Consider the following 144179-nt stretch of genomic DNA (forward strand, 5'->3'; position numbering starts at 1 on the left):
TCTTTGACCCCCAGGTCTTTGCAGGGCAGTATGCACCAAGGCCCTGTGCCTGGTGGTTTCTGTTGCTGACTGGAGGATGTGTCCCGAGCAGGGAGTAGGGCCGTCTGTGGCATAAAGGACTCTGGATTTGTGTGGCCAGGCATTGTGTCGTGGGTCATGATGGACTACAAGTAGAAGCAATGCCTGATTCTCCTGGGATCTGAGCGAGCCCAGCCTATGTATTGAGAATTGGTGTGACCTCCTAATAAACAGGATCCCAGAGGAAAGGGTGAGTCCAGAGCCAGTGGAACCTCAGTGTCTTTAAGAGCGCTTTTGGGGTGGGAGGCCCGGAAACATTGATGTGATGACTCTGATGCAAAGTCACAAGCTTCGAATCCAGGGAGACGTGCTCAGGAGCAGCCTGGGATGGCTCATGGATTCCCCACCTTCACACACCTGGGATATCCCAGGGCTCTGAACAGCACAGCTGAGGCCACATGCAACACTGAGGGCATCCACTGTCCCTTTTCATAGAGTACATTAGTCCCTTAGCAATTCCACCTAAAGCCAGCTCTGAACCCAGAATCCCAGGCACTTATTTGAGGCTCAGTCATTGTCCACTCATCTCTACCTGGCAGAGACCTCCTGTCCCCTTGTAACTCATTATGCTGAAGATGAAAACTTGGAGAGTAGGACTTTCAGTCATCCAGATTTCCCAGCCACATTCCCCATTGTCATTTATTCCTGGCACACAGATGGTTGAGGTGGGCCACAAGCACCCTGGCATCCATGTGTGGGAACCATAGCAGTACAATCAAGAAACAGGAAGGAGAGGGGTAGGACTGATCAGGTCAGATGACAGGGCATAGTACAGAGTGGAATGGAGAGTTCTCACCCGGGGTGATCGTTGTGATGTGCAGAAATGCTCTGCTGGTGCTGGGTGCCCCCATGGTTCCCGGGGTCTTGAAAGGCTGCAATGCCCCCAGAATGTTCTCAGATACACATAATGGGAGGCCCGTTGCCCACTTCCAACATTCTGTGGAAGTAGGAGACCCCCTTAGTGTAGAGGTGCCATCTGAGAGAAAGACTCACTTCTTTGAAAAAAAAAATTGATGGGAAAAAAAGGGTAAGGACCTGTGCCCAAAGGGCCACGTATGCTCCTGGAAGTTGGTGGTGGCCATAGTTCTCCATCCATTAATCACTCCCTCCCCCGCTAAAAAAAATGTCCTTGTGTCCTTGAGAAATGCTCTCCCTTTCCTGGTTTTCCTGAATAGAAATCCTCTTGCATCTTCATGAATAGGGTTATGGGTTGTGCAGAGGGTGTTGGTCCACTGAACACCTTAGAGACTGTCCTTTATGGAGCCTAATGATCCTCATTGAGGTTGAGGCCAGGGTCCTAACTGTGGTTAGTGTGAGGACACCCTGGGTTCAGCAGAGGGAAAGAAGGACAAGGGAAACTCAGATGTCCCTTCATTGTCCCTGGACTTGAGAGGACTTACACCTTTGCAGCTGGGATCAGGAGACCTCATTTCCTCAAGGACACCCACACTCAGGGGTAGGTCTTGAGTTTGGGGTCCTTACTGGGGTCCAGGGTTGTTGTGAGCCACCAGGAATGACAGTGCTCTCCATGCTCAGTGGAGCCAGTGTTTCCAGGGAAGAGAGCCCATGGTCATGCCTTAGCATCCCATACCAGGGGCTCCCATCCCTAGCACTCCTGTCCTAAAGGAAGCCCATGAGAGGCAAGGTGTGTCCAACCACGTCTCATGTGTTCACTCATCACCGTGTTCTAGCAGTCACCCCAGTTAACAGTCCTGACAGGCTTGAACATGGCTCAGAATGGAACCTCATGAGCTCCACCCTGCTGTAGCTGCAGATCTGTGGCTGTAGAGACACAAAATCTCAAAACACATGCACTTGAAAGAAAAGAGCAAGAGCCAGCGCCCAAACAGGCCAGGTGTGGCAAGGACAGCCTGAGTGCATAGGTTGGGACTCAGAATTATGTCAGTGGGGTGGCATTGTGCTGGTACCAGCATGATAACAGAGAGCCAACCCTGCTCAATTTTGGGACCAGTGTGTTGGGGAAGACAGCAGAAATTGAGAGGCAGGATTGAGTTTGGCCCTAGAAGGAGGCTGGATAAAAGGCCAGTGTGGGTTGGAGGGCCTGGGCAGATAGAGAGAGGCCAGGGCACACCTTAAAGCCTAGAGACTGCACTTGATGTCCAGGGTTGTGAAACGCCACCTCCCCTCTTATTCACAACTGAGAGCAAGAGGCATTGATGAGTTCAGTTTGTGTGCAGCTCATCCAAGATGGCTCGGGTAGGCACCTCTATTTCCTTGTCTCAGAAGACTGGGAGTCCAGGCTCTACCAAGGCTCGACTGAGAGGATCAGAGTCTGAGTTCATGCCTGTGTTCCTGGTGGGATCCATGTTGGCTAGCCTCAGGGCTTTTGTGATGAGAGGAAAGGTGATTGTCATGTCTTTATCCCAGGACACACTTGCTAAATGGATTTGTTCTGTTCCCATGAATCCAGAGATAGAGTCTGAGCCCCCTTGAGGTGAGGGGTGAACTGGTTCTGGGCAGCAGGATGCTGTGGTACCTCGGAGTCTCTGTGAGACCCCAACAGTAGACACACTTGGCCCTTTTGAAATCTTAGGAGAAGCCTTGGGAAGTTGTATGGCAGAGGGGAGCAGCCTCTGCATCTCAGTCACCTCCAACTTGCCATGGTGTAGAGTGGGAACTGCAGCCACGATGGGACGGACATTGGCCACGTGCCTGTGTGGGACACAGGCCTGATTGAGTTAGGGTGCATTCTCTGTCTCTCCCCTTCTTGTGATTGTCCCATCTCTACATTTGTGCTTTAGCCACCTATGAGTCCCATCTCTGGTCTCCAAGAGAACACAGGGTTTTATGGGCCAATAGACACAATAATCCCTAGAAATTAGATGCTACCCTACTTTCCAGAAAAGACTGGGCACTCCATGAGTGGCACAATGATGGGATCAGAGTCCCAAAGCTGGTGAGAGGGATGGACTTGTTGTGAATGCATTTGTGAAGGCTCCAAGCTGGAATTCTATTGAAACCAAGCTGGGCAGGCACTGGTGGGGGTATTTGGGTATTTGTTGGCAAACTCATGTGCAGTTGATGTTTGTAGGCACGGGGGAGAAATCAGCAGCCCATAGAGCTTTTGAAAGTGGTCTTATGTGAAAAGAGTCTCAGGTATGGGGAGCACAGGAAATGACATCATTGCCTTGACAATGGATCAAACAGAACATGGAACCCTGGTATCCAGGCACCCACTTCACTGACCAAGCCATCCGAGCTCATTTGGTTGGAGTCACTGGAGTGAGAAGGATGTTCTCCTGTGGTTGCAAACAATGCCGAGCCTCAGGCCCCCAGGAATCTCAGGGGGGCCAAGTAGCCCTTTTGGGGAAACATTGGAGGCTTCATCTTAGATGCCAGAGCCTCTGGCGAATGTCGCAGAGGAGCTCAAGAGTAACCCTGTGTAGCACAGGGCAGGTGAGCCCAGCAGGCCTTCTAGTCTGATCCCTGATGAATGGCCCAGGACTCCTATTCTGACAGCGTGTGTGTGTGTGTGTGTGTGTGTGTGTGTGTGTGTGTCTGTGTGTTTGTACTGATGGAAACTGTCCCGTTGTGCTTTGACTCAAGTCATTTTTCTGTTTGTCACCTTTTCCATTTTGAACCCACCATTCTTGGTCCCAACCCAGGGTGAAAATGATCAGAACACGGATGAGCCCTGCAGGGTACAGAGCCTTGTACCTTACAGGCAGGACCAGCTTAGGAATTGGCTCCTGCCTGTCATTTGTGGGAGGAACCTAGATTTCAGCAGCAACATGGGGATCATCTACTGGGATCTCATCCCCACCCAGCAGGTGCTGGACCTGCTGTTCCCAAGGTAAGCACCAGACCACCAAGCCCAAGTGTGTAGCCCCCTCATGCCTGGGTCTTGGGGCTGCCATGTACCTCTCAGGGACCCAAAGTTTTGTGATACCTAGTGAGATAGAGGACCACGCTCATAGTGGAATGTCAGCCCCGAATGGGATGAATCCTGGAGGTGCCTGCCACAGCCTTGCAAGGGGAATGAACTCCCCCTCTCAGGCAGAGAAACCATCCTGACTCCAGGTGGTCCACAGAGGTCTGTGGAGCAGCCCCCACACACTGGGCACCACAGCTCAATGGTGTTCGCTGAGCTCATTCCCAGGTGGACTCAGTGAGGCTAGGTGGCCTTTCTGGTGTGATGTTGGCTTCGTGAAGAAATAGTTCTGTGCCAGAGGCGTCTCATAACTCAGGCCTTGGGCAAAGCACTTTTGGGTTCATAAAAGACATGTTAGTTTACATAGTGGGACACAGCTTCCTAGCTGGGATATAGCTGGACAGGGGCTTTGGAGATGGCAGCTCCCACACCCAGAGAGATGTGTGGGAATCAGCAGTTTGGGCTCATTCACTGATGAACATGGAGAAAGCACCCACTGTGTGAAGACACGTTTCCAGTCACGTTTCATAATTCAGTGAAAAATGGGGTACAAATGACTGCCACTGTGTCCCTTGTCATGGGGGTCAGCCCGAAACCGCAGGTGCCATGAGTACATATCCTACATGTGACAGCATCCCTGACTCCATGGGGCATAACTGCACGTTGTCCTCTTCAGTGAACATGGTAGACCCCTGGACCAACTTCAACATGGAATGGGCTTGGGGTCAAGAGGGTGGGCTCCTGTTTCCAGAATAGGGACCTGCAAGGTGATTTGACTTGGGAAGGCTGAGGAAGGACTGCTCTCCCGATTCTGTTTTCTGCCTGCAGTGTAAGGTGTGGGGCTTCAACAGTAGGAGGGGTAAGGCAGGGAGTTGTAGGTGGAGTCATGGTCCTCTGGGGAAGCCCCTGGGACAATGGATCCCCCACACACTACACCTCCCTGTCCTCCCCCAGGGCCGCAGAGATGTGGCCTGCACTCATGGGAAAAGAGAGGTCCACTGCTACTCAGGGGGACTCAGTGAGAGCTCACAGAGAATGAGGTAGCATTGCAGCCCACGCCAGGGGAGGAGGTGTCTCTTGAGCCCTGAGAAGAGTGGGCAGGAGGACAGACACTCCTGGAAGGTGCATTCCAGGTTGGAGAGCAAGTAGCCAAGAGGAAGAAGAGTGTCAGGCCTGCCCAGAGGAGGGGAGAGCTGATCATACCATGGATCTAACGCTCCTTCGTTGAAGGTTCTTTGCCTTGCGACCTGTCCTGTCCCTGCCTGTACAGCCACTGTGTCTTGTCTGGGGTGGACTGGTGTGTGCAGAGCCAGGGAAGGTTCAGGAGTATAGGGTCCGAGTTTTGCTCTGGAGGCCGTGGCGAAGGCGAGGCCAGGATTTGGCTGACTCCATACCTGCCTCCCCACAGTGCCTCACCTTCCTTCCCGGGGACCTGGGTGAACTTCTATACTGAGGCTTCCCATCAGCCTCCAGGCTCTCTGAGTCTGCAGCTGCTGGTGCGATCCATGTGGCTCCTGCTGGGTGGCTTGAACCTGGAGCACCAGGCACACCACCTCCTGGCCGCAATTGAAGATGGCAAATCAAGCCAGGCAGAGCCTGAGAGCCAGGCGGACTGGGGTGAGTACCTAAGGGTACATGAGGAAAGGTCCGAGTGTTGTCCCACTGCGGGATGTCTGTATGTCCGGTGTTGGGCTGGAAATTAGGATAAGCCTCTGTCCACTCAGGAAGTGACCCCAGTGTGCAAAGAGGTCCTGTGTGGGCTAAGGGCCTGAGGTCTTCTTGGCAGCAGGGGCATTGTCTGTCTGTGCCAAGGTCAGGGCAAGGCAGTCATGTTGGCATCTTTTCTCCTCTAGCTACCAGCTCAGTTCCTGTCACGGCTCCTAAGCCAACCCCAGAGCCAGAGCCTTCTCCCTGGGAAGGGGCAGAGCCGGAGTCCAGGACATCAGGGGTCTCCACTAGGAACTCTTCACGGCCCCAATTCAACAAGCGGGTGGGAGGCAGATGCCTCATTCACGTGTACATGGAAAATGAAAGGACAAAGTATAAGAGCATCCTGGTGAGTCTTCGAGTGGGGGAGTCTCCTGGGAGCCCACACTGGGGAAGACCGAGTCCACAGCAAACACCTTGGACTAGGCCTGTCTTCTTGAATTGGAGCTTCTGGAAGGTCAGGAAGGAGAGCAGAAAATGAGGAAGAGAGAGTTTGGTGTTAAGAGCTTGACCTGAGAGGCGGGGAGCAGCAGCATGCCAGGTCTGGGTGGGAGTGGGCCTGTGTGTTTTGGGGTGTGCAGGTCAGAAGTGCAGGAGTGAGGGCTGGGTTCAGAGGAGGTCAGAGAAATATCGAGGATACAGGCCATCCTCTACTGATCTTGGTATTGAGGAGGAGCATATTGAACCATGGAGGTTGAAGCAGAGGAGTTGGCAGTCATTTTCTTATGTGTGGGAGGGGACATGTTGCTGGTTGAAGGGAAGGGAGCCATTGTGGGATGATTAGGGTGGGTAGGTGTGGGTCACAGACAACTGGGGGCCTTGGAGGAGCCCATTAGTGTCCTAGTTTGCATGTATGTGAATAGAGAGCGGCTCTCTCTGCAGAATTTTCCTGGGTGTGGAGTATCCATCATGAGACTCTGGTGTCCAGCTGCAGGGGAGCCATGTTGAACCACCACACCTGCTGGGTCTGTACCTCCTGACACCCCAGCAAGCACTGACACTCTCGAGCCCAGCAGCTTCCATGCCTATCATTAAAGAGTCCTAAGTGTGTGTTGTGCCCTGGCTGTCAGGACCAAAGCACCTAGGGTTTGTGCCTGGTCCACACAAAAATGCAGCTGCATCCCAGACCAGAGCAGGGATATGGAAGTCCACTGGACCATACCACCCATCTTGATGGGACTAGAGTGTGTCTGTGCAAAGCCTTTTGGTCCTTATTCCCTTCTCCCTGCAGAGCATAGCAGGTTGAAGCAAACTCTTGTACCAAGATTGGGATTGGGCTAGAAGCACATAGGAAGACCCCACATAATCACATGAAGGCCTCAGGTAGCATGGTAACAAGATGGTGCCCTTGTGTTGAGAGCTCAGTTGTCTCTGATTGTCCTTGAGCACTGTCCACTGGGTAGCTATTCCCAAATTCCCTCTCTGATGAGCTTTCTCCAACCCTGCTCAGGTGACCTGCCAGGACAGGGCTCCAGTCATCATCCGCAGGGCCTTAGATGCACACTTGCTCCAGCAGGAGGATCCAGAAAACTTTGAGCTTCTGCAAATTGTCTCGAACCATCAGAGTAAGTGGAACCATCAGAGGGTAGGGAGCAGTGAGTCAAGTGGGCTCAAGTAAACTGGGAGCCAAAACACAGTGTGCGTCCACCAAATGCCCAGGAAGAGTATGGTGGGACTTGTGCACAAGACAAAGTGTAATGATGGGGCATAAATCTGTAGGTTCTTCATATTCCCCAGGGACTCTGGACCTGCCTACCATGTATTCTTTCCTTGGCCTGAGGAGGCATTGCAAAGCTATTATCCATGAGGGACCAAGAAGAGAGGCTTCTTTGTCTTGTGTCAAAGAAGACAGACAACCACAGGGTGCCTACTTTGGCAGCCTTTCCTGACTGAGACAAGTACATGAGAAAAGCAGTTCAATGGAGAATCATTTCTGGCTTCCAATCTTTCTATTCATTGCAAACTGAGTCCACTTAGGACCAGAGGCCATTTCTAGAGAGAAGTGTGTGATAGAATAGAACCCTTCACAGCTTGTAAACTCTTGTTGGAGCAAGAGAGAGAGAGAGAAAGAGAGAGAGAGAGGAGAAAGAAGGAGGAGGAGGAGGAGGAGGAGAAAAATGAAAATGAGTTGAAGGAGAGGATAATGAATTAGAAGGTCAAGATGACTATAAGAAGAAGCATGAGGAGAAGATAAAGAAGGACAAGAACAAGAAGGAGAAACACAAGCAGAACAAGAAGTATAACAATAAATTGATTAAAAATGTGAATGAGAATTATACTCATGAGGAGGAAATGCAGAAGTGGGGAACTCAAGAGAAATATATTGCTCTGAATGGCACAGCCCTGCTGTGGACATCCTCCACCCACGCTCAACATACCTCCAAACCATACCCCTCAAATTAGCGTAGCCCCGTCTGAGTGGATGAATGCACTGGCAAGGTGGAAGCACCCACCATCAAGTGTTTTTCCCCAAACCCACCTGTGATCATTGCTGCAGTGGGGAGAAAACCTTCAATACATGAGTCTTTGGGGGCCAATCCAGATGCAAAGTCTAGCTGTTTCTCTTTGGCGGGTTCAACATGAATTGAGAGGTTCTGGGGTGCAAGGGCCTATTTCCTTGAAAGGTGATCCTGTAGTGGTCCTCCTGTGCATAGAGGGTCCTCAGGGAGGAATCAGTGGGTAGTCTTTGGTGGAACAGTAGGTGGATTTGCGGGCTCTCAGGTCTGTGTGTGAGACCTGCGCTGGCAGAGGCTGTCAGTTGTGGGGGATGTTGGGTAGTGTATTCCTTGAGTGTCACCTACCACGCCTCTGCCCCTTCCTCTCCAGAGCTGAGGATCCCTGCTGATGGGAACGTATATTACGCCCTGGATGGCAGAGTGGATTATAACTTCCTACTTCGGGAAACAGCTGCCAGAAAGTGGTTCAAGGTCAAGCCAAAGGAGGTAATCAGCCACCTTCTTCAGTCTTTACTCCTGGGGCCACTCCACATCCTCCAAGGGGACAAGAACCTCAGGTTCTGAATGGATGTTGTAGAATGCCCACGGAGCCAACTGCCAGGCTGGGTGGGGTGCAGGTGCTGGGCTTTGCTGATGTTGTCATCCCCCACAGTTCTCGGAGCCTTCTGTGGCAGTGGCATCCAGGATCCCAGCAGCTGGGAGCAGCAGCTCTGCAGTGGCTGCAGGACCATTGCCCCAGGCCACCCAAAGCAATAAAGGGTGCAAGAGAAAAGTCACCAGTAGCAGCTCCTCACTGCTTCACTCCAGCGAGCAGGTGGAAGACAGCCGCTTTGTTCACGTCCTCCTAGAGGGACAGAGCCGGAGGGAGACAAAGCGCATCCTGGTAAGCCTGACAGCAGGGCTGCCTTCTGGGTGTCCACACAGTGGAAGGCAGGAGACACAGCCAACCCCAGGGCTGTGGTGGGAAATAAAGAAGAGAGAGGTCCATCTTAAGGGCTTGACCTGAGGAGGGAGAGCCTCAGCATGCCCAGCTCCAGTGGTGAGTGGGCCTGTGTATTGTGGGTTTTGCAGGCCAGAAGTGCAGACGGAAGTGCTGTGGGCAGATGAGGTCAGAAAAATGTCCAGGGTGCAGGCTGCAGTGCCTAGAACTTGCTATTCTCAATGAGTGAGGTTGGAGCAGAGGAGGTGGCAGTGACTTGTCACATGGGTAGGAGGGGATGTGTTGCTGGTGGCAGGGAAGGGAACCTCCTTAGCATGACTAGGTGTGGGAATTTGGGGTCGGGATCACCTGGGGGGTCATGCCAAACCTTCGGAATGTCAGCCTTTGCATGTATGTGAATAGGGAGCTAAAGGGGTTCTTGGCAGAATTTCTATGGATGTGCAGTAGACACACTAATGCTGCAGGTGTCCAGCTGCAGAGGAGACATGTCCAGTGCCTGCCAGTGCTGAGTCAAGTACCTCATTACAACCAGACCCGCACCGAGCTTCCAGAGGCCAGGGCCTCTCGAGGCTATCATGAAGCACTCAAGTGCACACTCTTGTATCTGAGTCTGTTTTGTGTAGTGGCAGTCAGGACCAAAATTTTTAGTGTATCTGCCTCTTCCACCCACAAAGGCAGCCTGCATCCCAGAGCACACTTGGCACGCAGGTCCCTGGTCCATTGCTCTCATCTCAGTGAGTTGAGAGTGTGTCTGTGCATAGGCAGTTTGGTCCTTTGACCTGAGTGGAATGTGGCTCCCCAGGGGGAGGGGGGATGGCAGGTACAGGCAGATATTTGTATCAGGATTGTTCTAGTAGCACATTGCAAGAACCCAGGGGGAAATGGAGGCCACACTCAGGTACCAGGATAACAAGATTGTGCCCTTGTCTATGTAGTTGACATTTCTCCTGAATGTTTGACCACAGTCTTCGGGGTAGCTCCTCTAAAAGCCATTCTCTGATGACATTTGTCCCACCCTGATCCAGGTGACCTGCCAGGAGAGGGTGACGAGCCTCATCCGCAGGGCCTTGGACCAAAATAGGTTGCAGCATGAGGATGTGGACAACTATGAGCTGCTGAGAATGATGTCTGAGAATGAGAGTAAGTAGGACAATCAGACAGTGGGGAGAAATGATCCACAGTGGGCTCAGAATAACTCACAAGAGAAAGTGGGCCTTGGCTCTAAAAAAACCAGAGTGTGGTGGGCCTGGTGCAGGAAACCAACTGCAGTGATGGGTGTGTCCAATGTGGAGGTACTCAATGAGGCCCCAGGGGGGCTGCTGGACCTCCCTAAATGTGTTCTCCCCTGGCCCTGGTCAGGCAATGCAAAGCTAATATCGATGAGGGGCAAGGAAGAGAGAGGCTTAATCAATCGGCAGTTTGGTTTATGGCTCACTGATAAGGATGCCTTCAAATGAAGAGGAGGAGAACAGGGGTTCTGATTGGATCAGCATTGCTATGGAGGGAAGCAGCACAGGTCCCAATCCATGGCCAGGATATGAGAAGTCCTGCCTACTCACAAGAATGTCAGGATGGCAGCAGCTGGGAACAGGACCTAGTGAAGAGGAAGTCAAGGCCAGGGGACAGCCTGTTTGGGTTCTTTTTGGAATAATTCCAAGTCCTCTGTGCCTGGCTGGGTACCCATCTCCTGAAGATCCCAGAATGGCCAGGTTATGATTCCTTCCAGCAATAAAGAAGGGCATCTGAAGAACATAGGCCACAATGCTGAGCTGTCCACAATGAAAGTGCTCTTTCCTTTCTTGTGAGCCAGACACTCCTAGCCTCCACCATCCCAGCCTGTCCACAATAGAACCCACCATCTGTCGGGCATGTAGGTGAGTTTTCCCATTTTCACACACCACCTCATTTGGGTTGGCTCTGTCTTCCACATGAGGAAGACTGAGGTGCAAGGAGCTGGGCAAGGGGGCAGTGTCTGTGAATCTCAGGGACTTGGGAGGCTGTGCAGGAGGACCAGAAGTTCCCAACAGCCTCAGAAACTTAGGGAGACCCTGTACCCAAGTCGAAAGGCCTGGGAATGGTCTCAGTGCTTAAGTGCCTCTGGTTTTATCCCTGGTACAAAAATAAGCCAGTCAATAAGGAATTACCAAACTGAGAATCTACGAAGGTGATTTCAGAAACACACTTTCAACCCAAGCATCAGTTGAGAGCAGGCTCCAGACCAGGGGAAGTTTGTGTGTAACAAACATCAAAAGGGAGGACTAGCAGGGGGCCTGGAACCCACTAGGTGTGATGGCATCTATGCCTTATGGCAGGAGGGTGGCAGTGATGCTGGCCCTTTCCTAGATTTTGAAAATCTTGTTTTCATTGGGGAAGCTTTTTGGAGGTGGAATCTAGTTTAGCAATCCTGGTCCAGATGAGGTGCTGACTACCACAGGTAGAAGCCTATCCAGAATGCGGTGTCTGTTATTCAATCTTTCCTGACTATGAGTATGACAAAGAAAGGAAGTCACTTGTCTTTGGTCTTGGTTTCACTCCCGGCCATTGATTGAGAACTGATTTCATCTTGGGGTTCTGAAGAGAGGCTGCATCTGGGCAGAAGAGTGTGATAGATTTGAACTCCTCAGGATGCCCAGCCATTGCCAGAGAAAGAAGAAGAAGGAGGAGGAGGAGAAAGAGGACACTCCTGAGTGGGGAGAGGATCACACGATGAAGAGCAGGAGGAGAAGAAGGAAAAAAGGAGGTGAAACGGAAGGAAGTGTGGAGGGAGATACACAAGAAGAACAAGGAGGAATCATGTAAGAACAAGAAAAAGACCCAGAAAGAACTACAAGAAGATGCAGGACAGAAAGAAGAGCCACAAGTAGAACAAGAACCAGAATACAAGCACCAAGCAGACAGTCATGATGAGAAACAAGGGGAAGGAGAGCGAACCTAGAAAACAATAGAGTTCTCCAGGGCACCACCCTGCTGAAGTCCTCCCATGTCCATGCCCAACACACCTCTGATGGATACCACCTCCCCTCCGCGTATTCATCCATGAGTGAATTCATCCAGGCAAGAGGATGAATTGACCCACCATCCAACGCTTCCCTGAATGCCCATGTGTAAGCATGCAGGAGCCTTTGGGGTGCCAATCCTGATGCAAATTCTAGCAGTGTCTCTTTGGCAGGTGCAACCTGCACTGAGAAGTTCTGGGGCCCAAGGTGTTGATAGCAGGAAACAGTTTAATTTGGCTGCAGCCAGGTTCAGAGGGTACAGCTTTTGCTGTAATCAATCAATCCCCTGAACCCCGAGTTCAGGGAGTTTCAGGGTTTTATACCCAGCATGTAAGGGGAGGGGCTCAGAAGTTCACAGTCTGCAGAAGTTCACATAAAAGCAGCTTTTCTTTCACTTTTGTGGGCAAGTTAACTCTTCAAGGACAACACCTGAGAAGGGGAGAGCTTCTTCTCCCCTTTCTTTCCTCCCCCTGCCAGCTGTTACCATGGAGCCCATTTGTAACTTATCTTAAAAAAAAAATGTAGACATCTCTGTGCTGCTCAGCTCAAAGCCAGAGGCCTTGTTTGCACATTTCTTCAAAGTACTATACTGGATACGTTTGTGAAAAACTAGTAAGAAGGTGTCCAACACCTGGAGTGTTGGTATCTTCTTAGCCAGTGGCCAAGTAAACAGGGTGACATGAAAATAGGAAGTTTATCTACGATGGACTCTCTTGCTGACAGTCTTCAAATCAGCCATGTTTGTAGAAGGCTTTTCTGTGGAGAAAGGGGGTGCCACTTCAAAGGTGCTGTTTCCATTGTCAGGTGCTCTTTTGGTTAAAATCCTGTGCATCATCTTCTCCAGGGAAGAATCATTGAGGGAGTCTTTGGTGGCACTGTAGCTGGATTGGAGGACTCTCAAGTCTGGTGCTGGCCTGCCCTGGCGGAGACTCTCAGGGGTTGGGGGTGTTTTGTGGTATAATCCTTGAGTGCCCCCTAACAATTCTCTCCACTTCTCTCTGCAGAAATCAAGGTCCCTGACCACTCACTCATGTATCTGTCCATGAATCCGCGAATAAAATACCATTTCATCGTGAGGAAACGCCCCCAGGTCAAGGGAAAGGAGGTAAACACCTACCTTATTCAAGCTGTACTTGTGCTGCCATTCCACTTCTTGTAACAAGAGGCCTCATCACCTGGACATATGTGCTAGAAGCCCATAGAGCTAACTGACAGGCTGGGGTGGCTTTCTGTTTCTTGGTTTGCTGATGTTCCATCCCCCACAGTTCTCAGAATCATCCTGCAAGTCCTCCAGGCCACTTTCCCACAAGCAGGTGGGAGACACCTGCTTAATTCGTGTCCACCTAGAAACACAAAGTCCAAAGCTGGCCAAGACTGTCCTGGTAAGCCTGGGAGCAGGGGTGTCCCCTGGTGCTTACACCTGGGTGGGGAGCAGACACTGGTCCAATACCATGGACTACTCATGCCCTCTTGCATTGGAGTTTCTGGATGATCAGGAGGATAGATGGGAATCAAGAAGGGAGAGGTCAGTGTGAAGGGCTGGAGCTGAGATGAGGGAGAGCAGCAGCTGTCCACTGCCACGTCTGAGGGAGTCTGTGTGTCAGGTGGCAGCATGCAGTCCAGAAGGGCAGAGACAGGTATGGGTGACAGATGAGAATAGGACGGGACCTAGGTGGCAGGTTCCCCTGTATGGGATGCTGTCATCCATGGAGGAGGACAGCAGTGTGAGGTTCTGCATGTTCCTTGAACAAGGAGCTGAGAGGGTCCCTCTGCAGAGTCGATATGGATGTGTAGAGCAAGCACACTAAATGTCCAGGTAATCTGCAGGAGAGGAGCCCTTTCCAATGACCACCCTTGTCGGATGAGGTGCCCTCCCACACCCCAGCCAGCACTGAGCCTCTGGAGGCCAGGAGCTCTCGTGGCTGTCTTTCAGCACTCCTGTGTGGTCATGTTCCTGGGTCTGTTTTGGGCCCTGGCAATCCAGACCAAAGCCCTCTAGGTTTTGTGTCTGGGCCACCCCAAATGCCGCCTGCATCCTCAGGCAGACCTGGGATCTTGGAGGCCACTGTCCCATTCCTCCCAACTTGTGAGATGAGATTGCATCTTTATACAGGGAGTGGGGTCCTTTCACCTTGAGTGGAGTGGGGCTCCACAAAGAGCAATGGCAGGTCCAGAAAGTCCTATGTACAAGGATTGGGCCAGTAGCCTATGGGAAGAGCCCACATGATGAGCAGGAAGCCAGCCTCAGGTAGTAAGGTCATGGATGTTGCCCTTGTATTTAGAGTGGAGGTGCCTCCAAAATGCCCCTGCCCACTGTCCTTGAGTAGTCACTTCAAGGCCCATTTCCTGAAGGCCTGTCTCCCATGCTGCTCCAGGTGACCTGCCACGATAGGGCTCCTGTCGTCATCCGCAGGGCCCTCGAGCTACACTTACTTGATCAGGAGAAGCCGGAGGAATATGAGCTAGGCCAAATCATCTCTCACCGTCAGAGTAAGTGGGACAATCAGGTGGCAGGGAGCAAGGGTCAGGATGTGGACTCAGGTCAACTCTTAGCACCAAAGAGTAGTCTCTGACCCCCAAGAACACTCCAGCAGGGTGTGTTGGGGCTCGTGCACAAAGACAACTGCACTTCTGCTGGTGTAATTCTCGAGATTCCATGGTATACCCCAGTGGCTATTGCGGCTCCCCACGAGGTGCCCTCCCCTGGACATGAACAGGCATCTAAAGCTGACATCAGTGAGGAGTGAGGAGGAAAGCCTGCTTACAGGCTGTGGTCTGGGATAGGAGTGGTTTCAGAGGAACATGGGAATGCATGGGCTAAAGATGGAACTGGCACTTTTGTGGACTGAATCATCAATATTGAAAGCTTCTGTGTGACCAGAAAACCACTGCCTGGGCAGAGCATGGCCAGGATTGTAGCAAGCAGTAACAGGATGAAATTGGGAAGAATACACAGCCTGGGAGACAGCCTGAATCATCTGTGTTTGGATAAAGTCCATGGTCTTCCGCACCTGAGTCCACTTGACAAGGAGTGATCACAATAGCCAGGTTATGACCCCTAACTGAAGTCACATGAGGGCTTCCTGAGCACATCGGCCACAAAGCTCATCTGTTAATAATGCCAGCGCTTTTTGGTGGGTTGGTTTGTTTTTGTGAGCCCAACACCCACAGCAGCCATGATCCCAGCCTATGTATGCTGAAGACCACCACCCCTATGAGTTCTAGGATCAGTTTTCTCCTATCTTAACATACTGTTAGGTTAGTAGAATCTATGGAAGAGGAAGTCTGTCTGGGGCCTCGGTAGCCTAAGAAATTCATAGCAGAGATCCACACATTCACCCAGGAAGGGATAGAGAACAGGTTCTAGGTTAGAAGAGGCTGAAAGGAAACAGGTGTGCAGAGGAAGGAGAAGCGGGCTGTTGTATTCCCCCACTCGGGGTCATGGCACCACTGGACCATACACCATGTTGGAGGGAAGCATTCCCTTTAATGGTGTTTGGAACCATTGTTCTCAGTAGGGCAGCATTTGGAGTGTGGCCTCCATTCTCGGAAGCCTGGTCCACATGGAGGCGGGCACAACAATGGCAGAAGCATGGCTCTAATGTTTTATCTGTTCTGGTCAGCCTGTCCTCACTGTGGCCATACTTGAGGAAAATAACTCAGAAGAGGAATCCTAGGCCTTTTCTCCGGGTTTCACAGCTTTCTCTTTGGTTGTGCACTGAGGCTGTCCATAAAGCTCTAGTGTGTGGCAGTGGAGAGCTCCTCAGCCCTTGCCAAACAGGCATAGACTGGGAGAGAGAGAATGAGGCTGGCAGACAGGGAGAGAGAGAAAGACAGAGAGGAGAGGAGGACCTCTACTTGGAGGATGAGGATTCAGTGGAGCCAACAGGGCCAAGATACTATTGTCCAGGGCGCACCCCTGTTTAGGTCTTCCTCCAACCATACCCACCCTTTCTTCCAGTCCCTCCCACCTCCCAGTAATATGTTCATCTTGAATGAGAATTTCATGATGACATCAGAGCACTCACCATCCAATGCTTCCCTCCAAAGCCACCTATGAAGACGGCCCATGTGGGGTCTGAATCTTCGGCACAGGAGCCTTGTGTGGGAGATTTCAGATGCAAACCCTAGTGGTGTGCTTTGGCAGATGCAAGAGGACCTGGGATGTTCTGGAGTCCAAAGCCTTTGGAAGGAACAGACATTAGGTCTGTTGAAGTGCTCTGCCTAGTTTTTGCTCAGGGAGGACTGTGGAGGCTGTCTTTGTGGGTATTGGTGCTGAGTTGGAGAGCTCTCAGGTGTGTGGCTCAGGTCCTTTCTGGCACGCACAGGCTGTCAGATGTTGGGGTGTCCTAGGGAGCACCTCCTGAGTGCCACCTTCTTTTTGTACTTGCCTCTCTCCCCAGAGCTGAGGATTCCAGCGCAGGCCAACGTATTTTATGCAAAGAACCCTCACACAAAATCCAACTTCGTGCTGAGGAAAAGGAGCCTCTCCCAAAAGAATGATGAGTGGATCCAGCCTCAACCTCCCTCTCGTCCTGCAAAGAAGACTCCAGCCCTCCTGAAGATGCTTGCAAAACCATTCTGCTGCTGTGTGCCTGGGCGGGGCTGAGGCAGCCCAGGAATATTTACATTGATTACTATTTGCTTGGAAAGTTTGAACCTATAGTTTGCCATTGTCCTTGACCTTGTTTAGTAACACAGTTGTTACTCTATCCTGTATTTGTTGTTTCCATTAATATATTATTATTTTAAAATGTATATGTTTTTGTTACCTGATCTACTGTGATGATTTGAGTGTACTAAATGTAGCAGTGATTCCTAAAGGACACATCCAAACCAACAGGAAGGAATGTTTCATTCTATCAGCAAGAACTTTGGTTTTTAGGAGTTTTGCAGATGGCATTATCTGAGTCAGTTTTCCAATGGGGGCAATGAAGTATCGACTAGTCATCATGGTACAAACACACACTAGAGCACACACACACACACACACACACACACGAGCACACACACTCACTGAGAGATAGATAGATGGCTTGGTCTGTGCTGAAATACTTTGGAGACATGGTTCTGATTTCTCTCATTTTGGAGTATCTTCAATTGCATAAGGTGTCCTGCAAATGAATCCCATGTCTGAAGAAGACATGAATGTGTGCTTCACATGCCACTTTCCACATAACCCCAAGGTCATGTCATGTAATATTTTTCATGCAGCTGTATTTTGACTGTGAATCATCCCATGAGGTCAGCTGTGGAATTTTCCACTGGTAGCATCACAATAGGGATCCTCTCTTTGGATCCAAATATATATATGGTTTTTGATCAAAATTCTGCCTTTGATGATAATGAATGCCATGCATCTAGGAATCTGTAGACTGTAGGCAATGAATAGATGCCTACTGTTGCCTGGACTGGTCTGCAAAGTCCTGTAGCATCTGAGCATGTGTGAGGGCTGTACAGGTCTTGCAAAAAGTCCTGGTCAGATGATCCTGCACAAAGCTGAGCTCCTAGTGGTCTCTACAACAGCGTAATGGCCAAGGAGAAACACACTTCCACACAGAAGTTGGGAAGCTACCTTATGAAGGTGATCATAGGTACAGGATCCTCTTGCTGGAACCCTTTTTCTATTGGACCAGAACTGTGCTCTGAATGTGCTTGCTGAGAAGAGCTTGGAATTTTCTAATTGAAGCAGTTCGTGCAAGCTGCTTCCACTTGCAGGAACAAAGTGTGTTCTCGTTGAGCACTTTGGGCTGTCCCTGGTTGAACTAGAGTGTGTCAGAAGCACTTGTAATGATTGGCATTCACGGTTTCACATTGAAGCCTTTGTGCCATCTGTCAACCACTGATGGCTGCAAGTGGGGAATGGAAGCCATTTGCTGCAAGCAGTTTCAACTTGCAGGACTAACTTTGTTGTAAGTGGGCACATGGTGTTTTTTTTTTTTTTTTTTTCTGGGTGAGCTAGAAGAAAGCAAAACTGCTTCTTACAGGTGACAGGCATGCTTTCACATTGAAGACTCTGTGCCATTGATCCAAAACAGTTCACTCATGTGGGCACCTGCACTTCAAGTGTATGTTGTAAACAAGTGTGACATATGGATGTCAATGACACTTTGGAGAACTGATCTTCTCAGCTGGTCCTCTTTCCTCCTGCAAGTGGGTGATGCTAGATTCAAGAGATGTCTTTCTGGCACCCTTTGTGTTTCATGCCTGAACTGTGCTCTGAATGTGCTTGAGGAGAACAGCTTAGAAGTGCAGAAGTGAAGCTGTTTGTGGAAGCAGCTTCAAGTAGCAGAAGCTAACTTGTTCTCGGTGAGCACATGGGAATTTTTCCCTGGTTGAAGCAGTGTGAATGAGAACGGCTTCTCAGAGCTGGTAGGAATGTTTGCATTTGGCAAATGTTGCCATATGTCACCCAGAGTTCCTTGCATGCAGAAACCTGCATTTCAAGTGTTCTCAGAAAGGTCTGATGAGTGGGTTTCCATGGAATTTTGTGGAATTGATCTTTTCAGCAGTCTCTATTGCCTTCTCAAAATTGGTGATGCTGGGTGCAAGGACTCTCTTGTCAGCCAACATTGTATTTGAGCTCTGAATGTGCTTGCTGAGAGGAGTTTGGGAGTGCAAACACAAAACAGTCTCTCAGCAGCTTCAACATTCAGGAGCTCATTTTTTTCTCAGTGAGCACATTGGGGTTTGTCACTACTTAAACTAGCATGAAGAACCGCTGCTTCTCATAGGTAGCAGTTTCCCTTTGAAGCATTGGTACAATTGGTCAGTGCGAGTTCAATGGAGGCAGGCACTTGCATTTCAAGTGAATTCTGTGACAAACAATTGAGCAATGGATTTCAATCAACCTTGGGGAATTGCTCTTCCCAGTGGGCCAACAGTTCTCCAAGTTGCTGAACCTAGGTCCTAGGGCTCTCTTGCTAGCACTCTTTGCATATGGGCTGAAACTGTGCTCTGAGTGTGCTTCCTGAAAATAGTTTGGAAGTGCAGCACAGAAGAATTTTGGCAAGCAGCTTCCATATTAGGAAATGACTTTTTTTTCTCATCGTGACCATTGAGCTTTTGTACCAGGCTGAAGTAGTCTTAAATCCAACTGCTTCTGAGAGCTAGCAGGCACAGTTTCCATTGGAAACAACGGAGCTCTTGGTCAATGGCAAGTTGGTTGCTGTCACGCCCCTGCAGTGTCAATGAGTTTTTAGAAGAGGGAGACCAAGGGAATACAATGAAACCTTGTGCAATTCATTTCCTAATCAATGTTTGTGATGCTACACCAGAGTGGACTTTTCAATGATACTTTGTCATGTTTTTGTAGCAAATGTGTTTTGAATGTGCATCCTGAGATCCATTTGTAGGGGGCAAACAGAAAAGGTTTGTGCACAAAGTAGCTTTGTTCTCAGTGAACACCTGGCGGTTTTTCCCTGGTTGAACTTTCAGGAAGCAGAACCTCTTGTCAGAGCTGATGGCCTAGTTTCACTTGGAACCATCTACGCACTCAGTAAAGCACAGGTCACTGCAGATGGGCTCATGCAATTTCAAGATAGTTTTCAGAATCTGTTTGAGGAATGGATTCCAAAGAATCTTTTGAGGAATTGACCCACCCATCAATTGCGTCCTACCTGAGCAAGTGCTCCCAGTTACAAGGGCTCTCCCGCTAGCCTACTTTGCATATTGTGCCTGAACTATTCTCTGAATGTGCTCAATGAGAAGAGTGTGAAGTGCAGAAGAGAAGCAGGGTGTGCAAACAGCTTCAATCGTAGAATGTAAAAGTGTTCCTAGAGAGCACATTGGGATTTGGGCCTGGTTGAACTAGTAGGAATTGGGACCCCTTCTCAGAGCCAGCAGTCACTGGCTTTACTTTGAAATTTCTGTGCTTGTATAAAGTAGAGTTTGTTGCTCATGGGCACCTTCATTTTTAGTGAGTTTTCAGAAAAATTTGAGAGAGAGATTTCAATGAAACTCTGGGCCATTGATCTTGTCAACTGCCCAACTTTCCATGTGAATATTGGTGATGTTAGGTCCAAGGGCTCTCGGTAGCACAATTTGCACTTTGGATGTAACGTGTTGTCTGAAAGTGCTGGCTGAGAAAAGGTTGAAAGTGCAGAATGGAAGCATTTTGTGCAGGCAGCTTCCAGTTGAAGGAACGGTCTTGTTCTCTGTAAGCACATTGGGTTTTGTGTCTGGTTGAAGCTGCATGAAGCAGAACTGCTTCTCAGAGCTGGCACTCTCAGTTTCTCTCTGAAGCATCTGTTCTATTGGAAATGCAGGTTCCCTGCATGAAGGCTCCTGCAATTCCAGTTTGTTTTCTGAGTGAGTGGGAACCGTTGACTTCAATGAAACATTGGCAAATGTATTTTCTTCAAAGGGCAGCTTTCCTCTTTAAAGTTGGTGATTGGAGCTACAAGGGCTCTCTTACAGGTACACTTTTCCTATTGGTCAAGAAGGGGGGTCTGAATGTGCTTGCTCAGGAGAGTTCTGAAGGTCAGAAGTGAAGCCCTTCATCCAAGCAGCTTTCACTTCCGGGAACAAAGTGGATTCCCAGTGAGCAATTTGTGGCTGTCCCTGTTTGAACTAGAGTGCCGCAGAATGACATATAATAACTGGCAGACACCTTTTCACTTTGAAGCCTTTGTGCCATCAGGAAACTTGTTTGTTGCATGCAGATCCCTGAATGTCATTTACCACTAAACTCATCCAAGTCCAGCATGGTAGTGGTTCTCATAAAAAAAAAAAAAAAAAAAATCTGAAATGTCTATTGCACACGAAGCTCACACGTTGGCAAGGAAGGCTATGCTTGAAAACTCCTCAGGCCCGCTCGGGTGTCTTCAGCTGTGAGTCTGTAGAATTTCCTCCTGGGGCCTCTTTTCCAGTGCTGTGCTGCCCTGCCCTCGCCAGCTTCCCTCCCTTTCCCATCTTTCCTCTCTCTGGTCCACTCCTCAGATCCCATTCTCCCTTCAATAGGGCCTCATCCAGGAAGCCTGCCCATGTGCCTCCCACTTGATTCAAACTTCTCCAGTGCACTTGTTGTCAAAGCAGGGACTCCCAGGAGAGAGGGGCTCTCCATTCTCCACATTGATGTCTCTCAGCAGGGAGGACTCCTCCATGCTTGGATGGCAGGGCTATGATCACCTGGGAAGGTGGGAATAGGAGGCTTCCAGGGGACTGTGGTGTTCCTAGCCAGGGTCTGGTCACTGCAGTGCATTTAATCTATGGACCTGAAGGAGCCTTATGCTGCAGATTTGTGTACTTCTGTATCTGTATGCACCTAGTTCTTCATGTGGGGGAAAAAAGTAATGTTCTCAAAGTTTGCTTTATATTATACTCAACTGGTAATTTACAAACCCCAGTGTCCCATCTTAGCCCAGAGCCATTCCATCAGCCCAGGGCCAGTGGGTGGTCCAGCTGTCAGTACTATGCACAGCTCTCAGGTGGCTCCAGTGTGCAGCTGAATTTGAGAGCCAGTGTTCCGTAGGATTGCCCTTGAGGTTAGAACTCACTGACTTCCTCTTATGTCATTTCACTGGTTCAGGATATTCCTTGTCTCATTAACTATTCTGTGAAATCTTCAAGTTAGCCATCTCTGGTCATTTCTACCCTCTGATGGCACCTGGTTCAACAGCTTGTTGTTGGGTGGGGTCGGTCATGGCCAGTCCTGGGTCACAGAGAGGGACAGGAAGACCATAATGTGGAATAGTGGTGTAGAGAGTAAGGGGTGGGGCCAGAGCCCACACTGTGGTTAGGGTAGGGAAGGGATCTGAAGAGACTACCTTGAAAGCGAGATCTGGCTGCGGTTAACCAGGAACAGGGCCTGGAAATGGAAGCCATGACAGAGCTTCTGACTAGAAAGGACACATCCTTCTGGGCTGAGTTGGAGGTCCATCCAGGCAGAGGAACACAGAGAGGATGCAGGAGAGGGGGATGGTCTAGATCATAGAGCTGCTCCGTCATCTTATCTTAGAGAGTGAATTTTTTTCTTCCAGCTGTTGGTAAATGCTAATTCATTCACGTGTTACATTCACATCCACCTCGTCCATTGGAAAGGCCGCTCAACCACCACAGGCAGTGATATCTTGGTGGATGTGTGCATTCTAAAAGGAGGTGAGATTGGCACCAATAGGGTGTGTGGGCACTCAGGCATTGGCAAGCTTGCTTTGGAGAGTGAATCCTCTAAATATTATTGGGCTGCTTTTGAAAGCTCGTGTGGTTTGGCTAGACGTAGAATTCTTCCACACACTTAAGCATAATGTACATTTTAGAGAGCATTTTCGCTGAGGGGAAGGTTGGGGATGTGGAGCCGTGAGTATTAACATCTATCATGTTTCTCACCTGGAGTTGGCTACCTACAACTGGCGACAGTGTTTTGCTACTACTGAGCAATACTGAACAAGTCTCTGGGCCAGTAATCCATTGCTGAACTACATCACCAACAAAAAGACATTGAGTGAGGGTGAGGACCAAAAGAGCCCGGGAACCACCTGACAGCTGCCTTGAAGTCCTGAGCTCTGGCACATCATATGCCAACTCAACTGTGTATTAACCTTGTCTTCCTGGCCTCATTAGAACTGTGTACCAACAGATGTCCTCAAATTTCAGAAGCAAATGCAGAATGATAGAATCTGCTCTGAGGACACTTTCCTGAGTCTTATTTGCAGCATGTCTTTACTGGAATGAGTAGGCATCTGGCATTCTGTTGTACTTAAAATTTCATGAGATTCTACACCTACTTGGTAGGTTGTGTGAAAGAGACTTGGCCTGAATGCATTTTCCATGCCAAAATATGACTTGTCTTTTCTCCTAAACCTATCAGGGCAGTCAGAGCAGCCAAGAGAACTAAAAACAGGCGTAAAATGGCCAGATAGACTGGGATCACTGCACACCTTTCTAGAACCTTCTGTCATGCTCTGGCTTTCCTGAGGTTAAAGTGTGTGGACCCTGCAATCCAGATTTGTTAGCAAGTAGTTTTCTTGGGAGGTGATGCTAGAAAACTCCAGGTGGGAACAGGAAGTGATTAGGAACTGGAAGACAGGGTGTACCAGCCAGTTGTTGCCACTGAGTGACTAAGCACTGTCCTGCTAAGGAGTGCTGGGGTTCCATGTAGATCATGCTACTAATAGAAGACTTCCTAGAGGGTGAAAGAGCTGGGGGGTTCTCCACCCACTCCTTCCAGCCATGGCAGGAAGCTGCTGCTGGCCTTCACTGTAGGCAAATGGGCCATGGTGCTGGGGGCTGGAGGTCAGCTGGGGTGTGAAGAAATGACATAGTGCTGGACAATGTCATCCAGCTTTGAATCCCCAGACTGGGATCTTTAGCAGGGCAAGGTCAGAGACTGTGCCCAATGCAGCTTCTACTTCTCAGCATAGTGCCAGGCACACAGCAGACCTTCATCAATCCCCGTGGAATGCGCTGACTCGCCCCAGCCCTGCTCCAGGTCTCTCAGCTGCGCTCTCTCTGCTGGTCCTGTCTGTTCTAGTGTATTCAGCTCTTGCTTCTATGTCTTTAGCTTTCCTGAGTTTTTTTTCCTGTCTCTCCAACTCCTGTGGTCACTCTGCCTTATTCCCAGGTGGCTGTCTGGCAGGGCTGTGGCAGAGAGATCTCATTACTACCAGAGATGGAGTTTTTAAACCAAATAAGACACGTGCTCTGCTGCTTAGAATTGTCTTCAGCATAATGTGAGGTAGAAGTTTGAAATTAGGATTGTCCTCCCAATCTTAAGGCATGTAATTCCTGTGTGCAGACCAGGAAGTGCCCTGGGAAGAAAGGCAGGTGTGGGTTTGGAATCAGAGACCAGCATGAGAAGAACACTTTCACTGCTTACTAGACAATGACCTTGGGCATGTTCTGTAACCTCTTGGGGCCTCAGTGTTTGCATAACTGAAATGGGGATAGTTGTATGACTGACTTCAGGAGGTGGGTAGAGAGAATCCTAGAAGTAGAGGAAGAAAACACCTGGCATCTGTGAAGCACCCCACACCCATCATTAGCCTTTCCATGATTTTCTAAGCATGTGTTGATGGACTGTTGGTTACAGCATGCCTGTAGATCTACCTGAGGTCCCGTCTAATCCACACGGATGGAGAAGCTCACTTTTGCCCAGTTGCCATAATTGCAAGGACACCTTCTAATAGAATCAGATCTAGGATTCTGGGGTCCCTTTGCAGAACATACAGGATCCACAGCAAAGTTCAAGCCCCTGAGACAGAGGGCTTCTGCTGGTGTCCTCATGTCCTCGTGGGCACTGCAATGCCTTTCTCCACCGATGTTCATTGAGAGCCTGGTCCAGGCCAGGCAGGGCTCCCTGCTGAGGATGTGGCAGAGAATGAAGCACCTGCCTGGCTGGCTTGTAGGGAACTCAACAATCGGGGGCAAGACAGGCCAGTGATGGCGAAGACAAGACCAGTTAGTTGACTTGTCTGAAGGTCTTGGAGCCAAGCACTCTTCTAAGCACCTTATCATAAAAGCTTCCTCATCCCTCAATAGTTGCAGGAGGAACAGTGCTTTGGTCGTCCCCATTTTCCATAGGTGACAACTGAGGCACTGAAAGATCAGGTCACTTGGCCAAGGTCATGGAGATAGCACAGGGGGAAGTGTTGGCTGCAAACCCTCCCAGGTGGATACAGCTTTGGGCTCTTTATCACCCACGGCCTGCAACCTCTTGGTCATGCTGTGGCCCCTGTGACTTGTCTGTCACCAAATAGTGATTCACCGCAGGGCCTTTCCCGAGTCCTCTTCCACCTCAGAGTGCCTGTGTCTGGCAGAGAGTTTAATCAGATTCCTGGTCCCCACTGGAGCTCCTGGTTTTGCCAATCTGGGGCGGGGTCTGAAAATGTGTGTTTGTAACAAGGTCCCATGTGACCTTGAAGGTGATGGGTCTCAACACAGGTGACTTTCCCCCTCCCCTAGGGTCATTAACAATGCCTGGAGTCCTTTTGAATTATCACAAGTCAGAGGTGCTGGTGCAAAACTCAGGGAGAGGCCATGGGTGCTGCTGAATGTCTACACTGCACGGGAAGACCTCTGCAGACTAAGAAGCAGTCTGATGGGCCAAGGGCGCCAAGGTGAGGAACCCAGTGTGGAGTACAAGCACATGAACTTGGATGTGTGCAGGTATGGCCTCGGGGCTTGTTTCAAACATGGCTTCTGTCAGTGCAAAACTCCAGCACCTCTGAGTGGCAGCGTTTCTAACAAGCTCTGAGCAGGGATGCTGGTGCTGCTGACCAAGCAACCACACTTTGAGTAGCCAAAGTGAAGTGGAGTTCTTAGGACACCATGAACTTCTCAGAAACACAAAGTGGACATCTCCTGCATTGGTTCAAAAGGAAAGAAACCCTGAGTTGGAATAATCCTCTTTGGACTCACCTAGTTGCAATTTTGCCCTTAAAGCAGCGCTGAGACAGCGGGGCCAGGTGGGGGAAAAAGCTCCACTCCTCTCCTAGCTACAGGCAGAGGCCTGCTGAAAATGAGGAGGGCGCAGAGGTGGGTGAGAACTACCTTGCTTCAGTCCCCAAGCATCCAGTCAAGTCTATTGTCACCTGGAATGGTGGCTTCTTTTCCAGGGCCCACGCTAGCCTTGGGGTTTGCATCTGCCTGCCTTTCAGTTCTGCGAATGGAAGGTGGGAACTGGCTGCTTGAGACATGGTTGCTCTCTTGGGAGAGGGTATGGGAGAAATGACATGACGCCCAGCCCTCCAGAGCCCGCACCCCTGCCCCTGTGATAAATGGCAGCATTAACAAGGTTTGGTGGAGAGGGTCCCCACAGATTTGTGACTTCACATGTCCGCCAGCAGATGTCACTATGGCTGGCAGAACAGAAGGCCTTTCAAGAGTGAGCTGGGGGGAGCAGAGAGAGGGAAATGGCATCAAACAGAAGGCAGAAGCCAAAACTACCCCTGGCCTAGCGGGCTATGGTTCACACTATCATTTTAGGAATGGGGGACATTCTCCAATAAACTCAATATCAGATCGTGTCATTGAGGTCTTGCTTCTGAGATTTAGGCAAAAATTCTCCAATGAAACACAAAGTTCCTGGCTTCTCTCAACTGAGAAAGTCTCCAGGTTTTGGCTCCTGGCCTATATGTATCATGAAACATTTTCTTGAAGGAAACGTTGCACTGAATAAACATATATTTGTTGTAGCTTACCACGAGACATCATATTGACGGGTTTTAAAAATTGATTCATTTTACAAATTCAGCAGCTTAATCTAAAATTCCATTGCCCTCAAAATCCCTTATGATTGGCACATTAGCCAACAAGCAGTCAGAATTCTCTGAAGCCCCAGCAAGAAAAAAAAAAATAAAGTCAAATTCCTATTTGTTGACATTTGAGGAAAACAAGGGAGAAGCAAGGGGCCCCACTCATTGGTGACAAAGTCTTGTTGACCATCTTTTTTTCTAATGCTTACCAAGAACAGTAGCAGAAACAGCACCGGTCCCTCAAACAGGGCTAGAGAGAGGTTGACACAGATGAAGAAGTACATGGCCATCCACATGGCCCAGTGGTTATAAAAATAGTAAAGTCTGGAGAGGAAAAAACAGTAAAGATGGTTATAACCACTGAGCAGGACTTATATAACACTCAAATTTCTGTGCAAAGATGAACAGGGGCCGGGGGTGGGACAGCAGCTCAGTGGTAGAGCAGTACCCAGCACGCACCAGGTCCTGGGTTCCATCCCCAGCACTGCCAAATAAACAGGTAGATAAACAAATAAGACTCGTGATGGGTCACATGCCCTTTAGGTTCTCAGGAGCAGGGGTGATATTACTTGAGCTCAAACTATAAAACACCAACAGAAAACATCAAGACGATGATCATATCTCAAAGCACACTTGGTGGACAGTCTCGAGCCAGCTTTAGCACCTTCTTCATGGGGTTGTTGTGACAGTAATAAGAGAATACTCTGAACCAGAGACTGACAAAGTGAAACCTCAGTTAAAGTGACCTAATGCCATGTGGGCGTAGCTGAGTCCAATGTGAAAATGTGCACAGCCCATCTCAACGCGGTATACTCAGGACAGATGTGGCTGCCACGGGCCAGATCCCCGCAGGGTGGGACAGTCCCCCACTCCTGCTGGGCAGCCTGGGCACATGAGGTGTTTGTTGCTTTTGGAGACACTGACACCGAGCGCTGCTGTAAGAGAGGGATTTTCCTTACTCTAGCCGAGGGCTTGGTCTTAGTTCAAGCTTTGGGGGGAGATAGAAAAGGCTGGATTCCCAGGAAAGGAGTGAATGTGTGGATAGCATGAGAAGATGGCAGAGGGAAAAGAGAAGCCCTCCTTTGCACTCCAGGTGACGCTGGCTAGGAAGAAAGATGGCCATGTGCGTCCAGCTTGGGCACTCCATCTCCTGGCCCTGGTGGTGTCCATTACGCCCTGGTCTGCTCTTAACTGACGGGATGTTCCTTGCACATGGGACACTGTGCTCTTAGAACTTAACCCAAACCACCAGGCCCGGGGGCTGGGCTGCAGCTCCGTGGTGAAGTGCTTGCTTAGCACAGGCCCATCTCTGGGTCGGCTCCCAGCACCACAGAACAAAACGCTCTTGGGTTTTACCCAAATGTATGTGCTGTACCTAGACCCCTCTGAAAAGTTTCTGTGGAAAGAATGCCTCCCTTTGACACTCACAAGCTTGAGGTAGGCCATCCACACGCCCTCCAGAGGGAGGATGGGAAAACCACTCCCACCAACCCTGGGAGCCAGGCCAGGGGGTTATCTCCATGAGACATCACCCAGACCATAGACCTGAATGAGACCAGCACAGGTTTCCCTCCAGTGCCCCTGGCCATCCGGACACCCCTGGTTGTCAAGATCTGCTCAGGCTCTGTAACACCAAGCCTGCTCCAGGAACAGCCCACGGAAGTGCTCTCGAGGCTTTCCGTTCCTTAACAGGAGGCACATTTCTGACATCTGTCTCCACTTGCAATCTCATCTGCTCTGCCTTCTGGGCCTACTTCCCTCCTTCCCGTTACTGTGCAACTTCTTTCTCCTGCCCATTTCACTTGGGAAATGTTGTTCTCAGCAGATGAACTGTAATAAGCACGCTTACTTGTACTAAAGCCATTTGTGTCTTCCCAGAAAACAAATTCTTTTCACCCAACCCAAGAATGTGACCTATCTTGGACACCCCATTCTGACACTTTATACTTTTCAAGTTTATATGGTATGTTAGTTGGCTTTCTGCCACTGTAAGACCTGAGGTCGCTCATCTTATAAAGAGAAAAAGGTTTATTTGGCTCACAGTTTCCGAGGATCCAGTTCACATCTGATTGACCCTGTTGCTTTAGACCTGTAGTGAGGCAGCACAATATGGCAGGCAGTGCATGGTAGAGCTACCCACTCACCTCACGGCAGCTGGGAAGCAGAAAGAGAAAGCCAGGAAGGGACCAGGGTCCCAACATGCCCTTCAAAGGCACACCCTTAATGACCTAAGGTCCCCCACTGGACCCCACCTCTTAAACGTTCCACCACCTCCCAAGAGAGTCACAGGCTGAGGATGGAGCCTTTAATACATGGGACTTTGGGGAACATTCTAGATCCAAATGATAGCCCATGGGAACCACTGTCCGTATCTACCATGAAAATGGCAACCGCCAAATACAGATGCTCCCCTGGAGGCACCTCATACATGCTGCACCAGCCCACAGAGGGCCCTGGTGGACACAGGGGTTCTCAGTCCCCACGGCAGGGGTCAACTCCCTGGGGAGCTTTCAAAGACCCTGGTGCCAAGAACACCCCACACCAGCTGCGTCAGAACCTCCAGGAGGCAGGACCTGGGATCCGCTTTTTAAAGTTTAAAAGTGACATGACGGTCCAGTGAGAGTGGGAAGCAGGGTCTACACTGGCCTTTCCCTGCGGCTTCCCTCCTGCGGTCGGTTCTCACTGCACCGTGAGTGATGCACCTCCCCGACTCCCTTGTCTCCTCTTCTCATAGCTGTGAGGTTTCCTCTTCTCCTCGAGTTTGAAAACTGGATTTTAAACAGTTGTGTTTCCTCCCTCCCCTCCTGACCCAACCTTGTAAGCCTTAGAAGGGAGGGGAGAGCACAGAAAGGAGGCACAGATGATTCCAGAGGTTCTCAGGGGAGAGCAAGGACGTTCCTTCTGAACGCCCAGCAGACACCCTCTTCAGTCTCCCCTGCCATAGGAGTGACCACCACGAGCCCCAGATACCATCAGGCAGGCAGGCGACAGGAGCCGGGAATCTGAAGCTGCTGATGGAAGTGCTTTGAAACACAGCTAACATGTCTTGTTCATATAGATAAGAAAATCAGCATAACTAGCCATATCTCAAGGTCAAGAGAAGTCCCCACACCTCTTAAATTCTTCTCCACTCGGGTTTTTCCTCCCAGTGCCAACGCTCCGTCTGTCACTACAAACAGTCTTGGCCCCGTCGTGCCTACCTCTGCTCCTGCCATAAACTCATCCTGCACGTGAATAAACAGAGCAGGCCCCTGTTTCCCAGGGTGCCCTGTGCCAAAGCTGCCAGTGACTTCTCTTCCCTTAGAGCTACTCTCCTTTGCCCAGATAACCAAGTGGGAAATCCTTGGCTTGGTTTTTAGGGGCCCCACAATCCCCTCTCTCCAACTTTCTCTCCCTGGCTTTCCCTCCAGGAACAACGTTCTCTGGAAAAAACAGATGGGATTCCTTGTCCACTGCCCACCAAGGGCCCCACCTCCACACCTGATCTCATGCTTAGGCACTGCCCTCCCACTGTCCTTCCTTGGACTCCATCTCACACTGCACTCTCTCCAGGAGGACGAGCAATCCCACATTTCCACATGGAAAGAACACCCAGAGAAACTGGGGCAGTGCCCATACAGTGCGCATCCCATACAGACAGCAGCCAAGGGTGGAGGGCACCGGCTACTCTGGCAAGAAGGGTGGGTGAATGAGTGACCGCAAAGAGGCATTAGGACAAATACATCGTGTCCCTCAGCATAGCCACTTGCAAACCAACAACCCACAGGCCAAGTGCAGTCTAAAGGTATGTTTTGTTTGGCCTGTAGAATGTGTTTAGGATGTTGGCTACTAATTCAAATTTTTTCAAAACTGGAGCTTACACAAAAATTTGAACTTACGTTTCCTATTTAAAAGATGGTTAACATCTGGCAAGGTGGGGCTGTGTTATGGTTAGTTATTGCTGCTCGTCCTGATACTTCATCACCTGAACAAACAATATTTTCCAGTGTTCTAAGGGTCAGCTGGGCAGTCCTTTTTAGAGCCAACTTAGCTGATCCTGAAGGTCATGAATACTGGGTGTTCTAGGAGGGTCTTGCTCACATCTCTTGGCCATGTGTGTCCAGAGCATCGAGAGAGCAAGCACCAACACTCATGGGCTTCGCACACCTCTACTTGTGGACATCTGTTAATGTCCCATTGGCCAAAGCAAGTTCCATATCCAACTGCAGGTTCAAGGGCTGGAGAAATGGACCCTAACTGTATGGAAAGGAATTGCAAAGTCACTTTGCAAAGGGGGCCTGCATTCAGGGATTGGAGACTTGGTGGCCATCTTGGCAATCTATGATCCACCCCATGACACAGCTGGAGGTGGGTGACTGTGCTTTTCTTAGGGCAAGGGACATGCCCTCCAGGTCATCACAAGCCCTGTCCCCTCTGTCACTGAATCATTCCCACCTAGCTGGCTGATTTTATGTTGCTCTTGAGGGCACTGCAGATTAAACCAACACTGTTCTCTGGTGCTCCCAGGGAGCCCTGGCCAGCACACTGCAGGCTTCTGGTAACTGCCATCTTCCCCTGACAAGAACTTCTCTGCAAATGGCTATAAGGTAATCCCAGGGACCCAAGAGCTTGAAGACAAGAGTAATCACAGACCTGCATGAAAAAGTTGAAGAGTGTGAACATTCAAACAGAAGCACACAAAATATCAAGAGGTGACCACAGAGGACAGTTGACAAGAAACAGCATGGGGCACAGGTTCTCAGCCCTGGATGTACCTCTGAATCCCCCAGTAGCCTTGAAGTTACTGGTGGCATGAGCCACATCCTCACCAGTAAAATCAGAATCTCAGGGGCAAAGCTGAACAAAGTACCTTCCTAAAAACTTCCCAATGAGTCTGACCAACAGTGAGGTTGGAAATCGCTAGCATTGGGATATTTCTATTTCAACTCTGAAAGTGAGGGTAAATTTCCCCCAAAAGTAGCCTGTCATCTTACAGCTGCCAAAGGAAACTCCCTGCAGGATAAGTTCTAAAAATCTCTTTGATAGGAGAGGATGCTGATGCATTTTTCAGTGACTATGCAGTTTCCTGTTCTGTGACCCAAAGCTAACTTACAAAAGATTAACCCAGTCAACTGCCCACCCACTTCCCCAGATCTAGATGTTCTGCTGCCTCAGAAAACATGGGGTTCTGCTGAGGACTGTCTGTTGGTACCAGGTGCATTATCCTTAGTGCCTGCTCCCTGGAGGAGTTCTCTGAAAGACCTGGAGTCACAAAATCTCTGGCTCCTATAGACATGCATTAAACAAAACGGCTCACACTGGAGTCAGCCAGGACTCTGACTTATTTTCTGTCCTTCTTCTATTTGCTAAGTTGCTTAGGGCCTCACTAAGTTGCTGAGGCTGGATTTGAACTTGAGATCCTCCTGCCTCAGCCTCCCCAGCCACTGTGATTACAGGCCAGTGCCACCAGGCCCAGCTGTATTTCTTGATCTCTCAAATTATTAGTCATTTGCATGCATCTCTTATTTAGACAAAGAAATATGAAACCCACAGAGGAAGGGCATCAAGCATCTCTGGCTAAAATGATTTTCTCTCCACTGAAGGCTCTCATGATCACAACAAAACCTGTCATTTTGTAGTTTCTGGGACCAAGGGCAAGACTGTGAACCAAGAAACCATCTCTTCCTCCTGTCCTTTGCCTGCTCACTCACTCATTCACCCACTCACTCACAGAGAGGACTTAGTAGAACCCACCTGATGGAAGTGGCCTGAGTTCTGTGGGAGAACAGCAGGCCAGATGGGAAGCCCAATGTTCCACCCCACCCATAAGGGCCCTGTGGACTCTCTCTAGTAGGCTAGGTAGCCCACTGGGAAGCAAAGGAGCAGGGGATACCATTCAGCCCAGAGCTGAATGACAGGGCCAGCCCAGCAAAGATGGGAAGCAGGACTAAGACACTCTGACCTCATACACACTTGCATGGCCTGAAGGAAATGCCCAGCGTCACTGTGTGCCAGGCACTGGGCTGAACCTAATCTGCGTGATCATCCCACAAGGTGACTGCGATTTACAAATCCCACCTTACAGAGGCTCAAGGAAGAGACCAGCCCGTGATCTGGAAACTGCTCCATCAGAACAGGGGTTCTTGCCTCTCTCTCCACCTTCTGTTTCTTATCCTGCCAAAGGGCGCAGCCCAGGAGCAGCTGCTTGGAAGCTCCAAGTCATCCAGAGGAGCCTGTCTGTCACAACACAGAGCCCACTATGGAGCTGGGTCCCGCAGGCCCAGGAAGAGGCTGCAATCCCCATCCTAAGCTGGGACCCTCCGTTGTTTTCCTGCCGGTACAGAGCGCAGTGCGCGGCTCCAGAGCCAAACCAGCAAGACCTGGAATCAGGTCTCCACGCAGTCCGGCTCAGTCCCCGCAGACCGGAGGCCTCTCCCGCGGCACAGGATTGACAGCTCCCAAGTGACCCCCAACGCGCAGGGCTGCCCTCCAGCCGACTGTGTGCTTCCAGGCTGCGCAGCTCTCCAGAGCATCTGGGGCTCTCTGGGCGCAGAGGACAGAGAAAGCGCCCTGAGCAGAGGGGCTCCCCGCCCCACGTCCCCACAGGGGCCCTCGTTCGCAGCAGCCGGTGCTGGCTTTTAGCCGGTTCGTTTTCTCCCCGGGGGCTTTTCTCTGGGGAGGCATCTGGCGCGGGAAGGGCGACCGGACTCGCTGTGATCCGGGCGCCCTGGGGCATGGCGGGCGGCTTCCCTTACCTCTTGGGCGAGAGGCTCATCGCGGAGCTCCAGGCGCAAGCGACACACCCCCGTGGCTGGGCTGGTCCCGGGCATCTCGGCTGCGGCGCACCAGAAAGGGATGCTCCAGCGTCGTGGCCGCGCCGGCGGACTCTGCCCCCAGCAGGCCCGCGGGAGGCCCTGGTTGCGCTGGACCCTCAATGTGACCCAACGGGTCGGCCCAGGGACGGTAGACCTGCCCCGGCCAGCGGCGAGAGCTCTGGAGGCCCCTTCCAGGCCGCGCTGGCCAGGGCGGGGCGGACAGCGTGCGGGGGCCGCGGGGACAGCGCGGGTGGCCTGGTCAGCAGCCTCTGGCCCAGCGTGCAGACTGTGCGCCCCAGCTCGGCACTGTGTGTGCCCTGCTTTCCCATGAGCGGTATAGGAAGGGAACCTTCCTCCAGAGCTTCTTTGGAGAATTAAATGAGCTGATATATGCGCAGGGGCTGCTGCTGCTGGGCGCTGGTAAATATTGGTTCCGTCCTGCCCTGGTGGAGTCCCTGAGAGATGGGGTACAGAATTTAACGAGGCCTCCTGTGGCGGATACCCCCAGGGAAAGAGATGTGGGTCCTCCTTTCTTCTCCTGGTGCTTCCCAGTACCAGCCTGACCTGGAACTCAGGGTTGCCAGAAATGCTAAATTTTCGAGAGAAAATGGAAATCTGAATTTATTTATTTATTTTTGGGGGTACTAGGGATTGAACTCAGGGGCACTCAGCCACTGAGCCACATCCCGGCCCTGTTTTGTATTTTATTTAGAGACAGAATCTCACTGAGTTGCTTAGAGCTTGCGATTCTCCTGCCTCAACCTCCAGAGCTGCTGGGATTATAGGCATGTGCCACCAAGACCAGCGGAAATCTGAATTTTCATGATCCTGTTCCTGAGGTTTTTTTCTTTTAATGTTGGCTATGAATTTAAAATAATGATAAATCCTTCCATGCCACCAAGGGCCAGCAAGGGCAAGTGTTGCTGGGCACCCATACCAACCAAATCCCTGGTCACCTCCAATAGAAGGGCGAGGCCTGGAGAGGCTGTGACTGGCTCTGTCACCTGTAGGCACATACTGTCCTTCTGGATGGTTCAGCAGGAATCTGCTAGGTCCTGATGGCTGGCAAGGTCAAGGTCACAGAGAGAAAGATGGGCAGAATTACAGCCCCCAAAATTCTATCCCTTATCCCTGGAAGGGCATAATCTATTTCTTTTCAGACAAATGAGAAGTCTACAGATGTAATTCAGGTTCCTAATCAAGTGACTTTAAAAACAGGGAGGTCATCCTAGATGACCTGGGTTGGCCCCATGGAATCACAAGGGCTCTTAACGTCAGCAGAGGACAGAAGGGGAGGTGACCATTCCAAGCCCACCAAGGACCCTGGGCAGGTTGGAAAGCTGTTACCTCCACCTGCAGGAGCAGCCCCCGAGCCTCCAGGAAGGAGCAAGGCTCAGCCCGTGCATTTATGGGCGCCTGTGAGGCCCCACTCAGAGGATGCGGCCTCGCCTCAGGGACCTCTGGCAATACAGGCTGTGTGAGAACGTATTTCAGTCTCCTCAGTGTGTTAAGGTGGAACCCTAACAGAACGCGGGCCTGCACCTCAGCGCTCACATCATGCTCCAGTCACAAGGCTGGCCCGCAGTGCCAACTGTGTGGCCTCAGCTCCTCAGGGAAAGCCAAACCCCACATCTGCAGCCCCACCTTTGATTGTTCCCACCCAGGCCCCACCTCACATCCCCTCTGAGCCCTTCCTCAGCTTCTCAAGGCCAGTGGGTCACTTTCTCTCTGGTCCTGACTCTTCATGAAGACAGCCACCTGGCACTTTGCCGATGTAGTCCCCCCCCACCTCTCAGGCCACAGCATCTGTCAGAGGAAGAAGACAGGAAGGCTCTATCTTTGAATTCCCAGCACCTGACCTAGAATGGTAAAGAAAATTCACACTGGCTGCTGGCCACGGAGCTGTCTACAGGATGTATCAAAGACTCACCTTCGCAACTATTGATTGAATGGATTATATAAAACTGCCTGCCTGCTCTTGAGAAAGGCCAAATATTCCATTTGTATCTTAAGTGACAACTTATAGAATGGTTGTTTTATGGTAGTGTCTTTTAAAATGGCTTTTTTTTTTTTTTTTTTTTGTAAATGTGTTCAGTGTGAAGAGTTAAAACAACTAATCAAAGATCGCGGCCACTGTGAGAACATTTTGATGGACAGCCTTCCCTACAGCTCCTTATCTGCATGTACACAAGCAGGCACACATGCTTCTGTAAAACAAATATCCTGCCCTGCACCCACTGTGGATGGCCTTCCACCCTGCATCCCAGGCTCAGGTCAGACTTTCACCCCTCTGTCCACAGGAGGTCCCTCCTTGATCTTGGTTAGTCTTCACAGGGAACTTTCTATAAGGCAAGTACATGACTGAAGTTAGCTCAAACTGACTAAAAAGAAGCAGCGGGTTTAAGGGGAGAGGTGTCCTTCTCTCTTCCTCTCTTGCGCCTATGAAAGTATACTTTAAAAGCGTGTGTTCCTGGCTGGGTGCAGTGGTGCACGCCTGTAATCCCAGTGGCTCGGGAGCCTGAGGCAGGAGGATCATGGGTCAAGGCCAGCCTCAGAAGCTTAGCAAAGTCCTAAGCAACTCAGTAAGACGCTGCGTCAAGGAAGTTTACCCAAGGCTTCAGTGCCCAGAGGTTTTCTTGGAACTTGGTCACAGCCTGCGTGGCTAACCGTAGACTGCTGCCTATCTCTGGGCTGATACCTTTGGTTTGGTTCCTCTAGAGTTTGGAACTAATACTCCATAGCCCAGAGCCCCCAGGCAAACTCAATGTTTCTGCCCAGCAGGATGTTCCCAGTCCAGAGGATCTCCCGGTGACCGAGGGCAGAGGCTAGATCTCTCTTTGGCCAGGGTTAGTTCTTCACTACATATTTGTACTTATATTTGTTTTCTTTTTGCAAATTCTCTTCTTTTACTATTTATACACAAAAGGATAAAACAATCTAAATATTCACTAAGAAGGGACTAGTAGAATAAGCCAACTAGAAAAAAAATGGGGGATATACCTATAGACCATGAGGCGATGGCCAGTGTATTACTCAGCTGTCCATTGCTATAACAAAATACATGAGATAATTAACGTATAAAGAGAAAAGGGTTATTTGGGGCTCACAGTTTTCGAAGATCTAGTTCATGTTTGGGAAGACCCAGTATATTTAGGCTTCTTAGTGGGATTGCTGGGTGGCAATGATGGGGAGCACGTAGCCGAGCAAAGCTGCTCACCTCGTGTCCAAGAAGCAAAAGAGAAGATGAGGGGGCACGGTTCCCAAATCCCCTCCAAGTGTGTGCCCCCAGAGATCCAAAGACCTCATTTAATTCTCGCTCTGAAATCCTCTACCACATCCCAATAGTGCTACCCTGAGGACCAAACCTTGAATACACAGGTTGCTGGGACACTTAACCAAACTGCTGAAAGGAACTATTTAGTGAAAAAGAAAGTTGGAAAAGACCTGTACATGTCATATTTCCGTTTACCTGGAGGGGCTTGAATATGTAAACAGTCACTCATAATAAAGACACGAAGGAAGGTTATACTAGAAACCTTTTTAAAAGTCATCTCGAGGAAAAAAAATAAGGTCATCTTGGGGAATAAGAGAATGAGGCATCTCCCATGTGCAGATGCAGTTTTTAAATAGTCCGTATTACTAAAAGGAGAAATGGCTTATTCCAGAGAAGGAAATACTCTGTTTCTTGACTTGCAATGGGGTCACAGCCTAATAAATCCATCATAAGTGGAAAATGTTGGGGCTGGGGTATGACTCAGTGATACAGCACTTACCCCGCATACATGAGGCCCTGGGTTTGTTCCACAGCATGCGCGTGCGCGCACGCGCGCGCACACACACACACACACACACACTCACATTTTTAAGCCAAAAGTGCATTTAATAACCTCACCTATGGAATATCATAGCCTAGCCTTGCCTACCTTAAGCATGTTCAGAGGACTTACATTAGTCTACAGCTGGGCAAAGTAATCTAATGTGAAGTCTGTTTTATAATGAAGTGTCAGGTATGTCACATAATTTATTGAATACTATCCAGAAAATGAAAAGCAGAGTGGCTATATGGGTACACACTCACACCATCCCACAGTCAAAAGATTGTTAGCCTGGAGTGGTGACACGCCTGTAATCCCAGCAGCTACGGAGGCTGAGGCAGGAGGATTGCAAAGTCAAGGCCAGCCAGACTCAGCAACTTAATGAGGCCCTAAGCAACTTAATGAGACCCTGTCTCAAAATTAAACATTTTTTTAAAAAAAGGGCTAGGTGTATTGCTCAGTGGTTAAGCTGAGAAAAAAAAAATTGTTAATTCACACCATCATTAAGTCAGGGACCCACTGTACACAAATGAGCCTGGGACATCTTGTCATGCCAGAGAGCAAGGGGGCAGACTGAGAGGACTGGTCATATATGGAAGGACTCGGGGACCAGCTTCACTGGCCAGAGATGACATCGTTGGAGCACCAACAAGGGTAATCATAGCAACAGGCTGAAACATTAAGTAAGCTGAACTCTGTGAGTTCCTAATGACAAAAAGAGTTCAGTCAGAGGAGGCCTGGAAACCAATTCATTATTTGGAGAACTGGTGAATGAGGAGAAGACCCAACATATACCCCAACTTTAATTTCATTTAATCAAACTATATTCAGGATACCACTGGGTGGATGGCAGGAAGTTTCTCCTTACTGCCGTATTCCAGGTGAGAAGGAAGAAGAAACGTAGCATTAGAGCATGACCACGTGCAGTTCCTGCTGAGCTCACGGGTGAGGGCCAGGGCCACCGCGGCTCCCGACATCATTGGGAAGAAAAAATCAGGTGTCTCTGCCTCCCCGCAGCACCTATGATGTACCCAGGCTGAAACTGAACTTGACAAAAGTCTCTACACCTAACAATCACTGTGAAGAAGAGAGAAAGAAAAAAAGAAAGTGAGGGAGGGAGGGAAGGAGATGGAGTGAGAGAAGGAAGGAAAAGTGGGAAGGAGGGAAACAGAAGGAAAAGAAGAGGGAAGCCAGGTGCAGTGGCACAGACCTGTAACCCCAGCAGCTTGGGAGGCAGGAGGATCGCGAGTTCAAAGCCAGCCTCAGCTACAGTAAGGTGCTAAGCAACTCCGTGAGAACCTGTCTCTAAATAAAATACAAAATAGGGCTGGGGATGTGGCTCAGGGGTCGAGTGCCCCTGAGGTCAATCCCCAGTAATAATAAAAAAAAAAAAAAAGGCGTGAAAAAGTCCTCTAGGCATGGATTTTACATGCAAGTGGGTGGAGTGGTGATCATACACACACCACTTACAACGTGATTGGCATCGCCCTCCCCTTAAACATTCACCATTTCTTAGTGTCAGGAAGCTCTAATCTCCTCTCTTTTCTAGTTCCTTATAAATTTGTGATATGCTGTTGTAAACCACGATCGCCCCACTGTGATCTAACTGCACTTGAAACCATTATTCTCCCCAGAATGTAGATTTTTAAGAAGAGTTTTGATTCTCAAAAAGTCGGAGCACTGTTGATGCTTGGTATTCTTGTCCTAAAGTCCCTGACCACTGAATTAGCCATGTTGACTGCTGCCCCTCGGGGTAGGTTCCTGTGGGCTATGGTCACATTTTCATCCACTGGTCAGGCTGCAGCCCTGTTCAATGTGCACTTCTGTTTCCCTCATTTAACTCACAGCTGACAGCACTGTATCTCATGCTCCAGTGAAGCTTATCTAGCATATTTTCCCCACAGGTAAGTCCCAGATCTTGCTCTTAGGAACACTACACAGCACTTCAGTGCTTGCTTGAAAAAATGCAAATATGCAAAAAAAATAAATCGTGGACTCAATAGAATAGGACACTTGTTTGTAGCAAGTGAGAACTGAAGCAAAAGAGTACAACTTTGAATGACCTCAGCTGGGGGTGTGCATGTGAAAGGACCCAAGTCTTGACAGTTCTGCAGATGTCTGCAAATTCCTGCAAAAGCACTATGAGAATTGAGTACTGCAGGTATTGGTTTTGGAGTTGCACATACGTTTTAGCAGGTTGTCAAATTCACAGAATCTGGAGGAATGAGGAGTAATTGTATTTCACAGATCCAGGATTGTAGCTAGGTGAACAGACTTGCTCCAGGTAGGCCATTTTTGAAAGAGCCATGGTGGTTTTCAAGTGATAAAGACCTTTGATGCAGCCATAAGAAGTTTGTGCAAGCTTCTCTGCCCACCTGAGAATCTTCCTCCACAGTGTGGAACAACCCCTGCCCAGTGCTGTCTCTGGACAGCGGATGGTCCTGTAGCCATAGGGTTAGTGTTGCCCACCTGGTCCACGGGTCCCACACAGTACCCAGATCCATCCACACCTGGTGCCTTACTCTTTCCCAGCCACTTATTTGTCTGTCAGTCTCCTGGATGTGTCTTGGGTGCTCAGAAAAGGTGTGTCAACTGACAGACACCAGGCTCTAAGCTGGACCGCTGAACTCGAAGTGAAATACAGGAGAAAGACCAGGTGTTTGGGGATGGAGGTGGAAGGATGTGTCACTCTGGGCCGGTAGGGGAAAAGTGAACAATTAAACTAGGAGGATCTGAGGCGGGTTTAGTTAAAGGATTACTTATAAAAGGATAGGGGCTCTAGAATAATCTTTAGGGCTAGCCAGGCTGAGCTGGCACCATCCTCAGCCCCCTCCCCAGGCCAAAGGGAGAGGGAGACGCAGCTGCTTCCGCGAGGAGGAGCAGGGAGGATGGAGACATGTCCTCCTTCAGAGGGGCCAGAGCAGAGTAAGAAGGCAAAGCCCTCTGTCCAAAAGGCACAGTCACCTGAGAGGTATTAAAGTGTCTTCAGGGGGTCCTCCTCCTTCCCCTCTTCCTCTCTCGTGTTTTCCGTTCTCTCTCTCTCTGTCATGTTGCTTTTCAATGACTATTTAGTGTCACACTCCCTCCAAAGAGGGAACAGACCCTCGCAGGCATCTGCTCTGGATCTTAGGAGACCCTTCCTCCCCACTGCAGGGTTCTGCTGACTCCAGTCACAGGACTGGGTGGATGTGTCACACCCCAGCAGGAGGAGAGCAAGCGGAGCCAGGCATCCTCCATTCCCAAGAGCTGCCACCCTAGCCAACATGGCAAGAAAAGCAACCCCCCAGGAATTAGAACCTTCACCCCAGGATGCACCAGGCACCCGCATGAGCTGGGGAAAAGGCTCAACCCTTCAAGAGGTGCCTGTGGAAATAGCCAGGGTGCTGCCGACTTGTGGGATGGTGGAGGACGGCCACAGCCACGCCCCAAGTGTGGGCACCCTACCCTAACCCCCCATGCACCCACACCTTACCTGGGGGGTAGCATGGCAGCAGTTGCTGCACCAGGGGAGAAGGGAAGGCTGTGTGAGGCCAGGGCACTCAGTGGGAAAGCAGGTGGCTGAGAGCCCACCTTGGGAGATGGGCCTCTCCTAAGGCAAGGCTCCAGGTCCTGGCACATGCTCTACTGTCCCGATTGAACTTCCCCTTTTGAAACTCAGATTCAAAGCAAATTATGAAGAATTTCAGGATGGCCACTGCAGAGCCAGGGCCATTCTGAATGTGGAATCCTGTGAGCTGTGCCAGTCCTACCCCTGTGAAGCCATCCCTGAGAGGAGAGGGACAAGATCAACTGGAGATGACACCATAGAGAGGCAGTCAGGGAATAAGACCCCAACCTCACTTTCCTCCCCATTTCTGGGTGGGTCTCTTCAATGGGAGAACCCAAATGCCAGCCAGAAGGCAAGATTGCCAGTGGAACAGAATCCACAGAGGTCAGCCTCCTGGGGCAGATGGAAGGACGGAAAGATCTGGAGAGTCTAATCCCACCCAGTCTGCACCCTCGTCCCTCAGGATTCACTCTTTAATGTGGGTGGGAAAGAGCTACCATATCACTGGAAGCTAATGTCAGCTTGGTCATTGGTATGGTCTGAATGCTTGTGTCCCCCAGATTCATGTGTGGATCCCTAACCCCCCCATATGGTGGTCTTAAGAGGTGAAGCCTCAGCGACATGAGGGTGGGCCTTTCAGGAATGCAATTGGTGTCCTTATAAAGAGGCCCCAGAGAATTTCTCTCAACCTTTCCACCATGTGAGGATAGAGCTCCATACCTGCCATGCTGCCATCTTGGATTTCCCAGCCTCTAGAACTGTAAGAAATAAATTTCCATTGTTTATAAGCTACCCTACCCTACCTGTAGTTTGTTACAGTCACACTCCCACCTGAAACAGAAAGGGAGCCACCAGCGACATCCTCCATAGAAAGTAGTGGGACAGCAGGCAACAATGAAGTAACATCAGCCTGACTGCAGAAACCCTGCTTCTGTAGCTGGTCCCAGAACCTACGGGGTAGTGACATCCCTCCACCTGCTCCATGATCCCCTCAGCCTTTGCTAAACAGGGGTCTTTAGCTGGCAGAGTGATCCCATCTTCCTCTCCTACGGGAACTCCACTGGCAGTCCCGTCTTACTTGGGTTGCTATAGTTTTTTCCATAAACTTGTACAGTGGGACGTGGAAATATAATAAGAGATGTCCAATGCACCTCCAAGACTCCAGACCTGGCTCTCCCTGCCCCACTGTAGAGCAGATCTTCCCTTGGCCACTGGGACTATTAGCATAGGCAACATAAAACCCCTCCCTGTGCATGTTGTTTGGCAGCACGAGGAGCCCAGAATAGGCAGGGATATTCCACTTGCAGGGCTTTGGTACCTGGTAGAGAGAGTCTCCCTTCAGTACCAACACTGCTTTGGTTTGGAAGAGTGTATCCCACAGGTCCATGAGTTGGAAGCTGGGTCTGCAGGGTGATGCTATGGGAAAGTCCTATGGGCCTTTAGGAAGAAGGGCCTAGGTCACTGAGGGAGCACCCCAAGGGACATTCTGGGACCTCATGCCCATCCTCTCTTTTTCTTTGCTTCCTAGCTCATGATGTCAGCAGTTTGTTCCATTGTGTACTCCTGACATGTTATGCTGCCTTTGCCAAAGCCCCTAAGTAGTGGGGGAGTCACAAGGTCTAGGGATGGATCCCCCAGAACCATGAGCCCAAATAAACCTTTTCTCTTTACAAGTTAATTGCATTGAGTATTTCGTTATAGTAAAATGAAGTTGAATAATGCAGACATCTCCAAACCTTGTAGAGGCAGAAAGCAAAACTTATTTGAGTGAGTTGTTGGGTAGAATAGTAATAGGGGCCACTTTTCCCACCACCCAAGACCTAAAAAACATCCATAAATGGGGGAGTTGGCATCACATATGGAGTGTTTGCTGGCTCAAGGTGTCCCATCTGCTGCAGGGCATGACCACCCTCCCAGCGAGCGCAGCACCTCAGCTTTCACTAGGACAGCCATTGTTCTCAAGCCACCCACTTCTCCGATAAAAACTGGAGGATTCCATGAGTTTCAATCCTCACTGCCAAACACCTGTGGCTAAACTGGGTGTCACCTCCATATTGTGCATCCCTGGAGAAGGCACAGTGTCAGGATGTGAATGGTGGTGCCCGCACCTGTTCTGTGGCAGGAGAGTTAAATCCATGCCTGGTGAGGACAAGGCATTGACCCCTTAGAGACAGGAATCACACAGTGTCATCACCCTGCCACTCCTCCTCTATAAACTAGCCACTCCTCCTCTATAAACGGGATGGTGGCAATCCCAGGGCTCAGTGGCTTTCAGCAGTGGTGGGGACTGAACAAGCCTGGTGAAGGGAGACCATGTTACCTTCTATCCCCAGCTAAACTACCACCTTGCACATGAACCTATTTTGAGCAAGTGCCAGGGAGGCGGGGAATGGACGTCTGGCACCCACAGGAAGGGTCATCTTGCTACCTGGCTTGTTGAGCACCTTCTCTGTGTCAGGTGTCCCCTGGTGGTCATCCAAAGCAGGTCCACTCATGAACCAGGAATGGGATGTTTCCAGAAAATTCTCCCGGTCCTCCTGAGCATGCAAGTGCAGGTTGAGAGAGAGGCAGGGAGCTGGAGGAGAGGCTGAGGGAAGTTTGAGCAGGGAGCTCACACAGTCTCCCTGGGCCCTTGAACAGGCCCAGGCCCAGTCTCCCACTTATTATTCTCTCTTAAAAATGGGGCACTGCTGTATATATCCAGTTATCAGCCATCAGGTAATATTCCTTTCACAACAGTCCACTCAGGCTCCAGAGTCCTTGAGATCCCACAGGCAGGAGTGCAGCTTCTACCTGGGTTGACGAGCAACACAGGAAGTGCTGAACTAAGAGCATTTGCCACAGAGGAAGATGGGAGGTCTCCCTTGCAGTGCTCTACGGGGGGCTCAGCAGAAGCTCCACACCTCATCCTCGTAGCTGCCACAGGTACTCCCAGTGCCAGAGTTGGCTCCATGATAACAACAGCTCGCCAGTCAGTCTCACGAGCTGCCTGGCTGGAGCAGCACTCCAACCCCCAGACCCAAAGAGCCACTAGATGTATTGCCAAGCGCAGCTACTTCCCTATTCACTTTAGAAGGGATATCCTGACCTGCCCAGACCACTGGACACCTGGACACTCACCATGCAGCTTGACCCTGAACTTAGCTGTCTCTATGACCTTCCGGCTTGTACCTGTCCTACAAAGACACCCACAGTTCCTAGTATTTCCTGTTACCAGCCCATTGCCATGAACGGACCAGCATGCTATTTTGCAGGATTTCAAGATTGTCAAGGTTCCTCTGAACAAATGGACAGAACCCTGAAGCAAGACAGTGAAAATATAAGGCTGTCCCTGCAATAGAAATGCAAATTGCTTTTGACTTCTCCTCTGACGGGATTGGGAAAGAGAGCCTTTACCAGGTCAATCAAACACTATGGTGAATGCCAAAAATCCGCGTGCAGAGCTGCAAACTTCAGACTTCAAACTACAGTCTGACCACTCCAACATTACTGTAGCAGGGGTCTAACTTGAAGACACATATATTTTACTATATAAGTATATTTTGCCATTTGTCTATGCTTAGTAATAAATTCGAATTTTTTTTATTTGATATAACAAAGGCTTTGATGTAATTTCTCTTAGATTTTGCATTTTTTCGTTATTATTATGCTTAACCTCAAACATTATTGATTCTTATATCATTGTATTAGTATTATGAATAATCACATGAAATGTTGTGAATATAATTATAGGGCGTTTTTTTTCATTTAGTAGGAACCTTTCCATCAGTGTGGAAAACTAAGAAAATTTCTTCCCGCTGTATAATCTGGCGTTTGTAGCTTAAAGTATATTTTTCTGTGAATAAAATGTACTAAACAAATGCTTATATAATTATATCAAAATGGATTCTGCTGTCATATATGACTAAAAAGAACCAATAAATTAAAAATATATCCAAAAATGCAAATAAAAAGATGAAAAAAACTATGGTGTTTAGAAATGAAATATTTGGGAGGTGATTAGGATTAAATAAATTCACCTCAGTGAAGTCCCCGTGATTGGATACAGGTGACTTTATAAAGGGAGGGGGAGGGGAGATCTCGGAGGACACCCATCCTTACAAGTGTGGTTCCCACCCCGTGATTCTCTGCCCTGGCTCGGGACTCTGCTGGCCATCCTCAGCTGCTGCCCTTGCCCCTGACGTGGACCTGGGAAACAAACCTCTCCTCTTTACACTCCTCCACTCTGGTACTGTGTCATTAGCGACAGTGACTGGATTAATAGAAGGCGAATGCTCTGTTTTAATCAGATCACAGATTCATCTTTTATGGGCACATTCAAGTATAAAGTGACCACTTTATTGCTTAGGGCCTGGGAGTTGCAGAGGAATGTAACGTCATTTATATATTTTAAATGAATTTACATAAGCAGCAAAGGTTCAGTATGGTACATGCTTGGTAAGTGCTTGGAACAGCAAACTCAACAGCAGCAATTAATGTATCCTTCAAAAGACACTCTGTAATCAATGAACTCATGACATTTGACTATTTAACCTATTATTTTTTTAAAAAAGAGAGAGGGAGAGAGAGAGAGAGAGAGAGAGAGAATTTTTTTTAATATTTATTTTTTAGTTTTCGGCAGACACAACATCTTTGTTTGTATGTGGTGCTGAGGATTGAACCCGGGCCGCACGCATGCCAGGCGAGCGCACTACCGCTTGAGCCACATCCCCAGCCCCATATTTAGCCTATTATTAATCCATATTTAATATTCACCTCAAAACTAGTTTACCATTATCAAATCCACTAAAATGTCCTACTGAAACAATTTTCCAAGGTGAAAAAAAATATAAAGACTCAAGCTGGGGACATGTTGGCTTCTTAAGAGGGATTTTAAGAGTGTAGATCTTTGTCTCTTCCCAGCAGCTCTCTGAATATGACCCCAGTTTCCTCATGTTAAAATAAGGGCATTGCACAGTCTGGCTGGCTCCACTGGACTAAGGTTCCCATGTCCAGGATCTGCCTATTTTTAGCCCAAGGCATCTTAGGGATGAGGCCAGAATTCCAAATGAGGTCCAAATTTGCAACAACACTAGTGGCCCAGGTACACAGTCTCAGAAAAAGACTCCAAAATGACTTAAAATTAACACATCATACCAAACTTTTTGTTTTATAAGTGAGAAAACTTAATTAAGGAGAAATTTCATGTTTTCTCCTGATTAACCTACTTATCTTTCAAAATTCAGTTCTGAGATGGAGGTACATAGCTCAGTGGCAGAATGCGTGCCTAGAAAGTGGGAGGTCCTGGGTTCCATGCCCAGCATTGCAGAGAAGAAGAAGAGGAAGAGGAAGAGGGAAGGAAGAAGAGGACAGGGGGGAAGAGAGAGAGGACCTGAGAGGAGAGACTGATTTAATTTAGCCATTCACCCAGAAGATACAGCTGACCACTCCCTACTGTCATCAACATCAAATATTCACTGTTGTCAGTTATCTGCCAGTCCCTGTTCTAAGCACTTAGGATTCATGGTGCACAATGGAGACGAAAATCCTTGCTCTCAAGTGGCTTATATTCTAGGTGGGTGGGGGGAGGGCGGGAGGCACTGCACTGTAAATGTAATAAGTAAATCATGCTGTATGTGGAAGGGAACCAGTACTAGAGGGAGACAGAACAGGATCATGGGGATCAGGAGCATCAAGAGTGGGGATGGCTGAGTTTGTGATTGACTTATTTAGTTAGTTAGTTAGTTAGTTAGTTAGTTTTGAGTTTGAGATTTTTACATAGTCTGATAGCCTCATAAAGAGGTGAAAGTTGATTTAAAAAAAAAAACCTTATAGGAGATGGGGAAACGAGCCAGGGAGTATCTGGAAGAGGAAGAACAGCAGTTCAGGTCACAATGAGCAGGCTCTTGAGAGATAAGGCTAGGGAAGCTGGTCACACAGAGCCCTCGGGGCCACCACAGATGCTTTTACACTCCAGGGTTTGAGTAGAGCAGTGATATGATCCAACTTCTTTCCTGCAGGCCCACCTGCTCTGGTTGCTATGTGGGGAATAGAACATGGTGGATAGGAAGAGAAGCTCCGAAAGATGGTGGGGGCTGTTGCAGCCCCTCAGGTAAGAGGACACGACTGCTTGGACCCAGGGCGGTAGCAGAGGTCGGCTCTGTCCTGAAAACACTACAGGGTGAGCTAAGAGATGAGATGACGCTAATGGGTAAACATGAGTAAAGTGTTTCCTTGAGTTTTGTAACCAAACAAATCAAGCCAAGGACAGGGTTGTGGGAGCTCCTGATTTATACCTGTCGGATGTATAAGCGACAAACTACCACTTGAAACTGGCAATTTGAAGGGGGCGGGGTGTGGTCAGAGTCTTGTGATTCTGAGCTCTCAACTTGTGGTATCTGACACTATTTCCAGATAGAATTGGAGGACATTCAACTGCTGGTGTTCACTGCAGAACTGGTTGGTGTGTGGGGCTTCTCCCACATCTGATGTCTGAAGTGTAGAGCGTCTGAATAAGAGGTAGTCGGTACTGAAAACCAGAGTGGGAAAGTGTTTTTCCCACACTGTGTAACACATTGCTGCAAACTTAGCAACTTAAAACAATACACCCTTATTCTCTCACACTTTCAATGGGCCAGGAGTCTTTAGCTAGGTCCTCTGTTAAAAGTTTCACAAGGCTGCAACTAAGGTGCCAGGCTGTGTTCTCATCTGGAGGCCCCAGTGAGGAAAATCTGCTTCCAAGCTCATTCAGGTTGCAGACAGTTGGTTTATTTGTGGTTGTAGGATAAGGGATCTAGCTGTTAGCTTGGAGCACCCCGCCATTCCCAGGGGTCACTCACAGTTCTTTGATGTCAACTCCTTCAACACTTCCACCCTCTTCATCAAGCTGTAAGGAAAGTCTTCAATGTAACATAAAGCAATCACAGGCTGACACCGTATCACCTTTGCTTTATTCTATTAGTTAGAAGCAAATCTCTGGACCTGCACACTCAAGTGCCTGAACACCAGGAAGTGGGACACACTCGGGATCACAGTGACCTGTATCATTAGAAGTGTGTGTGCCCCCCATCTCAACAATTCTGTCTCCTGTTAGCTCTGGCATCGCATGGCTAGTGTGACAAAAGAACTTCATTTTCTTTTTAATTTTTTTTTTTTTTTAGTTGTTGACAGACCTTTATTTTATTTATTTTTTATGCGGTGCTTAGAATCAAACCCAGTGCCTCACACATGCTGGGCAAGAGGGCTTCCACTGGGCCCCAGCCCCAGCCCTAAGAATTTCATTTTCAATTTAAAGAAATCTAATGATCAATTTAATTTAAAAACCCATAGTAAACTCAGTTTCAGGAAAAAAAAATTGTGTAAGTAAATGAGACTTCTTTTTCAACTGTAAATTTTATAAAACTAGACACAGATCAAATGTCTCCACTGAAAACTCAGTGTTTAAACAGTATGATTGATGTTAATTGTAAAGATATACACCAAGTTTCAAAGACAATACAAAAACCAGAAATCTCTTAAATAATTTCCAAACTGATGTTGAAATGATAAGATATATTATTAAAAACAATTTTATCTGCTTGTACTTATTTTTGAAAGAAACGAGTTACCAGAGGATTTTAAGTTACACACGTGGTTCAAATTCTATTGCTGAGCAAAAATAAAGAGGTGCTGAGCTTACACTTGGCAAGACACCAATGTCAGCTAATAGTGCAAGGAAACATCTGATTAATGATAGATAGGACACTGTGGAGGGCGCAGAGGGGTGCAGACGGGCTCTCCAAGCGCTGGGAAGGTCTCAGGAGAAGGCCGACCTGTTGCTGACACACCCAGCAGGACGCCCCGCGCCAGCAGCTGCTCCGCCGGCTCTTCGCCCCGTGCCCACTGTGAACGCGCGGCGCTGCTTGACCCTCGCGCAGCGCCGTAGGCCGCGCTGCACGCCGGGCGGCCGCGATGGCGGACGTGTCGGAGAGGACGCTGCAGGTGTCGGTGCTGGTGGCTTTCGCCTCCGGAGTGCTCGTCGGCTGTTAGGCGAACCTGCTACGGAGGCGCTACCTGGACTGGAGGAAGCGGAGGCTGCAGGACAAGCTGGCGACGACGCAGAAGAAGCTGGACCTGGCCTGAGTGGACGCCTCGCGATGCGCGCGCGCGCCCCCGGCTCCCTCGCCCTCCCGCCCGCGGGGCCGGCCCTTCCCCAGCGTCGGTGAGCAGACGGATCGTGGGGCCTGGGTCCGCGGTAGGGTGGGGCCGCCGGGAGGGAGTTGCTTCCCTCCCCAGAGACCAGAAGGAGGAACTTTGCTGAGTACTAGCGCTTGGGTGTAATAGTTGAGCTTCCTGCGGGGGTTTGGTGGCACTGACTTGCCACGTGCAGTGTCGCCGCACCCTGACATCGTTAAAAGTGAAAAATCCTGGAAAGAACGACAGGGAAAAAAGGAAAGGCCATGGGAACCACGAAGATACCTCTTGCACCTCCTCCCCCTCCGTCCATCCCCGTGGCTCCGGGGGACCTCTTTGCATTAACGTTTTGTAAACTCCAGGCAGAAAACTTATGTTGTGGGAAGTTGGTGAAGAGGAAAAAGCAGTGGTCTGGAAGTCAGAATCCTTGCATTTAGTCCAGACTTTCTCATCAGAGCTGTTTGTCATAGATTTTCAGGACCTCCGTTTCTTGTAACAGCAGATCTTAATAATTCCGGGTTTAAAGCTACAGCATAATTATTTGAAGTTAAAGAGTGTGTTACCAACCTTTTCTTTTTTTCTGTTTCCAACAGCTTGCTGAAGAAGGATGTAGAGTACCGGAAAGAAATAAGTTCTTCTTGCACTTTATGAATCTATTTTTAAAATAAAAAAACTTTAAAACATCTTTGAACCTTTTTTTCCTTTAAGGGACAGGGATCTTTTGCCTGCTGTTAAGTTTGCTGTGTGAAGAGATTCTGGATTCTTAAGCTTATGCATTAGCAGTTTTCAACAAGTAACTTCTTTCCTTATGGAATCTATGCCGGGTCGTTGGTACAGCCACAAGGCAGAGTTCACCAGGGAACCATTGTGGGTCCTTTTGTTGGACCAGGAAAGCAAGGGTCTGTGTACACATAACTGAGGTGAGGATGATGTATGTAAGACCTTTGCACTTCAGAGAGTGACAGTGTACCAAGTTCAGAGTAGACATTTCTATTGGCAGAAGTCTCCTGTATGTCTCATTACGGAATATACATGTGAACAAGAAATGTTATCGAAAAGAGCTTGGTGATAAATTCTGTAAATCAAGAGTGAGTGACTAGGTCCACGGTTACTTTTTATTTGCAAGTGATGCTTTCTAGCACACCACCCTTGCTCATTCTTATAAAGATGACTTTTGTGTCTCAGCTCCATAGCAACATAAGGAAATTTAGAAAAGGTGTTCCTACAGAAAGTCTATTAAAGTCACACTACTTCCAACTTAGTTCTTTTTCATTCTGTGAATGCAGTACATAAGGACCCAAAGGATGGTTCTTAGAGCTTCATCCTGTTGGCTCCAGTTAGCTGAAGCTTTCTAGTTACCATCTTTCATTGAGGCTCAGAGTTAAAGGCTCAGAGTTACAGGTCTTCGAGACACAGTAGGTTTCTTGAGGTACATGTTGCCCTTCAACTATTGGGATGTTCCTTGTTAAGTATCTGAGTTCTGACAAGTTCTGCTTCTGGACCTGTTCCTGTACCCTGTTCCTGGTGGACCTGGTCTTTCCAGGTTCTTTCCTCTTTGCTTGCATGCAGCGCCCTGGTGTACTCAGTCCCCATCTCCTGTCCCATATCTGGGCATCCCTGCCTATGGGCTTGTGCTGCTCATTCCCAAGTCGCTTTGTTTCCCATGGGTCTTCACCCATTCTGTGCCACTCCTAATCTCATTTTCTGTGCCTATTATCTCTTTATGCTCTATGCACATGTGTCCCCATCTCTATAGTGGGGAATCCCCCTTGATATTCTGTCACCTTTTTCTTACCTTTACTCAAATTAGTTTTTCTCCCCTGAAATGCTTTCTCACATACAGGCAGCACCCTTTGCTATGTTAACCAAAACTGGAAACAGGAGGTTGGGAGCCAGGAGTCACAACAGTAGATATCCTGGATATGACATACTGCTGACTTGAAATAAATACCCCACCCCCACTTGCCATGCCATTTAATCACAACATCTACTTGTCTTGGTTGTCTCACTCTTCTATCTTGTCTTCTTTCTGCCCCATATGGGCTTCTCAGACCACCTACTGCATTCCACATTGCTTTAGCTAAATCCTGGATCTTCTTTTCAACAGACTTGGACCTCATCTCATACTTGGCTTCTTTGATCTCAGCAGGTGAAACCCTCCTTGTTTAGGACAGCTGACATCAGTAAAAGTGCCAACTCAAGACCACTGATTATACTACCCTCCAGTTCACCTTGTCAGTTATCCTGGGCTTCCTGATCACATTAGACTCCATCCCCACTTACACATTTACCCCTCAACACTGTTGTTGCCACCAAACTTAGCAGAGGAAGATAACTTCACCTTTCTCATGTGGCCTACCATAAGTGGGTTCTAATGTGTCGCAGTAATGTTTCTTCCCAGTGTATATCTCATTCCTAGGAGATTGCTCTCCATCATATGAGAAGATAAAGGCCGTGAGGTGGGAATTCCCTTAGCTCTCAATGATCTGACTAGAGCAGTGGTTTTCAACAGGGCCGACCATTACGATCATCTAAAGAACCTTCACAATAGGAATCCCTGAAATTTTGCTGCATGTAGTTGGTTTGGGCGTTAGGATTTTAAAGCTCCCCAGGTAACTCTAATGCTCAGTAGAGGCTGAGACCCAGTGGTTCAGGCTCTGTTGCATGACCTTTCCTTTATTGTTGGGGACTGCAAATCAAGTCAAGATGGCGCCTGGCAGTTTGCCAGGAGGAGTGATTTGTGAGGCAACGCCACGGAGCCATTAAGATGATGGGAATTCCTTATTGGCTGATTGCTGTATCTGGATGATGCTAATTGAGTCAAGCTGTGTATAATCAGTTAGGTATATATACCACTGTTGTCCCGCAATAAAGCAGTTCCAGCTTCAACCTTCAAGTTGCTTGTCACCTCCCGGTTATTTTGCCCAGGCGGACTGCAGCACTTTACTTGGAAAGCAGATGTAGGGGCCCCTTCATAGGCTATCTCCTCTCTGGTCTCAGTTGTATCTGTATCTACCCTGGACCTTCAATCTTTCCCAGCTTTCCCTTAATCACAAGAACAGATCTTGACTTAAAATTCCTTTTAGTTGACCCACTTGAGAATGAACATACTACAACTAAGTACAGCATCTTACAAACACAAGGTTGACACAAGAATTCTGTACACAGCATAATTCCATTATATTGTCCAAAAGGAAGCAAAACAAGTTTGTAGTGTTTACTTTGGGTGGGGGGGGGATAAGGGTGAGTAAGAACTAGGAGAGGAAGAACTGTTAGGGTGCATGTAATGTTTCTTAATCTGGGTGCCATTACATGGGGCATACAGTGAAGATTCAGGAAGCTGCATGCTTTCATTCTGCACTTTTTTTTTTCCTGGGTACTGGGGATTGAACTCGGGTGCTTTACCACCAAGTATGTCTCCAGTTCTTTTAAATTTTTTATTTGAGATAGGGTCTTGCTAAGTTGCTGAAGCTGGCATCTAACCTGTGATCCTCCCAGTTCTGCCTCCCAAGTTGCAAGCAATACAGGCAGTACTTGGCTTTATGGACTTTTCTATCATTTTTGAAGAAAGAAGTATATAATAAAAATGTGACAGTTTGGCTTGACCTGTGGAATCAACTTATGTATAGTTCTGAAGAACACACACTTATATTAATGTGGTCCATCATTTGGGAGGTTAGCTGGGTCTATCATGCTTGCTCAAGTAAAATGTTGCCACAGTGGAATTTGGGGATTGAATTTACAGAATTCAGCCCCGCTTGGGGAATAATTATTACCAGCTTCCTAAGAGTGCATGTAAACTGGGGATCAAGGTGAAGATGCATTATTTGCTCGCAGACTTGCTTGGAACAGAATCACCATCCTCCCAGAATTCAGATGGACGACGTGCAAAATCAGAATGGAGAGAAACTACAGTTATATCCCAGAAGACAAAGACTTTGAAAGCAACAGTATGCGCCAAAATCATGCACCCCGTGAAGGCTACACTGGACAGTTCTTGTAGTTATGAAAGTGTTAAAACGCTCAAATCGCATCTTAAGATTTGCTCAGTGAGACTGGCATGAGTCAACAGCATAAAACAGCACCCCAACCCGAGGTAATAACGATACGCTGTGGCACGTGTAGTTTCGCACACCCGGGGCTTCGCGAGTAGGCCACCGCCACGGGCGTGCTACCGCCCTCACTTTCTTCCCGCCTGTCAGCGGGTGGGCGGGGCTAGAGGACGGGCGCGGCGTGGCGTCATCTTCCGGCGCCGCCTTAGTCTCCCTGGCAACCGGCGCGCGCCGGGCGCCGCGGCCTAGGAGATGCTGCCACGCCGGCCGCGGGATCCGCTGCAGGCGGTGCGGCGCCGCAGTCAGGAGCTGAAGCAGCAGGTACGGTGGGGCCGGGCGCACCCCGGGGTGGGCGGGGGGGCGCGGGGCGCCGCGGCGCTGCGGCGCTTTCCTCCCGGCGACCCCACGCCCTGGGAGCCGGCGTCTGAACCAAACGCTCCGCACCCGCGACCTCCCCGCGCCAAACCCCGCTCCAGCCCGCGCTGCGCCCGGCCCGGCCACCCACGGAACCTCCCGACAGTCCACGACAGACCGCGTTCCCCGCCCTGACGACCCCCAGCCGCCGGGTCTGCAGCCCAGGGCTGCGCAGGAGCTGCCCTACCCGCGCCCGCCCCGGGCTCTCTGGGTCCCTGTCCCTGGAACCACCGCTCCTGGGGCCCAAGCCCCAGGAAGAATCCTACTGTGTCAGGACTGCAGGACCTGGAGGGCGAGCAGGGACATTAACTAGAGGACACACAAGTGATGTCTGCATGAAAGTTAACTTCAAAGATAAACCAGTGGCAAAGGAGATGAACTCTCCCAAAGACTGTGAAAGTGGCCACACTCAGTCTTGGAGAAGGCGTGGCCGGCCTGGCACCTAGACTCTCTGCTCCAGGGTGTCAGGTTCGGCTTTCTGGAAAGCACTGTGACGAGGTGTAGCCGATGTGCATGCGCCCAGGCTGGGTAGTGGAGTTCCAGAAACCTGCCCTATGTAATAATGAAACGTTGGGACAGAGATTGATAGTAAAAGTACTGGTCTCATTGTTGCTTAATAGAAAAAATGATACACTTTAATGAGAAGTAATAGGGGAATGAATAACTTTCGATGGGATATAATAATACTATGACTAAACTTTTGTTAAATCTTAATGTGTTAGGGAAAATATTTGTGATCAAATGGCAAGTTAACAAAAACAAAACGGAATAAAAGGTATCTTAATGACGTTTTTCTATATATAGTACATGAAAAAGATATAAAAGAAAACATGCTGAAATGGTATCTCTGTGGTGGAATGCTGGGAGTAGTGTTTTTTCTCATTTTTAAGTACACCGAATGCCTATGCCTTTTTTTTTTTTTTTTTCCAGTACTGAGATTGAACCCAGGTGTGCCCTATCACTGAGCCACATCCCAGCTCTTTTATTATTTATTTGTTTTTGTGGTACTCGGGATAAGTCTGGGGCCTTGTGCATGCTAGACATGTAAGTGCTCCACCGCTGAGCCACATCCCTAGCCCTTTTTATTTTTTATTGTGACACAGAGTCTGGCTAAATTGCTGAGGCTGGCCTTGAACTTGTGATTCTCCTGCTTTAGCCTCCATAGTAGCTGGGATTATAGGAGTGTGCCATTTCATCCCAGGTCTATTACCTTGCAAGAAAAAAAAAAAGGTAAATAGCAATTAATAGGTTTATTTTTTTAGATTCTTTATCAGTTTGCTAAGTTTATTTTGTAAAAAGGGATCTATTGCCAAGATTTTTACTCTAAATAAAATTATTTTATAATATATCAGTTAAAAATAAGCCAGGCACGGTGAAGCAGGCCTGTAATCCCAGCAGCTCTGGAGGCTGAGGCAGGAGGATGGTGAATTCAAAGCCAGCCTCAGCAAAAATGAGGTGCTGTACAATTCAGTGAGACTGTCTCTAAATAAAATACAAAATAGGACTGGGGTCATGTGCCCCTGAGTTCAATCCCTGGTACCTAAAAAGAATTTTTAAAAATAAATTTTAAAATGTACCAAAGAATTTGGCACATAAATATTTAAGTGACTTTGTATTGGAATCACAGTGGTACAGCAAAAGCAAAATTGTCTCCTGGAAGAAATGAAAAATAAAACTTGATGGAGTATTGACTTACTTCCTGGTAACTTACTGTGGTTCTGTATTTAATTTTAAATTTAGTGGGACATTAAGAGAACCAGGAAATTTTTCAAAAGTAAACTATAAAAGCAGTTAGTAAAGCAAAAATAAAAGATGATTACAAAATTATTCAACTCGGAGACAAATTGATTCAGGAACCACTTGATACCTTGAATAACTGGAAAGTATATTTTAATAGTATTAGCTCGTTCTTTCTTGTATCCACAAAAGAGACCTGAAAAGAAAGTGGACGGGGCTGGGGATGTGGCTCAAGCGCTAATGTGCTCCCTGGCATTCCCGGAGGGGGTGGGGGTTGGGGGCTGGGTGGTTCAATCCTCAGCACCACATAAAAATAAAATAAAGATGTTGTGCCCACCGAAAACTAAAAAATAAATATTAAAAATTTCTCTCTCTTTAAAAAAAAAAAAAAAGAAGAAGAAGAAGAAGAAATTTCCAGAATGGTATCCATGGGACAAGGAATCAGCTTCCTATTTGGGTCACTGAGTGTATGACTTTTGTAAATAACTCAGGTGGATGCCAAATAATAAGGACAAAGAAGAAGCTAGTGGAATTTACTTCTTTTTTATCTACTTTATCTTTTCCACATAATCTGCAGAAAAGAAACCAAAGAAAGGTGTGCCTTTTTGGAGGGGTACATTGACAAAGATGCAAGTAGTCTTTAGTAACACGGGAAGTCAGGACAAAGTCATGGTACATTCGATGCAATGAATACTATTTGGTAATAAGGAATAAACTTATGATACAACAGTGTGGAAGCATAACATTACATGGTTCATGTAGACAAGAGTTCATACTGTACAGTTCATTTATATAAAAGTTCAAGAGCAGGCAAAATTTAGGGTGGGAAAAAAAATCAAGACAAGTTTGTCTCTGGAGGAATGGGATGGAATTTACTAGAAAGGACATTGGAGTTCTTTTATGAGGTTTCAGTTATAAACACACATGTTTGTCAAAATGCAGCAAATATACCTTTTAGGTTTGTGCATGTCTTTGTTTTACATCAAATATTCAGCTCTCTTAGTGGTAACTATAGCACATTATTTAGGGGGCAGTGTATTGGTGACTGCAGTTGACTTCAAAATGCATAAAAATAAAGTGGGTTGATGGATAGATAGACCAAATAAGTAGGGTAAAATGTGAACAGTAGAATCGAGGTAGTGGCATATAGGTAATATGATGTTTTAAACTGTCTCCGTTTGCCATAGGTTGATAGTCTGCTTTCTGAGAGCCGATTGAAAGAAGCTCTAGAACCTAATAAAAGTCGAGATATTTACCAAAGGTAAAGTATGCTCAATTATTGGGTTTTCTCGGGACTACATTTATATCTCAGTGAGTTGGATTTAAGGCACAGAAGTTGTTTGAGACTTTCTTGCCCTCTTTCCCTTTCTTTCTTGCTTTTTCTTTTTATTTATCTACTTTTCCCTCAAAAGACAAAATAATAATGATAGGTAAATTGAGGTAACAGTGAATAAGATTTTCTAAAATGTACTTTTAAATATTTCCTATCATTAATTGAGGTAACAGTGAATAAGATTTTCTAAAATGTACTTTAAAATATTTCCTATCATTATCTATATCTACCTGGTCTTAATTTGAAATGATAAGATCAAATAAAGAATAGTAAATATTAAAGAGAAGCACCTATCATTTATTTTATACTCTTTATGGGCCAGGCATTATAGTCTGTACTCCTCAAACTTTTTCTTAATTTTTTCAATAATACCATAAGGTACTTATTAACATAAATAAGAAAATCAAGGCTCACAGCAGTTAGTTAATGCATCTAGCATTACTTGGCTTTAAGACACTAAAGTTGGGAGCCTATGAAAATGTTTTAAGGTGGCTAAGAAATGCAGAATTCCTTGAAGCAAGGGAGGGCACTTGACGAGAATCTCAGAGGTGCAGGGTTTAGTCCATTACAACCAAATGGAAGGACTGCATGGTGAAGTCATGAAGGTCTAGAAGGAACCAGCTACACCTAGTGGTTGTGGGCTTGTTGTTATTGTGCAGCAACTAAAATCTGCTCAGAGTGTACTGTGGTGGCTCACGCAGAATTACCCTAGGCCCTTGGCTTGTGTAGCCCAGAAATGATCAGAAATCTTGCTAGAAGCAATTTGTCTTTGCTTGGGATAATGACCTTTAATTTTCTTGAAAAGATATGGTGTTCTCTATATAAGTAAGTAGTTTCTGGTTTTAATCCCTGGGAAATTTTAATATTAAATAGACATAACAAACTAAACTGAACTAGACTGCTAACACTTTTGCATAAAGTTCAGAACATCATTAAGTTAATCTACATATTTTGGGGTATTTAAAGAGTTTATAGCATTCAGAAGAACATGAGAAGGGGCACCAGGAGATAAATAGTAAATACTTAAGTAATAAGACCATGGGGAAGAAAAGAAAAAGAGCATGAGATCCATTCTATCAACTTAAATTATTTATTAGAAGTATTTGGAAAAGTTTTACTTAAGCCAGGAATTCAAAGTGCCTAAAGGCAAAGTAAAATATAAATAATTTTTAAAATGTCAAATGGAATTTAATTTACCATTATTGGCAGGATTGATTGTTTAAGGAATTATTTCAAATTAAGTTAATTAATAATAGTGAAGAAAATAATGAAGGTAATTGTGCTTGCTTTGCTAGATTTAAAAACAAAATATACAGACTATATTTGAAGCCTTAGGGAAAGCTAAGTTTTGAATTTTCTTTTAAATAATATTAAGTGTTGGGGCTGGGAATGTGGCTCAAGCCGTAGCGTGCTCGCCTGGCATGCATGGGGCGCTGGGTTCGATCCTCAGCACCACATAAAAAGAAAATAAAGATGTTGTGTCCACTGAAAACTAAAAAATAAATATTAAAAAATTCTCTTTCTCTCTCTCTCTCTCTCTCTCAAAATAAAAAATATTGTTTATGGGGGGAAGGGATTGAACCCAGGCCTCTTTGCCACATGGTTACATCCCTCGTCCTATTTATTTTTTTCTTCTGAGACAAGGTCTTGTTAAGTTGCCCTGGCTGGCCTCAGACTTTCAGTCCTCCTCCTCAGCCTCTAGAGTTGCTGGGACTGTAGATGTGTGACACCCCGCCTGGCAATAATAAGTATTTTTAAGCCATAGTTAGCTTGTGTAGAAAATGATCCCTTCACAGTCCCTTAAAAATTCACCCTGATGTTTGCAAGTCTGAAAATGTCATTTTGCCCTTATGTTTGATTAATAGTTAGCTGGTTATAGAATTTAAAATAATTGCTACTAAAACTTTTGAAGGCATTGTTCAGTTTTCTTTGCATGCAGTGATGCTGGTAAGTCTAATTATCGTTCCTTAATAATTAGCCTATTGACTTTTCAGCCTTGGTGTTTTGAAATTTTAGCACAATATATTTTGGCATTGTTTTTATCTGTTTAGCACCAAGTGGATAGTTTCACTTTGAAAACTCATATATTTCTCATGAGCTCTGGGAAATTTTATTTTACTAAAGATAATTTCTTTACTTCCATTTATCTATTTTTCCTGAAACATCTTTGTCGGGTGTTGAATATCTTGGATAGATTCTCTAGGTTTCTAAACCTCTCATGAATACCTTTTGTTGCTTGTTTTTTTGCTTACGCCTGGGAGATTCTCTTGACTTTTTTTTTCTCCTAAATGGAATTGTAATTGAGGATTGGGTAACAAATACTGACATTATTTTGTGTAGCAGCCACAATTAAGTCCATCAGACATTCCAAATAAAACACTAACAAAAATTTTTATAACTTCTATGAATGTTTTATTTTACTGATTATGTTGTTTATTTACTAGTGTTTTTTCTTGTTTTCAAATTGTTCTTTTTTTTTTTTTATAGTATCATATTCCTGCTTTCAGATTTTCTCCTTCCACGCTTAGGTTTGTTTTTAAGTTTTCTTCTGTTCTTTGAATTGTCTTTGCTTCCTTGGTGCTCAGATTCCTATTTATTTATTAATTTTACATTTTATCCTTATGTTGCTGGTTTTCTTTATTTAGTCTGGTGGCCCTTTGCTATTCATTTTTATTTGAGAATGTGAGCCTGGGTTGGCTCACATTCGGGTTCTTCCACTGTGGCATATCTTGGTGTCTTTCCTGTTAGCACCATATGCTGAATGCTAATCAAGTTTTTAGCAGGTGGACAGGGCTCATCATGGGGTCAGGAACCAGCCTTTAGTCTGAGGAGCCCTCAGTGCAGAAATAGGTGTGCTGGAAAGTTCTTTAGTAATTATGATTCTCCCAAAATCATTTATTATTATTATTATTATTATTATTATTATATTTTAAGAAGAATCTTCTGGTTCAGTGGGAGAACAGAAGGTGAGGTAAGAGAAGAGAGCTAATAGGCTCAGGATTTCTGTAAATAAACTTTAAAAAATTACTACACTTATTACAAAAGAGCCTTAACTAAATGTAAACTTAATGAGAAACTTTGCTCTTTCCCTGAGAAATACAAAGACTCCTGATGGCTTTAAGATTGATTTCCCTAAACGTGCACCCATGTGCATCCTAGACAGACCTTCATAATCCTGGAGTCTTCTGCCGGGTGTCCCTCATGCCTGTGTGACACTTGATAAGAGTGTCACTTGATAAAAGAGCATGCTTCTGTTTTTTCCACGAAGCAGAAATTTGTTGCCCTCTCTTGCTGGCCCATGATCCTTTCCCATTCTTTGCAGTTTGGGGTTATTACCTTCGAAAACACTTTAGTCATTTTTTGTTTGGTTTCAGGAGGCAGAGAAGATGAGTGTGTGCTTAGTTTTTATCCTGAACCAGGAATCATAAATATCTGGGCTGTTTGAGGATTTGATAATTTTATAGATATGAAGGAGATAATTATAATTATTTTCTTGGATTGTGTATTATACAAAAATCATTTTGCACTCTGGCTCTCAAGTGAGATTTCTGAGTTCTTTCATTCGAGCAACAGGACATCTGTCAAAATAAGCAGCTTTACTAAGTCTCATCTGACAAAACTCTGCTGCTGGATTCTCCGGGGTGGGTCAGTGGCTCCTGATGTCCTAAGACCAGCTGTTGGTGACATTCTGTCTATTTTGCCAGCCTCAGCTTGTTGATGATGTCCTCAGAAGTGCAAAGTCCTTAGGGGGCAGTATTTAAGAGCAGGGAGGGGAGGGGGGTTCTTAATGCCTTGCTATAGAGGCTGGGGGCAGGGGCATCCTGAGCATGTTCTTTTATGTTCTGTTGGCCAGCCCAGGTGTCCCCCCACCAACTGCGGTGGAGGCTGAGAACAGAGGTGCCAACAGAGCGCAGGTCACAGGATAGAGGAAGCCAGAGGAGGGTTTGGGGCAGGCACCTGGCAGGGTCAACCAGTTTCATGTTGCCATTTCTCTTTTTCTGCCTATTTCACAAAGGACTTTTGACTCCTACCCCTTTTCCCTTTTATGTTACTTTATGTCATTTCACTCACATCTGTAAGAGAAAAACAGCTCCAGTAACACAGAAGTCACTTTTTAGAGAGTGAGAGAAAAGCCAGGGCTCTGAATACTGAAAAAAGATTTGATTTTTGAAAACTCCTCTAGGTGCCACGGCACACACCTGTGATCTCAGTGGCTTAGGAGGCTGAGGCAGGAGGATCAGGGGTTCAGAGGCAGCCTGAGCAACTTAGTGAGTCTCCAAGCAACTCAGGGACACCCTCTCTAAATAATGCAGAAAAGGGCTGGGGTTGTGGCTCTGTGGTTCAGTGCTCCTGGATTCAATCCTTAGTATCAAGAAAAAGAAAGAAAACTCCTCTATCATCAGTTGTACCCCATTCTTGGTCATTTTTTATATCTCTTCTCTGGGTGTCTGAGACTTAAACTGAGATATATGAGCTGTCTCTGTAGCCCAAAGCATTGTACCTGTCCCGAGAGCCTGTTCAAAAGGGGTGCGTGTGGCAGTGGCAGGAAGAGGCAACCAGAGTCCAAGTGCCTACCTGTCCTCCCTGCTGCCCTCCCAGGGACCCACTGTGGTTCTTTTTAGAACCTTATTTTCTCTGCCTGGAGTCAGGCTTGTTGGGAGACTTACACAGCTGTGGTGGGGGTCAGTTGTGTCTCATGTCCAGTTCCTTGGCCTTGGGAACTGTAGAGCTGGGGAGGTGTCTTAGAACCCAGAGCCCCTCCTCATTTTAGACTCAAGAGACTGAGGCCCCAGGTTCCTGACATTTCTGAGCCTGGTTTTCCTGCCCAGGGCCTTGGAGCGCCCCCTTGGATCATCTAAAGCAATGGGTACAAAAGTTTTTACATGTGGATTTTTAAACATTATTCTTAACAATAGCCAATGGCCTTGCCTGCTTAGTGATTGAATGATTTTTTTAAATAGCTTTCTAATTGTGACAACAGAAAAGTCATTATATTTTCTTTCTTTTTTTAAAATTTAGATGTATCCAGTTAAAACAGGCAATAGATGAGAATAAAAATGTTCTTCAAAAGTTAAGAAAAGTAAGTATTATGTGAATCATATTAGAAAAAAACTTTTTATATAAATATTTTCACTAAGAGGAATGAATTGGAGTCAGTAAGTTCCTGGGTTTGCATTAGAAATAAAGCCCAACCCAGAGGCGCTGAGTTGGGCCATGGGCTCCCAAGTGTGCTTCAGAGCAGAAGAGAACCTCTAGCCCTGCTGAGCTCTTCAGCATTAGGACCCAGAAACCCAGACACTGCCTTTCAAATGTGTGCATTGTATAACTTAGATGAGGTGCAGTTTAGAGCTGTTTTGATTTTAATCCCACTGAGGGTAGAGTCTAGCCCCGGGTGAGTGGAAGGAACTCTGGTCTCAGTGTCGGCTTTCACAGCAATGACTGCCAGATTGGAGGAGCAAGCTTTACCCTTGGCTATCCCTTCAGGACTTTTTTTTTTTGTATGGGCCTGAGTTTCATCTATGTGTCTAGGGCTAGAGGCTCATGGAGCAAGTGGAAGTCACTGAAAGTGTCCCCTGCCTGTGTCTGAATCCTTGTTACTGCATCTGAGTGTCTCTTCTGCATTTCTGCAGTGACACAGAACTTTTCAACTCAGGAGGCAGGCTCGCCCTGAGTTTGAAAACCTAGTTAACCCATTTCACAGATGGGAAAACAGGCCTTCAAAGGTGAAGAAACAATGTCTCTGTCAGTAAGCGGCAGAACCTGGGACCAGCCCTCGCCTTTCTGACTCTGGAGCCAATATCCTGTCAGACCCTGTCCCCTACTTGACTGCAGAGTGTCTGCAGTGCTCAGCAAGAAACAAAACGAAAACAAAACCATGTGGTTTTGTGTTTTCATTTGGCTTGCATTCCAACTCAATAACTTCCTTTCTTTTAACTTTGATGTATTTCCCTAAGAAATACATCACACTAGTCTTTATTTTGTCCTACAGCACTTACTGTGGTTTTTATTGTTTTTTTTTAAATGAATGTAATTAGGAAACTAAAATTTATTTTTCAATGAAATATTCTCTCCTAGGCGGATGAGTCTGCACCTGTCGGGAACTATAATCAGAGAAAGGAGGAGGAGCAGAATTTTCTGGACAAGCTCACTCAACAGCTGCAGGCGCTTGCTGTGACCACAATTAGAGAACATAGAACTGAGTATGCCATCTTCTTGCCTTCATTCCTTTCTTTCAGATATTATGTTGCTATCATTTTTACATTTGATTCTGAAATAAATATATGCTATGACAGCATAGATATGAAGAAATGACAACAATGGTCTGAATAATGAACAGTTATTGTGCATGATAGGACACGTCAAATCCCAAGAGAGATGTAAAGATGTGCCCGTCCTGGTCTCTGCCCTCAGATTACTCAAAATATAGTTGGGAAAGCAAAACAGAGGTGCGAGAAGCTACGTAAACAATGTTAAATAGCTGGGATGATGCCCTGAGTGTCAGTGTTGATGGTAAGGAAAATGACTTGCAGTGTCTACTGACAGGGTTCCCTTTCTTATCAATGTTTTTTAAAAATTTGAAGTAGACACATAATTGTTTTTCTGCTGGAGAGAATGTTAATAATATCTCTTACAAATTACAAAAGACTTGTAGGTATAAACAAACCCAATTTGTAGGGAGCAACAAAATATCAATTATTTAGACCCTTCAAATGCTGTTCCCCAGCTTTTTACACTGTACTCTGGGGAAAATGCTAAGAATATTGACTTGAAGGTTCTAGAATTTTCACTGAATTCTAGCATTAAGAATGACAGAATAGCTGATATTTTACTTAACTTTTCCACCACAAACAACTATAAAATCTGTGCAAATAAATAATATGCATTCTTTTCAAGTGAACATATAACATTAGCCAAAATGAGCCATATAGGATCAGAGATCAATTTTCAATAAATTTCAAAGAAGTGAAGTTGTATATATTTTTTGATCTCTTAGAATTATATTAAAGCTCAATGACAGAAAAATAACTAGATATCACTAAAACTCTGCAAAGTAAGTTACATACTTTATCTGTATGACCCATTAATTCAAGAAAGTGTTGCACTGGAAATTGGAAAATATTTCAAATGATAAAAATGTATGACTCTGGGGCTGGGTTGTGGCTCAGCGGTAGAGTGCTTGCCTAGCATGTGTGAGACGCTGGGTTTGAGCCTCAGCACTACATAAAAATAAATAAATAAATAAATAAAGGTATTATGTCCAACTACAACTAAAAAAATATTTTAAAAAGTATGTATGACTCATGGGTTGCAGTCAAAGTAGTGCTTAGAAAGGAATTCATAGCATCAATGAATAATTTTAAAAGATACCAAAAATCAATTACTGAAGCTGTTAACTTAAGAAGCCAGAAAAAGAACAAGGTAAGCCCAAGGGAAAGGAAAAAATACAGTGGGAACAGAAAACAGTGACATCAACAGATAAATAGTAGGTGCAATCAGCAAAGCCAAACATTGACTTTTCTGTAAATATTAATCAAATTGATAAATTCTTAGCCACACTGATTAAGAGGAAAGAAATAAAATAGTGATGAAGATAAATGGCTCCAGGTATATTCAGATACTCCAGTATATTCAAGAGCTCTACCACTGAGCCACCGCCTCAGCCCTCATCCTAATTGGCTCTGATGGGAAGCTCACTGCAGGCAGACATTGTTCTAAACACTTTACGGATTGTCACTCACCTGATCCTCATGACAGCCTTAGGAGTCAGGTTCTGTTGTTATCTCAACTTTACTTATGAGAAAGGGAGAGCTCACAAGAAGGTCACCTACGGAAGAGAGAGAGCCAGAATCAAAACCCCCACTTGTGTTTCAAGCACTGTGTGAGAGCGCTGAAGCAGCGTGTCCCAAACGGGGGACCCAGGCCGTGGGTGGGGTGCTCTTGTCGCACAGGCCTCGCTCAGATCAGCCGGCTCCTTATCCACCCTCAGTCCTTCAGGTCACGCGTGCTCAGCACGGTTGTGGGAACCATTAGTTGTACTTTCCTTTCATTGCTTTTTTTTTGGCCAGCTCCAAAAATGGAACAGTTCTTCAGGGTACAGAGGTTCTGCTCCCACTGGGTTTGTACTCAAATGTTTTGTCAAGAGGTCTCCTCATACAAATGCTTTTTGTAGAACTGATGTGCTTACTGACAAAGAGGAAGATGAGGATTCTTCTGAGGAAGATGAAGAAGATGAAGATGATGACGGAATGGAAGAAAGTGGTGGAGAGGAAGAAGAATCAGAAGAGGAAGAGGAACAAGAAAATGAATCTCCTAAACAAACAAGTAGAAAATACATTGCTCTTGGAGATTTTACTGCTCAGCAAGTTGGGGACCTTACATTTAAGGTAGGTAGAGAAGACGGGGACCTAGTGTAAGGGGAATGTTTCTAAAGGCTCAATCTGTTTAAATAAGGAATTTACAAGCAGTAGTTATGTGAGAGTCTATTATTAACGTTACCTGTTCTAAAGATTTTTTTAAAGTGGCTTTAGTGTTGATAAATCTTAACAAGGGGTAAAATTTTATAATTAGTTTCTGAATGTCATATGTACCAAGGTATTCAGGTGGGTTAGGCAGTGTCCTAGCTGAGGTAGGGGGAGCACTATCACACTTCTTCCTGTTGGCTTAGACTTGAAGGGGCGCACGTCCATTCTAGGCCTGTGCATAGATAAGTGGCAGGTGGGATAGAAAAATGAAGTTGTGGGGTCTTGTTTGTTTGTTTATGCAGAGCAGGGATCAGACCTGGCCTAGCCGGGCAGGTGATCTACCCCTGAGCTATAGCCTCAACTGTGCAGGTGTGGTTTGTAAAGGATTTGAGACAGTTTTCTGCTAGTGAAATGAGTCAAAGAAATTTTTATTGAATATATAAATCTTGATCTTTTGTTTAACTTCAAAGTGTGATACTCATTAATAGTAAAATATGCAAGAATATTGTACAACTAATATATTTATTGTTTTTTGTTTGGTTTGGTACCAGGGATTGAACTTGGGAGTGCTTTACCACTGAGCTACGTCCCCACCCCTTTTTTATTTTTACTTTGAGACAGGGCCCCTTGCTAAGTTGCTTAGAACCTCGCCAAGTTGCTGAGGCTGGCCCCAAACTTGCAGTCCTCCTGACTCAGACTCCCAAGTCACTGAAATTACAGGCATGTGCTACTGCACTCAGCTAATACATTTTAATTTATAGGTTTTTTTTTTAACTTTATTGGAAAAATGCCACCAATACTAAATAATAATGTATGTTCTAAGAAAGTCTTTGCTTTTACGTATCTTCAGTATCTTCAGTAGTGGAAATTACTGTTTTTCAAGGATGGATTATATTTCGTACATGGACAAGTATTGTTTTCAATGGACAAGTATTGTTGAAAACATGGATTAGGTAGGTAGGAACATTGGGTAAACTATTTTTGTTTCAAAATAGGGCTTAACTTTAATAGAATCATTTTTCTTCAGGGATTTATATGATACTCCTGGAAGAAATTTTCCAAAGAGAGACTTACAAATTCAAAAATATTTTCTGCAATAATCAAATTGCTAGAATAAGTACAGGTCCTCATAAATGCTTGTGGAAATGGTCCCCATTTGCATGTAGAACTTGAATGTGTGTTGAGCAACCCAAAGGAATGATTCATTTATAGTCACAAAGGTATTGGGTTATGGCAGTAGGGAGGCATTTTATAAAAGTTAGGATAAATATTGAATTAAGGAAATATTTCCTTTTTTCAGTATATATTTTAAAGCATTAGTAATGAAATGCTACTCATGACTATTGAGCTTTATTTTTAAATTTGTACTTTGTTTTGCTTTAAGAAAGGGGAAATTCTTCTTGTAATTGAGAAGAAGCCTGATGGTTGGTGGATAGCTAAGGACAGCAAAGGAAACGAAGGTCTGATTCCCAGAACCTACCTGGAGGTGAGTCTTTGTTGTTTATGCTTTCTCCTTCAGATAGATCTCATTTTCAGTTAAACATTAAGCTATATTCTTGGATCAGTTGACTAGAGAATGACTTGAAATTTAAATTTACTTTAGTTTCACAGATACAGGGTGTGAGGAGGACATTGTATATTGAGGTCCTGGGGGCCTGTGAAGAGCTCGGGTAAAAGTAAGCCCAGGAGCATTCTCATCAGGAGGTGGCTCTGTGAGCTGGTGGTGTTTATAACAACTAAGAGGCATTTATTATCATAAAACATGGCCACTGTTCACTTGGTGTTTACTTCCACAAATACATGACCACCTTACCAAGATATCAGCATACTGTCCATGCCTGTTTGGTCCTGAGTCGCAGCACGTGCTGCATGGTACAGACACCTGTCTGGATGAGCTCTGTCTGATGGAAATAAGAAACACCCACACATGGGATTCCAAGTCTTCCAGTGACCACACTGAGTTCCTGACAGTGGGGGCAGGGTTATTCTCTGATACCAGGGTGTCATTTTCCATATCAGCTCCTTAGCACCAGCCAGTGTCCAGCAACTCAGTTGGATTCTGGCCTTAACTCCTGGATTTAGCTCAGGTGTCCACACAGTAAGGGCACAGTCCCACTAGGCTGCCCTCTGTTCAAATGCCGGTCGCATGTCCCAGCAGCCACTTGTACTTCTGACTGATTGGCTAAAAATTCAGAAGTCTCCTCTCCTTCTGCAGGGGTCTGATGATTCCCTAGGGTGACTCACAGAACTCGGGAGAACACTTTCCAGTCTGTCCTCTGTATCTGAGGATACAGAGCAAAAATATCTTAAAACAGTTGCATCTATATTGAACATGTACAATTCTTTTTCTTGTTGTTATTTCCTAAACTATACAATATAATAATCATTTATATGGCATTTACGTTGTGTTAGAAATGATAGGTATTTTGTATATGATTTAAGGTATGTGGGAAGGTGTGTACAGGTCATATGCAAATACTGTATCATTTTATATAAGTGACTAGAGCATCCTTAGGTTTAGTATCCATGGGGATTCCTGGGACCAGTCCCCTGAGGATACTGCGGGACAACTATACTTGGGTGTACCAGTTTATTATAAAGGATGCAACTCAGGAACACAAGTGAAGAAGACACACAGGGCAAGATGTTGAGGTGGGGCGTGCAGGACCTAAGCGTGCTGTTCCCCAAAGCCTTTGTGTGTTCACCCACCTGGAAGATACCCAAGCCCCAACCTCCCGGGGTTTCTATGGAAGTTTGGTTAATCTCATTAACTAAATCACTGACCATTGGTGATGAATTTACTCTCCAGCTCCTCCATCCTCCCCAAAGTTTGGAAGGAAGAGCTGAAGGTTCCAACTTCTAATCCCTTCCTGAAGCTGTCTGGGGGTCCTCTAGAAGCACCTCACTAGCCTGCACACTAGAATGGTTGAACTTCTTAGGAATAAGAAAACTTCTTAAGAATAAGAATTCAGGAAATTCCAAGAGTTTTAGGAATTCTTTGCCAGCAAAAGACACAAATATATATTTTCATTATATACATTAAGAAGTAAACAAATAGGGGAATTATTTTTAATATTTTATATTGTCTAATATATCAAAAATATCGTTTCAACAGATGATCTATATTTGGACATTGAGTTACTTGTTTTATATTAGGTTCAAAATCCAGTGTGTGTTTATGTGGACAGCACATCTCAACCTATGCTAATGTGAAGAGCTCAGTAGCCACAGGTGGCGAAGGGCTATGCACCAGGCAGGACAGGTCTAGGTCGTCCTTTGGAAGGCAGCAAGCATTCCAGCTCTTGGTGACATTTATTCAGGGTGTTTGCAACCTATAATCACCATCAATTATGCCACAAAGAACCTAGAATTAGCTTCTATGAATTACCAAAAAATCTCCCCAAAGCAGCTCACCTGAGGTAGCAGCATCTTCTCCCACGCGTGGAAGGGGTGTGAAGATGACTTTCTGGCGCTGGTTCAGGCTCCACCTGGAATTCCATAGCGCCAGGTGAGGCAGCTCTTCCTGGGTTACCTCTTTAGTTAAGTCAGTGGCCAAATTCTTTAATGATTCTGAACAGCAAAAGGGAAAAGAGGAAAGAATCAAGAAATATGAGCTGCTATCTAAGGAGGTAAAAAGTTTTCTGGAAGTTTGAAAACTTCAGCCACGTCTCAACGACCAGCATATTTAGTCCCCAGGCCACACCTAGCTGCAAGGGAGGCTGTCTGGCCAGATGTAGTCTCAGCAGGCCCGATGAGTCAGGGGTTCTGCTAGAGAGGAAGAGGTGGAGGGTGGCCACCTGCAGCCTGTTTGGATCAGTCTGCATGTACCTCTTTGTAGACTCTTGGTTGTTCCTCTTGGGTGAATTCCTACATGCTTGTCAGTGCTTCAAAGGGTTTACACCTTTATATTTTGATTTATTTTGCCAATTTTGTCTTTGCAAAATTATGGCCTCCGATGTTAAGAGTGCTTATTTCTCCAGGCATCTGCCGAGGCTGGCCAATACCATTCTTTCTCAACCTTTGCCAATGTGAACAACAAAACAGCCTCATAGTTTTTATTTGCACTTGTGATACTCCGAATGAGGCTGAGCATCCTTTCATATGATTTACGACCATTTGCATTTCTTCTTTGTGGATAACCAGTTCAGTTTCTTTGACCATTTTTCAAATGGATTTTTTTCTTGATTTATAAGAGCTTTTTATAAAATTAACCCTTAGAATTTGATGTTAATGGTTTCTTTATTGACCTTCAGCTGCGTGTATTTTTTATTAGTGAAATCTGCTAGCATTTCCATTTATGATTTTTTTTTTATTTTGGTATCAATTGCAAAGGGCTTTACCCCACATTTATTTTCTCCTATCAAAGGTAATTATTTTAATTTTTTTCATTTGAATAAATTCTACCTGGGATTTATTTTGGTGAAATTGCTGTTTACTTTAGTCTTTGTCATTGTTTCACATAGTGAAGTTATCAGTCATGGGTTGAAATTTTTTTCCCTGTCACATACTAAATTCCCCTCTGTGCCTGAAAGTTTCTGAAAGTCGTAGCATTTTTATTGGTTGGTTTTTGTGTTAGTTGGAAAGCACTTCCTGTTTCAACACTTTTCCAGCCCTGTGATAAAGAAGAGGAGCAGGCGACAAGTGAAGAGGGCAGTGAGGAGGACGCCAGGGGGACGACGAGTGAAGCCGGAGCTGATCAGAGGTATAGAGCGCCGGAGAGCGAGCAGCTTCTGCCGACTTTTTATTTATTTTTACTATTAAAATAATGCAAGATTTTCTAGAAATGGAGTCAACTTATACCTAGAGAGCTTTTCATATTATTGTTGACTTAAAGGTCATGGCTACTTTAGTTTTGTATTATTTTTAGTGCATTTAGTTCTAGCTTCAACTCGCCTAGAGATTGTTTGGTCTTCAGAATCTACTGAGTGTTTGTACTTGTTCTCTGGTTCATGTGGTGACGGGCAGAGGCTGCGCCTGCACTTACCTGCTCTTTCATCTCCCCAGAACTGATACCCACTGCAGTGCTGTTCAAAAAGCTATCTCAGAGGTTGGTATCTGCTGTCTTATTAATAATACCTTATATTGATGTCTTATAATATTTTTAGCAAATATTAGCAAACACTAAGACATTTGGGATGTCTTAGTGTGTTATTATCTATAGTTCCGGTTGAGTTCAGATTCAAACCAGGATGGAGACTCTTCGAGACTGCCTAGATCTACCTAGGCTCAGTTGTGGAAGGCGCAGGGCAGAAGGCTTCTCTTTCTGCCTTAGCAAACTTGAGCTGCCACCAGCATTTCTCATTAGGGCTTCTGTACAAGAAGAGTAGATCATCTCATTCGTGGTGTGATTTCAGAGCTCGGAATCTTTCTCATTGATCCTATCCAGATTATTTATTATTTTGGCAAAGGCTGGAATTAGATTTTAGTTATTATTTGAAAAGTCTGAAAAACCCAGAAAGGTAAGACACTGTCTGTAATCCTATCATTTTAAAAAAATGACATGACAAAATGAAAATTCTCCACCCTGTGAGTAATCACCATGAACGGTTCAGTTAGCATCTTCCTGACCTTTTACTGCTCTTCTAACTCCCAAGGAGATGCTCGAGGTGCGGGTGGGTGGGGGTGCACTTACGCAAAGCACCTGACAGCTCCTCGGGCGTCAGTAGCGGTATCATCTGCTGAGTGGCAGTGCAGTATGGGGTGGGGCTGGAGCAGGAGCATTACAGACAGAATGTACTTGAAGCAGCTGATCTAGAAACACAAAGCTCTGCACCCGGCACTGTGTGGGCCCCAAGTCTTTGTGAGAGTGCAGATCCAGTGATGGCCATGTCCTCTCAGGAATCGGGTCACGTTGCAGCACTTTCCCGACATGTGCACGTGGTGTTTTCCCGTTGGGTTGTGCTTGCTGTGGTGCTGAAGGGACATAGTGGGGAGGTGAGGAATCATGGATGGATCACTTTTGTTTGTCCTCTCCTCGGCAGATGAACACCGTGGATGTGTTAACCAGCATGGGGGCTATTCCCGCAGGCTTCAGGCCTTCCATGCTCTCCCAGCTGCTGGAGGAAGGTACGGTGGCGCTCGGCCTCTGCAGCCATGCTTGGAGGCTAATGTTTCTTTGGTAGCTAAAACAAGTTGAGGAAGGTGCGGAGTTTCACTTCTCTTTGGAGCATAAGCAAGGACCCCAGTTCTATGAGAGGCCCATCTGTTTACCTGTGTTGTGGGCTCCAGCCCTTCCCTAGTCTCTTTAATCGCCACCCCTTTCCTTTTCTCTAGCCTGCCTGCCCTGCCTTCCCCTGCCACCACTGTGAGCAGCGTACCACAGTGCCACCAGCCCATCCCGTCCCAGCGAGGAAGCCTCCCTTCCTCTCCTCCTCTTCACAGCAAGGGCTCTCCTAGAGCGTCTCCAGTGGGCTTTCTGATTCCTGTTCATCCCTGAATTTCCCGGTACTTGGCAACTTTTGTCTAGAAGCTCATTTTGGAGGGGAGTCATGAGGGACAGGCTGGCTCCTATGTGCCTGAGCCATTAACTGTGGGTGGAAGGGCTACTTCAAGGTTACTTCTGCTGGGAAGGTTCTTCCTGGACCTCCCCAAACAGCTGCCCCTTTCCATCCTGTAATCTCAGGGTCCCTTCTACCTTGGCAGCAATGCCCGCTCTAGCAGCGCAGCTTCCCTCCCACCCCCGTGAGCACACGCACTAGTCTCATGTGCCTACTTCTCTGTTTCCTTTACTTAGCTGTAGGTCAACAAGGACTCTCGGCTCCATTTCCAGCTCCTAGAACAACCCATGGCACAGGGCAGGGACTCAAATTATTTCTTAAACAAATAAGTGATTTTATAATAAATGTTCTTCATGATAAACTATGGAAGAGGAGTATAAAAATGCTTATGTATCTCCCATATCCCGCGTGGGCAAGGGAATGGCTTCCCTCCGAAGGGATGGGCTGGCTGGGAAGTAACAGCTAAAAAAAGTACCACGAGATGACCTCAGAACACAGGAAAGCAGTTTCAGAGCAGGGGCATCGATGGGCAAAGCTGACCAGATGGGTCTAGCTCCTAACAAAGAATGGAGCCCGCGCTTGCTTTATTTATATCAGAACACATCAAAGACTTTTAGTAGAAAATTCTTCACCAAAGCAGGATAGAGGTGGGGGCAGGTAGGCTGCTCCGTTCCTGACAGGTCATACCCATCTCCGGTGCTGTGTAGGACCTTTTGGCAGAGTGGAGGGGGAGTTCACTTGCATTGGGTGGTCTTGATAGCAGAAGTGCCACTATAAGTTCCCAAATACGAGACCTACCCCTCGCTGGCTTCAGTGCTGAAAAGGTCCTCGTGCATTTTGTGGATGTATTCCTGCACTTTTGTGTTAAGAAGTAAAACTAGGTTCTGGGGCCGGGCTCAGTGTAGACCACTTGCCTAGCACATGTGAGGCACTGGGTCCGATCCTTAGCACCACGGAAGAGTAAATAAATAAAATAAAGGTATTGTATGCCTCTACAACTAAAATCATGTATGTGAAGAAAGAAGCAGGGCTGGGGCTGAATGGCAGAGCACTTGCCTAGCATGTGTGAGGTACCGGGTTCGATCCTCAGCACCACATATAAATAAATAAAAATAAAGTTACATCAACAACTAAAAAAAATTTAAAAAGAAGCAAAACTAATGGTTATGTATTTTTTCTAAAATATATAAAAATGTTACAGATTTCTGCATTTTATAGAAATATTTGAATAAATCATCTTCATCATGAAGCATGTTGTTGGTCTAAACTCTTTAAGATCTTCCTTAAAACTATCTTAAGTTAGTCTTTTATCAGTTTTTATCTTAAAATTTGAACATGATTTTATCTTGGTTCGTCTGTCTTGGAAAGCAAGTTGCTAGTAAGCCCCTTGGCATTTTGGAAATATCTGTTTCCTAAATTTGTAGCATAATGTCTTAAGACTTTTGGTTTTGAATTTCATTCTTCTTTTCATAAGAAAATAAAGGAAAGCTGTTTTTTCAGGGAATCAGTTTCGAGCAAGTTACTTTCTACAACCTGAGCTCACAGCGTCACAGCTGGCCTTCAGAGATCTGATGTGGGACGCGAAGACAGGCACCGTGAGTACAGCGACAGCAGAGAAGCTGCAGCCTGGCTGCCGTTGTCCTGGGGCCAGCACATGAGTGACATGTGGTTTTAAACCAGTGGTGTTCACATAGCCAAGGCAGCACCTAGACTTGGTCCCCTGACTCTGGTTTCTCTTAGCGGTTGCGCCCTCCTCCCATCGCCACAAAGGACGTAATACTGAGTCTCCCTGTTCATCATGCTTTACCTCAGTGTCTTCATCTGGGAACAGGGATGACAGTCCTTCTAACATCGAGTGGTTGTGAGAATTTACGAAGGCTTTGGCAGAGCCTGGCAGAGTATGAGAACGCAGTCAGTGTTGGCCAGCACTGTGCTTTGGATAGATGCCCCACGGCCCGTGGGTCAAGGCTTGCTGCCAGCCTGAGGGCTATTGGGAGGTGGTAGGACCTGGAGCTGGGGCCTAGTGGGAGGAAGTTACATGGCTGGGCCACACCCATGAAGGGATTGTGGGACCCCAGCCCCTGCCTCTCTCCCATCTGCTTCCTGGCTGCTGCGAGGTGACACATCACGCCACCATGTGCTCCCCGCTCTGATTCCCTGCCTCGCCACTGGCCCCAAAACAGTGGAGCCAAGCGACCATGGACTGAGACCAAGAGCTGAGCAGACTTTGCTCTCTGCAAGCGGCTCATCTCAGATCTCTTGCAGTGGGAAGCTGCCAGCTCCATCAGGAGGAATAAGAGTGACATGATCTTAGTTGAGTGGGAATGAAGAAGTCGGCAGAACTTCATGATCACACTTTTTGGGTACCACCAAGAATAAAAGATTTTTGCTATCCCAGTATTTGAAGTAGAATATGCTCTTGATCTTTAATTCTACTTTATATCTGCCTGTAACAGATATAAACTGCATTAGAGTATGTCATTCCCTTCCCGTTTACCTTGACTTTACCCTTCAGTGGTGGCCAGGGTGGTAGGAAGTGGGGGTGCAGAACTTGGTGCCCCTATTCCTCTCACCCTGAGCATCAACTGGCGCCTTAGTAGGAGGTGCTGTATTGCAAGTGGGCAGAGAGGGGCTGCTTGGTGCACCAGTGCTTGAGCAGATCACAGTTAATGTCATGAACTTGTGCCCAGGAACTAAAAACCCAGCTCTCATTACTGAAATAAAAATGTGACAGATTATTGAAATTATCTTATCTTTTGCAACAATATAAATTATTTAAATGAAAAGGCTTGTGATCGTAAAGCAGAATGTAAAATTTAGCTAATTGAAGCTGTTCTTTAAAAATAAAAATACAGAATGTGAGTTTATTTATTCACAATCTGACCTTTATCTGTGAAATAGATTTGAACAATCAGACCAAACATTACATTCTATGTCAAAGCATCTAAGAAGCCAAAGAGGAGGTAGCTGGGTGACATTAATGCCAGGTGTCTTGGTTGTCATGCCAGGGCAACTGTCTACAATTTCACACATCGTATGGGAATGGACCTGGAGACTGGAATACAGTGATTCGAGGGTCAGGTCATATATTTTACCTGCTAGTACTAGTAGTCTTTTCATTGAAGTTTTTAAGTGATTAAGAAAAAATGCAAATATTTCAAATATAACTTTATGCAAAATTTACCTGAAATAACTGGGTTTGATTTTGAACAGACTATTGAAACTCTGTGTATGTATATCCATGTGAAAGTTTTCCTTTTTGTATTCTATGTATATCTTCTTAAGCTATATTTTACAAATGATGCTTTGGAAATGGATTTGTACTACTATTAATAGGTTTTTGTATTTTTCTTTCAGATTAAGTCAAGGCCAAGTCGTGTTTCTTTAATCCTCACCCTGTGGAGTTGTAAGATGATTCCTCTCCCAGGAACGAGCATCCAGGTGCTCAGCAGACATGTTCGCCTCTGTCTGTTTGATGGCAGTAAGGTAAGCTCACCGGGTTGAACCATCTCACACAGGATGACAGAGAAGCCCTTCTGTGATACCACATATTAAATGTGGAGTGCACTGTGTGTGTGAGTACGTGGTACTGCAGTGGGTTAACCCTGGCTCTTCAGTTGCTATGTGTCTGATGTTGGTACACACACAGTTAACCCATCTGGGCCTTAGATTTCTTCACTTATGAGAGGGACTGGTACCTGTCTTCTAGTATTGTGTACAGTTCAGGTCTAAGGATAGAGCAATGCATTTTTGAAAATGCAATGTATATCTAGCTCCCCAGTCAAGATATGGAGCATCGCCATCTCCCGTGAGGTCTCCTGGAATCCTTTTCTACTCAGCTCTTCCGTGATTCCTAAAAGACCATTTTTTACCTAATACCAAATGATAGTCTGAATGACTTCTAAAAAAATAATATATCTTTCATGAGATGTAGCTTAAGTGGTGCTTAGGTAGAAATTCGTAGCTTTAATTGCATATACTAGAAAGAGGGAAGGTTTAAAATCAGTGATCTAAGCTGGGAACTTAAGAGACTAGAAATTGAAGAGTGAGTTAAACCTAAGATTGTAGAAAAGAGGAAATAACAAAGAGTAGAAATTAATGAAATAGAAAACAGATGGACAGAAGAGAAAATCAATGGAGATTAAGGTTGATTCTTTGAATGAAGAGATTAATAAAATTGAAAGATGCCCAGAAAGACTGACCAAGATACTTTAAAAAGAGTGAAAGAAAGCTGGGTGAGATGGCACATGCACACCTGTAATCCCAGCAGCTCTGGAGGCTGAGATAGGAGAATCGTAAGTTCAAAGCCAGCCTCAGCAACAGTGAGGTACTAGGCAACACAGTGAGACCCTGTCTCTAAATTTAAAAAAAAACAAAAAAAAAAAAAACAAAAAACAGGGCTGGGGATGTAGCTCAGTGGTTGAGTTCAATCCCTGGTACAAAAAAAAAAAAAAAAAGGAAGAAAACAAATTATCAATATCTCCCATTGAAATAGAAACATCGTTACTGATCCTGCAGACACTAAGGACAATAAGGGATATTATAAGGAATTATATGCCAGTAAATCTGACAACATTGATGAAATAGATAATTTTATAAAAAACCATAATTTACTGAAACTGACATAAGAAGAAATAGAAAATTTGAATTTCTCTTTTAAAGAAAATACAACTTCAATTAAAAAACTTCCTACAATGAAAACTCCAAGTCCTTATGGCTTCACTCTAGTGACTTCCCGCAAACATTTAAGGAAGAAATAATACCCATCTTATGCAAACTCTTCCAAAGAATAGAAAAGGAGAAAACATTCCCTAAAGTATTTCCTAAATCTAGGAAAAACATGACACCAAATGATGACATTATAAGACCAGTATCCTTCATGAATATAGAAACTAAAATCCTAAACAACATTCTCAAGTTGGATCTAGCAATTTATAGAAAGGACAGTAGGTCACAACCAGCTGGAATTTCTCCCCATGTTCAGATGTACATACCTGTGCAGCCAGCATTGGACATGCGAAATTGTGATGTTATTTCATCATATTAGTAGACAAGAAAAAATCATGTGAACATCTCAATAAACATAGAAAAAACATTGACAAATTCCAGTGTCCATTCACGAGTTTTAAAAAATTATCTACAAACTAGGAACAGATGAGAACTTCTTCAAATTTATAAAGAACAAGAAAAACCTAAATTACTATCATTGACAGTGAAATGTAGAATTTTTTTTTTTTTAGTCTAAGATTAAGAACAAGTCAAGGATGCTAAGAAATAAAAATATAACTCAGTTTTTTAAATGAGCAAAAACTTGAACAGGCCCTTCAAAAAAGAAAACATGAGAAACCAAGAGGCATATAAAAATATACCTAACATGTAGGGGAATGTAAGTCAGAATTTACAGTGAGAGACCCACTTAGATGCTCCATACAAAAAGCCCACCTTAAATAGAAAAGGTAAGTTAAAGGGACGAGGGTTCACTATTCAAGATATTAATGTCAGGCTGGGAATGTGGCTCTGTTGTTGAGCACTTGTCTGGCATCTGCAAGGCCCTGGGTTCAACCCCCAGTGCATTAAAAAAAAAAAAAAAAAGGTCAAAGTAGATACATACCCAGTCACCCCATGTTAGAGCTTTAAAACACATGACCTAAAAATTGATGGAACTGAAAAAAGAAATGGGAAAAGCCACCATTATAATTGGAAACTTCACTACTGTTCTCTCAGGAATATAGAACAAGCAGACAGAAGATGAGAAAGGATATTAGGAATTGATTAACCTATTGACAAACTAGGTAGAATCAGTATTGAGCAGCACTTCACCTCTAAACAGTAAGAAGCACATTCTGAGTGCATGTGGAATATCCACCAGTCTACACAGGCGGACCTGGGTCAGAAAGTAAACCCAAACGAGTCTAAAAGAGTTGAGAGCCATGTACCGTATGGCCTTTGAGCACATGAGATTAAGCTAGATATCAGTAACAGAAAGATCCATGGGCAAAGTCTTCAAATGCTTGGAAATGAACAGATTTCTAAATAATCAATGAGTCAAAGGGAAATTAGAAAATATTTTGTACTAAACACAAAGTGGAAGTGAAACAGTCTGGTAGATGTCAGCTAAAGCCTAGTTAGAGGGGTTCCCAGAGTGGGTGGGAGCCACAGGACAGCTCCTCACGGCCTCACCCCCTGAGCTGAGGAGCCCCAGGCCTCCGTGGACATGCAGGCAGAGGCCCTCTGGGGAGGGGACTCCAGGGGGAGCAGGGTGGCCGTCAGTGTGGAATCCTGACAGTGAGTGTCTGGAAGGCAGACAGTGTGAGGAGCAGTGCGCGTCTGTCCTAAAAACAGCAGAGGGCACTGAAGGAGGTAACATGATAAGATTCATGTTCTAGAAAGATCTCTGGCTCCTCTCCGAAGAATGGATTAGAGGGCAGCCAGAGGGGACTCAAGTGGACCACTGGGGGCAGGGCCATGGCACAGCATGGCAGGCAGAGGACAACAGGCATCATCTTCAAGAAGCAAAATCTGGACCCAGCTTGCTTAGGATTGCCCCTGACGCTGGCATTTGCACAACATGGGACCTTGACCTTGCTCTCAGGCTCCTCCTCTTGTACCTCCTGGGATCAATGCAAGGAATCTGGGTTAATATAAGTAAAGCACGGAGAACAACACATGGAGCATAATAAGTGCAACCAAAAGAGTGATGACGATTACAGCTTGGGTGGAGATCAGATGGGGGGAGATGCAGGAGGCGGGAACCAACGGGACTGGTGGTGGGCTGAGTGTGGAGGGTGGAGGGAGAGCCGGTGTGGAGCGGGCAGTAGGTCTCAGACATCCACTCCTGGATAGACCGTGGTCACACGCACACAGGTAGGGAGGACTGGGTGTGGCGCTGCCCTGGTGGTTTTCTTCCACCTGAACTTGGAGTAAGGGTGACCAGAGGGCTACTGTGCACAAAAGCACCACTGCAAACGCGCCAGGAGGTGTCAGCAGTGACCAAGAAGAGAGAACCTGCTGTACTCTCCTGTTCTCGCATGAGAACAGGAAACAAAAACTAGAATTTCACTTTAATAACATGAAAATATGGGATTCATTTTATATCCAGATCCTAGAAGTTCATTAATGAAATTAATTTTTATCAGAGTTGGAAATTGAGAAGTTTTACATCATATTTAATAGTTAGAAAAATGCATTATTTGCTTTTTGAAGGCTTCTTTAACAAATCTAGCCTATTACAAATGAAAAGCTCTGTTGTCAAGCCTGGGCAGCGCCACTCCAGGATGCCCTCCCAGCACCCACAGTCCTCACAGGGCAGGAGTACCCACACCTGCAGCGTTGGGGGGAGCCTCAAGCCTCTGGGTCTGTTGCCTGCTTTTTTTTTTTTTGTTTTATTTTCTAGGGCTGGGAGGGAGTCCGGCTTTGTTCTCTCTCCCTGTTGTCCTCTGTTCTCTTTCCTCCTTCTTGCGTGTGGCTTGGACGTTTCTTAGAACTCCGTTCTGAATTATACGTGGTGTTGAGTGGTCTCTCTGGGTGGCTTCCTGGGTGCTTGCTGTTGGTGTCATTTTACACACCCAGCTGAACACACAGGCAGTGTTCTGGTTGGAGAGAGAGGCAGAGACTGTCCCTCTCTCTAATTCTCTTTGTCCTCATTCACTCACAACTGGCTTGCACATTTCCTGTACATACACTGAAACCACATCACCCAGTCTTACAATTTTTGCTTCAACCATCCACTGAGAAAATTTGTAGTATTTAGTCAGATCTTTACTGTTCCCATTGATCTCCTTCCCGATGTTCCAAGATTCCTTCTTTAGATTGTTGTCCCTTCTGTACAGAGAGTGTCCTTTAACCATCCTTTCAGGGTGACAGATTCTCTTAAACTAGCTTTATCTGAGTATCTGTCTCCCCTCCTCCCTAAAGGACCTTTCCATTAGATGTGGGACTCTGGGTTGACAGTTCTTTTCGTCTACCACTTAAACAACGTGGTGCTACCTCTTCCTGGCCTCTGGTTTCTGCCGAGACACTCACTGCCATCTGAGTCATTCCTCTGGCTTAACCTGGCTGTTTTTCTCTCTTGCTACCTTCAGTGGGTTTTTTTGTTTTTTTTTTTTTCCTGTTTACTTTAGAAGTGTGGTGTACCTGGCACAAACCCTTTTGGGTCTCCCCTGTTTGGAATTTGCTCAGCTTCTTAAATCTGTAGGTTTCTGTCTGGCTGAAATTGGGGATTTTTCAGCCATTATTTCCTACAGTACCTTTTAAACTCCTCTCCTCTGGGACTCCGATGACACAAGGGTTAGATCTTCTATTTTAATCCTGTAGGCTTCTGAGTTTCTACCTGAAGTGTCACTTCCTCTTCTAGTAAGCATATCTCAGATATTGAGTATTCACTTGATATGGTTTATTACTGTCACAAGAGCACAAATCTGAATCTATTTTATCAGTTCCTTCATTGTTTTATTAAGAAGTATTGGGACTCTTGTTTTCACTGTTTGAAAAGTTAGATGCATACTATATTGGATGTAGAAAGAAACCCAGATCTTACAGAACTGCATGAAATAAAAAATGGAACCCCTTCCTCTCCCTCTGCCCTGACCAATATAGCCACTGGTAATTATCTGGGACTCGGAAGGGTGATGTTTCAAAGAACTTCCTACAGCCTGATCTGAAATCGGAAAATCTTTCAGGTCCTGAGCAACATTCACACTGTGAGGGCCACGTGGCAACCCAAAAAGCCCAAAACCTGGACCTTTTCTCCCCAGGTAAGAAATCTGCTGAGTAGCAGAACGGGAAACACCCTTCTTTCCTCCTGGGCGGTCAGCAGTTAAGACCTGAGACGAGGCTGTGGAGGCGTCACATTTAGCACAGAACACATGGAGCCTCATGTGAACCCTTAGATTCTTTACTGTTCTAGGAGGACTTTGATTAAAATTATTTGTGTTTCTGACCCACCAAGGTTATAATTCCAATGAATCATCCTATTCATTGGATTTCAATTTTAGGAAATGCCCATTTGATGAAAAATGCAGACAAGAAGATAAAATTTAGGAAGTGAAGTGTTTTTTCAGAAATGGAGTCTTACGACTGCACTAATGACAGTTGTGTTTTCCTCTGATGAATGAAAGGTGACGCCTAAAGAACCAGTACACTCCAGACTGTCAGAACTGGAATGAGGTTAAGGTTTATACCACTGAGTCAGGCTCGTAGGGATGGATGCTAGTGAATCCAAGATGTCTCTCTGTTCTTTTTATAATACGAATTGTCTGTAGTTCACCTACTTCCACCCCCAGGTTTCATTACTTGAGTGTTTACTTCCCTCCCACAACTAACTCCCTTTATTACTGCACCCTAATTACCCTTCTCCTAATAAAGATCTTAACACAAATGGGGGTTCATCGAGAGGGCACTGGCTGTGAGTGAGGCCCGCCGCTCTCTGGGTGCTGCAGGCATCCTTGCTTGACTACAGCACAATGCCTGAAAGTGAGCGTGGCCTCCTGACCTCCTGACCTCCCTGCCTCCAGGGAGACACACCACATATCTTTGGGCCTGTCATTTTACAGTTCTGTGACGCACAGCTGTGTGTCATGCTTTCTCAGGATATAAAGGTGAGCTTTGGGAGGAATAACTAAGTGCTTGTCACCTTCCTGAATGAATGGAGGCATCCGTTACGTGCCCACATTGTTCCTAGGTGCATGAGGGTTTACTTGTATGTCAGTGGGGAAGAAACACAGCTGCAAATAATAAGAATGCTCTTTACTTAGGATGCTCTAGCCACGCACAGGCCCTTGGGTCCCCGCTTTATTCAATCCTTAGAGTTGCCCTGTGGGGCGGGCACTATGGATTACTCCGGCTCAGGCAGGCTGTGAGGATATGGGGCTCCAAGTGCTTTGGGAAACACAGAGGAGGGGGAAGTTAATTCTAGCCCTTGAGCCTCAGGAGGTTTTGTAAAAGAAAACTAGACCTTAAAGACTGGGTAGGGTTTTATAGGCAAGAAAGGGAGGATGTGCTGTGTACGGAGAGGGGTAGGAGGAGCCCAAGGGGAGGGGGCCTGTTCCAGGAAGGCATCAGGAAAGCCCAGCAGACGTGTGTGCCCAGCCACTCAATTCTGTTTAAAATGAACAGTGATTGGCATAAAAACCTTATAACATATGCCAGGTGGGCCTCGAGCACCTCGGGGGCGGTGTGCCGCACACGTTGTATGTTAGCCCTGCTCGGAGAAAAGTAAGTGAAGAGAAAGATGTTTCCCTCAACAAGGGAGCTGAGTGTGTTTACCAAGTCAGTGGTGTGGATGGGTCAGTCCGTCTGCTCTTAACTTTCCTTAAGAGACCTTTGTGGTAATGCAGAGGCACAAGCCTTGTGTTTGGACGGGGCAGACCGCCCCTTCCCACTGTGCACTGTGGTCAGTAACCCACGTTTCTTTATTGTTCCAGGTCACTGGCATCTTGCCATGCTTGCTCCATGGCGACTGTTTTATCAGGTCCAATTCTTCATCTCCAGACCTGGGAATATTATTTGAACTTGGAATTTCTTATATTCGCAATGTATGTCAGACGCAAGATAAATGTCACTTTATAATATACCAGTTAAAAGGGAATTGGCAGGCCAGGTGCCGTGGTGCAGGCCTGTGATTTCACCGACTCAGGAGGCTGAGCAGGAAGATGGCAAGTTCAAAGCCAGCCTCAGCAACTTTGAGAGGACCTAAGCAACTTAGTGAGACCCTGTCTCTAAATAAAAAAGTAAAAGGGATGGGGATGTGGCTCAGTGGTGAAGCACCCCTGGGATCAGTTCCCAATACAAGGAAAAAAAAAAAATGAGTGCCGGAGTGTGGGTCTCCCTGGGTGGGATTTTCATCTCTGGCAGAGAGAGCTGGCAGTGCTCATGATTCTTAGGCAGTGCTGCTTTCTCAGTGGCATTTAAGATGAACAGGACCTGCTTACATGTTGTAGCACCAGTGAACGCCAGAGCTCCTAAAGAACGGAAATTCAGAACAGAAGGGGTTTTCAGAAAGTGATCAGAAGCACCGTGGCACTCCAACCCCAGGACCCAGTGCACCTGGCCCTACAGTCAGCAACTCTTATTGAGAAACCTGGCCAAGTGGCGGTTCTGTGCAGAGAACACCAGAAGCATGGTGTCATGTGAACTGCTGGAGCCGAGGTGTGGCTGTGCTAGCAGCCCCCCATCTCCCACCCCCTAGCAGCATCTGAATGCAGTATAGGAACCCGGCCCCTCGTAGCCCAGAGCCACCACAGGTACCCTGTGTACTGCATCATCCCGCGTTTCTTTAGGACAAGTACACCCAGGGGAGTCGCAGATGAGTCAGAGCGAGGAGAGGAGCAGCCTGGAGCCAGGCCCAGTGGCCTCTGGCAGTGAACAGTGGGGCAGACTTCCAGGTGTCAAGGCCTTTGCATGCTGAATCCCCACAGTCCACTGCAGGGGGACAGAGCTTGCTGATCCAGGAGCACCCATGTGCCTCTGGGTGATGCCACAGGAAGTGCTCAGCTCCTGAGGCACCTGTTAGCACATCATCAGTTTCAGGGATTTTCAAGGGAAATTTTGACAAAATGTGAGCATCACTTAAAGTGCCACCTCTGCTCTACCGTGGGACCCACCACGTTTCATTTTATTTTCTGGGGCAGAACTGCTTAGCCCTAAGGGGGGATACTGGCCTTGTTCCTTTCAGGGGCTTGCATGTGCTTATAATTTGACTCGTTCAGATGTTGTTTCTCAGACTTGTTTTATTTCCTAGTCAACGGGTGAGAGAGGAGAGTTAAGTTGCGGCTGGGTGTTTCTCAGGCTCTTCGATGCCAGTGGCGTTCCAATACCAGCAAAGTAAGTGCGCTGTGTATTCCTAGCAGTTGTGTGATTTTGTAGAAGTTCTTTTTTTAGGATCAAGGAACTCAGATTTGTTCTGTTGGCATGTCAACAGCTTTTGGGGCGAGGGCTTTTAATGTTGATTTTAGTGTTGTATAAAGTAAAATATGAAAGCAACACACGCACTCTCACCCAGAGAGGAAGAAGGACACATAGGACGTGTTCTAGAATATGCTTGCACTGTCTGTCTGCTGGGACTGTTCCCTGAAGTACTGGCACATTCCATCATGATGAAAACAGTGCGAAAGCTAAGTCCAGGGTCCCCAGGTCCTCTGCGAATCTGTGTAGGACATTGAAATTATAGCAATTTTTTTAATATTTATTTTTTAGTTGTAGTTGGACACAATACCTTTATTTATTTATTTTTATGTGGTACTGAGGACTGAACGCAGGGCCCCACACTTGCTAGGCAAGTGTTCTATCTCAGCCTCAGCCCTCCTGTAAGCAAATTTTAACTTTAAAAGCATAATGCAAGCTAGAAGCAAATATCATCATGCATACCACAAAGTTGGAATGTTGTTAGCCCTAATGTAAAAAGAGCCCTTGAAAATTAATAAGTAAAAGATCATCTGAATATTTATTTATTTATTTATTGGTTCCAGTGATTGAACCCAGGGGTGCTTAACCACTGAGCTACATCCCCAGCCCTTTTTATTTTTTTATTTTGAGACAGAGTCTCGCTGAGTTGCTTAGGACCTCACTAAGTTGCTGAGGCTGGCTTTGAACTTGTGATCTATCTGCCTCAGCCTCCCAAGTCACTGGGATCATAGGCATGTGCCTCCTCACCCAGCTCATATGAATATTTAAATGGGGAAAATAAAGATCTAAGTCTAGGATATAAACAAGACATTCACAGAGGGCTACAGATGGACAAGCAGTAGGGAGGATGGGGATCAAGATCCTAAATTTGTCATTACAGAAACTCAGGGTGCTGGGTCCCACACTGCCTGTATAACAGGAGGTATGCGCCATAGTATCCAAATTCCCCCCACCTTTAATCTAGGGGAATAATTCCTACCCCACAAGCTCCTGGTGAGGATTAACTTGGATAACATGCCCTGCACAGCCTCCTTACCACTGGGCAGACGTGAAAGTTCTGAACCCTAGTTTCTAGCCTCATCCTAGCCGGAGCAGGAGGGCGCCCTGTTATCAGGAGTTAATACAGAAACCCAAGTTTCTTATGATTCTTTAAAAAATATGTTCAGGATTTTCATTTATACTTAGAAGAAAAAAAAATAAGGAAACATCCAAAATTCCACCTTGGCAAAGTGAGGTCCCAGTTATTTCCTAGGAGGTGGAGCTCAGTCGATAGGGAAGCATTCTGATGTGTATTATGAGGCACAGGGAGTCACAGGGTGGGTGACAGGGCAGGAGACTTACTGAACTAGGGGGAAGGACAGAGGAATTTTTCACTTTTTACGTGTCCTGTCTATGCCATTCCAACATTTTTCTTAAATATTTATTTTTTAGTTATAAGTAAACACAATATCTTTATTTTTTATTTTATGTGGTGCTGAGGATCGAACCCAGTGCCTCACGCATGCTAGGCAAGCGCTCTACCTCCAAGCCACAACCCCAGCCCCCATTACAACATTTTACAACGATCTGTATTACTGTTTTATTTTAAAAATCATATAAATTCATAATGGCTTAATTTCAAATATTGATTCAACACATTTAAAAACAGTAATTACTTGCTATTAACAAGTCATTCAAGTCAAAACATCTTTATTTTTATTTGTTTATTTTTATGTGGTGCTGAGGACCGAACCCAGTGCCTCACGTGTGCAAGGCAAGTGCTCTACCACTGAGCTACAGCCTCAGGCCCATCTTAATAACAAAAAGTAATCTTTCTCATTTTCATATAAATACATTTCCTGGGTTGAGCTTGGGACAGAGTCTCTTGGCTGAGATGACACCCCATGGAAGGGTCGACACTGTCATTCTCATTCATCAATGAGACATAAATAGAATGAATACATTTGTGCTAAAAATGTTTCACTTCTGGTTCGGGTGTCTACGGAATGCCCGCCATGCGCAGCCATCATAGTATGTTATTCTTTCACAGAACTTACGAGCTCTTCTTGAATGGTGGCACTCCTTATGAAAAAGGTGTTGAAGTGGACCCTTCAGTGTCCAGAAGAGGTACGCAGTGGGGCGCTGCCTTCTGTCAGTCAGCTTTCCGTCACTGTGACAACGTACCTGAGATAATCAACTTCAGAAGAAAGAGGTTTATTTTGCTTCACGGGTTTCCGTCCATGATTGCTTGGCCGGTTCTTTGAGCCTGTGACGTCATGGTGGGAGCACATGGCAGAGGAGGCCTGTTCATCTCATGGTTGCCAGGACTCAGAGGAAGGGTTGGGGTCCAGTATCTTCAACTGACCAGTGTCCTAGCCTCCTCCCATAAGGCCCCATCTCTTATAGGTCCCACACCTTCTCCCTCGGTGCCACAGGCTGGTGACCAAGCCTTTAATTTGTGGGCCTTTGGGGAACACCTCAGATCCAAACCGTGGCACCTCCTCTTCCTTAAAGATGAAACAAATGGCAGAGGCTTCAGAGAAGGCAGCCATATTCCAGTAAGCATGACAGTTTCTACTTGGATTCACATGTTTTAAGCTGTGCCATTTGGTGATGTGATCTTAGTCATTTTTATCTAAGTGATTATTATTTGGGCAGCACATGTAAGACTATAATATTGAAAATCATGAGAAATGGGGCCCTGCGTTAGTTCTGTCGCTGAACGCTGAGCTGATGCTGTGGCAGGTACAGAGTGAGTGAAGCCGGCTGCCTCAGAGATGGCCCATTTCGGGGTCAGGGCGTGTAGGCATTGAAATCGTGACATGCATGCCACCTCACCCTCCAGCCACCCTCCAGGAAGATGGAGCACCCATCAGTATGTCTGTTGGCCAGGGGACACTAGGGAAGGGAGTGGAGGGCAGCACAGATGGGCCCTCCCTCGGGGAGCTGCGGGCTGACGGCTGGAGCCCCCTCGCACGCCTCAGCCCTCCCGTCCTTGTGTGGTCCAGGACACCAACCCTGGCTGCTGCCCCGGTGCCAGGCTCTCTCCTCCTGGAAACAGGAAGGAGTTGGGGTTTGGGGTGCAGGTGCTTCTTCCTGGGGCCGCATGTGCCCTTCCCCCTTTCTCTGTGTGCTGCTGCGGCTATCTGCCCTAGTGGCCAGGGGGTGCTGTAGGGAGGCCCCAGGTTGCTGTCACCGCCCGATCTCTTCTGACAGCCGGAGGGGTGTGGGCGCCTCCTGCCTGCTGTAACCACCAGTTTGCTGACCTCTCACTTAATAGTCTTACCAAACGCCCGTTCCGAGCGCTGACAGCTGTGGGTCTGTTTCTGTTTTGACAGCGCAAGGCAGTGTTTTCCAGCAGATGATGACCATGCGGAGGCAGCCTCAACTCCTGGTGAAACTGAGGTCTCTCACCCAAAGGTCGCGGAGCATGCTCAGGTGCGTCCTGCTTCCCAGGCAGTGCCCGCAGGCACTCGACCCCAGGTCGCATCTGCCTTGGGTCCCCCCTGCTTGGCTGTCTCTTGTCAGTTACTTTTTCCCCCATTAATTATTTTTTGCCAAAGAACAGAAGAGAAATAGAAAAATAATAAAGCTTAGCATCATTTACTCTTCTTTACCACTTAGCTCAAGTGACAGACTTGGTAATAAATCCTTCAGCAACTTTTGAACAAATGAGACTGACCAATGCCTGGGCCTATCTTCAGGGAAATCTTTTTTCACTTGTTCTTTTTGGTTTTATAGGACAGGAGAATGTATTTTGACATATCCTACATACATGGTGTACGACTTCCCATTCTTGTGGTTGTACATAGTGTGGAGTTCCACTGGTCGTGGGTTCATATATGAACACAGGAAAGTGACGTCCCACTCATTCTGCTGTCTTTCCTATTTCCAGCCCCTCTCCCTTCCCCTCATTCCTCTTTGTCTAATCCAATGAACTTTTCTTCTTCCCTCCCCTCCCCTTATTGTGTGTTAGCATCTGCTTATCAGAGAGAACATTTGGCCTTTTGTTTTTGGGGACTGACTAGCATATTTCACTTAGCATGATAGTCTCCAGTTCCATCCATTTATTGGCAGATGCCATAGTTTCATTCTTCTTTAGGCTGAGTAATGCTCTGTTGTGTGTATAGATACCACATTTTCTTCATCCATTCATCTCTTGGTTCCATAGCTTGGCTACTGTGAATTGAGCTGCCATAAACACTGATGTGGCCAAGTCACTACAGTATGAATTTTTTTTTTAATGTTAGTTTTATTTAGGTTTGACTTGCATGCAGTAAAATTTATGATTTGGGGGTTGCAGTTCCTGGAGTTTTGACAAATGTACCAATCACGTGACAATCACCACAATCCAAAGAGCACTCCCTTTGCTCTCAGAGGTTCTCTTTTGTCCCTCTGTGGTCAGCTCCCAGCCCCGGCCTCGGGGAAGCATTCCTCAGTTTTCTTCCCCAGCACTTTGGCCTTTCCCAGATGCCGTAGGTGGATTCATGCGGCCTGCGAGTCTGGCGTCTTTGACCATCATACATCTGAGGCTCGTCCACACTGTTGCCTGTGTTAAGTGATTTGTTCCTGTTCATTCTAAATGGTAACTGCTGCATTTGATGGACATGCCACCATGTGTTTATCATCCTCTAGTTGGTGGTCATTTGGGTTTTTCTAGGTTTGGGTAACTATAAATAAACCTGCTCTAAATATTTGCATATACGTTTCTGCATGCGTGGACGTGAGGCTACCTACATCTCAAGTAGGACTGCCTAGCAGAGGGTTTGCCGGGACATCTGGTGTTGGTCTGGCTGCTTTCCTGAACGCCTGTGCCATTGACCGTCTCACCCTCACTGTGCACGGGTTTCAGTGACTCTGTGTTCTTGGCAGCATATGGTATGGTTTTCTGTTTAGACCAGTTTAAAAAGTAAACAGCAGTTTCTCACCGTGGTTTCATTTGCCTTTTCCTGGGGAGATCCCAGAGCTTCCAGTTCTCACTCGATGCCCTATAGTCATGTAACCTTCTCTTGGGATTTCAGTGGCTGCCTCTTTAAGATGGGGATAATAGCAATATCAGTTCCCTCCAGCTGTAATGAGGTTTAATTGAAAGCAAGTATATAAAACACTTAGTGCATATTTATAGTCCCTGGCTATAGGGAAACACAATGGTGTTGGCTATAATTATCTATATCATAATTATTTTATATCCAAATAAATGTCAGTGCACACCAGGTAGATACATGGTGCCGTATCCTGAAATTTGTTCAATGTCGAGGTGCAACACAGCTGGTAGGATTGAGGAATTTAAAACAGGTGTTAACTGATTGGAGGGATGAGAGGGCCTTCCTCCAGGTCACACAGGGGACACGGGACAGTGAGCCTGATGCAGGTTTTGGAGCAGCAGGGGAAGCAGACTGACATGGCCCCTGAGTGGTGGCTTCCGGCCCTGGGTCGGGGCCTTGCTTTAAGTATCCCCTATTCCTTCTCCAGAGCTGACAGGTGCTTGTCATCACACACGGGTGTTGAGTCTTTCAGTAACTGTTAATAACGTGCTCCTGGGGATTAGTCTTTCTCCTTACCTGCCCCCCTTTTTTTTTCTTTCCTGGATGTTCGTGGCCCTTTTTTGGCAAATCTTTCCTCAGAAAAATTGTGGTTTTTTTCCCCAGTGAGAGGAGAAGCAGCACAGTAGCGGTCTTTGTCAGGGGCCAGCCGGATCTCGTGGGGCCTAGTTCTCCCTCTTGCTGCTGCTGCCAGCCGCTCCTCCGGGAACCCAGGGCACCCATGCAGCCCTGTCAGTGCAGCGCTTCCGGCAGTTTCTGTGGCTCCAGATACTAGCTTTTAGGTCCTTTCACCATCTCAAGGTCAGGTTTGACCGTGGTGCCAGGGGTGGATGAGACTAGGAGCACTCTTCTGTGTGTTGGGTTACTAAGAAGGCCCTGGGTCCTTGTCCCCAACCTCAGGGACTGAGGCTCTCGCTTGAGTGTAGTGTACACAGGCACCCAGACCTTTGGTGTCAGAGCACGCCTCTCAGGAGCCCTGCTGCTGCCGCCCCTGCCACTTACCCAGACTTGAGGGCTGTCCTGCCATTGCCTCTGCACATGGCGGGATCCTGCCATGTGCGCCCCTGGTGATGCTGAGGGTGGGTTTGGGCACCCTGCTGGTGTGACCCAGGGACAGTCTGGCTCACCGACAGCAGGCCATGCAGTGAAGCCAGAGGCCCTAGACCTTTCCACAGCCGTGGACCATGGGCTGCGGTGTACGTAGGTCAAGGTCAGAGGCTGGATGTGAGCTTTAGGATGTGGCTGCCCTGCCTGAGCACCTGGAGGGGCAAAGGCAGGACTGACCCAACTGGGCATCCTCGCCACCCATACTGCTACCTGCAGAGAGAAGGGAACGAGTATGGCACCTGCAGCCCCCTCCTCTCTTTCCAAGGTGCATACACCTCCAGCCCCACCTGCCCTGCCTACTAGCTCCACCTTGGCTCAGCCACGTCTCTGCTCACAGAAGACAGGAGGGGTCTTTCCAGGACGCCAGCGAGCACAGAACAGTGGAGCAGCAGCGCCAAGAGCAGGAAGCCCAGTGTCTGTCTCAGAGCCCGTCGTCCCCTAGGGCCCTAGCTGCCCAGCCCACAGCCTTACATGAGTGTAGCCTGTGGGTGTCAGGAGACCTTGAAAATGCAGGTGAAGCCGGGCAGACCCGTGCTTCCTGGAGAGAGCTCCAGGGTCCTGCACAGGGGCCCAGCAGACTGTTCAGCGAGCTAGCTGGGCTGGGACAGGCTGGGGGGAGCTGTCAGTGTGGCAGGGAGCACACAGGTGTCTCAGGTTCCCCAAGGCTTGGCTTTCTGACTCTGCAACTGTTCCAGATCTAACTTAGTGCTCTATATTGTTTAGCCTTGATCTCAGGGTTAAATAGGAATTACCCTTCTCGTTCTGGAGCTCTTATACAAAGGGTTCAATTTGCAGAGATCAGGTTCTCAGCCCCTTAGGGGAGGGGAAGCTCCGAGTTTGAACTCTTGAGTTCTGAGCACCAAGAAGCGCTGGCCTATAGAAGCAAGCTATGTGCACGTGTCTGTGGCGGTGCTGGAAATGGACTTCCCTTTGCCTTTTTGATGCATTCTTTTCCTCTCTTTTAATGCTGTTATATTACTGCTAAAAATAAATAGGATATGGCCTATCTGAGGCCCATTCACCCCAATCACAGCACCTCTGCCACCAGAGACTGCTGGTCCCCGTGCGAGGTCAAGAGGATATGTTCTTACTTCTTCAACTCAGCTAACCTTTGGTGACACAGAACTTTCTGGCCATCTTAGGTTTGGAAAAATCAGGAGGTTTCTCTAAAGGAATTTAAAAAAAAAAAAAAAAGTTAAGCAGCATTGCCTCATGGAGTGGGAAGGTGCCAGAAGGAAAGGCGTGCCCGCTGTGGGAGTGCCGTGCCTGCCAGACAGATGAACAGAGAGGTGGGCAGCAAACGAGGGGGTGAGAAGGAAGGAAGGAAGGAGGGTTCCACCCTTCCCCTGTGCAGCACAGCGACCACTGTTACTCAGCAGCAGCTGGAACACGGGCCACAGGGGCCGGAGGCAGAGCAGCCCCTGGAGTCACAGCACGACTGCTGGGTGCACATGGGGCACTGAGGCTGCCAGTATGCGACTCGTACGTAGGTCAGGAGTAGACGTGGGAACCTGAGTGGCTTCGAAGAGGGCAGCGGCTGCTCCTGCCTGGAGTGGGGGGAGGGAGAGCTGGCCTGCACCATGCCTCGATGTCTCTGGACAGTGGGCAAGGTGCTGCTCCAGTTCCCAGGAAGCTTAGGAACGGGGATCCCCTCGCTCAGGCCAGCCCAGGGTCACGATCACCATTTCCTTCCAGCCAGCTGGGAGCCTGAATGTGGCCCCGAGGATAATTGTTCAAAAACTCTGGAGTTAAGATAGAGGATTAATTTATAAAATTAAGATCTCTTTTATAACTTCTGAGTGTAAAAGTGAGTCTCTTATAGGAAAGCATATAGTTGGATCTCGTTTTGTATCCATTCTGACAATCTGTGGCTTTGAATTTTGGGGGGGTTAATCTATTACACTTAAGGTCATTGCTGGTCGGGGCTGGGGATGGCCTCAGTGGCAGAGCCCATTCCCAGTGTGCCCAGGCCCTGGGTTCCAGCCCCAGCAGCACCAGATAAATGAATAAAGTGGTCGCTGGCGGGCAGGCCTTGCCCTGGGCGGTTGTTCTCTGAGTGTCCTGGAGCTTCTGTCCTGATTTCCCGCTCCTGCTTCCCCTGGTGTTGAAGTGATTTTTATAGTGACACAGTTGGTTCCCTTTCAGTTTCCTTGGTGTCTGTTCTGGAGGTGGTGTCTTTGTGGTCACCATAGGAGTGGTGGGTCATATCCTAAAGTCACAACCGTCTATTCTAAACCGATACCAACTGAACTTCAGTACTGAGTCTTCTGTCCACCCCGAGTCCCTGCCCCATCTCGGGCCCTGTACCAGGCCTTCCACACAGGCCACCTTTAACCACCCAGTTCCTTGAAATGCAGGTAGCAGCTCATTCCACAAACGAGGAAACGAAAGCACAAGGAGAAAAGTTGATTAATCCACAATCAGGAAGTGGCCAAGTCAGGATGCCACAGGCCTGTCCCACCCCCGTGTCCCACCCTGCCCTGTCTGATCTGGCATTTCCTCTGCACTCCCAGCTAGGCGTGGCAGCACATACCCTGTTACAACCTGTAGCTCCCTAATCCCCTGCTCTCCTGAACATGTAATTGATGACTTTTTACTTGACCTTTGATGTGGGCGTGTAGGCCAGCATTTCGACTCAGAGCTGAGACTCCAAAGTGTCACCTAAAATACAAGTTGTGTGGAGTTTAATGTGGCCAGCTGGAGTGGAAGTTTCACCTTTAGGTTGTTAAAATGTTTCCAGTAATGAAGCAAAACTTGCAGCCTCTCCTTAGAGTAATTACAGTAAAAAGCCCTGTCGGCTGGCCAGCCTAGGGGCTGTTTAGTGACTGCCTCTTTGTCCTTCCGTAACAGCCTGCTGCCAGAAACACTGATCGGAGGGATGTGCTACGTCCACCTGCTGATATTTTATCGACAAATTCTTGGAGATGTGCTCCTCAGGGACAGGATGAGCCTGCAGAGTACTGGTAAGGGGCCTGCGTGGTTTCCTGTGTGTCCATGCTCTGTGCTCCTGAGTGTGTTTGACCCGTGCCACCCTCTGTCTTCTGCCTGTAAATGTGACATTGGGAACACCATATTAGAAGTGCACCTGGCCCTTCCTTTGTGGGACTCCTTCAGAACACTGAACTTCGTGAGCTCAAGTGCATGTAAATTCTTTCACATATTCTCATTTTAAATTCCGGAGGTTGGAGATCCTAAAACACAGATATAATCATATTTTCTCTGTCTCTGAATCATTTGTTTTTGTTCCATAAGTTCTCCCTGCATCTTTGGGGGATGAAACCAGAATCACCCCAAATAGCTGGTTCTTAATGCATGAAGTGGAAGTGCCAGTGGAATAAAACCAGCGTATCCAGTAAGGAGTGTTCCGGGTTCTGGGCGCTAGTTTTACTTATAGCTTCTTTAAGTTTGAAGTTTTTCCAAGTCCAATAATTTTAGGAAATCAAGTTTCTTACATGAATGAATTGACAATGAGAGAGAAATGTGTTACCAGAATTGCCTCTAAAAAGAAAAATAGTTTAAATTTATTGGATCGCCTTTGAACTCATTAATAAACGAGTAAGCAGATGTGTCCTGTCTCATGTGCCAGACGTGGTGCTGGCCCTGGTGAGTGACAGAGGCATGGCTGCCCCTCAACCCAGCAGTGCAGGGTTTCCGCCTCCACAGGAAGTGCTCTGGAGGAAGGAAGCGTGGAGAGGAGATTAACAGGGTCCCTTCTGGGGAGAGGGATGGCGTACTTGAAGGCCCAGGCAGGAAAACTGCAGGAGCTGAAGGGACACCAGGGAAGGCAGGCCAGAGGGGACAGGAGAGTGAGTGAAAGAGCAGCCCAACTCCTGTTAGACAGAGTCCACACCCAGGAAATTACCACCTGGTACCTGGCAGCTCAAAGTCAGCAGCCATTTTTTTTAAAATATTTATTTATTTATTTTAGGTGTAGATGGACACAACATAATGCCTTTATTTTTGTGTAGTGCTAAGGATCAAACCCGGGTCCCGCCTGAACGAGGCGAGCGCTTAACCCCTGAGCCACAATCCTAGCCCTAGCAGCCATTTTTTAGCAAGGCCATACGCTAAGGGAGGATCATTAAGCCTGATGAGTTTATTTTAATGACTCTAGAAAAACTTCACAAGTGACACAACTTCTTTTAGTTTTTGTTTTTTGATACTACCACTGAGCCACATCCCCAGCCCTTCTTATTTTTTATTTACAGACAGGGTCTTGCTAAATTGCTTAGGGCCTTGCTAAGTTGCTAAGGGTGGCTTTGAACTTGTGGTCCTCCTGCCTTGGCCTCCCTGGTTGCTGGGATTACAGGCGTGGGCCACCACACCCAGTGTGACATGACTTATTGAAGAGAATGAGGTTTATTAGTCAGTCCCTCCTGTGGGTGAGAAGATCACTCAAGATGGCTGACTGCATTTGATCATCAGAATAAGCATAATAAGATCAAGAGGAGGGGTTTTTCTTTAGTGAGGACACAAAATTATAGAATAGATCTGCCCTTTCAGAAGTCCCTCTGTGTATCAAGTGTTGCTGCAGCGGTGGTGTTAAGAGGTGGGACCTGGAGAAGTGACTGGGGATAGGTGCCTCCCATATGAAGGGCCTAGGTGCCCTTAGAGGAGCTTGGTGCAGGGAACGTGCCTTCCCGACCTTCCCCGCCTTCCTCACGTGGGCCCCAGCATTCCTCTTCTTCAGGGGAGCCACACAGTAAGAAGCCAGATACCAGCTGCTGGTGCCTTGGCAGTGGACCCCAAGGATTCCTCCTCCAGAATTGTCAGAGGTGACCTGCTGCTGCTGCAGGAGTCGCCGGGCTCAGGCACTGGACAACAGCACAGTGCATGGGGCCTGGGCCAGCTGCCTCCTGTGCCGCCCTCCTGTGGGCCTTCAGTGCTGTCCTATGTGTCTGTAGCCGTGGGGCCAGGCCCTCCAGTTCTGGATCCTTCCATTTTCACCCACCAACACCCACTGGCACCTGTCCAAGGCTGGGGTCCTTCCCAAGGGCTGGAGCCACCCTGAGCAGCAGCTCCCTCTCCTTCCCCTGGCATTTCCTGGCTCCTGCCCACCCTCCGGGAGCAAGGCTACCTAACTGGAAGTTCCTCTTGCCAGGCCACCCTCATAGGAGGAAGGGGTGGAAATGTGAAAGAAACCCCAGGAGAAGAAATAAACTTCCCAGCCTCCCTGTTGAGAGCCTAGTGACCCGCACCCTAGCAGGAATCGCTTTAAACTCCCTGAAACAGGACAAGGGGGTCGGGGTAGGGGGTGTCGGGGGCACTGTGTTGAGCCTCCTGGAGGTCAAGGTGTGTGGCGGGTGTTAACAAATCATTTGGCCCAATCATTTAATGTGAGTGTTTTTAGACGCAGGGCAAAGAGGTGCATTGACTCTGTGGTGTGTCTTTCAGATCTGATTAGTCACCCCATGCTGGCCACCTTCCCCCAGCTCCTGGAGCAGCCCGACGTGATGGACGCCCTCAGGGTGGGTAGATGGTGCCCATGCACCTGCTGGCTTTGCTTTAGTGAGCTCTGTCACCTAGCTCTGTCACCTGTTCAGTAGATGGCGTCTCCCAGGACTGTTCTGCTGTCAGAGTAAAAGCTCTTGCCAGGCTGCCCCCCTGACCCAGCAGCACGAGGTACCTGTGGTCCCTATGGCATTTTTGTGCCTACTTCTTTCTGGGCTTAACATGACCACCAGTGACGTCCTAAAAGCGGAAATCCACCAGCTGAGTTCTCAGAGGCGAGTCAGAGCACGCGGCGCTCCTGAGGGCCAGTTCACACGGGCTGCTGTGTCTAGAACAGCAGGGACGTTAGGCCAGAGCACGTGACATCTCCAGTGTCCAGTGGCTTTGGCTTTAAGAGATGGCGGGTCCCCGTGGCTCAAGCTAATACGTCAGGATTAACAAACATTAGAGGACCCATGTTCATGCCAGGTGCGTGCCCAGAGCAGGACGGTGCCCTGGGCCATGGCGACTTAAAGAAGGCAGCAGTGCTTCATTAAGGAGCTCTGGGCTGGGCCAGCAGGGATTTCAACTCACTGAGGGCGGGTGAAGACGCTGAGCAGACATTCCAAGCAGGAAGGAATCAGTGGAGAGTATTCTAGAGGAGAGCTGTTTTCTGGTTTGGCATGCTGGGTGCAGGCCAGGGAGCGACGGAGGGTGGGCGAGGTTGCCCACCCAGTGTGGAGGGCACGGGCACTGGGAGTGGTTCCCGCCAGGCTTGTGCTGCAGGCGGGCTCCTCCTCAGCCCATGTGCAGGAAGGAGGCGGCCAGGCTCTGGGGACTCAGTGGCTAGGAGGTGGTCAGAGGGCCTGACAGCAAACGTGGAAGGCCCCGGAGATCCCCGGCAGACCTGCAGCTGACTGCGTGCTGGCGGGACTGGGGTGGGGGAATAAGAAGATTCTCTTTAGACCTTTTTCAGCAAAAAGGTCATGGCCATGGCCACTTGCATGGTCCCCTGGGGCTGTACTGGACGGTGCAGTATTGGTCTTGCTTCCCTCTGAAGTCCCTAGCACAGGGCAGCTGTTCACTGAGGGCTGGGCCTTTTCGCCACAGGAACGTCTCTGTTATGGGGACCTCAGGGCCAGGCTAGCCGACGGTTGCGTGTCCTTGAGAAGCAGATGGCTTAGAAACGTGCAGTGACCTGACTGGCCCCGGAGTTCATCAGGGCCCAGCAGGGCTGTCACCGAGGGCCAGCTGGGTGCAGCCAGTTAGGCCACAGGCTGGGCCACGGAGCACACAAGGAGAAAGCCATGCAGTCTGTTGCAACATAAAGGAAAAATACCTCGTTTGGGACACGCTGGGTACATGTGGGTGGTGTATCCACAGAGAGAGCTGCATGCATGTGTGCACGTTCGTGTGCGCAGATGTGGGTACATGTGGTTACGTGTTACTTACATGGGCGGGGGATCTGTGAGAACATCTGGAAGATGATGCTCCAGGAAACTACCAGTGATGGCCTCTGGGTCATGGGTCATTTTAATCTGTATTGTCTTAATTTTTCCATAGTGAATTTTAGAAATGGCAGAGTGTTTGCACCACACTCTCCAGCCTTCTGCCCTGGCCTGTTGTGTGACAGGACAAGCAAGGCTTCACCAGCCGCCCACACGGGCTTGGGCTGGCTTCTCACTCATGGACCCTGCCCAGCTTGGGTCAGCGAAGACCCTGTTCCATGGTCCCCCAATAGTGCGGGCTGGCAGAGGCCCACCCTGAGGGCATCATCCAGAACTAGAACAAGCAGCCTCCTCTGCTGCCCATTGTCCCTGCAGGAACAGGGAGAGGACAGAGGGAGGTTTGTCCGGTGAGATCTCCACAGCCTTCGCCCTGAGGGTACCTGGGCCAGCACTAGTTCTGTGGGCCTACCCGACTTGAAGGGAGCCGGGGGCAGGGACTTCTGTCTGCTGCAGAAAGGAAGAAGGGGCCTGGTGCAGAGCAGGGCTGTGGGAAAGAGCTGACCACTGGCTGCTGCTCAGTGAAAGATGGTGCAGGATGTCACCAACAATAGTCAGAGTTTACCGCAGAGTCGGTCTAAAGCTGTTCAGTGATATTCACATTAAGCCATATTGTCTTCAGATTTACATGATGAAGTGTGTGTACCTCTTGGTGTATTTAAATAAGTGCAGTTTTGTTAGGGTTTTTTTTTTTTTTTTTTTTTTTTTTGAGATGGGGTCTCACTAAGTTGCTTAGGGCCTCACTAAATTGCTGAGGCTGGCCTCAAACTTGCAATCCTCTTGCCTCAGCCTCCTGAATCCTGGGATTACAGCTGTGCACCACTATGCTTAGCATGTGATTAGCTTTTAATAATAAGAATGGTGCCTGGCCTGATTAGTAAAGTATTCTGGCTCTTTAAGGGGCCTCTTCAGGCCTTTGAGGACCTTCAGGCAATGGTGAATAGTCAGTAGTGTGGGGAACCATGTCTGATGAGGCAGTGAAAATTGAACACTCCGGAACCTTCTCACAGTGGCTTCATCTGTGATCACTCCTGGAGCAGCCTCTCTGTCATAGAGACTCTCTTTCCTGGTACCCGTGTCCATGAGCACCCCAGAGTCTCCCTCCTAAGAATGGGGTGCGGCCTGCAGGTGTACCACAAATCAGGCCCCGGCAGGGGAAGCCTCCTGCACCCAGGCTGGGAGGCAGCCCTGAGGCTGGCCGCACTCCATCCAGGCTCACCGGCTGCCAGGACCGGGGCTGGGAACTCCAGTCCATACCCCATGGGATCAGTTACCCCAGGGTTTCTTATTTCTCTAAAGGAGCTTTTGTGAAGCCTGTGGGCAGGCTGGAATATTGCAAAACTGCTTCACTCTATCTCCCCCATCCATGGGCATCGCATGGCAGCAGGATTGTCGGGGACTGTGGCATCTGGCAGTGTTTTCTCGCTGATGTCTTACCTTGGAAGCTCAGTGCCAGCTCACAGCCCTAGCCTGTGGCACTGCAGACCGCATGACTTGTGGCTGCCGCTGTCTCTTAAGTTGGTTCTGACTTATAAGAACTGAGCTCCTGGGGCACCTTGCACACCTCTGCCGTGTGGGTCTGGTACCTGGTGATTGGCAGCAGGTGTGTCATTTGGTCACTCTGTGCTGTTCCCAGCCCTGCCCGCAGGTTCCCTCAGAGACAAGCTGCAGAAGTGCTGCGGGGACACAGGACTGACCTCTTTCTGTGCTTTTCTAGAGTTCGTGGGCTGAGAGAGAGAGCATGTTGAAAAGATCGGAGAAGGTAATGTGGCTTTCACGCTGACTTCGTATTTGCAGCGCTGTTGTTTGCATTCAAGTAATGCCACCTCCTTTTTTTTCCTATATTTGGTTAGTTGTCACTAGACTCCATTTATTTGTATGTGCTGCTGAACATACATTTGTATATTCCCCTGGATGGAACCCAGTGCCTCAGCATGCCAGGCAAGCGATCTGCCACTGAGCCCCGCCCAGCCCCATAATGGCTCTTCTCCAGCCAAGTGGCCACAGTGGTGCTTGCTGTCTGTCAGGGAAACTATGTCACTGTGGTCACAGTGCACATTCCAAGAAGGGTGTGCGTGATCGGGTCTGAATGTGCAAAGGCATCTCAGGTCACTGAGTCTCACTGAAATGAAGGAGTTTCTGAACCAGCCCTTCTGGCTGGCTCTCCAATGTTCCTTACTTTTAAAAATTCCTGTAGCTCTCAATACCCATAGCAGAGAATGAGAAGGAGAAACCAGCCTAAACTGCGTCACGTATCGGAAATAGTACTTGCTCTGCCTTCTGTTGAGAGGTAATCAGCACATGGAACTTGCAGTGGACAGTGGACCGTGGTGGGGTTTGACGTCTGTAATCCAGGATTTGGCAGCCTTTTTCTTTGGGGGATTGGATGGAATCCAGGGACTTAACCACTGAGCACATCCCCAGCCCTTTTTATTTAAAGACAGGATTTCACTTAAGTCCTAAGGGCCTCACCAAGTTGCTGAGGCTGGCCTTAAACTCGCAATCCTCCTGCCTCAGCCTCCCAAGCAACTGAGGTTACAGGTGTGCACCACTGCGCCTGGCAACAAACTTTGTGTAAATGGCCAGATAGTAAATATTTCTGGCTTTGTAGGTGTCATAGCCTCTGTCGGGACTGCTCAACTCCAGGTGGGGGTGAAGCTCATTTATAGAGCAGTCACTTAGCACGTGTGAGGCCTTGGACTCAAAGCAGCTGCTCCACTGTGCTGCAAAAGTGGCCGCAGACAGGGCACATGTGGCTGAGCTCCCTGTGTCCCTGTGAAGAGCGAGAAGGCTGCTCGGACCTGCAGTCCGCGGCAGCCAGTTCCTGAATGGAGGCGGTGGTCACCTGCAAGGAACGAGGGATAAAGACATGCTAATGCCCCTAAACCCAGGGGTCAGGGTCGAGACACTGTCCTGAGTCCCATAGGACTACCCCAGTGCTCACATGGGCACAGCTGGGGACACATCATGGGCTCTGCTGCGTGTGACAGCTCTGCCCTGGGCCTGCTGGGCCCTCTGAGACCCACCGCAGCCGGTGCTGGTATGCATCACTCTTGTCACTGGGAGCTTTTGACACCCTCAGGACCGAGGGCCCCCACCCCACCCAGGTGTGGCTGCAAATCTTGTCCTGGGGTCTCCTTTGTCTGGACCCCATGCAGGACACAGCCGTCCCTGCCACCAGGATGTGACCATGGCTCTGATAGGCTGTGGTGGAGCCGAGTTGACAGCTTTGCTGTATTTGCTTGTCTGGCCTGGACCATGCCCTGTCACCCATCCTACCGCAGCACCCTGGTCTCCGGAGCCCTGGAGGCTCGGGCAGGGCCGAGCTCCCCTTCTTGCCCACCTTGCTCCTGCCCCGGGCGGCTGCACCCCCTGCCGGGCCCCAGGGCACCCTCCACCCCGCCCCCAGGTGGCTGTCGTGCCTCAGGTGCAGCGAGTGGGCCGTCCTGGTCACTTGTGGTTTTGGCATTTTCCCAGAGAGACCCCGAGTGCCTGAAGGCCACCTTCCTCCTGGTCTACCACGACTGCGCGTGGCCACTCCTGTGCTCCACGCTGCTGCCCCCGCTGCGCTGGGCAGAAGAGGAGAGCGAGGGGGCTCGCTGGAGGGCCGTCGCTGACTTCCTCAAGCAGAACCAGGAGCATGGGGGCGCCCTGCGTGCTCTTCTGTCCCCAGATGGGGCCCACCAGCCTTTCGACCTCTCAGAGCAGGCCTATGACTTCCTGGGGGAGGTGAGGAAGCTGTCGGCCTGACCCAGCGGCCCAGCCCCTGCTCCAGAGCCAAAGGCAGCTGCCCATGGGACTCTGGTCTCACCCCCTTTTTGGATACAGATTGTGTTTTTTAAGAAATAGTTATATAATTTGGGTAGGTTTTAAAACAATAAATTTTATAAGAAATACTGTCGCATCTAAATTTGAAGACTTTAAAAAAAAACTAAGTTGGCAATGTCAATTTCTATAAAAGCAAGATTTTATCAGAAACTAAATTTATGACCATTTAAAAAAGTGAAGAGACAGTGCACTGGATAGGAGAAGGTATTTCCAAGCCACCTATCTGATAAGAGTTTAGGATCCAGAATACATAAAATGTATGATCATTGCTACTAAAATTTTTGTTGTTTGAGAAATTAAGTGTATTTAAGCACTTAATTCTGTCTGATATTTGAATGTTATTTATTCCTAATTAGGTACAAAAGCAGAATCGTTTTTTCCTTTTCAAGTCAGCATAGTAAGTGCTCTGTCAAAAAACAAGAAAAAACCCTTCCAGCCTGGTCCCTTTAGAGAACAGAGAGGAGTCCATCCCGTCTTGTTGCGTTTTGAGTGAAACTGTGACTGCTGGTGGAAGGTCCCGAGCCTTTGCTGTTAGAAGCAGGCAGTAGCAGCGGGCATTAGCTGAGTACCTACTGTGTGCCTAGCGCTTGGGTTAACCTGCCAGTTCTCCCCACTGCTACTGAAGTAACAAGCCAGGCGCGATAAACAGTTTGCTCAGGTCAGAGCTGGCAAGTGTCACAGCTGACACACAAGGGAAGACACCATGGTAAGTTTCTTCTGCCTACCATGTTCTGCCTCATCCATGCAAACCTTTAAGAAGCATTTGTGCAAATAAAATTTGAGAGAGCTATTTGAAGAAAAGTGTGAATGAATTAGAAAAAAATTAACTTAAACTCTTAAAAGTACCTATGAGGTACTTGTGTTTTGGCAGCATACCATCTTAAAAGAGGCTTTTTTAGAGGTTTATCATATTATGAAACTTCTGAACTACATCTTAGTTAACTTACTCAAAGCCCTTAACCTAAACTTGGTCCTTGTATGGGTTCATTTCTGTTACTATAACAAAATACCTGAGGCTAGGGACTTATGAAGAAAAGAGTTTTATTTAGCTCACAGCTCTGGAGACTCAAGAGCACAGCACTAGTACCAGCTGGGCTCTGGTGAGGGCCTCACAGCAGATGGCATCACAATGGCAGGAGCTAATGCACGAGAGAGGGTGCCGGGTGAGAAGTGAGCCCCCGGGGGTGGGGGGGGGACCACGCACTCTCAGAACTAACTCAGGCCCCACAAAAGCCACCCGCTGCCAGCAGGCCCCACCCGCTCTTCACATGGCCCCAGGGACCAGGCTTCCAACCCCTGAAATTTGGGGGACTCACATTCAAATCAGAGCAGCCTTTAACTTCAGAAGTTAGCCTGGCATGAAGGGACCCAGCAGCAGCCTGCCAGGTGAGAACTTGGCCCACAGAGCTCCCACTTATCCCCAGGAGCTGGGTTCCAGGGTGCGCCCCTCTGTGTCCCCTCTGCCCTCGGTGACATGTGGATGACACGAAGAGGCAGGAAGACCCTCTCCTTGCCCATCATGAAGCAGCCTCCGTGGACCTTCCCAGTGGCACCTCTGCTCTGCAGAGGTGTGAGCCCCCGAGGGATTGGTTCCTGCCCTGTCACCAAGTCACCTTAGTCCCTGAAGGCCTGTTCTCAGAGGAACCCGAGACTTGCCCCTGCCCCACTGGGAACGCCGCTCACTGTGGGATCTACTTCCTAAGTCCCACCTTTTTATTTTTTAAGCATTGGCCTGTTCTTGGCCGGAAGCCAGGTGGGGCGTTGGGGTGGAGGCACCGGCAGGAGCAGGAGCAGGACTGGTCCAGGGTCTCCCCACTGCCTCCCTGCTCATCTGAGGAGGTGTCAGGAGTCAGCTTTGAGTTTCTGAAGCACAGGGACAGGAGAGGGGCCAGAAAGTGAGGGGCACAGGAGTCAGCCTGGCTGGCGGGGACAGGCTCAGGGCCGGGCGGCTGCTGCTGAGGGCCACCTCCTCTTCAGGCAGCACGATATTTTTTTTTTCCCAGTAAAACCTCTCTGAGTTTTTAAATGCCACTTTGAGCTTCCACAACAGGAAGGGGTTGTCAGGGCGTCAGAGACATCCTGGCCAGGAGCCCGGGGTCCTGTGGGGAGCACTCCTTAGCAGCACACTGGCCACAGTGTGTGACTGCACGTCCTGCCTATCCTCCCAGTCCTCCAGTCCCTGAAGCCAGGGACCCCGCACCAGAACCACGTCCCTCTCCATCTCCTGACCTCCCAGCGTTGGTCGGATCTCCTGGAGGTGAGAGTCACGGCTGTGCCCCTGTCTGGATGCCTGGGACAAATGCCAGGGCAGAGGCACATCCAAAACCACTCGATGGCACCCGCAGCTTGGCCTCGCCATCCAGTGCAATGGGAAGCCCCCTGCTCCCACAGGCTCCAGCAGTGTCCCCTGCCAGCAGCAGTGGGCGCGACCTCTGCTGGGACTGGCTCTGCTTCCTTTGCACAGAGCATCCCCGGCTGGCCAGAGGGTGTTCAGGGCAAGGAGTGGTCAGAGCTGGCGGGAACAGGACCGCCCTTGGCGCTGCGCTCTGGGGCTTCTAACTGTTCACGCCTCGACTCCACACGTGGCCACGTCACAGGCCCTGGGCTCCAGGCACAGCACAGGCACCAGGGGACAGCAGTTGCCCACGGCAACTGGAGGCAAGGGTACTCATGGCTGGGCGGTCCTGGCCTTGTGTTTTGTTGGTGTCCTATTTAAACCCACCAATCCTGTGGCCTGGGAGGTTCCCTGCCTCATGGTGGCGAAGTCAGGGGCGAGGACACAGGCGTCCTTCCCCTCCTACCCCCCGCACAGCTCCCTCACTGGCTCTCAGGGTCCAGGTGACTCAGCAGCTCTCTGAATCCAGTCGCGGGGCTCAGGTGATTTGCCACAGGAACCAGATGGGCATGGACAAGGGCTGGGCATGGACATAGGAAAGCGGAGGGTGGACCCACGGGCCATGGAGGCCTGGGTGGTTGGGTTAGCACTGCTGGCTGACCCCTGGCCTGCAGGCCCGCGAGCAGCAGGAGAGCCCAGAGATCACCAATGGACTCCAGCGGCTCAGGTCCTGTCCTGTTTTGAGGACAGAGTGGACCTTAACCAGCCGCTCCTGTCGGACCCTGCCAGCAGCCAGTGCTTCAGAACTTTGTCCTCACAGAGCCACACCGAGCTCCTCTGGTGGGGTGGGGGGGTATCTGGAAGACTCGTTTCCCGTGAGTCTGTTCTGCTAGCTGTCCTTTGACCCTGGAGTGCACCGGGCTTGCTCTGAATTGTTAGGGACACTGGGAGCCAGGTTCCCTGGACACAGCACTACCCCCAGCTCCCCAGCCCATCCTCCCTGCACCCTGCCACCCAGGGAGTGTTGAGGTGACTGAAGTAAAGACACTAGCTATGTCCAGTTGGGCCTGTGTCCTGTGACGTCAAGGGGACAGGCTGTGTCCTACAGCCTCCACTGCGGGGACTGTCAGTGGACAGAGTTCCCAGCCCAACATCCACGTCCCCCTCGCATGGCTCCCCCCCACCTTGGGGCAAGGCCTGAGTCACTGGTGAAGTCACCTGAAGCCAGCTACCCTGCACTCGTCATTTTCCTGAGATAATGACTTCCCCTCCCTGGGAAGGAGGGAAATGGGTCCCCTAAGAACTGGGCCTCCTGGCGCTGGCTGTGGAAGGATCCTAGTGGACATGACGGTCTGTTCTTCTCCCAGCTCTCTCTGACTGTCCTGCGGCCTGACCCTGTGTGTTGGTGACTGACTGTAGGTCATTTCTGAAGAACATGCAGAGCACGTGTAGGCAGGAGAGGATCTAGGGAAGGAAAGAGAGAAACAGTTGTCCCCAAAGTCCTCATGACTAGGTTGGATCAGTCCTGCAGAAGCACTTACCGGGGTGCTCTGTGTGCCAGGAATTCAAGATGGTGCAGTGGCCATGGTCCTCCACAAGAACGAGGCTATCGCTGCCCTGAAGCCCATGTCCCAGGGAAGGGTGCGGAGGAGGGTGAAGAAAGAATAGGCAAATGGATAAGCGAGAGGGACTGGGACAGCGATGAGCAGGGGACAATGACGGCTGGGTCACTTCAGCTGTGATCAAGTAGAGAAAGCTGTCCCCCTTCTGCCACCAAGTGCAGCGAAGGGCCCTCGGCAGATTGCATGCAGCTGCTCTCTGGGGACCCCCAGAAGCAAATGGAGCAGGATGTGGGAGGAACCAGATTCAGGACACTACCCAGCTGGTGCTGAGCGTCCTGTTTTCCCAGCCTGGACTCAGAGGCCACCTGAATCCCAGAGCTGGACACAAGACACAAAGAAAGACATCTCCAGAAGAAGCCCTCTTATTTCTGGTCCCAGGAATTGGAAAGAGACCCCTGCAGGTCAAAGAGAGTGAACAACCTCTCTCACTGTTTCCTGTCCCAGGCCATGTAATGATAGTGGCAAGGCCTGGGGCAGCTGGGAAGGTACCTCTAACTGAGGAAGGGGACTGTCCCCCAGCAGAGGAGCCCTGGTCCCGAGAGCACAGGGGGATCCCCATTTCTTCCTCACCTCCAAACTGCTTGTCAGCCCCTGAGATGGACATGGTCACAGGAATGAAAACCCTGAGTTTTGTCTAGAGGACCAGGGTGAGAATGGAGGGGCAGGCTGCTGGGACTTGGGAGGTGTCTAGGGGACACAGCAAGGGAGCTCAAGAAAATGGTCCCATAAAATAGTACATGACTATCTGAGCTCACCCCAAAGCTGACCCCAAACAGAATCCCAAAGGCTTTCAGAACTGAGTCACAGGGACCCAGGCTGGTCTCAGGCCCAGGACTGTCACACTAACCAGATTCGAATGACCCTGCAGAGCTAAGAACATCTCACACCGAAACCACAGCCCAGAGCAGGCGAGGGACCCCGACAGGCTACCCGCTGGGGACATAGCTCCGTGGTAGAGGGCTGGCCTCGCAGGCACAAGGCCTTGGGTACAATCCCTAACACCACCAAAACAAAACAAAAATCAGTTTCAAAACAGGATTTAAACACGACTCACAGCACAAGACACCATAGTCATGATGTCCAGGATACAGTCCAAAATGACAGGAAAATCTCAACATCTCTGAAGGGGAAAAAGGGAAAAGAAAATCAGAGACATCAAGAGCCCACTCCAAGATGGCCCAGTGTGGGACTGAGACCCAGAGGCAGCGGTTGTGACCATGCTCTAAGAAGGAAAGGCAGCCTTTCACAGTGAAAGGAAAGACAGCCCATTTCACAGAGAAACAGGAGAGAACCGAACTGAAATTTGAGAAAAAAATATAAATAATAACCAAATGACAGAATTTAGTAACAGACTCAATGCTCTGATGGAGCCAGTCCAGAGCGCAGGGGGCCCGAGTCAGAGGCTCTAAACACAGGTCAGTATGAGGAGTTGTCCAGACTTAACAACAAAAGGAAATCGATTAATAGATGGAAAAATAAACTCACAGGTCGTACAAAGCCAAGAGTCTAACATTCCTCAGGGTCTCAGGAGGAGGGAAGAAAGTGTAATGAGGAAAAAAAAAAAAACCACTATTTTTTTCTTTTTTTTGTGTATGGTGCTGAGACTTGAACCCAGGGGTGCTTTACCCCTGAGGTACATCCCCAGCCCCCTTTTTTTTGAGTCAGGGACACTAAGTTGCGCGGGCTGGCCTCACACTTGTGATTCTGTCGGCCTCTCAGGTCACAGAACATACCCTGCTCAGAAAAAAAAATATTGAAAAAATAATGACTGAAAATGTCCCAAATTTGGTAAAAGCCATCAAGTTAAAGATTTAAGAAACTCAGTGAGCACCAAGTGAGATAAGGCCCGGTGTTACAATCAAACTACTAAAACTGAAACCAACTAGAAACACGGATGAACCCTGCAGCGTAGAGAGCCTTGAAACTTACAGGCAGGACCAGCTTAGGAATGAGCTGCTGCTTGTCATTTGTGGGAGGAACCTAGATTTCAGCAGCAACTTGGAGTTCATCTACTGGGATTTCATCCCCACCCAGCAGGTGCTGGACCTGCTGTTCCCAAGGTAAGCACCAGACCACCAAGCCCAAGTGTGTAGCCCCCTCATGCCTGGGTCTTGGGGCTGCCATGTACCTCTCAGGGACCCAAAGGTTTGTGATCCCTAATGAGATAGAGGACCACGCTCATAGTGGAATGTCAGCCCCGAGTAGGATGAGTCCTGGAGGTGCCTACCACAGCCTTGCAAGGGGAGTGAACTCTCCCTCTCAGGCAGAGGAAACCATCCTGACACCAGCTGGTCACCAAAGTGTGTGGAGCATTCCCCAAACCCTGGGCACCACAGCTCAAAGGTGTGTGCTGAGCTCATTCCCAGGTGGACTCAGAGAGGCCTGGGGTTTTGTCAGGTATAATATTTTCTTTTTGTATGAAAAAGCTCAGTGCCAGGGGCATCTCATAACTCAGGCATTGATCAAAGCATTTAGTGTTAATAAGGGATGTGCCAGGTTCCATAGTGGATCAGAACTTCCTATCTGAGATATAGCTGGACAGGGCCTTTGGAGATGGTAGCTCCCAGGCCCAGAGAGATACGTGGGAAGCAGCAGGTTGGGCTCATTCACCAATGAGCATGGAGAAAACACTCACTGCCTGAAGACATGTTTCCAGGCATGTTGCATAATTCAGTGAACAATGGGGTCAAAATTTCTGCCATTGTGTCCCTTTTCATGGGGGTCAGCCTGAAGCCGCAGGTGCCACGAGTACATATCCTACATGTGACAGCATCCCTGACTCCATGAGGCATAACTTCACGTTGTCCTCTTCAGTGAACATGGTGGACCCCTGGACCAACTTCAACATGGAATGGGCTTGGGGTCAAGAGGGTCGGCTCCTGTTTCCAGAGTAGGCACCTGCAAGGTGATTTGACTGGGAAGGCTGAGCAAACACTGGTTGCTCCAGTTCTGTTTCCTGCATGCAGCTTAAGGTCTAGAGCTTTAACTGAAGGAGGAATAAGGCAAAGAGCTATAGGTAGAGTCATGGTCCTCTGGGGAACTGAGAGGAGATGTTGGCCTCAGAGAAAGCTCCTGTGACAATTGACCCCGCCATAGCCAATCCCAGTCCGACTACACTCCTCTGTCCTCCTCCAGGGCCACAGAGATGTTGGCTTCACTTGTTGAACAAGAGAGATCAGTTGCTTCTCCAAGGAACTCGGTGAGAGCTCAAGAGAATAAAGTAGCATGGCAGCCCAAGCCAGGAGAGGAGGCATCCCTGCATCCCTGATAATAGTGGGCATGAGAACAGATAACTTCTGGAGGTTGAATTCCAGGTTGGAGAGCATGTAGCAAAGAGAAAAGTGTCAGGCATATGTCCCGAGGCGGGCAGAGCTGGTCATACCATGGATCTAATGTTCCTTTCAATGTAGTTTCTTTGCCTAGAGACCTGACCTGTCGCTGCGTGTACAGCCACTATGTCTTATCTGGGTGGACTGGTCTATGCAGAGACAGGGAAAGTTCAGAAGTCCAGGTTTACAGTTTTGTTACTGGAGGCTGCAGGGAAGGAGAGACCAGGCTTCTGCACACCTGCCTCCCCACAGTGCCACACCTTCCTTCGCAGGTATCTGGATGGACTTGTACACTGAGGCTTCCCATCAGCCTCCAGGATCTCTGATTCTCCAGCTGCTGCTGCCATACATGCGGCTCCTCCTGGGTGGCTTGAACCTGGAGCACCAAGCACACCACCCACTGGCCCAGATTGAAGATGGCAAGTCAACTGAGGCAGAGCCTGAGAGCCAGGAGGCCTGGGCGGGGTTGGGAGAGGTACATAAGGGTAGATGAAGAAAGGTCCAGGTTTTTTCCCCACTGGGTGGGATATGTATGGCTGGTGTTGGGCTGGGAACAAGGATAAGCCTTTATCCACTCAGGCAATGGCCCCTGTCTGCAAAGAGGCCCCTGTGGGCTCAGAGCTGAGGTCTTCCTGGCAGCAGGGGTATTGTCTATCTGTGCCAAGGTCAGGGCAGGGCAGTCATGTTGGCATCTTTCTCCTCTAGCTACAAGCTCAGTTCCAATGAAGGCTCCTAAGCCAACCCCAGAGCTAGAGCCTTCTCCAGGAATGGCTCTTGTGCCCTGGGAAGGGGCAGCAACAGCATGTCATCAGAGCTGGAGTCCAGGAGATCAGGTGTCTCCACTAGGTACTCCTCACGGCCCCAGTACAACAAGCGGGTGGGAGGCAGCTGCCTCATTCACATCTACCTGGAAAACGAAAGGACAACACAGTAGAAGAGCATCCTGGTGAGTCTTCTAGCAGGGGAGTCTCCTGGGAGCCCACACTGGGGAAGACCGAGTCCACAGCAAACACCTTGGACTAGGCCTGTCTTCTTGAATTAGAGCTTCTGGAAGGTCAGGAAGGAGAGCAGGGAATAAAGGAGAGAGAGAGAGGTCAGTGCTAAGAGCTTGACTTGAGGGATGGGAGAGTACCAGGATACCCAGTTCCATGAGTGAGTGGGCCTGTGTGTTTTGGGGTGTGCAGGCCAGAGTGCAGATGAAAGTGCTGGGTTGAGAAGACTCAGAGAAATATGTAGGCTGCAGGCTGCACTCTATGGACCTTGGTATTGTTGATGAGTGTGCAGGGCCTTAGATGAACACTTGCTCCAGCAGGAGGATCCAGAAAACTTTGAGCTTCTGCATATTGTCTCAGACTATTAGAGTAAAAGTGGAACAATCAGATGGTGTGGAGCAATGAGTCACAGTGGGCTCAGAATAACTTGCAGCCCAAACACAGTGTGCGTTAGCCTGAAAAATAGGCAGAGTGTGGTGGGAGTGGTGCACAAAACAAACTGCAATGATGGGGGCATACATCTACAAGTACTTAACTTTGCCCCCGTGGCCGCTGGACCTCTCTAACATGTGTCCTCCCATGGACCTGATCATGCATTGCAGAGCTAATATCCATGAGGGGAAAAGAAGATAGGAATCTATGTCTTCTATCAAAGGATAGGCAACCACAGCGTATCTATTTAGTCAGCCTTTCATGACTGTGACAAGTACATGTTAAGAGCAGTTCAGTGAAGAATCATGTCTTTTAGACACCTGGTTTCCAATCTTTCTGTTCATTGCAAACTGACTCCATTTAGGACCAGAGGACATATCTAGGCAGAAGTGTGTGGTAGAATAGAACTCTTCACAGCTTGGTGAACTGGAGTGGAAGAGAAATAAAAAGAAGGAGGAGAAAAAGAAGAGTAAAATGATTTGAAGGAGGAGACAATGAATAAGAACATGAAGAAGACTAGAAAAAGAATATTCAGAGAAGATGAAGAAGAAGAAACAGAACAAGAAGGAGAAACACAAGAAGAACAAGAAGTATAATGATAAATAGATTAAAAATGTGATCAGAATTATAATGATGAAAAGAAATGGAGAAGTAAGGAACTCAAAAAACATATTATTTTTGAGGGACAGCTCCTGGGGACATCCTCCATTCCAACAGACCTCCAATTTATACCCCCTCCCATTAGTGTATTCATCTATGGATGGATTAATCCACTGGCAAGGTCAAAGCACCCACTGTCAAGTCTTCCCCACAAACTCACATGTGATCATTGCTGCACCAGGGAGAAAATCTTTACCACATAAGTCTTTGAATCTGGATGCAAACTCTAGCACTGTCTCTTTGGAAGTTTCAACCTGACGTGAGAGGTTCTGAGGTGCAAAGGGCTTTTTTCCTGAAAGGTTAGATCCTGTGCATAGTGGGTCCTCAGGGAGGAATGAATCACTGAGGTAGTCTTGGGTGGAACAGTAGCTAGGTTAGAGGGCTCTCAGTTCTGTTTCTCAGGTCTGACCTGGCAGAAACTCTCAGTTATGGGAGGGATTTTCTGTTGTGTACTCTTTGAGTATCATTTACCACACCTGTGCCCCTCCCTCTCCAGAACTGAGGATCCCTGTTGATGGAAATGTGTATTATGCTATGAATGGCAGAGTGAACTACCATTTTATCCTCAGGGAAAGACCCGCCAGCAAGTGGTTCAAGGTTAAGCAAAAGGAGGTAAACACCCACCTTCTTCCTAGTGCCACTCCACCTCCTCCAAGGTGACAAGCACCTCAGCTTCTGGACGGATGTTGTAGAACACCCACAGAGCCAACTGACAGGCTGGGGTGGGGTTTAGTTGCTGGGCTTTGCTGATGTTGTCATACCCTGCAGTTCTTGGAGTCTCCTAAGAATACATCCAGGATCCCACCAGCCTTGAGCAGCACCTCTTCTGCAGCAGCCAGACCATTGCCCCAGGCCACCCAAAGCAAGGAGTACTGCAAGAGAAAAATCACCAGTAGCAGCTCCTCACTGCTTCACTCCAGTAAGCAGGTGGAAGATAGCCACTTTGTTCACAGAGCAGGGAGGAGACAAAGCGCATCCTGGTAAGCCCGACAGCAGGGCTTCCTTCTGGGTGTCCACACAGTGGAAGACAGGAGACACAGCCAACCCCGGGGCTGTGGTGGGAAATAAAGAAGAGAGAGGTCCATCTTAAGGGCTTGACCTGAGGAGGGAGAGCTTCAGCATGCCCAGCTCCAGCGGTGAGTGGGCCTGTGTATTGTGGGTTTTGCAGGCCAGAAGTGCTGTGGGCAGATGAAGTCAGAGAAATGTCCAGGGTGCAGGCTGCAGTGCCTAGAACTTGGTATTCTCAATGAGTGAGGTTGGAGCAGAGGAGGTGGCAGTGACTTGTCACATGTGTAGAAAAGATGTGTTGCTGGTGACAGAGAAGGGAACCTCCTTAGCATGACTAGGTGTGGGAATTTGGGGTCAGGATCACCTGGGGGGTCATGCCAAAGCTTCGGAATGTCAGCCTTTGCATGTATGTGAATAGGGAGCTAAAGGGGTTCTTGGCAGTATTTCTATGGATGTGCAGTAGACACCCTAATGCTGCAGGTGTCCAGCTGCAGAGGAGACATGTCCAGTGCCTGCCAGTGCTGAGTCAAGTACATCATTACAACCAGACCCGCACCGAGCTTCCAGAGGCCAGGGCCTCTCCAGGCTGTCATGAAGCACTCAAGTGCACACTCTTGTATCTGAGTCTGTTTTGTGTAGTGGCAGTCAGGACCAAAATTTTCAGTGTATCTGCCTCTTTCACCCAGAAAGGCAGTCTGCATCCCAGAGCACACGTGGCACGCAGGTCCCTGGCCCATTGCTCTCATCTCAGTGAGTTGAGAGTGTGTCTGTGCATAGGCAGTTTGGTCCTTTGACCTGAGTGGAATGTGGCTCCCCAGGGGGAGGGGGGATGGAAGGTACAGGCAGACATTTGTACCAGGATTGTTCTAGTAGCACATTGCAAAAACCCAGGGGGTATATGGAGGCCACACTCAGGTAGCAGGATAACAAGATTGTGCCCTTGTATATATAGCTGAGGTTGCTCCTGAATGTCCTTGACTGTTGTCCTTTGTGTAGCTCCTCCAAAATCAGTTCTCTGATGAAATTTCTCTCATCCTGATCCAGGTGACCTGCCAGGAGAAGATTACGGGCATCATCCACAGGGCCTTGACCACTATTTTCTCAAGAACAAGAATCCAGAAGACTTTGAGCTGCTCAAAATGGTCTCTCAGCATGAGAATAAGTGTGACAATCAGATAATTGGGAGAAATGATGCACAGTGGGCTCAAGATGACTCACAGCCAAGAGAAAGTGGGCCTTGGCCCCCAAAACAGCCAGTGTGGTGGACCTGGTGCAGGAAACCAACTGCAGTGATGCTGGAGTCAAATCTGCAGGTTCTCAAAGAGGCCCCAGGGGGCTGCTAGACCTTCCTAAATGTGTCCTGCGCTGAACCTGGGCAGGCATTGCAAAGCTAATATCCATGAGGGGCAAAGAAGAAGGGCTCAATCAATCAGGAGTTGGTTTATAGCTCACTGATAAGGATGCCTTCAAATGGGATCAGCACTGATGTGGACTGACGCAGCACATGTTAAAATCCATGGGCAGGACATGAGAAGTCCCGCCTAGTCACAGGAATGTCAGGATTGCAGCAACTGGGAAGAGGACTCAGTGAAGAGGAAGTCAAGGCCAGGGGATAGCGTGTTTGGGTTGTTTTTGGAGCAATTCCAAGTCCTCTGTGCCTGGGTGTCCATCTCCCAAAGATATCAGAATGGCCAGGTTATTATTTCTGCCAGCATCAAAGAAGGGCATCTGAAGATCATAGGCCACAATGCTGAGCTGTCCACAATGAAAGTGCTCTTTCCTTTCTTGTGAGCCAGACACTCCTAGCCTCCACCATCCCAGCCTGTCCACAATAGAACCCACTATCTTTAGGGCATTTATGGTCAGTTTTCCCATTTTCACACACCAAGTCGGTTCGCTTAGCTCTGTCTTATACATGAGGAAGACTGAGGTCCAGATAGTCCAAGGAGCTGGGCAAGGTAACAGTGGCTAGGAATCTCAGTGCTTGGGAGGCTGTGCAGGAGGACCAGAAGTTCAAAAGAACCTCGGAAACTTAGTGCCTGCCAGTGCTGAGTCAAGTACCTCATTACAACCAGGCCCACACTGAGCTGCCAGAGGCGAGGACCTGGTTCAGGGGAGCCTGAATCAAAGTAAAAAGGCCTAGAAATGTGTCTTAATGCAGGGACTCTGGGTTCAATCTCTGGTTAAAAAAAAAAAAAAAAGCCAGTCAATAAGGAATTACAAAACTGAGAGTCTATGAAGGTGATTTCAGAAACAGACACTTTCAACCCAAGCATCAGTTGAGAGCAGGCTCCAGACCAGGGGAGGTTTGTGTGTAACAAACATCAAAAGGGAGGACTACCGGGGGCCTGGAACCCACTAGGTGTGATGGCATCTATGCCTTATGGCAGGAGGGTGGCAGTGATGCTGGCCCTCTCCTAGATCTTGGAAACCTTGTTTTCATTGGGGAAGCTTTTTGGAGGTGGAATCTATTTTAGCAATCCTGGTCCAGATGAGGTGCTGACTACCATGGGTAGAAGCCTATCCAGAATGCGGTGTCTGTTAGGAAGTCTTTCCTGACTGTGACAATGACAAAGAAAGGAAGTTACTTGTCAAGTCTTGGTTTCACTCCTGGCCATTGATTGAGAACTGATTTCATCTTGGGGTTCTGAAGAGAGGCTGCATCTGGGCAGAAGAGTGTGATAGATTTGAACTCCTCAGAGGACGCCCCACCATTGCCAGAGAAAGAAGGAGAAGGAGGAGGAGGAGAAAGAGGACACTCCTGAGTGGGGAGAGGATCAAAGATGAAGAGCAGGAGGAAGAAGAAGAAAAAGAAGGAGGCAAAACAGAAGGAAGGGTGGAGGGAGATACACAGAAGAGGAACAAGAAGAAACCATGTAAGAACAAGAAAAAGACCCAGAAAGAACTAAAAGATGATGCAGGACAGAAAGAAGATCCAGAAGTAGAACAAGAACCAGAATAAAAGTACCAAGCAGACAGCTCATGATGAGAAACAAGGGGGAGGAGAGCGAACCTATAGAGTTCTCAGGGCACCACCCTGCTGAAGTCCTCCATATCCATGCCCAACACACCTCTGATGGATACCACCTCCCCTCTGCGTATTCATCCACGAGTGGATTCATCCAGGGCAAGGGGATGAATTCACCTACCATCCAACACTTCCCTGAATGCCCATGTGTGAGCATGGCTGCCCTGGGGAGAAAGGCCTAAGCACAGGATCCTTTGGGGCCAATCCTGATGCAAAGCCTAGCAGTGTCTCTATGGCAGGTCCAACCTGCACTGAGAAGTTCTGGGGCCCCAGGTGCTGTTTCCATTGTCAGGTGCTCTTTTGGTTTAGATCCTGTGCATCATCTTCGTTCATGGAAGAATCATTGAGGGAGTCTTTGGTGGCACTGTAGCTGGATTGGAGGGCTCTCAAATCTGGTGCTGGCCTGCCCTGGCAGAGACTCTCGGGGGTTGGGGGTGTCTGTGGTATAATCCATGAGTGTCACCTACCAATCGCCTCCACCTCTCTCTGCAGAAGTAAAGGTCCCTGACCATGCAGTCATGTATCTGTCCATGAATCCCGGAATAAAGTATCATTTCATCCCGAGAAAACATCCCACCATCAAGAGGAAACAAGCAAGGGAAAGGAGGAAAACACCTACCTTATTCAAGCTGTACTTGTGCTGCCATTCCACATCCACCTAGGGAAATAAGAAGCCTCATCACCTGGACATATGTGCTAGAAGCCCATAGAGCCAACTGACAGGCTGGGCTAGCTTTCTGTTTCTGGGTTTGCTGATGTTGCTTCCCCCACATTCTCAGAATCAACCTGCAAGTCCTCCAGGCGGCTTTCCCACAAGCAGGTGGGAGATACCTGCTTAATTCGCGTCCACTTAGAGACACAAAGCCCAAAGACGTCCAAGACTGTCCTGGTAAGCCTGGGAGCAGGGGTGTCCCCTGGTGCTTACCCCTGGGCAGGAAACAAATACTAATCCAATACCATGAACTACTCATGAGCCCTCTTGAATTGGACCTTCTGGTTGGTCAGGAGGATAGATAGGAATAAAGGAGGCAGAGGTCAGTGTGAAGGACTTGACCTGAGATGAGGGAGAGCAGCAGCATGTCCACCACCAGGACTGAGGGAGTCTGTGTGTCGGGTGGCAGCGTGCAGTCCAGAAGTGCAGGGGCAGGTATTGGTGGCCGATTAAAACAGGATAGGACTTAGGGTTCAGATTCCCCTGTATGGGATGCTGGCGTCCATGGAGGAGGACAGCAGTATGAGGTTCTGCATGTTTTTTCAACAAGGAGCTGAGAGGGTCTCTCTGCAGAATCGATAAGGATGTGGAGTAAACACATGAAATGTCCAGGTAACCTGCAGGACAGGAGCCCTTTCCAATGACCACCCTTGCCGGATCAGGTGTCCTCCTACACCCCAGCCAGCACTGAGCCTCTGGAGGCCAGGAGCTCTCGTGGCTGTCTTTCAGCACTCCTGTGTGTGGTCATGTTCCTGGGTCTGTTTTGGCCCTGGCAATCCAGACCAAAGCCCTCTAGGTTTTGTGTCTGGGCCACCCCAAATGCCACCTGCATCCTCAGGCAGACCTGGGATCTTGGAGGCCACTGTCCCATTCCTCCCAACTTGTGAGGTGAGATGGCATCTGTGTACAGGGAGTGGGGTCCTTTCACTTCGAGTGGAGTGCGGCTCCACAAAGAGCAATGGCAGGTCCAGGAAGTCCTATGTACAAGGATTGGGCTAGTAGCCTATGGGAAGAGCGCAGGCGATGAGGAGGAGGCCAGCCTCAGGTGGTAGGGTCATGGATGGTGCCCTTGTATTTAGAGTGGAGGTACCACCAGAATGCCCATGTTCACTGTCCTTGAGTAGTCACTTCAAGGCCCATTTCCTGAAGGCCTGTCTCCCATGCTGCTCCAGGCGACCTGCCACGATAGGGCTCCTGTCGTCATCCGCAGGGCCCTCGAGCTACACTTGCTTACTCAGGAGAAGCCGGAGGATTATGAGTTGGGCCAAATCATCTCTAACCATTGGAGTAAGTGGGACAGTCAGATGGTCAGGAAGTGGACTCAGGTCAACTCATAGCACCAAAGAGTAGTCTCTGACTCTTGTACACTCAAAAGTGTGTGTGGGCTCTCGTGTACAAAGAATACTGAATTAGAGCTGGTGTAAAGTCTCTAGGTGTGACTCTAATGTGACTCCCTACCAGGTGTCCTCCCCTGGTCATGAACAGGCATCCAATGCTGACATCAGGAGTAGCAAGGAGGAAAGCCTCTTTCCAGAGAATGTAGGGCCCCACGGCTCTCTGATAGGAGTGGTTTAGAGGAACATGGGAATGCATGGGCTAAAGATGGAACTGGCACTTTTGTGGACTGAATCAGCAATATTGAAAGCCTTCTGTGTGACCAGAAAATGACTGCCTGGGCAGAGCATGGCCAGGATTCTAGCAAGCAGTAACAGGATGAAATTGGGAAGAGAGAACAGGCTGGGAGACAGGCTGAATCATCTGTGTTTGGACAAATTCCCTGGTTGTCTGTACCTGAGTCCACCTGCCCAGAAGTGATCACAATAGCCAGGTTAGGACCCCTAACTGAAGTCAGATGAGGGCTTCCTGAGCACATCGGCCACAAAGCTCATCTGTTAATAATGCCAGCGCTTTTTGGTTGGTTGGTTGGTTTTTGTGAGCCCAACATCCACAGCAGCCATGATTCCAGCCTATGTACACTGAAGACCACCATCCCTATGAGTTCTAGGATCAGTTTTCTCCCATCTTAACCTACTGTTAGGTCAGTAGAGTCTATGGAAGAGGAAGTCAGTCTGGGACCTTGGTAGTCTATGAAATTCATAGCAGAGATCCCCTCATCAACCCAGAAGGGATGGAGAACAGGCTCTAGGTTAGAGGAGGGCGACAGGAAACAGGTGTGCAGAGGAAGGAGAAGCGGGCTGTTGTATTCCCCCACTCGGGGTCATGGCACCACTGGACCATACACCATGTTGGAGGGAAGCAGTCCCTTTGCTGGTCTTTGGAACCATTGTTCTCAGTAGGGCAGCATTTGGAGAGTGGCCTCCATTCTCGGAAGCCTGGTCCACATGGAGGCGGGCTCCACCAACGCAGAAGCATGGCTCTAATGTGGTATCTGTTCTGGTCAGCCTGTCCTCCCTGTGGCCATACTTGAGGAAAATAACTCAGAAGAGGAATCCTAGGCCTTTTCTCTGGGTTTCCTAGCTTTCTCTTTGGTTGTGCACTGAGGCTGTCCATAAAGCTCTAGTGTGTGGCAGTGGAGACCTCCTCAGCCCTTGCCAAACAGGCATAGACTGGGAGAGAGAGAATGAGGCTGGCAGACAGGGAGAGAGAGAAAGACAGAGAGGAGAGGAGGACCTCTACTTGGAGGATGAGGATTCAGTGGAGCCAACAGGGACAAGGTACTATTGCCCAGGGCCCAACCCTGTTCAGGTCTTCCAACCATACCCAACCTTTCTTCCAGTCCCTCCCACCTCCCAGTAGTGTGTTCATCTTGAATGAGAATTTCATGATGACATCAGAGCACTCACCATCCAATGCTTCCCTCCAAACCCACCTATGAAGATGGCTCATGTGGGGTCTGAATCTTCAGCACAGGAGCCTTTTGTGGGAGATTTCAGATGCAAACCCTAGGGGTGTGCTTTGGAAGATGCAAGAGGACCTGGGATGTTCTGGAGTCCAAAGCCTTTAGAAGGAATAGACATTAGGTCTGTTGAAGTGCTCTGCCTACTTTTTCCTCAGGAAGGACTGTGGAGACTGTCTTTGTTGGTTTGGTGCTGAATTGGAGAGCTCCCAGGTCTGTGGCTCAGGTCGTTTCTGGCCGAGCTTCTCATATTTTGGGGTGTCCCATGTTGTACCTCTTGCATGCCAACTTCTTCCCATATGCTCCTCTCCTCCCAGAGCTGAACATTCCTCACCATTGCAATGTTTTTTATGCTATGAACCCTCACATTGAATACAACTTTGTGCTGAGGAAGAGGACCATCTCTAAGAAGAAGGATGAGTGGATCCAGCCCAAACCTACCCCTTATGATGCAAAAGAGGCTCAAGCTCTCCATAGGATCCTTCTAAGAACATTCTTCTGCTGTTTGGTTGGGCAGTGCTGAAGCATCCTATGATCATTTACATTTATTAATATTTGCTTCAAAATTTTGAAGTTGCCAATCTATAGTGTGGCATTCGATATTTGTTATATATTCCCTTTAGTAACATATTCATTACTATATCATATATTTGTTATTTAAACTAAGCACTTTTTAAAATATATTTTTTTGTTATCTGATCTACTTTGATGATTTGAGTGTATTAATTGTAGTAGTTGATTCCTAGAAGAAACATATAAGCCCAAAGGAAGAAATGTTTCATTTGATCACAAAGAAATTTTGTTTTTAGGAGTTTGACAGATGGTATTAAATGAGTTAATTTTTCAATGGGAGCAATGAAATATCAGGCATCATGACACAAACACAAAGAAAGACACACAAACAAATCTGAAAGACTTCTCCAAAGTGCACACACACACACTTGTTGAAGGATAGATAGAGAGTTTGAGTTGGTCTATGCTGAAATACTTTGGAGAAGTCTTTCAGATTTCTCCAATTTTGGAGTATTTTCAATTTCATAAGGTATCTTGTGGATGAAACCTAAGTCTAAAGAGACATGCCTGTGTGCTTCACATGCAACTTTATACATTATCTGAAGGTAATTTCATGCAATATTTTTAGTGAAGCTGATTTTGACTGTGAACCATCCCCAGAGGTCCGGTGTGGAATTTTCTACTTGTAGCATCACAATGGGGTTCCACTGTTTTGATTTTGGAATATTTCCAATTTTAATTGTTCAGATTTTAATGATATATAACATATATAGTGTATATGTTATGTATTATATATATAGTATATAATATATATATATATATATATATATATATATATATATATATATATATATATATAATTTACAGATAATGAATTTTATACATCTAGGAATCTGTAGGCCCATAGAAAATGTTTGGATGCCTACTGCTGCCTGGACTGGTCTGCAGGATCCTGTAACATTTGAGCATGTGTGAGGGCTGCATAGGGCTTGCAAAAAATCCTGCATCAAACTGAGCTCCTAGAAATCTCCACCACAGCATAAGGGCCAATGAGAAGTACACTTCCGCTCAGAAGCTGGGAAGCTACCTTATGAAGGTGATCATAGGTGTGGGGCCCTCTTGCTAGGACACTTTTTCTATTGGGCCAAAACTGTGCTCTGAATGTGTTTGCTGAGAAGGGTTTGACATTTCAGAACTGAAATAGTTTGTGAAAGCTGCTTCCATTTGCAGGAACAAAGCGTGTTCTCAGTGAGTACTCTGGGACTGTCCCTGGTTGAATTAGAGTGTGTCAGAAACACTTGTAATGATTGGCATTCACGGTTTCACATTGAAGCATCTGTGCCATCTGTAAACCACAGTTTGTTGCCTGTAGGGCCAGCATTTCAATGAGTTTTCTGAAAAAGGTATGACTTACGGATTTCAATGGAACTTTAGAGAATAGATCTTCTGAGCATTCCCCTTGCCTCCCTATATTTGGTGATGTAAGGTACAAGGGCTCTCTTGGTAGCACACATTGGGATGGAATGTGCTTACTGAAAACAGCTAGGTAATGGAGAATTGAAACCACTTCTGCAAAGCAGTTCAACTTGCAGGACTAACTTAGTTGTAAGTGAGCACATGGTGCTTTTTCTGGTTGACTAGAATGAAGCAGAACCGCTTCTTAGAGGTGACAAGCACGCTTTCACATTGAAGCATCTGTGCCAAAAAACAAACAAAAACCAGTTAATTCATGTGGGTACCTGCAACTCAAATGTATGTTGTCAACTAGTTTGACAAATGGATGTCAATAAGACTTTGGAGAACTGATCTTCTCGGCTGGTCCTCTTTCCTCCTGCAAGTTGGTGATGATAGATACAAGAGATCTCTTTCTGGCACACTTTGTGTTTCATGCCTGAACTGTGCTCTGAATGTGCTTGGTGAGAACAGCTTAGAAGTGCAGAAGTGAAGCTGTTTGTGGAAGCAGCTTTAAGTAGCACAAACTAACTTGCTCCCAGTGAGCACGTGGGGATTTTTCCCTGGCTGAAACACTGAAAATGAGAACTGCTTCTCAGATCTGATAGGCATGTTTGCATTTGGAAATGTCTTTGCCATCAGTCATCTAGAGTTCCTTGCATGCAGAAACCTGCATTTCAAGTGAGTTTTCAGAAAGGTCTGATGAATGGGTTTCCAAGAAATTTGGTTGAATTGATCTTGCCTTCTCAAAATTGGTGATCCTAGGTGCAAGGAATCTCTTGTAAGCCAACATTGTATTTTGGGCCTGACCTCGGCTCTGACTGAGCTTGCTGAGAATATTTTGGGGGTGCATAAGTGAAGTAGTCTCTCAGCAGCTTCAACATTCAGGAACTTACCTTGTTCTCAGTGAGTACATTGGGGTTTGTCGCTGCTTAAATTAACATGAAGAACAACTGCTTCTCAGAGGTGGCAGTTTCCCTTTGAAGCATCAGTACAATTGGTCAATGCGAGTTCAATGCAGGCAGGCACTTGCATTTCAAGTGAATTTTGTGACAAAAGATTGAGCAATGGATTTCAATCAGCCTTGGGGAACTGATCTTTCCAGAAGGCTCACATTTTTTTCCTCAAAGTTGTTAAACCCTAGGTATAGGGCTCTCTTGCTAGCATCCTTTGTATATGGGCTGAAACTGTGCTCTGAATGTAATTCCTGAAAATATTTTGGAAGTGCAGCACTGAATAATTTTGCAAGCAGTTTTAATATTAGGAAATAACTTTCTTCTCAGTGTGCACATTAAGCTTTGTACCTGGCTGAACTAGCATTAAATCAAAATGCTTCTGGGAGCTCTGGGCACTGTTTCAATTTGAAACAACTGTGCCATTGTTAAATTTTTTGCTGTCAGGCACCTGCAGTTTCAAGGAGTTGCCAGCAAAGATTGAGTAAGGGAATACAAGGATACTTTGTGCAATTCATCTTCTCAGCAAGACCACCTTCCTAATCAATCAACCAATGTTGGTGATGCTAGACAAGAGTGGACTTTTGCAATGATACTTTGTAATGTCTTTCAGGAAATGTGTTCTGAATGTGCATCCTGAGATCCATTTGTAAGGGGAAAACAGAAAAAGTTTGTGCAAGAAGCATCAAAGTAGCTTTGTTCTCAGTGAACACATGGGGGGTTTCCCTGGTTGAACTTGCAAGAAGCAGAACCTCTTGTCAGAGCTGATGGCACAGTTTCACTTGGAACCATCTACACACTCAGTAAAGCATAGGTCATTGCAGACAGGCTCATGCAATTTCAAGATAGTTTTCAGAATCTGTTTGAGGAATGGATTCCAAAGAATCTTTAAGGAATTGACCCACCCAGCAGTCCCATGGCTTCCTATCTGAGCAAGTGCTCCGAGTTACAAGGGCTTTCCTGCTAGCACACTTTGGATATTGAGCCTGAACTGTTCTCTGAATGTGCTCAATGAGAAGAGTGTGAAGTGCAGAAGAGAAGCAGGGTGTGCAAACAGCTTCAATTGCAGGATGTAAAAGTGTTCCTAGAGAGCACATTGAGATTTGTGAACTAATTTTTTTTTGTTGAGATTCTGAACTAATCAGAATTGGAACCCCTTCTGAGATCCAGCAGTCACTGGCTTTACTTAGAAGTTTCTGTGTCTTATATAAAGCAGAGTTTGTTGCTCGTGGGCACCTTCATTTCCAATGAGTTTTCAGAAAAATTTGAGAAGAGGATTTCAATGAAACTGGGCAACTGATCTTGTCAGCCGTCCAACTTTCCACGTGAATATTGGTGATGTTAGGTCCAAGGGCTCTCTGGGTAGCACAGTTTGTACTTTGGGTGTAAAGTGTTGTCTGAAGTTGCTGGCTGAGAAAAGCTTGGAAGTGTGCAGAATGGAAGCATTTTGTGCAGGCAGCTTCCAATTGAAGGAAGGGTCTTTGTTTCTGGTTGAAGCTTCATGAAGCAGTACCGCTTCTCAGAACCAGCACTCTCTGTTTCTCTTTAGCCTCTGTTACATTGGAAATGCAGGTTCCCTGCATGAAGGCACCTGCGTTTCCAGTTAAGTTTTCTGAATGAGTGGGAACCATTCATTTCCACACTGTATGTGTCTTTGGCACGGTTGAGTGGTTCCCTCAATATTTACTATGTGGTCCTTCACAAAAAGTTTGATGATTCCCGATTTGTATATAGTCCTAAGGTTGATTGAAAGGATAGCTATAGACTCTGAAAAAGAAGTTAGGAGAGGATTTTAAGCAATGGTAGCATTAGTGGAATTAGCCTAGAATTTCTTAAGACGACTCCTTTGAAAGAGGAAAGCCTGCACATAAATGATCTATTTCGGGGCTTTTGTTATAAAGTAAATCAGCTTGGATGGATCTCAAGGGAATTATGCTAAGTGAACAAGCCCATTCCAAAAAGTTATGTGCCATATGTTTCCACTCAAATAACATCCTTGAGATGACAAATGTTATGTAAATGGAGAACTGATTCGTGGTTGGTTGGTAGTAGGAACTGGGTAAGGAAGGAGGACACTGTAACTATAAAAGGCCAACATGAGGAAGCTCTGTAAAATGGAACTTTCTGGGTCTTGACTGTGGTGGTGATTACATGACTCTTCACATGTCCTGTAACTAAACACACACAAGCACGCACACACGAATTTCTGTAAAACTGGTGAAATCAGACTAAGATTGGTGGATCATGTCAATGTTAATTTCCTGGATATGTGATTGTATATAGTATTATAAGATGCTAGCATTGCAGGAAGCTGGGTACAAGGGATATCTTTGTATTATGTCTTACAATTGCCTGTGAATCCACAATTACTTAAAAAAAATCTGAGTAAGATATATATGAGAAAGAAAACCAATCCCATTGCTGTAGACTCATAATTCTTTGTGAATCAAGTCTCTGTAAAATGCAACAAATATGGAAGATCATAAGTAGGATTCATCTTATGCAGATGCCATTCCATAGGTGACTCCTCTGGTAGGGACTGGACTCTCTGGAGTTGGGATTCACTCAGTTGTCCTTTCCAGCAGGCATCATGTCAGGTTCTCTTAATGTAGGCACAGTGCCTATTGAAAGGACTTTATTGATTCTTTTCAACATTCATACAATCCCAACTTAACTGCACAATATGAAATGAAAATGGGCTCGGCCCCCAGCCAGGCCAAAATGTGAGTTCTGAATTTGCCACTAGTAAGAAGTGGGACCTCAATTTCCTCAAATGTTAAATGGAAACACATAATACCTATTGCCAAGTCGGACATGGCCGTGAAATGAGACCCTGCCTTTCTGAGGCACTCAATAAGCATGAACTCCTATCACTGCCAGCATCCCAGGTTGGAATGCATTCCCTGCTTGGAGTCTGAGTTCAGATTCAGGTGGAGATGTCTGCTTTTTTAGAAATGCTACTGCAGCAGCAGCTCCACATCAGTCCCAGGAACTCACCACAGAGCCCACATTCCAGTCCTGAGCCTTGGTAGATGAAGGCAGCTCAGAGAAGTTTATAGGGACTTCAGGTTCCTTTCTCCCCTGGAGGCACAGCCCTCACACACCCAAATGCGTGCTCAGAAGATTGAGCCTGCTGTGGGTGTACAGGAAAAGGGACACAGCTCCATACTTGAGCTCAAAAACTGAGATCCTGGTTGACACCGTAGGGACAAGTATCAGGAGGAAAGTAAGAGATGAGAACTTGACTTTTTCATAGGAACCAGTACTGACCTTGACACCTCCCCAGGCCTGATGGGAGAGGAACTCCACTGGGCTAGGGGTGCCTGTCTGCGCTGGAGATCGAAGCAGGAAGTCCAATTCTGCTGCACTGATTTCCTGGTTCATGAGGAGGATCTGCAAAGGAGGGAACATGACACCATATTTCTTTAGCTTGTGGTGGCCTCAGGTTCAGGGGATCTTAGGGATTGTCACTCAGTGTAATTATTGCTGCCTCTAACACTAGAGCTTGCCCATCAATTTTGGTTATTTAGAGAGGATGGAGAGGAAGAAAGTGTATATTTATGCAAATTACTCCTATGTGCATCTGTTTTCAACCCCAATATCACAGTGACTTAAATATACCCAGTGGATGACTATGTATCTTGGTTAGCAGGCATTTATTATGTATCAATCATAAATGCCACGGAGTATGTGCCTGAAATTTAATTGAGCAGATGACACATACAAATGACATGATTTGAGGAAAGTGCCAAAGTGACATATGAACACACGCAAAATAGAAACACACATATGAATCAACAATGTGAATTTATGCAAAATAGAAGCACATATGTGAATTAAAAATAGGAGAGAGGTTCCTGAACAAGGGAGTGGCCAGCAAGCCAGAGGAAGGAAGGGTTTAAATTGACTAAATTTTCTATAAGTCGTCCCCCACACCCCCAGCCCCAGCCTCCGCCCCCAGTACTGGGGAATACACCAAGGGGCCTTGTATTTACCAGGCTAGCATTCTATCACTGAGCCACATCCTAAGTCAGTTTGAATTAGGTCTTGAAAAGCTGAGAGATGGGAATATTGAACAGGAAGGTAGGACTTTCAGATGGGGGGGGGGGCGGAATGAAAAATGCAGAGGCTTGGAAGGGAATTACAACAGAGTGTGCAGGAGGGGAAAAGCTTTTGGCTTGGTTAGAGACATGATTTTCAGTGAGAGGTAGAACCCCTGTATTTTCAAAGTCCAAGCTATCATTTAGGCTGGCTTGGGAATTACAGAACATGAGAGGACTAAGAGATGCTCACATCTATGAGCTTGACTTTGGAACGTGGAGTCAACACAAAAATGATACAATATCTGATTTTGGAACTGGAAGTGGCCTTTGAGATAGTCTAGTCTGTGCTACCAAGGTATATATTGAAAAAAAAAATTCCCAATTCTAAATAATTAGGGGGATCAGTGAAAGGAAGTAAATTTTTATGACTTTTTGATGTTGAAATTAAATGGAAGACCAGGGTTTCTCGTTCAAGATGCAGCAATATTAGAAGTCTCCAATTTTCCCAGGCCTTTAAGAACCAAAGCTGTTGAAAATTTTCTAAGGCCATGGTTGCTACCATGTCTTGTGTGATTTCTTAACCCGGGAGAAGGTTAGGTCAGTAAACTTATTATCTAGATAAATATTGATGGAACAAAACTTCTGATGGCATTGGAAAATCTTCTAGTTTTCAGTATGGCCCTCTAGTTCCATCTTCGGTGCCAGTTTTGATTGACTGGTAGTGGCTGCTGGAGGGATATTTTTAGAAGAATCAGAGCTCATCCAGGATCAGCAAGAAAATGTACCATGATTGATTCAGCGTATCTGTCATGAGGGGGACAATGTGGGGGCAGCATGCATGTATCCTATCAGAACTTCTTTGGGAAGAGATGTTACAAGAAGAAAGTTTCAGGGCTGTGGCATGACTCAGACAGTGGTGGAGCACTAATTTAGGCCCTGGGTTTTATCTCCAGCTAGTGGGAGGCAAAAAAAAAAAAAAGAAAATTTTTTAAGACCTGATGACTGGGCACTAAAAATGACCTATCTTTTAGAAATTATTATTTTTTTTTTTGTTTTACTTTTACCTGAAAGGTGAGTTGGGCAAGGTAGGTCAACTTATCGCACTCGAAGAGTCCGCGGGTCGTATACTGGTACACAGAAAAGGTTATGTTGTCTATTAGATTGGTGACCCGTTCCTTGAGGCTGTCACCAGGAGCGGCCTTCTCTACAGCCTTCTGAAAGACGATGCAGAAGGCCTGAGGACAGAAGGGTAGCATCTTGGTGACTTACGTGAACCTCCTTTTATTATATGAGGGGTCAATTTTTCCAGCCCACCCAATGAAAACTTATCCCAGTATATCTGGGGAAGACAAGAAGAGACAATGGTAACAAGAGAAGATGCTTTAGCTCTTAGTTTGCTCAGATGAACAATTAGATCGCTACGGGGCTGCCACTGTTTGAATGTAGTTTGTGCCCTATGAAAGTCATATTGGATTTTTAATCCCTAGTGTGAGTTATTAGGAGAGTGGAAGCTTAATTTGACTATGGAATTAAGAGAAAGGGAATTTGGGAGGAAGGTAAAACTGGATAAGATCATCAGGGTGGAACTCCTAACGTTGAATAGAGATTTTTTCTTGTGGGTGGGGGGGGGAGGGTAGTACCAGCGATTGAACTCAGGGGTACTCAGCCACTGAGTCACATCCCCAATCCGTAATTCTGTAATTTATTTAGAGACAGGGTCTCAGTTGTTAATGCCTCGCTTTTGCTGAGGTTGGCTTTGAACTCGTGATCCTCCTGTCTCAGCCTCCTCAGATGCTGGGATTACAGGAGTGTGCCACCGCACCCCCTAGTGGTGGATTTATAAGGAGAGAGACCAGGAAACACACATGCCTTGTCCCACTTCAATAAGGACGCTGCCAGCAATAAGGCCATCACCAGATGTGGCCTCTTGACCTTGGACCAAGAACTGTGAACAGAAATAAAACTCTTTTCTTTATAACTTTATAACTTCCCCAATCTGTGATGCTATTGTTCTTTTAGTAAAAGAAAAGGATCAAATACAAGGACACACAGAGAAGAGCCCAAGGCTTTGATCAGTGAAGAACAAACATCCAGTAGTCAATATACTTTAAATTCAGTAAGTTTTTGTTGGATAACTACCTGAATAGAAAGTAGACACAGCTGGGATTAATGATGCTCTACAGCATGGGATAAAATTCTTGGGGGCAGAAACAATCCTCTGTTACAACTTTGTTGAACTGACCCTTGCACATAGCAGGCAGTGAGAATATTTTTAGTTAATGATTTTTCCTTTGATAATGATCAGAGTCTTAGATATTATTTGTTCTTTTCCTATTAATTTTGCAGTCATTTGAAAAGTCCTTGAAAAGTGTCCTTTTTCCCTTATGAACCCTTCTGCAATGGTGGGAGTACAGCCAGCTTTGGGTTCTTCTTTAGAACTATATATTATGGGTATGATGAGCAGTAAAAAAAATCACATAAGTTAATTTTCTCTTGTTTTAAACTTAAATAATGACTCCTCGTAAAAGTGAATATTTGAAATGCTACCCTTCAAGTGTGACATGAATAGAACAAATCCTTAAAGAAAATAAAAGCCAAGATACAATCGGACCTTTTAGATTCTTGGTTCTGCAGATTTCTAGTTTCTTCTCTATTTTCCTTTTGTGGTTTTAAGAAGAAGAAAAAAGAAGAAAAAAATCTAAAGTCTTTTTGAGACCAAGTATTTGAACCTAGATGGAAACCACATAAGATTTGAGTCTTAGTAGTTCTTCATTTGCAAAATAGGAAAAAAATGTGAATTTCTCTCTCCATTCACAGATCCACATTTCTTCTTGTTAACAAAGCCCTTGGAGTCTTCATCTCAGCAAAATCTTCAAACCAATCCATTGTGATGTTTGCCTTCACTTGGTAGATTTTAGGTGAAATATTAGTTGACTATGAGCTGATGAAGCCATAGCTCTCTAGAACCACACAGAGCAATTTGAGAAGCTTCCATGTGCAGAATAGGTCCATGGAGATGGATGGGTACTTTTCCAGGTGGTTGCTATAGCTTTCTTCTAAGGCTCTATCAAAATAACAGTAATCAGCAATGAACCTCGAGTTACTAAGTTTAAATAAAATGATTCCTGATTCAGGAAGAGAGTTAAGGAAAATGAAAAATCTGGATACATCCAGGATATTTTCTTTACACTAAGCTCATTTGACTGTCTTTTTTTTTCCATCCCTGTTTCTCTCCCTTTGTGGTTATGAACAACTCTGGTGCTGGGCCTGATCCTCACTCCCACAGCTTTCTCCAGAAGGTCTGTTCTGCCCACATGGTCTGGTTATTGACTTACCCTCCCCTGGTAGATACTCACAAGCTTTTGGAACATTTTTAGGGCCCATGAGTGATTGCCTAGAGTTTTGTCTTTCCACTTGTATAAAAATAGTTGCATTTCTCAAAATCGAGTCCAGCTCTGTGCATATTATAGGTCTGAAAAAGAATGGTTGAATGAATGAATAAATTTGCTCTGCTAATGCCCAAGAGAATGAGGGACGCTCTAGATCAAGACTGTCCAACTCAAATGCCTCCAGGAACCAGGTGTACAAGACCAAATAGGGAGGAGGAAGACTACCAGGACACAGAGGGCAGGTGCCCACCTAGGGAGAAGCAGCTACAAATTCATCCCATGTGGAATGTGAATACAATGTTGTCAATCTTCCAAATTTTCACGAGAAGCCCCAAATTGGTATATTTATGTGAATTCTCTTTATATTATTGTAATATTATTTGTGGTGCTGGAGATGGAACCCAAGTCTGATGCATCTAGGTAAGCACTCTACCATTGAGGTATACCTTCAGACTAATCCTCCTTATTTTAAAATATTGGTAACCTACTCAAGTATTTGAAAAGCCTTCTGTGGACCAAAGAGAAGAGATCAACAAGACCTTGGGTTCCCTGTTTGAAACCCGTGATCTGTGTTCATCTTGCTTCTGTCTATCGGATGATCCCTTTCCCATCTCATGGAGAAATGGTATTCCTCAGTCATGCCTTTCTATAAAGTGCACACAGCAGCTACACTGGGCCTCCCATCAGTCTGCAGGATATCCTAGGGAGGTGTCCTCTTATCTATGACACTGTGGTGCCTTCTATGTATGTCTCCCAGCTTTTGGTTGAGCTTTGAAGAAAAAGTTACTTTGCTTTCATTCCCATCTTAACCACATGTTGAACTTCAAGTTCATTCAAAACTTGCATTTGGATGAATTTCTGCTTGTGTAAAAGCAAGGACAAATATTTTAACGCATTCTTGCTCAAAACGCTTTGAAAGATGGGACATGTGGCTCCTGGCACACTGGTCTTTCTGGGGTTTTCATACTCTGAGAATGTCCCTCCTTTGTGTGCCAGAAATGAGAACTGCAAAATTGATCCTCATGTGAAAATCGAATCTGTAGAAACTCCAGTAGCTAGCTTTTTAAAAATCAAATCACAGGAGACTTTCAAATGCATTGTTCTTTTGAAGACCCATCCCACAGCTATTTATCACTCAGAATTTCCATCTGTTTTCAATGATCTAGTTGATCAATGAAAGGTAGTTGTCCTTGGCAATTCTTCATAACAACATGGCGACCCAAAGTACACCTTTTTCTTTTTTTTTTTTTTTTTTAAAGTAGTGCTTCAGAGTTTCCTAGATCAGGATGCTGTTGCTGCAGAGCAACTGACAACATGTTTTAGCCCATATTTTCATGAATTTCATCTCAGATCGTTTTCCAAGTCACCGTGGTAGGCTTCTGATAGTCAACTTCAACTACTCTTGGAACTAAGGAGATGACCCTGTAGTTAATAGGCTTATGCTAACTTTTATATCTGTTTTTGAAATATCTTATATTTCTTTCACATGTTTTCATAATCTGACTATACAGCCAAGGATCGAGTTTCTCCTAAAAACATAAAATATTATAACCACATGTCTTCCAATCTGCAGAGACTTTGAGTTAAGGGAAAAGGATTGGGAAATGGTGAAAACCCTCTCCAATTAAATGAGCCCCAGGTACTGGGGGTCTTCTGATTTCTCAGGTATTCATCACCATATCCACACCTTGACCTCCACATGATGACTTAGCATGTAATACACATACTGAGGAGTGTGTGTGTGTGTGTGTGTGTGTGTGTGTGTGTGTGTGTGTGTGAAATCTCTGTGTCCATATACATATGTTCTCTCTGTCTCTCTCCTATTTGTGCATGTGCATGTCCTCTCTGTTGGGTCAAACCAATGAAGTTGCTCAAAAACGTTTGATCTCCTCTTAATGCTTCTTTAATTGTGGTCATTTGATGAATTCACTAGGGGAGAATGATAGTTTCCGAGGTTCACTTAAAATTTATGGGTTTTATTTTTTCATGGGTAAGATGAGTTTAGTCAGCACTTGAAATTTGCTAACAACTTTGGCTTCAGGAATATTGCAACAACCATAAAACAGTTGCTTTGGGGATATTAAAGTAATAAGAAAAGTAATTTAAAGTTGACTGTTATGATGGCCTGCACTGGTCTTTCATCAGTACAAGTGGTGTGCATATTCAATCCTCTCTGGGGACAGGAATAATTTCTGACATTTCTCTGATATCCTCGTCCACACATCCAACATGCACACATCCAGTAGCCACCCGTACTGAATTTGCTTATGGAATGAATGAAGCTAAGCCTTGCTGTGGCACCTGCTTCTGTTCCAATGAATTATATAAGACTAAATTAAAGAAATGAGGACCTATAACGCAGGTCTGAAGCCAATGAAGCAGTACTCCTGGCCTTGATCTTCAAGATCTGCCGTAACTAATGAAGCACATGGATAAGCTCTCATGGGAAATTACATTAGAGACCTAACACCGCTTGATTACGATTATTCAAAAAAAAAAAAAAAAAAACTCCAGGTATAAATCACCTTGAGAGAGAACTGATACATTGGGTGTATCTTGCTGAGGTCATTCATGATGAAGTAGAGCAGAGAGGCTTGGGCAGCTGCTGGCCGATAGTGCTCTCTGGCCTCGTTGATTTTTACTTCAGTCACCCTGGCTTCCTGGACCTGTTGAGAAAATAAATAGCAGGCCATTGTTCAAACTAAATAGGGCTTCCAGAGAATCAAGCTGATCTTTCTGTGTGCGTGGTGTGTGTCTGTGTATGGGGTGGAGTGAATGGAAATGGGAATAGTGGGAAGAAGTTGGAAAGGCCCTGTATCAAGCTTGAATGGAAGGACAGTATTCACAATCTTGCTCTCACAGACTGAGCTGTCGGTTCTCATAGTTAGGAAATATGCCAGCTTCTTAGCTCCGAAAAAATATATATATTGCTTTAAAATGAACTCCATGCCAAGCAGTGGAAGTCCATGGGAAGAAGCAAAATAATTTTCTTTAAAAAAAAAAAAAGTTTAATGAAATAGTGAATACATAAATTCACAAAGAAAACCTCTTTTAATGGAGTATTTTTATTTTCAGAAAATTTCTTATCACCGGTAAAAATAAGAAGAGAAACCTAAGCAACAGGAAGAGAGATTTCTTCAAGAACATGTCACTTAAATACGAACCTCAATGCTCTCTGCCCTCAGACTCCAAAATAGAATCAACTACTGATAACTTGTGAAAGTCCACAAGAAAAAGCAATGATCCCTATTAAAGAGGTTTTCACAAGAAGAAGAAGTGCTAACAAAGGGGACAGTTAGAAGGCCTCTTCCAATGAAGTGAACACCTCCTAAATCCCAGAAGGATTAGCACTCTGAGAAATGAAGATGACTGAACAACTTAAAACAGAAAGACAAATACTGCATATTCTCCCTCATTTCTGGAAGCTAAAAAAAAAAAAAAAAACTGATCTCATAAACACTGGTCTTTAAAGTCTAGAAAGGACTGGGAAGGCAGACAGAACAAGTATGTCCTTGTTCCAGAACAAGTAGATATAAAAGAAGCATATAATAAGGTCATTACCAAAAGAACAGGCATATGTGAAAAAGAACTAACTAGACTTCTAAAAATAAGACAGTTATTTAAATTAAAAAACTGTACAGGTAAATATAAGAGGCTTGAGTTGAAAAGAAAGAAACAGACTGGAAGAGAGACCTAAAGAAATCATTACAAATGCAGCTCAGAAACGAAGGTAGAAAATATGTAAGTTTATGAGACTTGGAAGATAGAATGAGAAGATTCAGACAGTCCTAGTAGGAAGAAGTAGAGAATAGAAAGAATGAAACAGAGACAATATTTGAAGTTGTTTTTTTTTGTTGTTGTTGTCCTTGTTGTACAAGGGATTGAACCCAGGGGTGCTCATTACGTTGCCCAGGCTGACCTCAAACTTCAGATCCTTTTGCCTCAGCCTCCTGAGTTGCACCATGATTTCTGACTGGAAGTTACTTTGGGAGCTATATTTGGAGTTAAGAATTTTCGAAAATTGATAAAAGGCTACAGTGCTTATCTTGAAGAAGCATATCAATCGTGAGTACAATGAATAAAAAAAATAAATTCTGACTGTGGTGAAATTCGGAAACATCAAAGAAGAAGGGAAACTATTAAAAGCAACTAAAAAAGACAAAGCTGAAAAGGAATAGCAATTAGACTGAAAGCAGATTCTCAGCAGCAACAAGACAACATTAGCTATATTATAAAACAATAACAGAAGTTGGGAGGGAATGATCAGAATTAAAGTACTCTCTAATCTTTATGCTGTTTGGCAAGAAGCAAATACATTGCTTAATTTTGGACTCTTTAAAAATATATTTTTAAAGTCACATATATTTTTACATATAAACAAAGCAAGGTTAATCCATAAAGTAAAATAAAGTGAATAGCTTTAAAATTAGGAAAGATCTATAGAAGTTACCATAGTCTCTATAGCAAGCAACATGGAGATTCCTCAAAAAACTAAAAATAGAATAACTAGATGATGCAGTAATCTACTACTGGGTATGTATCCAAAGGAAATGAAATCACATCAAAGAGATATTTGCACACTCATATTTATTGCAGCGCTATTTACAATAGCTAAACTATGGAGTCAACCAAAAAACAATGAACAAAAGAAATAATATTACATTTCCTGTGCTAGTTGGAAGACAGCAAGTGCTCAATAAATGTTCACTGGTTTTTACACAGCTGATTCATCCTCTGACCTACTCGTATGTGAGCTAGATTTCTCCTGCCCAGAGCAGAGGACTTTCTGCCATCATTGCTTTACAAACTCTTTGGTCCCCTCTGGAGAGGCAGAGGTCATAGATAAATGGCAATAAAAGCTGAGAGGCACATCCTCTGCTGAGCCAGGGTTAGACTATACCCTTCTTTTTTTGGGGATCATCACTCCAACCTGAGTGAAGAGCTGTTATCCCACAGGGGGTCTGATCTGGTTTATCTGCTCTGACCATTACTTTTCAAGTTTTCTACTTTGTCTCTACTTGGAAAAGTCTTTCATATTTGGAGAAACCCCAGTAAGTCAGCAATAAGCATATTCATTCCAAGGTTCACTGTTCCCGGGCACCGTTAAGATGTATGTGATATCTGAATCAGAATGAGTAATCACAACTGGTCTTCTGATCCCAGAGCAGGACTGGGATTGCAAAAGGGCCTATACAGGTTTGAGTGTCCGTTGGGAAAGGATGAGAGACTGGGCCTCTCTTCCTTATCAAGTCATCTTCTAGTTCTCTGCAAGGAGGAATAAAAACCTTCCAAATGTTGTGAAATGGATGAAGGAAACTATCTGCTCTAATTGTTTCCCAGGATGATAGAGAGTTTGAGAACTGAGTTTTCCTGCCCTGTCATTGAAGTTTTCTCATTAAAATCAGACTTGGGAGATTTTGCTAGTCCAGTGGGTTTTCTTAGGATGCAATCATGCCTGAATCTCAGAACTTTCACAGCAATGTGATTCCTTAGCTTCAGGGCCATTCCACAAACTATCTGAGGCATTCAGTTTGAAGTCTGATTCCCTGAACAGAAAGCCAGGACTGCACAGGGTTAAGTTTGTGGAGCCCAGATGTCAGAAGCATTTTCTAGAAAATGGAAACTGTAACACAGAAGTGGAGGTAGTCATTGCTTGGAAGAATGGTGGGAAGATGGAAATGCTATCTGTTACTCTTCTTTTTTTCAAAAAGTCAGACTGAGGGACTGAGCAGAGAAAAATCACAGGAGGACCCCAATGGGGGGCTGCCTCCCTGGACCATCTAGAATAAAGTTACCTTTCTTTCCACCTCAGCAGCAGTCTGCTTGGTGATCTCCAGATTCTCCACCAAAGCTGTTTCTCCCAGGAAGTTCCCAGATGCCGAGGAGAGGCGCGAGAGCAGATTGTCTTCTAATGTTTTGAGTGTGATTTTGAATCCATTTTGCTGTTTTGTGAGATCTGACTGCAAATAAGGAGGAAGAAAGAGTAAGGCAGAGATGCCCAGGGCATCCTATTGCTGGGGAGAGGTTTGAATTAAAAAAAAAAAAAATCATTCCTGGAGCCAGAGTCCCTGCCCTTCGAGACTGTAAAGTGGAGGCCAAGTAGTGGGGTGCTTGAGACCACAAGCAACAGGAGATGAGCAGATAAGTCAAAACCCAACAGTACCCTACACTGCTGCCCTCCATATCCACATGTGCAAATTCAACCCACCGTGGACCAAAAATATTTTAAAAAATTGTGTCTTTCGTGAACACATACAGGCTTTTTTTTCTTGCCATTATTTCCTAACAATACGGTATAAAAACTATTTGTACAGCATTGACCTTGCATTAGGTATTATGAGTAACCTAGAGATGACATAAAAGTACAGGGAGGTTGCAAGTGTGTTATATGCAAATACTATTAGACCAGTGGCTTGAAACTCAACTGGTCTTGGAATCAAGAGGGATCCTGAAACTCATCCTCCGCTCAGACAAAGGGCATGAGACTTGGGCTAATTTTTCTCTTTCCAGTGGGGTTAATATCAGTCCCTATTTGCGGGATGTTTGTGCTATCCTTAGCACAGTGTTGATATACTCAGTGTCACTAAATGTAATTGATTGCTGCGAATAGAGGGAAAGGTCAAGTTTTAGTTCTCTAGCTTGTCCTCTTTATCACCACTTTACTGCCCCCAAATGAACAGCTCTCCTATGCTTTGCTTGCATGAAACAAAACAAAACAGTAGAAACTCATCTTACCCAATTTAGTCAAGATCATTGCAAGAGCCTTCTCCAAGGCTGGAGAGAGACTGGCATCCAAGTGAATCCCACCACATTTTCCCCTTTCTGATGGTCAGGCTTCATATTCCAAGGGACTGGGCACCTTTTATTCCAGTTTTGGGAGCCAGGGAGTTAAGTTCAGGCAGCTCTAGCTCTTTTGTCCTCACGCAGCCTTTGGATCCATGGAAAGATCCAAAGGCTACATGTGGAGGCTTCAGCTGTGGCCACCCTGGTCTACCTCAGTCCTATCTCAAGACCAGAATTTGCTGCTCACTTGGCTGAGAATTCTCTGTGTCGAGCAGCTTTCGAGTTATTTAGGAATTAGTTCAAATGCCAGCTCCTCCTAGAACTCTTTTTGGTTACCACTATTTAAACTAGCCCCCTAGCTTTCTAGTATCACCCTGTTTTATTTTCTTCAAACTTCTCATCCCTGGAGACTATCATGCAAAGTGAAATAAGCCAATCCCCCCCAAAACCAAAGGTTGAATGTTTTTGCTGATATGTGGAAGCTAACCCATAATAATGAGATGGGGAGGGAGAAGAAGAGAAGTTCAGTAGATTAGATAAAGGGGAACCAAAGGAAGAGGGAATAGAAATAGGAAAGACAGTGGACTAAATCTAACATGATTTCATTATTACCCTACGTGCATATATGACTACATGACCCATGTGATTCTACGTGAGGTACAACCAGAAAGTGAGAAGTTATACTCTATTTATGTATGAGGTGTCAAAACGCATTCGACTGTTAAATAAACAAAAATAAATAAGTAAGTAAGTAAATAAATAAATAAAATTAACATGACTTTCCTATGAACACCTGTGAAAATACCTTAGAGAACCCCACCATCATGCCCACCCACAAGAATGGGGTCCGAATTAGAATAAGATATACCTCATGCTTGTATACTTTATCAAAATGGATTCTATGGTCATGTATAGCTAAGAAGAACTAATAAAATTAAAAAAATAAAGTACATTATGTGCATATACCAAAAAAAAAAATCCTTATCATCTGCTGAAATGATATCATGTCTTGGTTTACATTCTTATTTTGCATATACTTCTACTAGGCCATAAGCTCCATGTGGACAGTGCATGGTTTTCTGTGGTCACTGCTCTATCTTCTGTACCTATCACCTTGACTGTTATGCAGTTGGTGCTCCATCGGTGTTCAAAAAAATAAATGATCACAGAGGCAGAGTCCCAGGGAAAGCCTGAAATCAATCCCAGGAGCACTGTCATTTTAAACCCATGTAACCTAACCTAATCGCAATTCAAGAAAAGAGAAAAAAAGAGATATTCACCACAGACTGAGTTGTCTTTCCCCTAAATTCATAAATTGAATTGTCAAAGCCCTGGCTTCCTATGTGACTATATAGGAGACAGTGTTTCTAGGGAGGTGACTGAGGTTAAAGGAGGTCCTAAGAACTCTAGTCCTGTTCTGTTGGGATTAGTGCTCTTTTGGGGGAGATGCCGGAGAGCTTTTTCTTTTTCTCTCTATGCATGCACCAGAGGAGATCAGATGGGGGAGCACAGTGCACCGTGAGAAGGTGGCTGCCTACAAGTCAAGAGGAGAGTCCTCACCAGAAAAGACCATGGTGACACCCTCATCTCAGGCTTCCAGTGTCCAGAACTGTGGAACAGTAGATGGCTTTGCTAAAGCTACCCAGTCTATGGTGTGTTGTTATGGCACCCAGAGCTGACTGAGGCACAACCCTAGCGGGGTCGAACCCACTTCTGTTACCACTGCAGATTTGATTCCACTTAGGCTGGACATAAGCGTGTGAATGTATGGGATCAGAGTCCTGGGCCAGGCCCTGCTCTTGGCTGTAGGAGTGTCCCTTTTCCTGCCTGTCCTCTGCTTTAACTCACTATATCCTCTTTTTCCTAACTTGGTGTTTCTGGGTGGCTCTATGGGATTGGGTTTCTTCCACCATATCGCAGAGTTCACTTTCTTGGTAGCAAGGAGAGCAGCCCCAACCCCTACTCCCAGAGTAGGGTGCACTGCAGGATCTAGAGCAGAGCACCTCCCTTCCTTGGGGAACACCCCACGCACCTTCAGCTGCTCCAGATCTGGCCTCTCCATGCTGACCACGGCGGCCAGCAGCTGGTCCTCCAGGCCATCTCTGGTCACGGTGAAGTTGATCAAGGTGGCCTGAGCCTGCAGCTCAGGCTGGTAGTGAGGATTGGCCAGCTTGGTGTGAAGGATGAGCCGGAATTTGGGATTGTATTCACACTCTTTGTCTCCAATTTTAATGAATCTGGAACATACAGGCTCATGTGAAGGTGGGGTGATTTCCTGTGAGATTTTTTTTTTTCAAGATTACAGCCAACAATGTGGCTATATTCAGATGTACTTTTTCTAGGCATGTCTAGTGTGCACCCTTGGGTCCTTCTTTGCCGTAATTTAGGGTTTAGGTTTGGAAGGGAACTAATTTTCCCTTGGCCACCACTTTTGATATGTGCACTGTGCAACCCTAGAGAGAGCCATTCTGGTGGTGGTCAGTACAGATTAGGATATTATGGAAAAGCTCCAGCAGATGGCAGTAAAGTGTTTGGAGGAAGCAGCATCTTGTACTTTGCACAAAGGTGTTTTTAGGCTATGATAGGTCATACTTTTTTTTTTTTCTTTTCCTCATGGCCGACAGGAGAATGACTTTGATGGGTGAAAATAATTAAACACATAAATGAGCATGGAAAAGCAGCTTAGGGCCTGAGCAGTGGGTGAGACTTTTGCTACAGTTGGATACGGTTTGTCCCCCAAAAGTTCACAGGCCGGAAGTTTGTTCCCCTGTGTTATGATATTGATGTTAAGAGGCAGGACCGAGTGGAAGGAGGTAATTAGGTCACAGGGGTGGAAAGGGATTTATGCTGTTTCTCTGAAGTGGGTCAGGGCTGGTGGGAGTGGATAAGTTCTGAAGAGAGTAGGTTACAAGATGAATGAGCCTGGCTCCTCAATCAGTGTCTTGCTTCCTGTTTTGCCATAGGATCTCTCTGTCCTTCTTACATGTCCTCCTGCCATAGTGCCATCTACAATATTGTGATGTAACCAGAAGGCTCTCACCAGAGGTCTAAAGGATGGCGCTGCCTGATCATGGACTTTTAGCCTCAAAATTGTTGAGTTAAGCAAAAATTATTTTCTTTATAAACTATCCAGCCTCAGGTATTTTGTTATAGCAACAGAAAATGGACTAAGATCCTAAGTTGAGCATGCCTTCATGATAATTAACACTCCCTGTCTTAGTGAGGATGGCTTTTCTACTTCTTCTCATTTCCCTTGTGCATCATATCCTCTTTCTGCCCTATTCTTGCTAAGCCTGAATCCATAATGGCACTCAAGATGAAACTGAACTGTGAACCTGTGGGCGTGGGAGGGGGGTGCTGGAAATCAAACCCAAGGGCTTGATTGATTGCATATTCTAGGCAAGTGCTCTACCACTGAACTAAGCTAAGCAGGCCTCTGCTGGGAGACAGAAAGGTGTGCTGGCTCCAGGGAGCTACTTGACAAGAGCAGAGGAGAAGAGACTCTAGCAAGAGCAGACCTCTCCACATTTCTAACTGGGGTGGGGAACCAGCTCTTCACACAGGGGCAGCCACATGGCTTGAACCTTACCGCCCTTTCTTAATGACTTCTCTCCCCAGCAGAGGTCCCAGAACAGGATCAATGGACTCCTCCAGGTTTTCAATCAGCACCACGTCTCCAGTTTCCAGGGCACGCTCGATGGTTTGCAAGTAGCTGGGGGAGCAAGTCAGGCAGTGTGAGCCTGTGGCCAGGTGTGCACTCAGAGGCAATTTAATAAGACGACCGTGGCCTCCAAGGCACGGCAGTACACTTGGAGGAACAGCTATTTGAAACGTCTTTCGTGGCCCCATTTTTTCTCTATTTCAAGTGACATTTATGTAATTTTGTACATTTTTAGAAATAGGGAGAAATTGCAAAATACGAAAAAGATTATGGAAATTCATCATAACTATATTAGCAATGTGGCATTTACTGGGTGTAACTGGACATTCAGTGATCCTTTGGTAACTGTGGGTGTTCCAGACCCCTGTGGACACCAGAATCCGCAGGTGCTCAAGTCCCTTCTATAAAGTGATGTAATATTTGCATTTAACCTGGACACATCATTCTGTATACTTTCTACATACAATACCTAATACAAAGTAAATGCAATGTAAATCATTGTTACACTCTATTGTTTAGGGAATAATGACAAAGGAAAAAAAGTCTACATGTGTCCACTACAGGCACAGTGTTTTTCATGTATTTCTGCTGTGTGGTTGGTTGAATCTGCGGATTTCTGTCCTGCAGATACAGAGGGCTATGTTGTATTTTCAAATTTAGTTTTTATATGGCATCTTTATTGAATTCATATGGCATCTTTACTTTAAAACCCAGTTTTCATAAATAAAATATAGTTTAAACATTTCCCTGTGCTATTAAATATTCGCCCAAAGCAAATGTTAATGACTGGATATTAGACTTTTATTTATATAACTTAACTTATTTATCAATCAATCAATGAATATCTAGGTTACTTTTAGCTTTTCAGTGCTTTATAGCATTTAATAAACACATAAAAATGAATTTCCCCAAATCAATTTATAAGTTTGATGTAATTCCAGTTCAAACAGAACAAAAACATTTTACATAACTTGAGCAAAGATTTTGAAGTCATCATAAAGGAAAACAACAAGGCTAGTTAACAAAAATAAAATGATGAAAAAGAAAGGAGACTCATATTATCTAATGCTAAAATATTTTATATAACTTCAACAATACAGGTATGTAAAAAAAGTCCCCCCCCCCTCTCTCTCTCTCTCTCTCTTTCAATTGGGTATTGAACCCAAGGATGCTTTATCATTGAACTACTTCCCCAGTTTTTTTTCTTTTGATATAGGGTCTTACTAAATTGATGAAAGTCTCATTAAGTTGTTGAGTCTGATCTTGAACTTGGGGACAATCCTGCCTCAGCCTCCTGAGTCGCTGAGATTACAGGTATGCACCACCATACCCAGTCAAAAGAACTCTTAAAAGACAAGTATTGAAAAGTTAGCAAGTTAGCAATGTTTTTGAATGATAAATTATAGAAAGTATTATTTCTTTTCTCTTTTTCTTTTTTTTTTTTTTTTTGCAGTACTGGAGATTGAAACCCAGGTCCCACACCTGCTGGACAAGTGCTTCACCACACCACTAAGCTACATACATCCCAGCCCTTTTAACTTTAATTAATTAAGTAATGTGCTGGGAATTGAACCCAGGACTTTGTGCATAGTAGCTAGACAAGTGCTCTACCACGCAGCAACAATCACAGTCCTCTTTCCTTTTATCAGTAACTACTTCTCGCTACCTTTTCCACAATTATAATGCATTACTCTTGTAATGAGAAATACTACAATTAATGTGACTGAATTTATGACTAAATAATTTAAAAGCGAGGTCAGTAAGCTAGTATAGTATGAGACACATAAAAAGAACAAAAATGCTGTTTAATACAATAATGATACAGTAAAATGGCATTTCTAATTAATCGAGAAAAGGATGGAAAATGTAATAGGTTACATTGGGACAGCAGCTAACCACTTGGAAAATTAGTCTGCATCTCATTTAGGGAACTTAAAGTATGATTGGATTTCAGTGTAAAAAGAAAATTCACAGAAAACTAAAATATAATAAAATTTCTGGAGGAAAAAAAAAGACATTTTTCTAAAGATGATCCACAGAAGAAATGGGTGATAAGTCTGAACAAATAAAAGCAAAATTAAATGAACAATAGTATGTCAAATCTCACAAATAAAAAGCCTAGACAGGTTTTTCATTCACTTGACAAAAGAAGATTACACATTGTATGGATAATACAGCATTTGCATTCAAATAAAGTACAACAAATCTAAAAAATCATCCAACAGAAAAGTAGTCAATAGACATGAATGGAGAATTAATTGAACAAATATTTATTGAAGGCCAACAAAGTGTTAGGCAGTGTTTGTGGTAGTGGGGATGTAGCAATGAGCAACACCCCCCCACCACCACCTCCAAAAACAATTCCACTTCTATCTAAAATGCATTCTGTTGACTAGAAAGGGATATTTTAACCAAAGTTTGGGAAGAAGATTAAGGTTAGATTATTCTGTGACTGAAGATGTAGATAAAAATATATCATGTCATTCCTGGGTGTTCATTTGCTCTGTTTTACAATTATTATTTATAGTTCATGAGATTGAACCTAGGGACCCTCTACCAATGAATTACAACCCCAATACTTATATTGGACAGGGTCTTGTTAAGTTGCAGAGCCTGGCCTCAAATTTTCTAGCCTCCTGCTTCAGCCTCCTGAGTAACTGGGATTAAAGGTGTTTAACTGTTATTTTTAACATTACACATTAGGTGTAAACAATCCTGGGTGAACTAGACCTGTGGGAGAGCATGTTAGGGACACATGACTAGAGAAGCAAACCTCACCTCACTTGTGCTATGTTGGATAAATCTCAGGTCTCTCAGTGAGGATAACCTGGGTTCAAATATTGCCTCTATCACTTAAAAAAACAAAACAACTATTTAGTGGACTATCATATGCCACAAAACAACATTTTAGTCAGCAAGCGATTGCCTATATGACAGTGGTTCTGTAAGTTATGCCACCTAGTGACATCATACCTATCTCACTTTGTGTAAAAATGTTCCATGTCAAAAATCAATGAAATTGAAGAAAAAAAAATTAAAAAAAATTTTAAATTAAAAATCAACAAAACAAAAAGTTGCTTCTTTGAAAACATAAATAAAAATGATAGATATTTAGCCAAGCTAACAAAGAGAAAGAGAGAGAAAACTCAAATTACTAAATTCATGATGAGAAAGGAAATATCACAACGGACACTATTGAAATACAAACAATGATCACAAACTGTTTTGAACATTTATACTCTAATAACATAGAGAATCTTGTAGCTCAGGAGGCTGAGATGAAAGTATCACAAGTTCAAAGACAGTCTCAGCAATGGTGAGGTGCTAAGCAACTCAGTGAGACCCTGTCTCTAAATAAAATACAAAATAGGGCCAGGGATGTGGCTCCGTGGTCGAGTGCCCCTCAATCCCCAGTACCAAGGGGGAAGAAAAAGAAATAAAAAGAAGAAAAAAAAAAGAAAAAAGAAAAAGAAAATCTTGAAGACTTTGACAAATTTTTAGAGACAAATGACTCACCAAAATTGAATCATGAGGACATAGAAAATTTAAACAGATCAGTTTCAAGCAATGGAATTGAAGATGCCATCAAAAGCCTGCCAACAAAGGAAAGCCCAGGGCCAGATGGATTCTCAGCTAAGTTCTACCAGACCTTCATAGAACTAACAACAGTCCTTCTCAAATTCCTCCATGAAATAGTAAAGGAAGGAACCTTGCCAAACTCGTTCTATGAAGGTAGTATCACCCTGATACCAAGACCAGACAAAGACACATCAAGGAAAGAAGACTTCAGGCCAATATCTCTGATGAACACAGATGCAAAAATTATTTTTTTTCCCAGTACTCTTTATTTATTTGTTCTTTTTAGTTACACATGACAGTAGAATGTATATATTATACATACATGAAGTACAACTTCCCATTCTTCTGGTTGTACATGATGTAAAAATTATATTGCTCATGTATTCATATAGGAACACACCAAAGTTATGTCTGATTCTTTCTACTAACTTTCCTATTCCCATCCCCCCACTTACCTCCATTCCCTTTAGTCTAATCAAAGTACTTCAATTCTTCCCTACCCACCACCCTTATTGTGAAGTAGCATTTGCATATCAGAGAGCACATTCAGTCAGCCTTTTTTTTTTTTTTTTAGATTGGCTTGTTTTATTTTGCATGATAGTCCCTAGTTCCATCCATTTACTGGTAAGTGCCATAATATCATTTTTCTTTATGGCTGAATAATATTCCACTGTGTATATATACCACATTTTCTTTATCTATTTATCTCCTGGAGGGCACTAGTTTAGCTATTGTGAATTGGGCTGCTATAAGCATTGATGTGGTTGCATCACTATAGTATGCTAATAGATGCAAAAATTCTTAATAAAATACTGGAAAATCACATATAAAAACATATTAGAAAGATCATGCACCATGATCGTGTGGGGTTCATCCCAGAGATGCAAGGTTGTTTCAACAAATGGAAATTAATAAATGTAATTCATCACATCAATTGACTTAAAGACAAGAATCACATGATTATCTCAATAGATGCAGAAAAAGCATTTGACAAACTCTAGCCAGAGCAATTAGACAGAAGAAAGAAATTTAGGTGATACAAATAAGAAAAAAAAGGACTCAAACTATCCCTATTTGCTGAAGACATGATTTTATACTTAGAAGACCCAAAAACACTTCACCAAAATCTTCCAGAATTCATAAATGAATTCAGCAAAGCTGCAAGAGGTAAAATTAACACCCATAAATCATTTGTGTTCCTATACATCAGTGATGAATCAACTGAAAGAAAATCAGGAAAATGATCCCTTTATAAAATAAAATAAAATAAAATAAAATATTGGGGAACCAATCTAACAAAAAAGGTGAAAGACCTCTATAATGAAAACTACAGAACACTAAAGAAAGAAATTGAAAAAGGTCTTAGAAGATGGAAAGATCTCCCATGTTCTTAGATAGGCAGAATTAATATTGTCAAAATGGCCATACTATCAAATTCCAAAGATGTACTTTATAGAGAGAGAAAAAGCAGTCATGAAATTCATTTGGAAAAATAAGCCAAAGCAATCCTTAGCAAGAAAAATAAAGCAGGAGGCATCACAATACCAGAACTTAAATTATAGTAAATTATACTACAGAGCTATAGTAACAAAAAATGCATTGAAGACCCATGGTCCAGAATAGAGGACATACAGACAAACCCACATAAATACAGTTATCTCCCATACTAAACAAATGCACCATAAACATACATTGGAGAAAAGATAGCTTCTTCAACAAATGATGCTGGGAAAACTGGAAATTCATGGCATTTGCTGGTAAATGGATGGAATTGGAGACTATCAAGCTGAGTGAAATAAGCCAATCCCCCTTAAAACAAAGCCTGAATGTTTGCTCTGATATGTGGATGTTAACACACAATAAGGTGGTGGGGAAGAAGAGAAGTTCATTGGATCACACAAGGGAGAAATGAAAGCAAGGGAGGGGGAATAGGAATAGAAAGACAGAAGAGTGAATTGAACCCAACTTTCCTATGTTCATGGATAAGTACATGTCCAGTGTAATGCCACATTAGGTACAACCACAATAATGAAAAGTGATATCCCACGTATGTACAATATGTCAGAATACATTCTATTGTTGTGTGTATCTAAAAAGAACAGTAACAAAAAAGAATGCTCTGTGATGTTCACACAATGATAAAACTGCATACCAAGGCACCTATCATCACAAATCCCTGTCATTAAATGACACGCGTGACTGTATTTTTCGAGAAAATACACAAAATATAAAATTTAGCATCTGCACCACTTTAAGGGTACATTCACACCATTGTAAAATAAGCACAAATATCAATTCACAGAAAACTACTTTTTGTAAATTCTGTACCCACTCTAATTCCCTAGTTAGAGGTGGGGTAACTGGGAGGAGAACCAGGAAGGAACTTGTGTGAGATCAGGAGAAGAGAGACAAGCTAGGGGGCACCTAATGTCTGCTCCTGATATTTCTTTTCTTCTTAAAATTTTTTTTTGTTCTTTTCCGTTACACATGACAGCAGAATATATTTTGATGTGCCATCCATACACACTTAACATTTCTTTTTCCTGCATCCATGGCAAAATGGTGACTTTTGTGCTCAGTTACTTACCCTTTCTGACCGATCTGGGTGACCCGGAGGTCTTCTCCATATTTGGTCTTGATCCACTTAATGCCTTGTAGCTGAGGGTCCACCATGAGCGGCCAGCGCTCACAGTTGATGAGGATGGTGGCATTCTCCATGGACATGCGGTCTGCCGGGAGGCCCTCATTCTGCCAGGCGGCCACATCGGCATCGTCTGTCAGCATTCTCAGGGGATCCAGGGATGGGGTGACTGGGATGGGAACCTGGTGAAAGTGAACACATGTGTTCAGAATGGAGGAGCATTTTCTCAGTGGGGGGGAGGTGGACTCGGATCTCACTTTAAAAAGCAAGATCAAGGTTCCCCCAAAGAGTGTGCATGGGGGTGTGATCATTTTTGGAATCAGGTGTTTTGTTGA

General features: G+C 46.3%; 1 protein-coding gene and 1 pseudogene across 3 annotated transcripts; both read left to right on the forward strand.

Moving 5' to 3' along the window:
• The first annotated feature begins 48346 nt into the window (after positions 1-48346).
• On the forward strand, positions 48347-49251 carry LOC143386065 (mitoregulin-like; annotated as a pseudogene).
• A 3596-nt stretch (positions 49252-52847) lies between these two features.
• On the forward strand, positions 52848-100645 carry LOC143386067 (nephrocystin-1-like). Of its 3 annotated transcripts, XM_076841413.1 has the most exons (20): positions 52848-52941; positions 55959-56032; positions 61124-61184; positions 62180-62304; positions 64275-64488; positions 65951-66052; positions 69177-69268; positions 69571-69613; positions 70548-70632; positions 72564-72658; positions 74421-74549; positions 79742-79816; positions 81485-81595; positions 82801-82883; positions 84994-85070; positions 86282-86381; positions 91943-92055; positions 94487-94560; positions 97745-97789; positions 99505-100645. In XM_076841413.1, exons 1-20 carry the CDS (start codon positions 52873-52875, stop codon positions 99775-99777), a joined length of 2040 nt encoding a protein of 679 aa, XP_076697528.1. In that variant the 5' UTR covers positions 52848-52872; the 3' UTR covers positions 99778-100645. The 3 variants fall into 3 exon arrangements, with proteins under 3 accessions (XP_076697528.1, XP_076697529.1, XP_076697530.1); XM_076841414.1 differs by lacking the exon at positions 81485-81595; XM_076841415.1 differs by lacking the exons at positions 52848-52941; positions 55959-56032; positions 61124-61184; ... (9 more) ...; positions 81485-81595; positions 82801-82883 and having other exon boundaries at positions 85070-85155.
• Positions 100646-144179: the final 43534 nt, after the last annotated feature.

This window comes from Callospermophilus lateralis, unplaced genomic scaffold (genome assembly GCF_048772815.1).
Source record: "Callospermophilus lateralis isolate mCalLat2 unplaced genomic scaffold, mCalLat2.hap1 Scaffold_1277, whole genome shotgun sequence".
Classification (NCBI taxonomy): Eukaryota; Metazoa; Chordata; class Mammalia; order Rodentia; family Sciuridae; genus Callospermophilus; species Callospermophilus lateralis.

Bases quoted from the DNA above. Each gene is read 5' to 3' on its own strand.
- LOC143386067 (XM_076841413.1), top strand. From the start codon at position 52,873: ATGCTGCCACGCCGGCCGCGGGATCCGCTGCAGGCGGTGCGGCGCCGC. The intron at 92,056-94,486 runs GTAAGGGGCCTG...TGTGTCTTTCAG, and splicing joins GATGAGCCTGCAGAGTACTG to ATCTGATTAGTCACCCCATG. The intron at 97,790-99,504 runs GTAATGTGGCTT...GCATTTTCCCAG, and splicing joins TGTTGAAAAGATCGGAGAAG to AGAGACCCCGAGTGCCTGAA.